General features: G+C 37.8%; 3 protein-coding genes, 1 long non-coding RNA gene and 1 pseudogene across 5 annotated transcripts; 3 read left to right on the forward strand and 2 right to left on the reverse strand.

Moving 5' to 3' along the window:
• Nucleotides 1–456: 456 nt before the first annotated feature.
• plekha2 (pleckstrin homology domain containing A2) lies at nt 457–15,125 on the reverse strand. The gene is made up of 12 exons (XM_053504438.1): nt 14,696–15,125; nt 9,285–9,436; nt 9,105–9,161; nt 6,406–6,454; nt 6,234–6,331; nt 4,998–5,132; nt 4,752–4,868; nt 4,584–4,652; nt 4,428–4,498; nt 2,999–3,062; nt 2,428–2,505; nt 457–1,287 (listed from the first exon to the last, which is right to left on the reverse strand). Exons 2-12 carry the CDS (start codon nt 9,423–9,425, stop codon nt 994–996), a joined length of 1,173 nt encoding a protein of 390 aa, XP_053360413.1. The 5' UTR covers nt 9,426–9,436; nt 14,696–15,125; the 3' UTR covers nt 457–993.
• Nucleotides 15,126–22,079: 6,954 nt separating this feature from the next.
• On the reverse strand, nt 22,080–47,542 carry tasor2 (transcription activation suppressor family member 2). Of its 2 annotated transcripts, none has more exons than XM_053503545.1 (22): nt 46,713–47,542; nt 44,184–44,332; nt 43,852–43,947; nt 43,680–43,752; nt 41,676–41,767; nt 41,452–41,589; nt 41,044–41,171; nt 39,973–39,986; nt 39,713–39,812; nt 39,502–39,596; nt 39,221–39,321; nt 39,057–39,129; nt 38,891–38,962; nt 36,587–38,779; nt 34,326–35,052; nt 33,085–33,505; nt 26,788–30,858; nt 25,274–25,396; nt 25,033–25,186; nt 24,795–24,900; nt 23,393–23,574; nt 22,080–22,749 (listed from the first exon to the last, which is right to left on the reverse strand). In XM_053503545.1, the coding sequence occupies exons 1-22, from the start codon at nt 46,741–46,743 to the stop codon at nt 22,652–22,654; spliced, it is 9,237 nt and encodes a 3,078-aa protein (XP_053359520.1). In that variant the 5' UTR covers nt 46,744–47,542; the 3' UTR covers nt 22,080–22,651. The 2 variants fall into 2 exon arrangements, with proteins under 2 accessions (XP_053359520.1, XP_053359521.1); XM_053503546.1 differs by having other exon boundaries at nt 22,083–22,749; nt 34,326–34,659.
• A 1,108-nt stretch (nt 47,543–48,650) lies between these two features.
• On the forward strand, nt 48,651–49,258 carry LOC128529926 (uncharacterized). The gene is made up of 2 exons (XR_008361093.1): nt 48,651–48,900; nt 49,042–49,258. It is a non-coding gene; the product is annotated as an uncharacterized LOC128529926 (long non-coding RNA).
• Nucleotides 49,259–71,488: 22,230 nt separating this feature from the next.
• Nucleotides 71,489–81,004, forward strand: LOC128530751 (solute carrier family 2, facilitated glucose transporter member 6-like). The gene is made up of 10 exons (XM_053504845.1): nt 71,489–71,625; nt 72,261–72,414; nt 72,644–72,850; nt 73,509–73,608; nt 73,752–73,963; nt 75,862–76,011; nt 76,125–76,233; nt 77,495–77,665; nt 79,338–79,483; nt 79,808–81,004. The coding sequence occupies exons 1-10, from the start codon at nt 71,558–71,560 to the stop codon at nt 79,967–79,969; spliced, it is 1,479 nt and encodes a 492-aa protein (XP_053360820.1). The 5' UTR covers nt 71,489–71,557; the 3' UTR covers nt 79,970–81,004.
• A 7,092-nt stretch (nt 81,005–88,096) lies between these two features.
• LOC128530065 (solute carrier family 2, facilitated glucose transporter member 6-like) lies at nt 88,097–104,934 on the forward strand (annotated as a pseudogene).
• Nucleotides 104,935–144,179: the final 39,245 nt, after the last annotated feature.

Genomic DNA, 144,179 nt, shown 5'->3' on the forward strand with positions numbered 1-144,179 from the left:
CTGTTAAGGTCTTAACGACCATTCCACAGGTGCATGTTAATTAATTGATTATGGTTAATTAAACATGCATGGAAAACATTGTTTAAACCCTTTACAATAAAGATCTGTAAAGTTATTTGGATTTTTCAACATTATTGTTAAAATACACAGTCCTGAAAAAGGGACGTTTCTTTTTTTGCTGAGTATATATATATATATATATACACACACACACACATACACAGTATACACAGTAAATGAGCTTACCTTTTTTCCCTCCTTTAGCTTTTCTGTTCACTTTACTCCCTTTAATACACACCTACTGTATTTGGCCATTTAGAAATAAGCAATGAAAAAAAAAAGGCATTAAAGCGATATATATTTAAAAGTCGCCCGTTTATACACATCGTGTCACGCCATGTCGCACAGCAGGAAACCAGAGCATCTCCTTTTTAATTCATAAATTTGCATCGCATCTGTCCGAAACGCACAGGGAAAGTTCTCCCAATTCATATTTTATTTCAATTATTTAGCGCAGCAGCATTTTATGCACACTTAAAAAGTACAATAAAAAAAACAAACAAACCTGTCAACATCCATAATACTTTCAAGTGTATACCATAAATCATAAATTGTGGCGCAAAGACAAGTATGTGGTCACTCATAAATGTAAAATACTCAATATTCACAAAAGCCTATACAGACTGTCTTATAACTTTTTTTTTCTTTTCTGCTTACACACGAAAAAAAATATGGCTCCTTCTTTCAGCACCTTTCGTAAAAATATTTTACCCTGTACAGTCCCATCGATGAGGATCTCACAGCCTTGTTCACTGTTTCCTATCCCACTTATTTTATATCTAAAAGCATTTGCATGGTAGGTGAAATTCCAAGGCCTTCATTTGGAGAGGAAGAAGAAGAAGAAGAAGAAGAAAAAAAAGAGCTCAAATAAAAGATTAACGATAACATAATACAACAAAGTGAGCTGGTGAGCAGAGATAGCAGAAAACAGATTCAGACATCAGAGGTGCGGATGTGCATGTCCGTGTCCATGACGAAGTGTGGTTCTGTGGCGGATTGTTGAGGCTGAGAGTGGTGTCTCTGGCGTATCCTGGAGTCCGAGCCATCCCGTGCGTCGGAGAGAGAGGGCAGCGAGGAGAAAGGGCTATCTCTAATATCTTCGTCAGCCGAATGAGTCGGTTTCTTTGGGACAGGGGTCCAGGGCTGCCAGGACTGCGCCGTGGAGCAGGACTTTATCAGGGGTGGTTTTGTCTGGCTGGAGCCGAAGCGATAGCTCTGTCGGAGAGACTGATAGAGACAAGGTAAAAATGGAAAGGCTATTAGGGTTTGCAGATAAGAACACATGGACTCTTTCTCTTTTATACAATTCTTCTAAAATAAACATGTTTGCATGCACCGCTGCACGGTGATGTAGTGGTTAGCACTTTTGTTTTTTGACCAGACAGTTTAAACAACTGATGTGGGAGCTGGGATAGAGATATCACGAATGAACTGATGCTGTTCCTTCAGAGTTGTGTTAATTCATGTAAGTATGCCACCCCAACCCTTTTGCAAGGAAATCTCTCTCACTCCCACTCATTCTCTATTCTCCTTATCCTATACAGGATTGCAGGAGGCCTACAGCCTTATCCCGGGGGATTCGAGGCACTTGGTGGGGTGCACTATCGGACTCTGTGCCAATCTATTGCAGGGCACACAAGCACACACTCACACACTACAGGCAACTTGAGAATGCCAATGAGCTTAATCTGCATGTCTATGGACTGTGGGAGGAAACCCACCAAGCGCATGCAAACTCCATGCACACAGACCTGAAGGCAGGACAACTATGCCACGGTGCTGCCAGGAGGGAAATCGAGAGGAAAAAATATTGCTCACGAGGTTTAGATGTGTGGATTAATAAGAAAATAGAACAATACAGAGATTTCGCATATTATTATTATTATTAGTAGTAGTAGTAATCAGTTGCTTCTGGGATGTGACCCATCTATTAGTAAGGAGGATAACAACCTGTGGATATACAGTATAAAACTATCACTATCCATGTAATTTCCTTTCATCTTTATTGCTTCTTCCTTTCTTTCATTCATTCATTCTTTCCTTCCTTGTCTTCTTTGCTTTATTTCTTTCCCTACTTTTTTCTTTCTTTTCTCACCTTTCTTTCATTCATTTATTTATTCATCCATTCTTTCCTTCTTTCTTTCTTTAAGTTATTCTTTTTCCTTCCTTTCCTTCTTTGCTTTCTATCTTTCTTTCCCTCCTTTTTTTCTTTCTTTCTTTAATTCATTGATTTTTTCTTCCTTTTTCCTTCCTTCCTTCTTTGCTTTCTTTCTCTCATTCCTTCTTCTCTTCTTTCTTTCTCATTATAATTACAATATGAAGACAATTGTGATTAACAAAGGCATTGCATATACATGAACTCATTACCTTCGGTGGTCCTCTAAAATCTTGAATTTTTGATGAAATGTCCCTTATCCAACCGTTCATTTCTTCAGGTGTATCTGCCTGTTTAAATAAATAAATAAATAAATAAATAAATAATCCAGCCATCCTCAGTGTCCATATTCACTAATCACATCAATTCAACACAATCTAAAGATTATCCAGAAAAGGCTAAACTCTTGCATTATTTTTACCTTTATTATTTAATCATTAAAGAAACCCTTCGACAAAGATGAATAAAAACCCGGTACAAACGAGTTATCTTTACGCATCATCAATTGTGCAAAACCCCATGACTTCCTTTAATGAAAATCTGTACAATGACATATGGCAAGACTTGATCTGTTGACTACAGCTTATTAAGCATGTTTACAAGATGCTTCACAGCTCAACTGAGTCATTGTACGATCTAAAAACAGGTGTTTACACCACGCTTGGGCGGCAGTCCATTTACGCAGACATCATTCAAAAACAGGCACATTTAAAACGCGCACAGGTGCACAGATCACATACGGTCTGTTTCTGGGAAGAGAATGAGAGGAAACTTCAAACCGACCTGAATGTAGAAGGTTCTTGCGTTTGTGATGATCTCAAAAAGGTTGTCACGGGACAGCAGTTCCCTAACGATTAACAAGAAATGTCAGGAAAAAAAGTGATTAATCTGCAAAAAGGTGCTCCAACATAATAAAACATACATGCTCGAAGGAAATGTTATGCCTGATCAGACCACACCCGTGAATTAAACTTCAGTTATTACTTTTTTACTTTAATACTTACAGTACAATACACTTTAATGAAACTGTATTCATATTTTTTTTACTTCTTAATAGCTTGCATTTTCTCCGATCAGCCACAACACTTAACCCACATCCAGGTGAATGGAATAACATTGATTATCAATTATATACCAGTAAACTTGTCACAGGTTCATGGGCACCCACGGCTCAGTTTTATCTGCAGGGAACTAAGTCCAGCCTGTCTGTTTCTCCCACGGAGAAATCGCTGAAAAAAGTTAATGCTAGATATGGTAGAAAGGTATCTGAACACCCAGTGCATCACAGCCTGCCGCATGGGTCTTAGAAGGCAAAGAGTTCAAGGTTGTTGGTTCAACCTCCAAATTCACCAGATCTCAATCTGATCAAGCATCTACAGAATGTGCCAGAGTGACGCCCCACAACACCCAAAGGATCTACCGCCAATGTCCCGAAATGTGCCAGAAAACCACAGCACACCCCCAGAGGTCTTGTGGAGTCGTGCCCCAAGGGGCAGAGCTGCCCAGGTGGCACAAGGAGAGCCTGGGTATAGTGTTTTAATGTTATGGCTGATGGGTGTATGTAAGGAGTCTCCAGTGTCAGTGCATTTTAACATTGCCATTTCTGACACAGCAATCTTTAGGAAAGAGGACTTTGTGGTTTTGTAGTAAAATGAAAAGCTGTGTGTCTACTTATTATATTATATTATATTATATTATATTATATTATATTATATACTTCAAGAAAGAAAAAAGATATAGGTTGATAAGGAAGCTAGTGTTCATAGCTCCTATAAGGAAAAAAATACCCAGAAGTGACTACAATCTGATTAAAAAGTATGTCATGTTATCATTCTTTAATAATATTAATAATAATAATTATTATTATTATTATTATTATAATAATAATAATATAGCAAAATAATATCAAGTCTTTATTATTTTTTTTTGTTAAAGTTCTACAACATTAAATGTTACGTTAAACTAAAAAAAAAAATTACGCTGGGATATGACTTCTCTTAATGAAGGTAACTGTGTTAACTGTCAACAAATTTTCCTGGCATAAACAGATAAAACCCTCAAGGGTGTATATGCAACAAATAAACCCAGGGGAGGTGACTGTAACCCTGCACCGGTGCTGCACCGTACCACCCAGTGTGTATTATTTCCCCTTTATCTGCACACGCCCCAGAGTGCTTCACCTTTGACACACTGCACCATTATGTCTACTTACCCTGATTTTACCAGGCACTCGTGAACCTTCTGAATGTCCCTCAGTCGAATACTGCGTAACGGGTCTTTATCCTACAAGCAAGACGTTTTCGTGGTTAATAACTTATTTATATTCCCAACCCAAACCGTGTTAAGAACCGGGTTTCCCGCGTCTCACCGTTTCGTTTTTATAGTAACTCACAGTCTGGTCGTCTAAAATAAAAAATCTTCTTTTCCAGCTTTTTCTCTGAAACGACACGTGGAAGCGATCAGAACAAGCAAAGCCATTTTTAAGTTTTCTCCAGCATCTAACTGTATTATTATTATTATTATTAAAGACAATTACCACGTTCCCTTGTTTGACGCAGAAGCCTGATCTCAGAATGTTGGGCCGTAAACTCTGGCATCTTCTCAGAGTCACGTGTGGAGCCACTTCATTAATAAACACGTCGTCAGATTCGTTCTAAAAATATACACATGCATAAAAACACATATATACAACAACGTTTTTTTTTTATTTTACGTTTTCTTGAACCATTGCATGCTTATAAATCCTTAGAAATGCGGAAAAACACAAAAGCAAATAAAGAACCTGCTGGACCGGTGTTTGGACCACCACGCCTCCCACGATCTCAGTTTTGTAGGCCAGCCGAGCAACTGGCTGAGTGTGGCTCGTCACAGGGCCGGGCTCTGCACTCTGAGTAACCGGTAATGGGTTTTTGGGAACCTGAACATGGAATCAGAAAATTCTTTATTTCTGCCCTGGTGTTTTTTACTTATTTATTATAATTAATTTATTTTTAAATGCATCTGAAATAAATGTAAAAATCATCTGAGCCGTTGCAAAACAGGAATTAGAAAGCGTATAACCAAATTTGCAAATGTTCTCCAAACACAATATGGTGAAGAGAGGAGCACAAAGACAAAAGAGGAACAGCACGTGCTCGAGCAGGCATGCTTGCACACACACTCGCGCACACACACACACGCACGCACGCACGCACAAACATATCCCCCAGTGCTAGAGAACCAAATTCAAATCAGAGCTTTACTTCCTTCTATGAAGCCCTTACACACCCACGTTCAATAAAAACTGAGCTCTTCTTATTATCGTCTTAATTATCCTCAAAGCTTTCTTACCCAAATATGTGATATTTAATGTAAAGTTCTCTATGTTTGTTCTAAATGATTTTGTCGTCTACTTTACCTTTCTGTGCATTGTTTAAAGAAAAATACATTGTGTAATTTACATATTTTGTACATTATATACTGTATTGTGTGAATTGTGTTCAAGCTCAACTCAAAAACCAATTTCTTTAGTGTTTTCATAATTTAAAAACTATATCAAAATTTTTTTTTGTTAAAAAAAATTCTGATCCTGACTCCAGTCCTGACTCTTATTGTTATCTGATTTGGGTCTTCTTCTGATTCTAAACTCTGAACTGACTCTGATCCTGATCTAAATCTGATTTAAAACTCATTCTGATTCTGAACTGCTTCTGACTCTTATCCTTATCGTGATCAGAATCTGATTCTGGTCTGTTTTGGATTTAAATTTGATTCTGACTTTTATCTGTGTCTGATTGTCAACTTTAATGGCTCTGATCCTAATCTGATTCCGACTCTGATTCTTATCCTGGTCCGAATCTGATTTTACATCGTATCTGACTCCGTTATGACTCTTGACATCTATGATTTTATTCTGATTCTAATTCTATTATTACTCCAATCTGATCTCATTTCGAGAAAGAATTGTGCTGCATCAATCAACAACACACCAGACACTTTTAAAAAGAAAACAAAGTACTGAATTGCATGTTCTTCTTACTGTAATTTTAGTGGCGTTATTCAAAGCGATGACCCACTCTTTTAAGTCCACAGCATCGTTAGCTTGCAGGAAGTACCGCCGAGACAAAGCGTTCACCACTGCGTGAAACAATACACGTTATTTAATGCGAAATGAGTTCATGCAAGGGACAGAACACAAAAATGGCACTTACCAAAGCAGAACTCGGTCTTCGGCTTCTGTTTGGCAGACACTTCGCTGATCTTTAAATGGTTAAGAGAAGTTTAGAAGAAAGGAAATTAAGCATGAAGAACAAAGAATTATTTAAGGAATAGGCATTTAATGTACAAGTATTTAATGTACAAGTATTTAACGGGTAATGGATCACTGTTTTAACACAGTAAGCCAAACCGAGCTGTTAATTATAATATGTATACAATAGAAAAGGCTGAATGTGAAACTCAGGGCTTTATACAGCATTTGTATCCTTTGATAGAGAAAGATGTAAGGAAGATCACATGAGAGGGAGTGCTGTTGTGATGAATATCAGCATGACTGTGATGTGGTCGTAGGCATGAGTGCGCAGCCTAGGTACTGAAGATATTACAGCTGTGATGAGAGCACGACCACGAGTGCGATATTGCTTTTATACAACAGTTCCACAAAACCCCTTATTATCAACAGGTTATCAACTAGACCTTTATTTATTAAACGAGTTACCAAAGGGTAAGGAGAATAAACCATGAAGGTGGTGGACAGTCCTGTAAATCAAGGTTCTCTTTATATTTTCGCTTATTCCACTTAAAAATATAAGCTACCTTCTTGGGTTCCTAGGTTTAATGCCAAATAATGTTAAATGGAAAGCTAGTGAGCTATGTAGGGTGTGAAGTCCACTTGTCTCACACACTAAGTAGTGCCCTTGATTAGGGTTTAGGGGGGATTTGTGTAAGAAGCTAGTTAGCTTAGGTGTAAATAAAACAACACAAAGGCAATTCATAACAAATTGGAGCCAATTTTTAAGGAGACAAAGTGTTGTTTAAGTTTGATGACATAACATTATCAGATGTCTTTTCCTGCTGAAAGTGCTTCCCTGACTGGTTTTGAATGTGGATTTTGGCAGGCAGTTGCTCTGTCCTCAGTACTACAGACCCACTTTCACCCATGCTGCGACCGGCAGTTAGTGTCATTAATAGTTACTAGAGCACCTGTGACGCTGAGTGATACATATGGTTAAACATCCCTGTGTTGTTATAGTCGATTATCACTTCACCAGTCAAAATTCTGGACACAAGTTCGGATTTATTATCTACATTTTAAAACAATACTGTATTTTATCAAAACTATGGAATAACACATATGGAATTAGGTTATTATGTAACAACAACAACAACAACAACAGTCATGTGTTATTTTAGGACATGAAGGTCAGCTGTTCTAGAACAGTTCATGCAAGAACAGTATTGTCAAGTGCATCTCCAAAATCCATCAAGCGCAATGAAGAAACTGGCTCTCATGAAGAGTGTTTAGATGAGAATATTGCATATGTTAAATGCCTTTAGTATAGTAAAAATTAGGAAAGACAATCCAGTTAGAAAGTGATCACAAACTTTTGACTGGTTTGGTTAAATGTGTAAGACTTGATGGGTCTGCTTTTTGTTTCACTATTTTACAGCTTTGCCGTTTCAAATTACCACAAGTCATGTGTAATGTGATCAATGCAAGTTGCATTCATTTCCATTCATTTCCATTTAGTAAAATTGGCCAGATCAACATTAAGGAGTTCAAGTGATACACGCAGTAGCTGTTAACACAGTAGCAGTCAAAGGTTTGGACACACCTACACGCATTCTAGTATTTTTTTTCTTTATTTGAAATATTTTCTATCGTAGGTTATATTTTTTTTTTGCATTTTTTTCTCTTCTATTATTGCAGTGAAATATATCTGTCTTTTTATCATGTTATTCTATCTCATCTTTCCTTTTTTAGCCACAAACAGTCATACAATTATTTCACTGTGTACGTGACAAATAAAATTTGAATTTGATTTAAATTTAATAACTATGAAAAAACACACATGGAATTATGTTTTAAGAAAAGAGTGCTTAACAATACAAAAAGTTTTTATATTTTGGAATATGCAAAGTAGCCACCTTCTGCTTCAGGAGGTAGCCACCGTGCATGATTGTCTAATAGTCTTTAGGAGCTCCTTTATACAGTATGTCAAATACTTGCTGGCAACCAAAAGTGTGCACAGCTTTTATAGAGGTAAATAATTGCTATTTGGAAGAATCTAGAATATGAAACACATTTTTAGCATATTTTTTTTCCATATTTTTGATGTCTTCAGTATTGTTCTATAATGTAAAATAATATGTCAAAAAAGAGAAAGTAAAAATTCTTGAACGATAAGGATATATGAGTGCAAACCTTTGACTGGTACTTTATGAACCTGTAGTTTTGCTTTTTTTGTGGTTGAGAACATTAAACACATTACTGTATGTGCTATATGCACTGTTTATCCAACCATCCATCTAGGAATCTATGTAGTCCAGGGGTGGGATGCCAGGAGCCTATCCCAGGAGACTTAGGGCACAAGATGGGGTACAACCTTGATGGGGTGCCAATCCATCGCAAGGTTACTATTGTATTTATTCCTATTTTTACAACTCTGGTTAACATTTACACACTACAGGCAATTTGGGAAAGCCAATTAGACTAATACGCATGTCTTTGGATTGTAGGAGGAAACAGGAGGAAACACACCTAGCACAGGGAAGAACATGCAAACTTTGCAAATCGAACCCGAACCCTAGAGGTGCTGAAGGCGACAGTGCTAACCACTAACCACTGTTTATATTGAACATATAAATATGCATACTTGTAACAATACTAATAATATATAAATAAAAAAACCTTTGAAATGTAACTCAGCCTTAAACTTCCAACAGGATCTGCACCTTCTGGGAGATTCTGTTCTCAAGAAGACATGCAAAACAAGTAAAAAAAAAAAAAAAAGTTTAATAGCAATGCACAAAAAGCTGAAACATTCCTGCACTACTATTATTACAACAACTAATGCCTGGAGTTCGTTACCTGTGGATTGTCCATGTACCAGAGGAGAGAGTTACGCGCCGTGTCCAGGATGAAGTACCGCCGATAAAACTTGCAGCTGTTCTCATTTTCCTCTATGTCCAGGAATCCACAGATGCGGTTGTGTCTGTCCAGGTAAGGCATGTCCTATAGAACTACAGGAAGCGCGCGCGCACACACACACACACACACACAAAACGAGCTGTTAACGCCTCCGCGCGCGTAGATGCGTGCGCGCACCTGTGCGTAAACAACCCGTACGTCACACATGCACTGTAGGCTGCAACGTACAGCGCGTGAGAACCCCAAAATAAAGCGTAATAAAAATCACACACACAAAAAAAACACTGTACAAAAGACACATACATACAAATAATAACACTTATTATAAACAGTCTAATATTTGCAGTAAACCATGTGTTCATTCATTTACGATTTATTCATTTACGGGGTGTAGTCTGTTAAAAGTAGACTATTGTTGCTAAGCAACACGGCTACGAACTAAAGCCTTAGCTTACAAAATTAGCATTACTCAAACAAACAAAAGTTAAAATACAGTGTTTAAAAAATAATTCACTTGTTTATATTTCTAGAAATTTCCCCACTGTGGGACGAATAAAGTTATATCTTATCTTAATAATATTCAGTATGTTTCTACATGCCACAGGAGGTCAAACTAAAGATAGAAGTGGAATGGTTTATTGGTTTATCACCTCAAATTTCAATTATTGTGGAATAGATATTTTATAAGTGTGCATATTTATTGAGACAGTGAGACAAAAGTTCAGACTTTCAACTTGAATTCAAGCTTTTTAAGGGACACAAAAAACAATCACAAATCACTAACTGATTAACAGACTCAAAAGTAATTAGACAAATTAAATAAATACTATAAAAAAAAAACCTGATCGGAAAAACGTTGCAGTAAACAACTGTCTAAAATATGAAACTCATGGACACAGAATGCAGTTTCCTCTCTTTAAACCACTTTGCAGGCATTTACTGCAACCTGTTCAGTTGCTGCTTGTTTGCAGGTCTTAATGTCTTTAGTTTTGTCTTTAATAAGTGAAAAGGAGGTCCAATGAGTCGAGTTCAGTTGACTGACTCGTCCCTTCAAGGACATTTCTTTTCTTAGCCTTGAGTTGCTTTTCCAGTACGTTTTGTCACATTACCCATCTACATCGTAAAGCACCGTCCTATCACTTATCACACAGCATCAGACTTTCCAAATCTGATTTTATCTGAGTTTAAAGTGCACTTTTTTTTACAAAATTTATCCTGATACTTTTATTAGCAGGATGGTCAGTAAAACTTGCAATTACTTCCCGTACAAAACCACACTAATTGTACCTGATAGTAAAGCATCCTTAAAGGAAGGTGGTAGGTTCGATTCCCAGCCAATGTCCAAACCCCAGCCACTGGATGCCGTGCTAGTCCGAGGCCCGGATGAAATAGGAGGAGTGCGTTCGGAAGGACAGGTAAAACCTGTGCCAACTAGTTGTGCGGATCGGACGGTCGGCTCTGACGGCCCCTGAACCGAGTTACTTTTAAAATTATGAGAACTGTGTTTCTGTCCAAATTCCTATGGACGTGACTGTTCATGGCATATTTTACATTTAATATTAATTTCACATTTTATATTAAATTTTTGTTTTTAAATATGGCAAATGATGTCAGTGAAAATATGGTAAAATATTTGGTTAAAAATAGTAAAAAATGTCACACATTTATAATTCAATTATGTGAATGTCCACAAGATTTTTGCCCCAAATGTTAAATAAACGTTCCACAACATAAATCTTTATCATATCTATAATAATAATACATTTTCTTTATTAAATACAATATATGGCCAGAGATTTGTGGATTTCTGATTATGACACTTATTTGTAGGCCTTCCATAAACTGTAATAAAAGTTATAAGCACACTGTTGTATGTCTTTGTATCCCATTGCAATATGGTTTTCACATCTTGCCCAAACCTGTTCTGCCATGAGTGAGAGCTATAATAAATGGTTTGCCAAGGTTAGAAAGGTCAAACTGTAACGGTCTGCAACGAGCCCTGACCTTCAGTCTGGAGGTTATTCTATAAGGATAAGGGGACCACAACCACATGGAGGTGGAATTAGCCAAATGGGTGTAATGGTCAGGTGTCCACATACTTGCATTTGCTAGTAAACCATCAATATAAAATAAATCGTGACAAAACTTAGAAAATGTAAAGAATTCAAATTTGTAACTACTTTTAGGTATGTAAAGTATAAGTATATGCCTGCATTCCAGCCACTTAGGGATAACTGTACCCTTGCTTATTAATGTTATTAATGTGCAAGACATTAACATCATGTAGATATACATGAAGAGGTTTTGTTAATGTTTAACCAGTGAAATGAGGAACAAATGTGACATAAATTAGTGATGGCATAGTTGTTGGTATCAGCTAGGCTAGCTTGAGTATTTAGTGTATACACTTAATTTGCTTAAATACAAAGGGTGTTCAAGTCATCCCGGGACTTTAAGTGTACAAGTCCTTGCCTTGCTCCAAGCCATTTCCATATGTTTGGGCCATTAAAGAAGTTATGAGAGCCTGAGAGGCCAGTGTTTTAAGATGTAAATCAGTCTGAGGCAGTCCTTTGATGGCTCCAGCATACTAACTAAACTTTCTGCTATCTATGCTGCTATCTACTAGAGATACGCTGGCATAGGTGCCTTACTGTAGCAGGGGATTATATGGAGGAATAAATGTAGTTTTTAATCTCATAAATGTGTTTTCTTATTCTGCACAGTCAAAATCCCTGTTTGACTTGAACGTCCCTTGTATAACTGGGTTATCAGTTTTTGGTGATTTGTTAGTTAGTTTGGAGATTAAAATGATAGAAAAATATGGTATATGTTCAATGATACAGTAAAGTGTTTAAGTTTTATTTAATTAATGTTATAATTAATCCTGTTAATTAGTTTGAAATTAGACCCCATTGTCATTTTCTAAATTAACTCATCATCAAATAATAGCGTCCATACTCAGCTTTGATTACTGCTCATATAAATGATAAAGGTGAACGGTGCAGGAGCGCCTCTCCTTTGCACTCTGGCCTCAATCTCCCCTTGGGTTTCATCGCAATTTGCAAATATGCAAACCACGCATTTGACGTGATGTCCATTAAAGGACACGAGACATTTTTGCAGAACGTTTTTTTATTGCATACTTTTTGTTACAACTTAGAAGAAATGTAGTTGTAAAAACGCTCGCCATAATACCCTGAGACAGAATAATGTGCAAAGAAGAAATTAGAAGAAAAACATTTTAATGAACTTTTTACTTTAGAATTCTAATGGGTTCTATACTGATGACATGGGCACACAGACGTAGGTTTGTATGCATGATATATGCACCACCTATTTGTACTGTTCTGCTACTGACTAATCATATTAGAGCAAGTATGCCGATATGGCGTGATGTGCTGGATCGGCTTTGTGCTTGATATGAATATATTCTCTTCCACTGAAATATTTCATGCTGTTTTTGTTGATGACTAACACAACACAGATGATATAGATAAACAGGATATAACACGCCTTTTACCGATTTCTATGATTTTGCGCATAACTGGCAGGTGTGCCTAATTAATTGGCCTTTAATTGTGCATTACTATATAAACTCAACTTACAAAGCCTACAAGTTTAATACAATATGCAAGGCATACAATGCTGCAAGACATTTTATTATACCAAAACAGTTAACCACAGGGTGGTGTGTGCATCCAGAAGTTGATAATTTTCCATTACCTGCTCATGACGAAATGGTTTTACTCATCTTACACCATCAGCAATTTGCCAACAGCACAATATTTAATCTCCTTCTATCCTTACAACTGGTTATAAACAATATTGAGTCTCTGTGAGACAAGTTAATATTTTTACGTAATTATTAGTATTAAGTGCTATACTTCCAAACAGTACCCTGTTAAAAATAGCATGTTACCATAGACCGCCATCGTTGGTACAGGTAGTCTGCGGTTTGGCAACCAGCCCATGAAAGTGAGCGAGGGGTGAGGTATTTCTGCACGTCGACTTCTGGAAGCTTCCTGAAATTTCCATGTGTGCTTACAGTCTATGCAAAACTATTTAAACCGAAGGTTTGTGAGCCTGATGCATCTTTATATTATAGAACACTGTCAGAAATATGCCTTATAACCTGGAACTTTCCTTGTCACTTTAGGGTGTACCCGAGTATGTGTAGCCTTTTTATCATGAAATGTAAATGATGTGTAAACTGCAACTGTAAACTTCTAAATTGGTACTAAAATATAATAAATACAAAGATACACATAAAACTGATAAAATTATATACCCTTGACTGTAAAACCCCGGCTGGGACCCCCCCCCGAAAACATACTAGGCTACTGAGCTTGTAGAGACCAGTCTTTACTGAATACCTTCAAAAAAGAAGCATCGTGAAATGTCCTTATCTGCTTACATTCCATGCAAATCAGATAAACTATCTATCTTAAACTACAGTACAGAACATGGTGTCCCAACAGTCTCCATACATAGGGAGAATTAAGATTCGTGGGGACACGTGAAGGCCATGGTGCACTAACATAAACATAAAGCACTAAGATCATTAAATAGAACGCATCTGAAAAGCATGCACAGCAAAACACAAGTGAATGGGGAGGGTGAGAACCATCTCTGTGTGTGTTTAGATAGAAATTGTGAAGAGAAAGAAAGAAAACTAAAAAGTATTTATTTGTCTTATGAATGGAGACTTTTGTGACACCCTGGACTACATGGAAGCTCGCTGACGGTTGAGACACTAACAGTTGGCATCTAAAATGGCACACTAAACAATAAAGAAGTAATAGATACACAGGATAATACAGGCAGTGTTTTCAATGTTTTAGGCCGGTTAGCCTAATTTATTATTATTTATTTTTTTTACTGTGGGAGAAAACCAGAGTACCTTGAGGAAACCCATCAAGCATGGAAAGAACATGCAAACACCACGCACACACAAGACCCGAAGCGGGAATCGAAGCCTTGACCCTGGAGGTGGTCCAATTTGCTTGATCTAATTACATTTAAAAAATTGTATTATGCATAAATTTATCTAAATAAATATCAGATGATAATTATTTCCCTACTAAGCAGTAATGCACAGCCTACTAATGAGTATATTATATAATTTTGACTGGAGCTTAAGAAGCCAAGCATCTGTTAGAAGAAAAAAAAAGTGCCTGCAAAGTCCCAAGATCAAAGAGGAGGTGGATAAGTGACGTCACTAACCAGGATTTGGAACGGGACTGAAGTTCCTCCTGAACCTCAACAAGTTGACTTGTGCAAAACTGCCACACCTTAATATCAGCTCGCACACACACATAGAGAGAGAGAGGGAGAGAGAGAGCCTGACTTACTGGTTGTGCCCAGGTCCGTATAGTCCTGGATCCTCTTGCTACACTGTTACAAGTCGCGAGCGCAGCTGAATATCATGGTCCTGAGGACAGAAGACGAGTTTTGGAGCAAGACCCGAAGAGTTAGCGTTAGCACATGATAGCAGTGACATGGCTTTTTCCGGGTTGACTGCCGTTGAGTTAAAACCAAAACCGCGCATCCGGTTTGTGTGTACGTGTGTGTGTGTGTGTGTGTGATCTTCGTTTCTACGCAGAAAGAGGAACACAAGCAGTGCCACAACCTGAGAACACAACATAACTCCACATGGATATACACACACACATCGTACAACTGAATTAGCGACTTGGACAACAATCTAACAACGTGTAATAAATATTGCAACGCAGATTTTAGACGGGCTTTCTCTATATGATTGAAAAGTTTATGGACAAGCTTTCTCTGTGTGATTGTAACAGTGTAACGGTTTATAGAAAAGTTCTCTCTATATGACTGTAACAGTTTATAGACAAGCTTACTGTCAGTGATTGTAACGGTTTATAGAGAAGATTTCTCTGTGTGACTGTAACAGTGTAACGGTTTATAGAGAAGATTTCTCTGTGTGTAACAGTGTAACGGTTTATAGAAAAGTTCTCTCTATATGACTAACAGTTTATAGACAAGCTTACTGTCAGTGATTGTAACGGTTTATAGACAAGCTTTCTCTGTGTGTAACAGTGTAACGGTTTATAGACAAGCTTTCTCTGTGTGTAACAGTGTAACGGTTTATAGACAAGCTTTCTCTGTGTGTAACAGTGTAACGGTTTATAGAGATGATTTCTCTGTGTGTAACAGTGTAACGGTTTATAGAGATGATTTCTCTGCGTGACTGTAACAGTGTAACAGTTTATAGAGATGATTTCTCTGTGTGTAACAGTGTAACGGTTTATAGAGATGATTTCTCTGTGTGTAACAGTGTAACGGTTTATAGAGATGATTTCTCTGTGTGTAACAGTGTAACGGTTTATAGAGATGATTTCTCTGTGTGACTGTAACAGTGTAACGGTTTATAGAGATGATTTCTCTGTGTGTAACAGTGTAACGGTTTATAGAGATGATTTCTCTGTGTGTAACAGTGTAACGGTTTATAGAGATGATTTCTCTGTGTGACTGTAACAGTGTAACGGTTTATAGACAAGCTTTCTCTGTGTGACTGTAACAGTGTAACGGTTTATAAAGATGATTTCTCTGTGTAACTGTAACAGTGTAACAGTTTATAGAGATGATTTCTCTGTGTGTAACAGTGTAACGGTTTATAGAGATGATTTCTCTGTGTGACTGTAACAGTGTAACGGTTTATAGAGATGATTTCTCTGTGTGTAACAGTGTAACGGTTTATAGAGATGATTTCTCTGTGTGTAACAGTGTAACGGTTTATAGAGATGATTTCCCTGTGTGTAACAGTGTAACGGTTTATAGAGATGATTTCTCTGTGTAACTGTAACAGTGTAACAGTTTATAGAGATGATTTCTCTGTGTGTAACAGTGTAACAGTTTATAGAGATGATTTCTCTGTGTGACTGTAACAGTGTAACGGTTTATAGAGATGATTTCTCTGTGTGTAACAGTGTAACGGTTTATAGAGATGATTTCTCTGTGTGACTGTAACAGTGTAACGGTTTATAGAGATGATTTCTCTGTGACTGTAACAGTGTAACGGTTTATAGAGATGGTTTCTCTGTGTGACTGTAACAGTGTAACGGTTTATAGAGAAGATTTCTCTGTGTGTAACAGTGTAACGGTTTATAGAAAAGTTCTCTCTATATGACTAACAGTTTATAGACAAGCTTACTGTCAGTGATTGTAACGGTTTATAGACAAGCTTTCTCTGTGTGTAACAGTGTAACGGTTTATAGACAAGCTTTCTCTGTGTGACTGTAACAGTGTAACGGTTTATAGAGAAGATTTCTCTGTGTGTAACAGTGTAACGGTTTATAGAGATGATTTCTCTGTGTGTAACAGTGTAAAGGTTTATAGACAAGCTTTCTCTGCGTGATTGTAGCAGTTTACAGACAAGCTTTCTGTGTGTTAGTTTATAGAGATGCGTTCTCTGTGTGATTGTACTAGTTTATGGACAAGATTTTACTAAGTGATTGCAGTAGTTTATAGATTGTAGCAGGTTATAGACAAGCTTTCTCTGTGTGATTGTAAAAGCTTTTTCTGTAATTGTAGCAGTTTGTGGACAAAGTTTGCGTTCTCTGTGTGATTGTAGTAATTTATAGAGATGCTTTCTCTGTGTGATTGTTACAGATTCAGTTTATAGACAAACTTTATATATAAATACTTTTTAAATCCCAAAAGAAAATTGTATTGTTACAGCAGCCAGTTCACATATTATACAAGTAAGCAACAAACAAGAACTTCAGTAAGGAAAAGGAAAAAAACAACAACTCCGATTCTGTTTGCTCATATGCCACTTAATGCAATAGGATTAAAACAACAACAACAACAAAAAAACAAACATGTAAAGGCAATAATAAACACACTGCTCCAAACTTCGGAAAACCTTTCACTTGAGTCAGCTTTTCTGGCACCAAACCAACCTTGTATACCCATCGCACAAACCACAAAGATTTTCCTTAAAGAAATACCACAACATAACATAAAAAACATAAACAACGTCAAAAACTCTCCATTACGAAACCACTTCCTCAATAACAATGTGTCGAACGAGTCGACTCACGAAACGGTTCATTGTGGTGAATCAGAAGAGCTGAGTCGCATGTATATGAATCGTTATTCTTTTCTTTTTTAAAAAAGAATCCCGCGCTATTAGTCTTAAATGGTAATTCAATTAAATCTCACAGAAAAAAAATCACACAGCCTTCTTTCATAATCTGAGATGTATATTAGTGTAAAGTATAAATGTGTGTGTGTGAGACCCAGTGAAGTGTATAACGTTTGAGCCGATTCACTTTTCACGCGTGTTCCATGAGCCGAATGAATCAAACGAATCTTCATACGGAAGCACACACACACAAAAAAGAACGATAGCATTAATGCAGCCATGGATGCTTATTGTTCTCTTCAGTGCACACATGTCATACCCCGCTGATGTTAATAGTGGTTATGGGAGAGTAAAACGAAAAGAGAGCCACGTGAGACCTGGAAGAGTCGACTCTTCGACTCAGTGAGTTGAGCCAGATGATTTGACTCACTGAAAAGAGTCAGAATCTTTCCGCACGATATAATGATGGAACATGAACAAGGTTTCTTTCCCATAAATGATTTCATATCATTTAAAATAACAGACTAAAAGCTTTAAAAAGAGGGTGGTGCTTCATGGTGAAATCATTGTTCTTCCGTTGTTAACCATGGTCACCTTCACAGAAATGTTTACAGACATCATTGCTTTGCATAAAAAGTTATTTACAGACAAGATATTTAATATATTGCTAGAATGTTGCTGCTACCTAACACCACCAGATTATAGAGGAGTTCAGGAAGAGAGGCTCAATTGTTGCGAAGGCTTAAGGGAGACCAAGAAAGTCCAAGACCGTCTCCGAAAGCGAGGATTTTGGAGGATGGCCTGGTGTCAAGAAGGGCAGCAAAGAAGCCACTTCTCTCCAGGGAAAACATCAGGTACAGACCAATGTTCTGCAAAAGATTCAGGGATTGGACTGCTGAGAAAAGTCATTTTCTCTGATGAATTCTCTTTCTGATTGTTTCTTAAATCCAGAAAAAGCTTGTCCGGAGAAGTCAAGGTGAGCGCTACCATCGGTCTGGTATTTGATGCCAACAGTAAAGCATCTTAAGACCGTTCATGGGTGGGGTTGCTTCTCAACCAAGGGAGTGGGCTCCCCAGACCTTAATCCTATTGAGATCTTGTGGTCAATCCTCAAGAGGTGGGTGGACAAACAAAACCCCACAAATTCTGAGAAATTCCGAGCACTGATTATGCAAGAACAGAACACCATTAGCCAGGATGTGGTACAGAAGTTGATTGACAGACGATTACCAGGGCCGATTTGCAGAGGTCTTGAAAAAGAAAGATCAACACTGGTGAACAATATTGACTATTTGCATAAACTTAATGTAATTGACAATAAAAGCCTTTAAATGTATGAAATGTTTGTAATTATACTTCAGTATACCATAGTAACATCTGACAAAAAGATCTAAAAACACTGAAGCAGCAGACTTTACAAGTTGCACATTAAGTTCTTCAATTCACTCATTCATATAATATTTTTTTTTAATTATGATTGTTGAAGATGCTGTCTATTCTCCAGATGGTATGAGCTATACAATCATCCGTGCCACCACCAGCAGACTCCACTTCAGTTTCTTTTCTGAGCCAGTCAACACCCTTATTCGATTTTTTATTTATTGAATAAGAAACAAAATACAATACAGTACAAAATCTCGCAGAGGATCAAACAAATCAACATTCAATTACTACAATACAATAACAAAAGAAAGAAAGAAACGAAGGGGGGTAAAAGGATTCACATTAATAAAAATTGAGTGCAAAATAACAAAGACACTGGAGGCATGCATCTAAACAGTAACAAATGAGAAATCTCTTTACAGATCCTTACTGATTTGCTTGATTTCAGTTTCTTAAGTGACATGAAGTATTGTTTAAAGTTATTTATGAACCATATGAAAGACAGTTTACTGTTTCTCCACTTACTACGATGTATTTGGTATTTACCTAAAAGGATTATAATGTTAATCAGAGGGGTGTAGATTATCCATGTAGAAGATAACATCAGATATGTCAAACTGGAATATCATTGATCTTGAGTGATAACTAGGTGTGTATTTCTGACTAAAAATCAGCTGACACAGGACATAGAAAAACAGGTGTTGTAACGTTTCACAGGCTGAATCACAAAAAGAACACAGGTCCACCTCAAATTTAAACCTTCTCTTTAGAAATTCGGACACTGGGTATATATTATTAATTATCTTAAAATTAGTTTCTTTAACTTTTGGGGAAACAGGCCACTTAACAAATAAAAAAAAAAACCTTTTCCATGGGTGACTGATCCCCATGAAAAGCCTGCAAATGCCTACCTGAGTCAAACTCGTGGAAAAGAATTAATTTAAAGTTCACACTAATAATCTTATTGTTACATTTGCTATCGTTTAGATTACAATTTCCAATTTTGGTTTGACTTCTGTATATGTTGCATATTAGCTGCCTAGCAGCCAATGGGATAGCACGACAAACCGTCCTGTATTATTTCTGCGGAAAACCTAAATTAAATTTTTTCAAAAAAGATACATAATTCAACAGAATACCATCTGAGTCCAACAAGTCAGTCACAAACAAAATACCATTCTCAAACCAGTTTCTATTAAACAATGACTTTCTTTAAACAGTTATCACTCTATTGTTCCAAGTTGTGTGTAAATATCATTTTCCAGAAAAAAAGGATCCGTTTGTGAAAACTAGATAATTTAACAGGGATTTTGCTGATCTCAAAGTCACATTTCAATAAAAAATCAACTCCTCCTAATTCCTTAAGTATAGATCTGGGTATATGAAACCACATGGAATCAGATTGAATTAAACAAGCTCTAAGCCAGTTAATTTTAAAAGTTCCTACCAATGATTCAAAGTCCAAAGCTCTAGCACCACCCTTAACAATCCTTCACCAATGGTGATCTTTTAATATAGTGGGTTTTATTTTTTCACAGGAATTAAAAAAATAACCGAGTTGGCTTTTTTAATGTTTTGGGAAGAAACATACAGAGAATGAAAAGGATAATTTAATTTAGAAAGACCTCCAGCTTTGGAAAAGATGACTCTACCAAATAAAGTGATATCTCTAGTCAGCCAACGACCAAGAGATCTCTTCATGTCAACAATACGACTGCAGATGTTGGTGTCTTCTCTTTTAATCATGTTTTTAGCTATCACTATACCTAAATACTTCACTTCTGGTTCTACTCTTATTGAAGGTATATTTGAATCAGGACATGTGTGAATAGGTGACAATTTACATTTTTTAATATTGAGACACAGTCCTGAAGCCTGGGAGAAGGATGAGATAGTGTTGAGAGCCTTAACTACCATGGATTTGTCTCTTAAAAACAGAGCTATATCATCGTCAATTTGACTTATTTGGAATTCTTTATTAAGGTATATGTTTATACCTTGCATAAGGTATATGTTTAGACTTTAAACAAAAAGGGATTTTCAACAGTATCAAAGGCCTTATAAAAGTCCAAAAACAACACCAAACGATGAGATACATTCTAGATATGCATTGAAAAGAATTAATCGAATGTCTTGCAAGAAAAAGGAGTAAAATCCCACTGCTAACCCATAAATTTTTGATAATTTACCCCTAGGCATCAGCCAGTCAACACCCTGCTGACTCCAAATAATCTGGTCTAGCCACACCCCTACGTCGGTTTGACTTAGTTCCAAACCCCACACCGCACTTTACAATGTTCCATCCCAGACTTTATGCAATGCTGCACTTTTGAGGTTACACTGTCAAATAGTTTACAGCTTATAGCCCATGTTCTGTGGTTTTATCATCCTGCATTGGACAATTGGACTTTGTAATCTTACATACAGTTACAAATACACAAGACTACAATGCGTTTATACTGTACACTGCACCATTGCCCTGGAAAAACAATGATTAATTCCAATGCATATGTATATAAGCCATAAAAGCAATGACAATAAAATCCTACTTAAATTGATATATAGAGAGAGTAATTACTGTAATATATTCAACATTATTGGTTTTGTTATTTCATGTATTTCAATTTTACATTTACACATACAGTACATAGCTTTAGATTTTGTATTCATACCTACCAACGAAAATCTATTCATGAGAATAAACAATGATCACATCAAACATCAAAATGAGGAAAATGTTACCTCTGGCACTTTGGATTAAGTGTTGTACGAAAACCGAAAATATTGCGTGTGTCTCAGTACTGTGGGTGAAAATGTCTTGTTGATGAGAGGTCAAAGGAAAATGGTCGCGTATAATCACTTTTTACAACCATAGCAAACAGAAAAGGGGCATTGATAGCTCAGTGAGTTACTCATCACAAGGTTGGTGGTTCAAGCCACAGCCAAGCCCCTTAACCCTGTCTGCTCCACGGGTGCTATATGATGGCTGACTCTTCTCTCTGACCCCAGCCGGCTAACAAAGCTCGTATATGAGAAGAATAAAGAATTTCACTGTGCAGTAATGCATATGTAATGAATGAAGGCTTGGCTTAACTTACAATAACAGAAGATTACTCATTCTTTATAACGCTGTAGAAGGTCACAGGAGGCATGAAGCCTATCCCAGTTTTGTTAAATAAATTCGTTTAGATCCCAGTGATCATCACAAACACAATGGGTTTCAAAGGATATGGTGCATTGCGTTTATTCATGTTCGGGAGCCACTTTATCGAGGTCAGGGTTGTGCTGGTTTTGAAGAAAATCTCGGGTTCATTGGGTGCGAGGTGGGAAACGCCCAGGGCATCATGCACATACACATTCAAACACACATTTTAACCCATGAATGTGTGAGGCTGTCACACTACTGTGCCATGCCAACAGCAGATAAGAGCTCTAAAAATGAGGATGTAAAGTCTTTGAAGTGCAGTACTGATATTTGTTCATCAGTGAAACAAATTAAAACAAACCACAAAAAGCAATCAACTGTTTTATTAAAACTGCTCAATATGATTTATAAAACCATATGAAAAACTGAAATAAAGTAAAATATCAGTTTTTTTTTACAGTATTTAAAATTAATACATATCAAACTTTGTACATAAAGCCTTCACTTGAAAGCTTTCATCGGGGTTACAATATAAATAGCAATAGAGTAGAACATTGGAAAATAATTTATGAACAAAAGAAAACTCGACAACAGATAATTAGTCATTCAATTTGTACAAAATGTAACTGGGTGGGGTGTATAAGCCACCATAAAACTTACACCAGTTTATGAAACTGAGCATGTGTCATTTGAGAGAATCCGTGAGAAGGTCCAAATATTCATTGTCAAAATCCCATTCTTCTCAAAAGAGTCATCCGGGGTATCTAAACAGGAAAGACAGAGACAATATTTGAAGTGTAATTATTTGAATAGTTATGATTGATCTAAAAAAATAACATTATAGACAATCTGATGATGTGGAAAAAAAATTTCTCATATTTTTAGCAACATTTTTTAAACCCTATTTAGACTTATATATCATTGTGCTTTTGTATACTTCATTCCGATTGGTCAGAGTCTGACATATTTCAAATCACACGTTTAAAAAAATATATAAATCATTAGGATATTGCTTTGGTATAAGAGGAATAGAACACTTTGCTGGTAATGTTATTGAAAAATAATAGCAAACAATAAACAGCAACCCTGCTTTGTGTCAGGCCTCATCACTGTCAGATAGATAGATAGATAGATAGATACATTATTGATCACAAAGGAAATTTTAATAATTTGCCTATAATAGCTTGTCTATTTTGGGTTTTATTCCTTACATATACATCTTCTTTTCAAATAATACTATGCTTGACTATTTCGTAAATTATTTTTCCTTCTCTTTTAAATAAAAATAAAAAACCCTTAACTACGGAAGAGCAGAAATGCTCAAATCATTTAATGAGGCACTGCATGTACTGTACAGTCTGGGAACTTTAACATCTACAAGATACAAAACGAGAACAAAAACTTCACCTGTAATGAAAACAGGGAACCGGGCAGAGACGTTTTGGATCTGGAGACGAACTAGACAGCGAAGGTAATCTGGTCTGACCCGTGAAATGACGTCACATTCATGATAAGGCAAGACCTCCACTATTCCTGCTTCCTGGCAGCAGTCGAGGAACTGTTTTCTCCTTTGCGCTTCTGGACTGCACCTAAAAGTAATAGCACTAGTTAGGTATTGCAGAAGTGAGACTTGTTTACTTTATAATGTTCAGGGGATTTACAATTCATTAACATAGACGCTAAACAAATGTATTTTAAAATGTAGTTCTAGGTAGTTTCTGTTACTTAATAGTCTAAAAATTACAGAACTGAAATGAAAAAGTGAAAGAGAATAAAACTGTATTTAACCTTTTCGTGCTCGGTGCACAGATTTGTGGTCAGAGAATTTAATGTTATTTTGGAATTGCGCATCAATGTTCTCCAAACCACTAGGGGGCAGTGTCAGTCGATCCATGGCAATATTTTTGACAGTATTTTTTTTTGTGCACCCTAGTAGTTGGTGGCACACTCATTCCAAGATGACTAACAGTATTAGTAATACTCAGAATGGTTCATGCCTATATGTGAGAACCTTCTGAAAAACTACAAGTATGCACTTTATCTCATAAAAGCACAACACATCAAACTATGAGCTACAGCAGAAGACCAGATCAAGTTCTGCTCCTCTCAACAAAGAACAAGAATCTGGGGTTATCATGATCACAGACTCATTGAAACTAGACTGCTGAACACTAGAAAAATACAAACAATACAAGTTTCTGTAAATGTTAATCGGTTATACACCTTTCACCAGAAATTCCATCACAAATCCTGGTTTGACTTGAACGCTCCTTGTATTTCAACCAGTCTATGTGGTACCAACCACAATACCACAGTTACTGTACTGTCTCAGAGTTCACACATTTTCCCTCACTCAGATGTTTAATACAAACATCATATGAAGCTCTACATGATTTTATGCATCTCGTTTAAAAAAAAAAAAACATTTTAACGCTAGAATTAGTGGGAACATATTCACTCATTCATTTCATAAAATTCTGGTCTTTTCATTAAAAAAAAGCAATCAAACAAACTTCTATCCAAGTATGTAAGTACCCTGCTCCATTTTTGTTGATTTGCAGGTACATAGGCCCATGCCCATATAACTAAAACATACAGCTGTCCAGCAACTTTATCAAAATGAAATCTGAACAGGAAACGGAATCATTTATGCCACAACGATACCCGACAATCTTTCTCAGGCTGCGCCACTTTTTGCACAGTTTACTTTAGCTATATATATACATATTTTTTTTTTTATGTGCGGAATATTATTTGCTATGCAGGACTAGACATGACAAAACGGCTAGAACAGAAACTGCGACCTTACCTTGCATTTTCCCGAAGCTTGCGGCTGTCTCTGTAGTGCAGAAACCATTTCCACTTCCCTTTTTTATCGAGCTCTTCCATAATGCCCACAACCTTTTTCATGTTTTCTTTTAAAACATTTTGCAAAATAATAATAATAAAAAAAACAAGAAAAAAAGTTATCAAAAATCTAAAACGCAACATTTCCATCTCGATGTTAATTTTAAAATGATCATGTTTTAACTAATAAAATCCAGTACCTAAATTTAGTGTGTCCAGTGCGGTTTCGTCGAAAACCACAAATCCTCCCTTTGCAAAAAGTTCTTGGTGTGTGAGGTTCACGACATCGTCAGGCTGATCGATGCCCGCAAACAGAACTCTGGATGACTTTTTCAACTCGAGCAAATGCGGAACCTGGGGAGTCATGAAATAAGTGCATATCTGCAATTAGATTCATATAGAGATTTTTTTTTTTTTTCCTAAAAAATGAACCTGACTTACCTTAAATATGTGTTCTGCAATGTCCTCGTTTCTTAGGATAATAAGTAGAGGAGTTTGCCCGTTGGCATCAAAGTCAAACTGGTAAGGCTCCACTCCGGTGTGGCCCTCAGCTTCTAGCAGATTCTAAGGAGCAGCATGTGGTTAATATGTATATTTTTTCCACAGTTATAATTTCATTATTCCAACAAGAAGTTAATCGTTGCCGCATGCTAGTATAAAAGGACTTTACTAGCGCAGCTAAAGTTCTTTTAAATATAGAGAAAAAGTTTTTACAAAACTTTTTTACATTACATATTAAAATCCATTACATTTAAAACCCTGACAGGCGAAGTAAATAACACTGACTATATTGTTACAGTGGCACCTGTCAAGGGGGAGGGCTTGTATTAGGTGGCACCTTTAATTTATTTATTCTCTATACTGCTTATCCCGTACAGGGTTGCTGGTGGCCTGGAAGATATCCCAGGGTATTTGGGGCATGAGACGGGGTACGCCCTGATTGTCGTGCCAATCCATTGCAGGGCACACAAGGACACACTCTCACACAGTATGGGAATTTGGAAACATGTCTGCAATCTTTGGATTTTGGGAGGAAACTCATCAAGCATGGGGAGAACATGCAAACTCCATGCACACGGACGTAAGGCAGGAATCAAACTCTCAACCCTGGAGGCCTGATGCTAACCACCATGCCACTGTGCCAGAACATGGTCAGAACATGCAGTGCTGTGCAACTTGCTGTATATGAAGCTGTGTAGCTGCACACCAGTCAGACCGGACAGTAGAGAAGGGGAAAAAAATAGATTCAGTTAAGTATTGCGATTCCTTTGTGTGGCAATTTATATATCGCCACATGGACTGCAAGATCAATAATTTTTTTTTTTTATTAATTTGTGTTTGCATTCGAGGAGGTTATAAATTGCAGTTTCTCCATAATCCTATAGGTGGTGTACTTTTAACTATTCACAATGCAAAGCATTCTGTGTAAGAGTAAATGATTTGCTAAGTTTGTAACAAAAAAAAAGGATCTAACTGACACATCAATAAAATTACAGAATCGCATTTTGATATTACGGTATATCAGGAGGTCCCTACTGATTTCCATTCCCAAGATCCCTAGCAGAATTTTTTACACGAAAAAACTCCCACATATAGATGAAAAGTTCAACCTAAGTCATGCTATTTATAGATCATGCTATTTATAATATTAATGTGCGAGTAGTTCAGGGTGATTTTTTGCTAAGTTTGTAACAAAAAAAAAGGATCTAACTGACACATCAATAAAATTACAGAATCGCATTTTGATATTATGGTATATCAGGAGGTCCCTACTGATTTCCATTCCCAAGATCCCTAGCAGAATTTTTTACACGAAAAAACTCCCACATATAGATGAAAAGTTCAACCTAAGTCATGCTATTTATAGATCATGCTATTTATAATATTAATGTGCGAGTAGTTCAGGGTGATTTTGTTTCCTTTAAAATACAACGTCTACATAAATATTTTCCTACCTTGGTTTCCTCAAAAAAGGGGTCATCAGATGTAACCAAAATGTAGAACTTGTACTTGGTCTTGCATGCTTGCCTCACGATAGAGTTCAAATTATCATGCAGATAATCAAACATGTCCTTTTTGATGCGACCACAGAAGCCAGGCTGTTTGCTAGTCGTAGCGTACTCGATATCCCACTTTCTTTTCAACTCGTCATTCTGATGGGGTACAGTCTTGCCGGTGCAAATGTCGTTCATCATGGTGTGGTATGACTTTGAACATTCTTTGGTTATGTCTGATAACTTCGAGCAAGTTGCTTCAGTGCCTCTTTCACAGAAAAGGCTTTGGAGATGTAAGGGCTTGCTGTAATTTGAAGCTTTCTTTAAGGCTTTCCTTTCAGACATGTCCACATTGATCTTAAACTTAGAATGAGTTGGCCAGGTCTGATCGAGTGCTGAGAAACTATTCTGCTCATCAAGTCTTGAAAATTGAATGGTCATAGGGTTTTCAACAGGGCTGATATTTAGTCTTTGTTGTGGTTTTACTCTGGATGTAGTCTTGCAGTTTTTGAGCAAATGAGTCATCTTCTCTGCAAAGATAAGGTACTCAAGTTCCATTAAAGACTGGGTGACAGATTTTGATCGCTGTTCTTCTACACTTTGACTTAAACCATGTCGCGTTTGACTAGAAGGACTTTCAAATACCACTCTGTTACCTTTCTTGTCAAACATAGTGACTATAGAAGAAGGTGAATCATGAAACGGTCCATCGTTCTCTTCATTTGACTCAAATACTCCCTCTCTCCTAAAATATCTGCGCCAGTCGAACATCTGCTTGCTTTCGCCTTTGCGCTGATAAGGGCTAGATGTACGTGTCCTTGTTATGCTCGAATGATCTGAACTACATGAAAAGGTCTTTTGGATGCTGTAGTCTATGGTTGTATTAAAGTCTTCTCCATCCCATTTATTTTTACAGAACTTTCTATGGCGTTTCTTTTTACTGTAACTCGCAGGCTCTGAACCATGACTCTCAGACTCATTATTCATTTCAGCTAAACCTGCCCGATGTCTGAAAGAAAAAAGTCTTTCATTTGACTCATCCACATTGGGAGTAGATTCTGAATAATGAGTCCTTTGTACCAAAGAGTAGTTTCTCTGTCTAATCTCTTTTGGCCTATATGCAACTTCCCTGTGGCCAGAACTGCAGGTTGTATAATGTCTTTCCTCATCAGGTGCATACCATTCACTGAGGTCTTCTTGTCCCATTGTTTTGAAGCTTGCACTATGTGTCCATGATAAAGGAAGCTTTTCATAATGATCATCGCCATATTGCTCAGAAAAATGACCAAACTCATCTTGTTGATGCTCTTTTTCTTTTGTATGTCCTTGTGTGGGAATCAAATGATCATCAAAGTAAACCATGCTGTCCTTGGGTACATGTTCATCACTTACAAATGGTTCACCTTTATCAGCCTCTTTGACTCTAGCATTGAACTTCTTATGGGACCAAGAAGGATCCTGAGAGGGGGCGATATGAGGTGGAGACTCTTCTAATTCTAAACTCGAATCCTCAGAACTATCAAGTGCCAACCATATATTGGGAGGACGCTCCTTTCCACACATTTCTGTTTCAGAAATGTCCTGTGAATTACCTTCCTGAAAGCTAGAAACCTCATCAGTCTCTTCGCTGTACAGTGGTTCATCCTGAGTTGGGGTAGAGCATCTGCTGTTCATCTCAGTCTCAGTATCTATTTGCAGTGCTGGTGGAGATACATCCATGCTTTCAAAATTGTCACATGCTTCAACCCCTTTTTGGTCAGTGCCGTTCTCTACCTTTTTAAGGCCTTTAACTGAACCATCATTTGCATTTGAAATTGCCAAGTCATCCGCTTCTTCGGTTGTGCCCTGGACGCTAGAGTCGTTTATTTCACATGGTTCTGATTGAGCAACTCCAGTAAGGGGAAAGATATCAAATACTTTGCTGTGTTTGTACTGAATGACCTCAGGGGTTGCATTTTGAACCACAGTGGCATCAGGAAACATTGTGCTTTTGCCATCATTCTGAGTTTGGGTGCAATTGCCACCAAGAGCAGATGAATTGTTGCTTACTTTCAATACAATTAACTCATGGGATGTTGAGCTAACCTGACCTGAAGATAAATTATCAGATATATCTGGCTGAGCACCCTCTTCAGGTTGCTCTTTACAACTGCTTGCCACATGTGTATCCGTTTTTATTATATCTTTCTGCATCTTTACTGTGTCTTCCTCAAGCACTTTAAAAAGGCTTTCACCACTGTATATATTCACTTCACGCACCTCTTTATGATTTTCATCTTCTGAATCTTTATCACTGGTGTCCATATCTACCCAATCTGTACAATCTTGAGAATCATTGATAGTGTTCTGATTTTCAGAGTCTAATTCGTTGTTGGCATCACAAATGAGCTCTGCTTCTACTTTTTTTTCTGTTTCATAATTTTTTTCTCCTTTATCACAGTCAACTTTCCCAGATTCATCTTCCTTTTCTTGGACTGCCATGTCTTCTGTTGTATCAGCACTTTGCTGGCTATGCAGAAAGCTGTAGTCTTTCACATTAGGCTCACATTTGGTTTCGTTCACATCCTGTATGTTTGCAGGTGTGTCGTCTCTGACATCAAACCCAGGTTTGGCTTCCTTGTTTGTGCTATTTACATCCTGCACATCTGCAGATATATCAGCTCTCACACCACGCTCAGGCGTGGCTTCCTTGTTTGTGCTATTCACATCCTGTGTGTCGACAGGTATGTCATCTTTGACACCGAGCTTATCTTTGGCTTTAGTTAGTACACCTACGGATGCATCGTTGATTTTTATCACAGAATTAACTTCACCTAAGGCATTATCACCCTCATCACATAAACCATGAGGAGCACTTTCTTCATCATAAATGGATGTGATATCATCATTAGGCATTGTCTGAACTGTGTTTGCCTCATCGTTAACATGCACCCCTGCATCCTTGTCATCTCTCACAGGGATATCCATCTCATTCAACCTGCATGCAGCAGGTACGATCATGGATGTGCCATGTCTAATAATCACAGGTGTTACAAGGTCCTTCATCTCATCAGCAAGCTTTTCCTCAGGAGTATCATTCCAGACATGACTTACAGGTTCAACTTCCTCCTTTGTTTCATCATCCACATCAAGTAAATCTACAGGAGTTTCATCTCTGACATCATGGACAGATCCGGACTTCTCTTTTGCTCCATCATTAACATGCATCTCAACAAGTATGTCACAATCATTTCCAACATTTATCTTTGTTTCATCTATAATAGATTTGACCTCCTGATTTTTCTGGTTTCTTACATCAAGAACATCCCTTGGTGTCTTGGATTCGTTGTTAAACGTTACCTCGTTATTTTTCTCACAAGAGACAGATTCCTCCTTCCTGCTATTCACATCACAAATAACTATAGGTGTTTCATCTCTGGTAAGAAGCACAGATTTAACTTCAATTGTTGCTTTATCATGCACAGGAACAGAAATGACAGAACAGCCTCCTGTCCTAAATTTAAGTGCACACTCATTCTTATTACCAGGATGTGCATACACTGGTGTGCTTTCATGTTTTTCCTTATTCACTACTGAGTCACACTGCTCATCTTTGGATAGTGTCTCAGTGTGCACTGAAACAGTTCCATCATCTTTGTGCTTTTCCTTAAAACTCAATGACTTTACTATGATTTTTCTTCCAGGTAAAGAATCAGGCACTTTTAAAAAAGTCAGAGGCCTGAGAGGCCGAACGACCTGGTGGAACACAGCCACACTTTTTCTCTCTGTGTCCATTATCCCATCACTATTTATATTCATGGCCTTTGACAGTGACAGGTCTTTGCCAAGTTCATTCCTTTTCATGAACACTTTCTGTTCATCTAGTCTTATGTTTGATGCATGGTCACACAACTGACTGTATGCACCATTGCTCTCCAAAAGTTTTGTGTAAGAGCTTTCAGTGATGTTGGTCGCATTGTCCTCTAGGTCGCTGCAGTCACTATGATCAGGCGTGAGATTTTCGTCCAAAGTCTCCACAGTGGATCTATAATCCTGTAACAGTTAACAAAAAAGTATTTAGATTTTTACAGGAGCTAAAAAGGATGTATTTCCTGTTGTTTAAAAATAGCAACAAACTTATACAATACAATAGAAGGCATGTATACATGTGTGTCTAAGAGCGATGTGTGAGCGATTTCAGTCTTTTAACACCTCACAGATACAGTTATTTTACCACAGAGCCATTAAATTCTTGAACCTGACCATCTGATTAATTGAATATATTAACTATTTTCCATCAGCAATATTGAAAGTAATTTAGACTGTAAATCAGATAAGCTTGTACACTATATGGCCAAAAGTTTGGAGACACTTGACCATTACATCTATATAGGGCTCTTGCTCACATTGTTCCTACAAAGCTAGAATTACATAATTGTATGCTGTAAAAATCAGTTTTCCTTCACTCGAACTAAAAGGATCAAACCTGTCTCAACATGACCAGGCATCTGTATGTGAGCAAAGCAAAATGTTTCGTCAAGTTTGAAAGAACCCGAGTCACCCACAAAGAGCAATGAGCTCAACCCCACTAGACACCTTTTCAATAAACTAGAATTTTAACTGCACCACAGCCCTCCTCATCAGACACGCTAACTGACACTGAACAATAATGCTCTTGTGGCTGGATGGGCAAATCCCCATGGCGACACTAAAATTTAGCAGAAATCCTTTCCAGGTGAGTGTGAAGATTTTGAAAAAGGGAAAATATCTGGAATGCGGTTCAAAAGCGCATATAGGAATAATGGTCAGGTGTCCCCAAAATTGGACATCTAGTGTATTAATATGCTTATTGTAAAACATTCCAGTTGAAAGAATCTTCAGAGTCAGTGCTCCATAACATCGTTAAATCTGTTCCTAGGAAAGTCTTTAGAACAAAGGGCTTTTGAGCATTCTCTGCACTATGATGAGTTGCATAATTATTATTATTATTATTATTATTTTGTCTTATTACTTTTACACATAAGGCTGGCGAGTAGAACAAAAGTTTATAGCTGCTATATCTTATGTGACAACAAAAAATTGCTTTACATATATTCCACAAGTTAAATATATATACAAATACAGTCTGTTATCCTTCATTAAATAAAAATGGCTAGCTACGGGAAAATAAATAATTTTGAGGTAGCCTCAGACCTCCCAGTCTTTGATTATTTTCTAGCAGTATCGCTTTGTTCATGGGTTTTATTTCTTATTTTATAAAAAAAAAAACCCCACAATATGTAACACATTTTGTTTCTGAAAAGTATGGGTTATATAATACTTTCCAGAAAAATTTAGGCTTTAATGTTAATGTTATAAAACTATAGGAAATAGCGATTATTCGGTTTAAACTTTGCTTTTGTAACCTGAATGTTGAAACTTAGAAATTAATCTATTTTCTATGCAAAAGGGGCAAATTTATATATTTTCATTCATATAAGGTCTTAAATAAACCAACATATGAAGCAAAATGTACATGAACTTGTACTCATTATACAAAAACAAAAAAAATATAGAAGTTAGTATGCTTTTGAAATTTGCAGAAATGTAAATCACTTTGAGATACAGTATAAGCCCCACATATAGTCTCCCACCATGTTTTCATTATATGCTTCCTCGTAGCAGCATCCAAATTCCAGTATGTCAAAATACACATATACATGCATACAAATGTAGCTTATGGAAAGGTCTAGAAAATTCTAAAGGGTTCTTGAAAATACTTGTCAAGTTCTACAACATTCTAGGAAGTTCTTGAAATTTCTTTTAAGTTCTAGAAAATTATCTATCAGCAACCCAGCACTGTATCTACCTGGAAAGTTCTAGAAAATAAGTATATTAGAAAATTTCATTACCCAGGTCACAAAGGCAAAGTTTAAAGATTAAAATATTTTTTTTTGCCATTTAATTTAAGCATAATAAATTTGGAAAAAACACTTTCTGCTCAAAAATAAAGTAAATATTTTTTCACATAGTGTAATAGTCATAATAATCCGCTAATATTTAGACATGTAATAGACAGTTGTCAAATATGCGTTAAATATTATGACAACACTTCTGATTTCTCTTAAATTTAAATAAATAAATAAATAATTCTGATAGTTTTTCACTTAAATGTAGTAAAACCCTCTTCAATTGAATATGAAAAAATGCATTAATCATCTAATTTGTATTTTTAGTTCATTCTATTCAGACAACAAAATGAAAATCAGACATGGTTTACTTTGCCCTAGTACTGCTTACCATAGAAATGCCTTTTCTTAGTACACTGGGAGAATGGTCTGAACTGGGTCTTTTATCTGGCTCTTTATTCTCCCACATGTATTTTAGTATTGACCGTACGCCAGAAATAGGTGTAGGTTTTTCTCCAGAGGTGCTGTCGTCTGCAGCCTCAGGTGTTTTCACTGAAAGGTCAAGAGCATCTGAACCAGGATGTAAGGAAGTATTTCTGTCCTCTTTCGTGGACAAATCAACATCAGGCAACGGTGAGGAAGTCTGAATAGCAAACTGTAACACATCTGAAGGATTTTTTCCTTCCAATGTTGGAAAGGTGTGATCGAAGTGGAAGAATCTTGAAGTGGGTTTACTGTAGAAAAGACCTATCCACATATGGAAGATGAGGTGCACCTGCTCATAATTGTCTTCAATGCTAAAATCCCACTTGCTGAGGAAATTAGGAATAAATAGAAATATGGTTAGCGTTGAACACAATGTAGATCATTTTGGCTATTTAAAATCACTCATACATTAAAACCTCGGATTGCGAATAACACGTTTTGCGAGTGTTCCGCAAGACGAGCAAAGATTTTGAATAAATTTAGACTTGGTTTACGAGTATCATGTATCAGTTGTGTGCGCATGTGCGTGATGGAGAGGGTAACTGTATAAGACAAGAAGGGGAAAAAGGGAGGGGCTCCTTACTTTAGCTTCACACACACACACACACACACACACACACACACACACACATACACACATACATAGCGCCTGCACGCATAAACAAAAACACTTATCTGTCGGGATTTATTTAAACTTTTTTTAAGGTAAAGTGCAGGTTAATTTGTTTTATTTTGACTTTATTTTTATGAATTTATTTTTGAGGCTGTGGAACGAGTTTTTATTATTTCCTATGGGAAAATTCAATTTGGATTACGGGTGTGTTGAAACACACTTCCTGCTCGTAATCCAAGGTTCCACTGTGTATAAAATCACTCAGAAGCTAAATAATCCATTTCCAATGCATTTGACACTGACTTATTTCAAATAATCCTCTTTGAGAAAGGGGAAAATCTGACAAGTGACAGCCACGAACACAACGTTTTATACTACATATGTATTTAATTGTTTACCATGTCACTACACTTTGACGAAATGACTACACAACACTTTATAGCACTTTAATGCTTTATGTCAAATTGTTACAATGCTCTTGAGTCACTTAACATTACCTAGTTTTAGATGGAGAAAAAAAAAGAAGCACATACCCATGCAGCGCTCTTGTCACACATTTGTCTAGTTTGTCATTTGTGAACTTGCTGTCAAATTTGAAATCATAGTTTTCCTTCCAGAATCTTGTCACTTGGATGGAGCCTTGTTTTTCAGTCACGGTTCTAGTGCGAAGAAATAAAGTGCTCCATACTTTGGCCTTGACAGCAGCTGGGGGTGATGGTACGAGTGTCAATCCGTTCTTGCCTTCTTTATCATAATAGCCTGGACTAGCAAGATCAGGCAGCTTCAGAAGGAGGTCAGATTTCATGGACAGATGAGAGTCAACTCGTCCAACTGGAGACTGAACCTGGGGGCATATGCCTGTCAAACCTGACAGCAGAGAGGTGGGCTGTGAGTAAGAATGCTCTTTTGATATTTCTAATATGAAATCCCCAGTCACAACAAGACCCTCTGGAAAAGGAGATTTTAATCTGGGGGTGAGGTCTCGCAACAGATGAATGACTGTTTGCGGCGAGCTACTGGTCCTGGCTCCGTGGTGTTTTTTTCCCAGCTTAGGCAACATTTCGTCACTATTTACACTGAGGGCCAAATCAGCCAGTAGATTAAGAGCATCTGAAGGTGCAGGCACACAAACAGCCACTTCCTCTTTATTGCTTTGGCCACCAGAACTAATATGCTTGGCCTCTAACCTATTCTGTACTGGCTCAGATATGAGCTGCTGGTCGGCTTGTTTAACTAATTCATTAGGGAAAAAGTTGCAACCTGTAAAAACAAAAAACAAAACAAAAAAAACAGACAACAGAGAATGAAAAAGCAGCAAGAGTTGGACACGAAAAAGCAGAAATTGTCACAGGCGCATACATACATGTAAAAGACATAAGACAGAAGCTGTAGAAGGAAAGAAGCGGTGCTTAATGCTTTCTTTACTGAAAATGTAAATCTTATACACTGCCTGGCCAAATTTTTTAAAAATTAAATAAAAAAAAAATAAAATAAAATAAAAAATCACAATTTAGACTTAAATAAGCAAATACTAAAGATTTTGATTAAATACCTTCTGCAGTGATTATTATGCTTCAGCTGGCAGCAAGCCTTTTAACCCTAACTTCTCATTTCTTAAACAACCTTGTTGAAGGACATATCCTGTGGTCATAAAAATATGTTTCTGTGTTTCAGGTAAAGGGCAAATTATTGGCAAGCAAAAGAATGTACTAAGACGGTTGCTCAAGTTTTGTATTATTAAAAGTTTAAATTATAAAGTTGCATCATTTAAAAAAGTAAGAAAGAAAAAAAAACACGACAATAGAAATAAGGGCTGTTCAATAGTAAAAGAGCAGCTTCACACTCAATATATGAGGAGAACTCACAGGATTTGGACTAAACAGCTGTATGGCCATAATAAAATCACTTGGGAAAAAAAAGTCTTAAACAAAGATTGAACTTTGGAGTGCAGATTGTCTTTATTCCAGAGTGATCACCCATCATGCATATGGCCACTGTACAAGGCAGTGTTATAGGTCTAGGCTCAGCAACATTATGTTGGAATAAAATGAAGCCAGCTTATGCCTTGAATATACTAATTATCCCCTCAAAGCATTTATTCGTCTCTGATGGCATGGTGCATGAGGAAATCATTTTCACAAATTAGTTGGCAAGCACAGAGTAATCACCTCAAGCCTAATGAAAGTCTTTGGGGAGTGCTGGAGTAGACTTTATGGAGTGGTTTGACTTTCCCGTCATCAGTTGTCAAAAACAACTCCAAAATAACATAACACGAATAGACAGAAAAATCTTGGGGTTGCATAAGATGGATGAAAAAATTCCACAATCATCAAATCTGAAGGTGGTCCAAGGTTTTTTTTTTCTTTTTTTTTGGCCAGGCAGTGTATTGTTAATGTATCTAATAGTAGTATTAATAGTAATATTAAGATTTAAATTTGCTCTTTCTATATAATTAATTAGGAGCAACAACAAAGAAGCTAGACAGAGGCAGACAGACAGAACAGAGCTCCACATGTTTTCAAGTAAGTCTGTGGAAGGTCTTTAAATATACATAATTCATGTCATTAATTTAAAGTGAAATAAACACTTATCCAGACAGAATCTATTGCTATGCAAATTATCTGGTTTAAGTTTAGGGTATTTACTTTACTGTTGATTAGAGGTGTATACTGGGATTCCCAACACACATTTCTACTGTACATCTTTTTTACAGTGATCATACAGGGTATAGTAATATACCCTGAATCATCTAAGCTCTTACTTAAATCCACAAAAGCATCACAACATTTCCTACCATTTTCTTTAGGGATCTCTGAGATCCGCTTCTCCTGAGATGGTGTGGCCCTCTGTCGTGGTTTAGATGGTGCATTTTCCACTGTCCCTTGGCACCCAGCTGATTCGGGATTAGGCTGTAATGAGCTGCCTTTTTCAACATCTGCATGAGGAGCCGATTTGCCGTTGTCTGCATTACTGTTTAATTTTGCTCTTTTTAATTCAGGCTCTGTATTATCTGATATCGATTTCCCATGATCCTTTCCACCAGAAGATTTGGTCCTTCTTGCTCTTTTGAGCACTGTTTTTAGTTTACTTATAGATATTGCTCTGTATACATGGTCTTTCACTGTGCTTTTATTTTTTTCAGGTGTTTCCAGGACAGATGATTTTTGTGGGGACACAGGAACTTCTGAAGACGCTAGTGCCTTGGGTGGCGTCTCTGAAATGTTTTGTATGTGTGATAAGGGCATATGCTGACTTCTGTTTTCTATTTCTGATGGCTGAGGTTTATCATGTGGTGGTGGAGTTGTTGGCTTCTCCACTAAAGGACTTTCGGTTGTAACAACAGATGATTCTGGAGCTTGTTTATTTTCATTTGACTTTATGTCACCAGGAGCAACTTCTGAGCCATGGGGGACAAAGACAAAGCCGCAATCTGTGATTATGTTCTTGAGGCCGTATCGTTCTCTCATATTAATTCCTTCCATTTTTCGTTTCGGTGTACTGGATGTAATGTTAGTCGTAACAGTAAGTTCTGTAATGGAGGTATTTTTCTCAGAGTCGCTGTTTTTATCAGATGGCGTTTCAGTGTTTTTAAAATTTGACCTCAATGTCCGCCTTGCGCTGGCATCAACTTTCCACTCCCTCTTGAGCCTTGGGAGAGAACGCCAATCTTTTTTGAGTGTGCTAGGTGAGGAATGTATTGAGTCACTGTTACTGCTCTGTTCAGGAGTAGGAATAGCTTCTGTTGCAGGACTTAAAGATAAAGTAGTGTTTTGAAAGGGGGTTGTAATTTGACTGAATGTATTAGTATTGCGTTTTGACGATTTCCTTCTTCTCCTTCTTCCGTGCCGTTTTGGGGCAGATTTTGTCTCAGCAGGAACACTACTGCTTACCTCTGGCTGTACTTCGTCACAGCCTTCAATTAATGCTTCAGTCTGGTTTATTGATGTAGTAGGGGTTGAAATGGATGTTGGAAGGCCAGCTTCCAGAAGGTCTTTATCTGCAATAGGCATCTGACCTCCAATTTTAGGAAGCACATCTGAGAAACTGTCTACTTTTTCTGACTGATTAACCTCCATCTCGACATTAGATGCCAGAGTTGAGGCATCATCTCCAGTTTCTGTAGATGATAAGGCCTCACTGGAGGTCTGAATTGTTTCTTTCGAAGATGCCTCAGAAACCTCCCTTCCATTGCATTTATCGTCAGGTGAGACACCCTCAGATGTGTTTTCACCGTCTTGAGCAGCAACAATGTTCTGAGCATAGTGTTTTGTATTGGGGTCACCTAATGTAGATGAAGAATCGGTCCCTTCAGCTTGGTTATTATTAGGTGTTATCATAGCATCCGTTGTTGCATCAGATGTGCTATTATCAGCAGCAACCACTGCAGCACCAGACATGTTGACGTCCTCCACCAAACCCTGATGGGGCAGTTCATCGGCTACAGTCTTTTCTGTTTCAGCTTGCTGCTCAGCTGTCTTTTTTACATCATCGGAAACATTCCTGCAAGTTAAATAATCAGTTTCGTTAGGCAAATCTCTCTCGGAAACCATCTCCGCAGGAGTCTGTGGGGCCTCAGGTGAGGATATATAGTAATAGACATCATCATCGTGATCATCACTGCGTTGCTGCTTTCCGGCAGCTAGGAGTTCCAGTGCCCGACCCACTGGAATTTGAAAACTGCATGGACTTTTTAAGTACATCCTGAGGCGATCCCCCGTCTGTTCTGTCCATTTTGGGGCACTCTTAGGAAAACCATCAGGTACATCATACTGATCAGGAAACATACTCGCCTCCCTGCTAGGGCTGTTAGTTAACCCTGGAAAAATAAGAGCAGCAAAGTCCTGCAAATGTTTTTCCAATGTGCCAAGGGCATCGTCCTGTTGCTGGGGAGGACACTTCTCCATTTCTAATTCGGCATAATTCAGGGCAGGGAGAACTTGAAGAACCTCAGATGAAACTGTAGTCTTATGGTATGCCCTCTTGGTCTCTAAACCCAAAAAAAAAAAAAAAAAACAATAATCAGAAACAAAGACACCATATGAACAACGTCCAAAACAATAACTTGTGCCACAAAATACTTTAGCTATATCTTATTCACCTCGTGGCACGGTTCTGGAGTCCGGATAAATAAACATTCCTTGAAGAGCAAAGGCTTTATCTGTGCCTGCACCTAAAAAAATTTTCCAAATATTTTACTAATCAGTAAAGCATTATACACATTTAATTAAATTTTGAATATATAAATATCTTTGGAATATCATTACCTTCATAGGACAGGAAATTACATGAATGTAAAATTACAAGGAATCCGCCATCTTCCAAACATATAACAAGGGCCTGCAAGTAAAACAAACAAAAGAAATAAAAATAAATCTGTCTTCCTCTTTCTACTCCACTAGCTCAAATGTCATTCACACGCCAGACTTACCATGTCCTTTTCCTTTAACTCTTGACTTAAGAAAGCTAGGTCATTTTTTGCTTCAAATGAGATGACTTCATACATGCTAAACCATTTGCCATCTAATGAAACTAAAAGAAGAATATTACAAAAAAAACAAAAAAAAAAAAACAAATAAAAATCAATCCACAAGTAATCAAAATATCCACGTAAATCTACAGTCAAAAACCTAAAAAAAAGAAATGACTCTAAATTTCTTTATTCTACGTGACAAATACATGGAATGAATAAATGAAATTTTAAAAACACACCTTCACCAAGAGGAGAAGTTTCAAAAACTGCTTGAGGCAATGTCTTCCTCAGTTCAGAGATTTCAATGATACGGTCAACTTTAATTATTTTTGGACTAGAGAACAACAACAAAAAAAATATTCAGATCAATTAAAATAATTAAATAATATAAATAAGATTTGATTTGTGTAGTTTGACTCCTTTGTTTCCTCCAAAAATAATCCAACTTACAGATTTGCTGGAAACATGGCTCCATGGATGGACCTCAACCCGATGTTGTACAAAATAGACTCAATCTTTAGCTGGCCACTCCATGGTTGGTAATGAAATGCTGAAAGTCATTAAATTAAATGGCAGAAATTAAGGAACAATAAACAATAATCCAGAGCAAACTTTTCTTCACAACATACAATGAGATGAAGTGCTCAAAAATGCTCTGTGTCAACTTGTTGCAATAAGGTAAGATGGTAAAATATTAATGGAATGCTTACATGACTTTTCTTGGCTGAAAAACAAAGGAGAAAGGAGAAACAACTTAGACTTTGCAAAATATTTACATAAGCAAAATATTAACATGATCTGCTTGTGGTGTTAAAAAAAAGATACAGAGATCATTTACATTTCAAATAAGTGCATAGGCAAAAAACAAACAAACAAGTTATTTTTTACTAGTACTATTATTCAATATTAATAATCTAAATTATATACACAAATTCATGAAGATACTGGTAAAGTGTTTCAGGTAATATTTACATCCATTGTGATCTTGCAGTTGCAGACTAGCACCAACATTTAAATATTTAAGATCCCTTTGGATTTTCATGCAGCATTTATGCTGGCAGTAGAGCAGTAAATCTTAGTACTAGAGATGCTTTCCATTTCGAAAACTGTCATTTTCATTTTGATTTGACTGGACAGCACTAAAGTTTACTCTCTGATTTATTTTGAACAGCTCTATTTCTTACCGGTTTTGAAGCATTAATAAATGAAGGAACACCAAAATGTCTAATACAAAAAATAAAGAGTATTTTATAATTAACTTAATTGACAATTAACAAAAAATATTTAATCACCCTTTGGTTATTAGGGAGGTCAGCATACCGGTTTAATAGACTATGTAAAAGTACCCAAGCATGGACTTTCCAAAAGGGAACATTATTAAAAACTGTTTATTATTAATTAATTAATTAAAAAATTTGGGTTGGTAAAGGGGTGTTGGACGTTTTAAACCAGCCCATTTTCCTTTAACCTAAACCTTTCTGCCTACAGCTCTTAATGGGGCTCTTGTGTGTGAAAATGCCAAGAATTTAGCAGTCAAAGCCATGGAGATGAATCTTTTCCTCATTTGGATGTCTGTTGTAAAAATTAACTGACGCTCTATACCTGTATTGCTGTCATTTTATGCATTGTTCTGCTGACACACTATTCCGTGATAAAATATACGTGTATAAACACACACCACACAGTACCTAGTTTTTACTTTAAAAAAACCTACACCAGATCAGATGCAACCCGCCATACTTTTTAAACACTATTTAAACAGTAGCACTAATGAAGCTGACCTTTTCTCCATCGGCTCTAAAGAGATGGACGTTTTTCCATAGGAGAAAGCCACAATGGCGAATGGACACACATGTCTTGGGCATGGTTCAACCTTTTTTCCTTCATCCAGCAGCTCATACATATAATACTGAAAAGCAATGATAACCTGGGTAAGGCACAGCATTAGATTCGATTTATTTCAATTTAAACCCCTCATTTTCAGCTAAATAATGACAAAAGAACAATAACAGGACAATCAAAGCATTCCAATGATGCTGAAATAAAAATATATTCCCCAGATCTGTGGTGGGTAACAACATTAAGGCGTCCATGCATGTAAAGACACAGCTTTTACTCAGTTTCTGGTAAAGGTGTGTATGTGTTTGTGTGTGTGTGAAAGCTGAATTGGATAATGAGCTGATTGTCACCTGAGTCCTTTCAAATGCTAGAAAAGAGCTGGTGGTTGTACACACTGATCTGAGCTGCTCTGATACATGGCAGTCAAACCCAGCAGTCGGAGGTGTGAAGTTTTGCGTGTAGTTTTCTGTCACTTCCTTTACTCGACCCTAGTGACAAGATGAAGTTTCATTTTTAAATAATGCAGCTATTATAAAGTTTTTTTTTATTATTTCGAATTTCTTAAAAACCATACCTTTGTCAACTTTAACAGAACAATGTATCCTGTCTTGCCATCATACCAGCGCTTAATGTCAAGGCAGTCAGAGTACTTTGAGATATACACACCTGTTAAAAAAACAAAACAAATTACAGCCATTCAAATTTAACACCACCATTTCCTTCAGTACCTTCAGCATATTTACACAATCAGTTTAATGCTCTAGATACCTCGCATGATTTAGCTCTGCAAGTAAAAATACTACCTAACTAAGGGCTTGCTTTTACTTTACCTTTTCTGAGGACCAGACAGTAGATTTCATCAGGCTTCCGTTCAAGTTTTTAAAAAGCATTTAACAAACTGAATATCATGCTTTAAAAATTTAAATTGTGACAAAGAAAAGGCATGCGTCATGAGCTTTAAGCAAAACATACTGTATACATTTACATTATCACTCAAAAGTCATGCTGTGTTCTCTTTGCAAGCTTCAACACATCATGTACCCATGCAAACGGCCATAAAATTCAGGAAAAACCTGCTTAACGACATTAGCATGGGTAAGTCAAAAGACAAGTCTGGCAAGAAAAGACTGAATCGTGGCTTCTACACACACACAAACATCCCCTTCTTTTAAATAAAATAGCTATAGTCTAGTTGGGAAACATGATTATACTCCGAGAACAAAAAATTAAAAGCTCTATTTTTAATCAACATTTCCATCTGTTTTTCTTTGACTACTCAATACAATATGTTTTTATTTTTGAAAGAAAAAAGAAAAAGTTGTGTGACTCTCTTTAAATTTCTGTAGATTTCCTGAGGAAGGAACTTGTCTAGACCAATCAGAATATGCCAACGCTATGTCAGTGTAAGGAAGAAAATGTGTAGAAAGGAAGAAAAGTACACTGAGAAAGTTTTATGTTTTATGCTTTATGACCAGCTGCACTCACTCCTTTCTTAGAAAGTCTTTCAGGGAAAACTAGTGTGGAAATATACTGTAACAGATAAGCCTGGTCCGTGTCCCATCCTCAATTATTCCAACCTAATGAAAAGAGGACTAGGGTGTTTGCCATACACTAGCTGTTCCCATCCCATCTGATTAAAAAAAAAAAAAAAAGAAAGAACAAAAAAAGAATATATAAATGAATTAATAAGTAAGTAACTAAGTAAATAAATTTGTCTGAAACATGTATGAACAATTCATGTTTAATATCTGTGAAATATCTTCATGGATCCTGAGTTTCATTTTCATTTTATGTCATGGCTGGATTGCTCCGTAAGCCCTTTGAGCTGGTCCTGCTTTCTGTTTCTATTTCTTACTTTCATATAAAGCCATACATTCATGCTTTCACTTTCAAAGCTGGATGACTGCCGAATCAGTACACAGTGACTGTCTGACTGCCTGATCAGCACACGGTAAGTGAAGCTTTATTTATGTGCATAAATGCCATAAATGTATTTCAGTTTAAATATACAGCAACTCCTTATTTATAGGCTAGAAGTTAGGAGGTTTTCAGGCTTTGCCAGTGAGGTGCACGTCATGAAGATCCTGCATTTCATACGCTGTGATTTTTTTCTTTTCTTTAGGTGTCTTCTTTAAGTGTTGGGAAATGTACACATATTCAGATACAATACATATAAATCTACAGTGCAATTAATTACTCACTGTATTCACTTAAATGTTCCAGAAGGTCATTCTGATTTGCCTTAAACAAGTGCTTTACTGTGCAATCAAAACTGAAAGTACTGCCTGTACTGATTTTAATTTCTAATGTATTGTAATAGAAAAAAAATTGCTCTCAATGTATAATTTTTGATACAAGTTGTGTGTGTTAAACCTTTGAGTACATATGCTTAAACTTTCTAGAGCACATTTAAGATTATTTAAATCACACTTTCTTGCTCTGTCCTGTTTTTGGCTCAAGCTGAAAAACTACATTCCAAGTACTATAATCATTAAAACATAACAGTTAGACACACCCACCTACAGCCGTTACCAACAATGATATCAGATAACTGTACCACAGGCGTGATGATAGTTACCCTTTGAACGATCTCCAAGAGTGGTGCATGCCCCTTGCCCAACAATTAGGCCTGTTTCCGCAAGTCTATTTGCCTTTAAATAAAGATCAACAGGTGGTCAGGCTATTTAATCACTTATTAACTGGATTTAAAATACAGGTCCATGATGGTGTTCAGTGTTGCGTGCATGTACCCTGGATTTGTCATCCAGCAACAAGAAGCCGAACAACTCCTCGAGTTCTTCTTCAGAGTATCCTTGTTCACGTTTTTCAGTGCGAAATGCATAATACTGTGAGAAACCAGATAAAGCAGAGATGTATGAAATTTTTTTTTTGCTAAAAAACAATGAAACTAAAGACCACAAATGACACATGGAGCATTCACACAAACACACACACACATATATATATACATATGTACACACACACACACATATATATATATATGTGTGTGTGTGTGTGTGTTGTGGGAACATGTACAGTATGCGTACACTCACATAAATACAATATTCATGTGTGTACTTACTCTTTTCTGTAGAGCTGGATTATTGATCAGTTGTGCTGAGCTGTAGGTAAAAGACTCTTTGGACTCCTCATACAAATAGTTGTTACGTAGAGGAGCTAAAATACTGCTTTCAAAGGTTACTGAGCCAGAAACCAATGGCTCAAGGAGACCTGCAATCACACAGGAAATATAAAACAACCCAATATTAATATTTATTTCTAATTTATTTTATTACAACCTCATTTTTTGAGAAATGTTGTATAAAAAACTACTGTTTTTCTGTACTAAAGACTTTAGAATATTTATTTATAAAACATAAGCTATGAAAAGCATTCAACTCTAAATTGTGTAGAATAACAGAACATAGCTATGAGAGTAAAAACTACCTTATTTTCTCTACCTAAATATAATCTCCTACACTAATAAACATATCCCAGCACTTCACTACTGCATCAAGATCTAAAGTTTTCCCAGTACATTAGAGATAATGAAAACTGCCTGCTGAAACGCTGGTCTCCCAGGAACACCTTGTGTGTAAATGCCTTGGAACGAGGTCAGGACTGTACAGGGGACGTGGCAATAACTTCCAGCCAAGTTCCTGTAATGTGCAAGTGGTGCTCATGAATGATTGTGTGTACAGTTCCCACAGACAGATGTGTAGATTTAAAGGGATAAAGTGTTCCACTTTTCGAATGCTTGACTGCAGCGGGCTTTGAGGATTATCGTTCACGGATGTACGATCTTCTTTTAAAAGTTTGCACCATTCAAGTGTTTAGCTGCAGCTACGAGTCTGACCACCGTACTGTGCTTGAAGTCAGCTGTAAATGTCAAACAGTTCTACATCCTTATTCACTAGAAATTTCATCACAAGTACTTGTTTGACTTGAACTCCCTTTATATTTTTTCCTTTTTTAAAATGACTAGAGGAAAATTTGAATAAAAAGAAGTGTAATGGTACTTTTGCCTTGCATGCTACTTCTAGTAAGTCCAGATTAAAAGTTTAATTTTGCAGATATGATTTGACATTTTGCATCAACTGCTTTCTTTTCTTTAATTACGATAAAAATCTTTATACTTAAAGGCATAAAACGGACTTAAGTAAATCTGAAACAACAAAAAAGCTAAACTTGGTTATTTTAATATAAATGAAACATGCAGTATAGACACAATCGTATTACAAATCTTAATGAAGGATCACATTTTATTAATGCCACACATCTGTATGCATAAAGCATAGAAACTGAAGATCTTTTATAGGTATTCAAAGCAAAATATTTACTTGACGTGTATTTATTGCATGCTACTTTCGTACCAGGACACGTTTTATCACTGCCACACTTCTGTATGTAAAAAGCATAGAAACTGCACATCTCTATGCATTTGAGGCAAAATATTTAATATACATGCTTTTATTGTGTGTGCCTCTCACACAAGATCCACTCATTAGACGGGCTGCCAATCCATCGCAGGGTGCACACGCATACACACACTACGGGAAATTTGGGAATGCCACTTAGTCTAACCTGTATGTCTTTGGACTGTGGGAGGAAACCAGAGTACCCAGAGGAAACCCACCAAGCATGCACACAGACCCTGAGGTGGAAAGCTGGAGGTGCAAGATGACAGTGCTAACTGCTACGCTGTTATGTTTCAGATATCTGGGATACAACATCATAGTCACGATTTATTAGTGCCACACTTCTGTATGCATACAGCGTAGAAACTGCAGATTGTTTTCTGTGTTGGAAGCGAAATATTTAATAGTGTGTATTTATTGTGTGCAACTTTTGTACCAGGACAAGTCTCAGAACAATTATTCATTCATTTTCTATATCATGTTTCATGATATAGAATCCGGGATGTAATAACAGGGTGACATTTTATTAATGCCACACTTCTGTATGTATAAAGCATAACAACTGCACATTTTTAGCGAAATATTTACTAGAAGTGTATTTATTGTGTGCAACTTTAGTACCAGGACACATTTTTCCAATGTGCACTCCATAAAGTCATTCTGCAGATAGAACAAAATGTTCTGCATGAGTGCTGGGTCAAATGTGAGAAGTGTTTCTCTTTTCTCTCTCTCTGTGTTTTTTTTTTTTCAAGATTCAGAACACAAAAGGAACTGAAATCACACAGACAGCCAGCATGTGGTGTGTGTATGTGTGTTTAAGCAGTCATTATGAGTTCAGTCATGTATTTATAACCGTTACTGCAGTAATTACTGTTGTTATTATTAGTATTAATACTGATTTTTATTATTTCAATTGGCTTTAAATCATTTCATTTGGTTCCCAAAGTCAAATCATGATCTATTTCTTTGCTTAGAAAGACTTCTTTAATGTTGAAACAGATATAAAAACACGCACACGCCATTCTAGCCGGCCAGCTAGCTTTGCTAAACCCTGTAACGTTTTCGTCGGGCTATAATAAAAACAGCCAAGTCATGACACGTTTACAAGAATACACAGAAAATGTTTATAGGTTATAATAATATGTAAAACCATCTACAGTACGTTCACGGGTGGAAAAGAGGAAGACGTTCACCTTCTTTCGATATAGTAGTGTCATTCTCCATGAAGGCGAGGCATTGGCTGGGGTTTCTGCGTTCCTCCTGATGTACGACAGATCACTTAGATTTTCCTTTCATTGCTTCGCGGAAATATGAAGTTATACTTTCCCGGGGAACAAATCAAAGATTCAAGTCATCCCTCTCAGCCCGAGAAAGCCCACATTTGTATAGCTATCTATTTTTTTCTTTTTAAGCTCGGCTGAAAGCTGGTCTCGTCTCAATTTTCAAGGATACTGTTGTGTAACCAGGAAGTGAGGCTAGCACGGCTAGCTAACTGCTGCTGCTAAAAAAAAAAAAAAAAAACCGTCCAACCCTGGGCGTCACTAGAAACATTAGCATCTCACAAGGCAAAGTGTTACAGTTATATGTACTTTGTATTGCTCGTTAAATCTCGTATGTGCGAGCAATTTGGGTTTGACTTAACGCTTAATGCTAAGCGCTTCTGGTTTAACAGACACGCAACCGTGTCAAAGCGTCGAAAAAGAAACAGAAAGTTAAACCGAGCTGCGCCTCCATTTTGTGTCGCGTTCACACTTGCTGTTTCGGTTTCGTGTCGCTGGTAGTCGCGCTTTAGCTTTCGGACGAGATATCGGTATCCATGCAGGATCAAAATAAACACCAAAACAAACAAACAAACAAAAAAATCTAAACATAACCTGTACCTAATTTGGTAAACATCACTATATCAACCTGTGGTGTTCTCAACCAGTCAGAATCACACAGTTCATCATCATGAAAGGACTGCACAATAATGAAATTCATTCATTCAGGGCATTGGTGGCTCAGAAAGGAGGTTTCTCGTCTGCCCTGAGGAAAGCCTGGGTTTAATTCGATGCAGTGCCAGTCCCCAGCCCGGATAAAATGGGAGGGTTGCGTCAGGAAGGGCATCCTTTGTAAAACCTGTGCCAAGTTGGATGGTCTGCTGTGGTAATCCCTCGACTGGAAAGACCAACAAGAACTTCTATCAGCAGCTTCAAAAACCACCAGTGTCCCAGGTCCACTGGCAGCCATAAATTCCCATGCCTCCATCATATTTGACAGATGACATGACATGTCTAACAACATCAACAACAATGAAATTCATGCACTGACCTTTCATATCGTTTATCCCAGTGTACAAGGTCTCGGGGGCCTGGAGTTATCTTAGGAGACTTTGGGCACGGGGTGGGGTTCAGCCTGGACAGAGTGGCAATCCAACACAGGACACACACACACATACTGCAGGCGATTTGGGAAAGCCAATTAGTCGAATCTGCATTTCTTTGGATTGTGGGAGGAAAACAGAGGAAACCCACCATTCATAGGGGAAACATGCAAACCCTCAACGATGGAGGTCCACAGTGCTGACCACAATAAATCAATTTTGAGATTTTTTTTTTTATCCTAAATAACCAAACATTTAGACACACGTTAGTACAACTATAAGTCAAATGAAATGTTTTCCCCTCATGTCTCATGTGCATAACACACATGATGTTATATCATTTCTATCCGTTATCATTCCCTGTTAAGTCTGGTTCCTCTCAAGGTTTCTTCCTATTGCCATCTCAGGGAGTTTTTCCATGTTTTTCCTTGATGAGCAAGCCAAGGGTGACTGTCGCTGTCATCCTTGGCTTGCTCATCAGGGACAATCTAATTATTATCTAGACACATTTTTCTTAAACATACACACTTCCATAAATTTTCTTTTCAAATTTTCTTTTAATTTTTGTGAAGTTGCTTTGAGACAATGATCATTGTTAAAAGCACTATATAAATAAAATTTAATTTAACTGAATTTAATACAATTTTATTTGTTTGGGTGTGTGTGATTTTTTTTTCATGTCCCACATGTTGCTTAAATGTTTTTACTAAGAACAATGCATTATTCAATAAATTATCTTCATCTTCTATAACCCTTATCCTTTTAAAAGGTAATGGATGGCCTGGACAGTATGCCAGGACACTTTAGGCACAAAGCAGGGTACACCCTGGACAGGGTGCCACTCCATCACAGGGCACACACACATGCACACACTATGGGCAATTTGGGAATGCCAAATTAGCCTAATCTGCATGTCTTTGGACTGTGGGAAGAAGCCGGAGTACAAGGAGGAGACCCACCAAGCACGGGGAGAACATGCACACAGACCTGAGGCAGGAATCAACTCACCGACCCTGGAGGTGCGATGCCACATTGCTAACAAAATAATAAAATTGTGAGATTTTATCCTAAATGACCAAACATTTACACACATTTCAGTGCATTTATATATAATATGGTTCCTTACTTCAATACTGTTTTCTTTGTTTGGGTGCTTTCAGGTGTTTGTAGCTCCATCACAAGCGAGTCACAGGCGTTCCTCACTGATGTGAAGCAGGCAACAACTGTCTGTTAAAAGATAAAACTTTGTCACAGGCATTTCTAAGGAAAGTAATGGTAGGCTCTGTCATCAGTCTTTTAAGAGAAAAGTTGCCTCACACTGCTCTAATGTTTGTCAAATTCATTATGAGAAAGTACAGTAAAAATAATTCTGCTATACACCATGATGAATTCATACTGCTTCAATATCTGCTACAATTTTCATCAAGCAATTCAGGAACGATAACATCTGTGATGTAAACTTACATCACAGATGTTATCGTTCCTGAATTGCTTGATGAAAATTGTAGCAGATATTGAAGCAGTATGAATTCATCATGGTGTATAGCAGAATTATTTTATAAAATCTACAATAATAGATAATGTCACCACATATCCTAAATCTTGTATATTTGAGGTATCATTTTAAAAATAAAAATAATTTGAAAAATAATAATCTTTCATAGGTATATATTGTACTTCAATATTTTAACATGAACACCATATAAAGAAATGTAGTTTCCTATTACACATGCAACTACAAGTGCAATATAACAGCTTTTCAGACAGAAAGGTAGAAAATGTCAGTTGCTTAGTTGCACATTTCACTAGAGTGGTTTTTATAACATTGCTCTGAACTGTTACTGCAATCTAATATAAAATTACATACTGTAAATTGATCACCTTCATCTTAAATTAAACGTTTCTTTCTTAATGGGAATGTTCTTCTACAGGAGAACTCAAATATAGGACACCCAAATATAGCACATGAGTGATATAATTGGTCAACCATGTGTTATGGCCTTCGAAGTAACCTGATCTTGGACTGATGTGTTATACAGCATGTTTAACCTCTATCAATAAAATATTAGTATATGAGGTAATAATGAGCCGAACAACTTTCACGCTGCATGTCCTGCGCTAAACTTAACAGGAGGCCAGTTATGTTGGGTTATTCGCAAAAATGCACCCAATGAATTTTGATATTCTCCTCCTAGGAAATTCATATCACCAACAAACCGGGCCAATGTGATCTAAAGACACTGAGGATGCAAAATTGTAGAGGTATTTTTGATATCTCAAACGGGTCATAATGCCTTAAACTTATGCTGAAAAATTATTAATAACTTTCTGTGTGGCATTATATTGAGTGACATTATATTCAGTGACACGTTCAGTGACATCACATTCAGGGACATCACATTCAGGGACATCACATTGGTTAACATCATAGTGTGAGGCTTTTTTCCCCAGCATATGCAGCCTATTGTACACACGTACACATCACAAATGTTAACACACACGCATGCAAACACAGACATCACACAGATACACACACATTACAAATGTTAACACTCTCACACTCACACAGACACACACATGCACATACACACTCTTACACACATACACCCATGCACACACATACACACATATACACACACGTACAAACACACTCATATATCAGGCATCAATTTTTATGTCATACTGTGTGCATGTCACAGGCATTTCTCAGGAAAGTAATGGTAGGCACTGTCATCAGTCTTTTAAGAGAAAAGTTGCCTCACACTGCTCTAATGTTTCACCAGCCCTTACTTCTGCCTCAAACATGGCTGCTGTATTTTGTGCATGCTGTATTTGGTGACCACACACTCGAGGCCCCTTACAACCCTGTACAGGAAAAGCAGCATGGAAAATGAAAGGATCATGATGAGTCAGGTGTCCGATATAAATTCATCTATGAAGATAAAATTAGCTAATATGTAGCTGAAGGACTTTATGTATTTTAGTCCTCCAGTTTCCTCCCACCTACCAAAATATGATTTGAAGTTGATTGTTTACAATAAATTGTTTTTTTTGTCAATAATGCTCTGGTTTTAATTCTTAGAATATTTCATATTTCAGTCTTTAGAAAATATATGTGATTGTAATTTACTCACAAACATTACAGGGGTCATAGCCAATATGTCACATAAAAATGTTTCCTTGTCACCTTTAAAATAAAGAAAGGAAAAAAAAGGTAAGTGAACCATGTGTTCTCTGGGATAACACAATGCCAAAAAAGAGTATTTTTGGTAATATTTAGGCAATATTTGACATTTAAAACATAAAACAAAAAACCCATGTTTAATTACCAATACGTTTAATATATTGTTTTAAAGCCAAAAAGGACAAGAAAATGGAACATCTTTAAACTTTTATGCTTAAAAAGGAATGCAAGGATATACTGTAAATCCTTCCTGATATGCAAAATCAAAACGCCCTCATGGAGGTGTTCATGCTGAACTTGTTGCTTCTGTATCATTAAGGCTCATCATTTTCAACAGGCGTGTTATACTGTACAGCATGTTTAACATCTATCAATAAAATATTAGCATATGAGGTACAGTAATAATGAGCCAAATAACTTTCACGCTGCATGTCCTGGGCTAAACTCAACAGGAGGCCAGTTATGTTGGGTCATTCGCAAAAATGCACCCAAAGAATTTTGATATACTTCCCCTAGGGAACTTATACGATCTTTACCAAACCGGGCTGATGTAATCTAAAGACATTGAGGACATCTGCGACCTATTCTACACGCGTACACATCACAAATAGTAACAATCACACACACCCACACACCCAATGCACTCAACAAATATTTAGATCCCAGCTGACATCAGACCTATTATGTCATATAGTGTGAAGTGTGCAGGAATTATGTCATAATTATGACTTAATATCTCATAATTATGACATAGTAATCGGAATTTCGTTTCCGATGTCACTTACTATCTCATAATTATGACTAAATATCTCATAATTATGAGGTAATTATCTCATAATTATGACTTACTATCTCATAATTATGAGATAAGGGGAGTCAGTTTGTGGAAGGGGGCCTTTTAGAAAATTACATCGGAAATGAGGATCCAGAATTTTAAGTAGGTGCCAGATAATTCTCTGAGATACCACAAAGCCAGCTTGGATGCATTTTAAATGCATGATTTTGTATCCAGGAAGCATTTCATATTGGTTTTGATATGTGGGGCGGTATGGAGAGCCGCACCATGAAATGTTATGATCTGTATAAGAGCCCTAACGCAGGGCTTTAGTGGGGATCAATGAAATAGGGGTTGTTGAGTGCTTATGATACACACGGGGAGACCTTATCGTTTGGAGATAGCGGGGGATTATTAATTAGGAACTTAAAAGGAAACAAAATTAAAACTGAAAACACAAAATGAACAGAGCTCCGCCGTCTACGTGAGAACGGACGGTGCTCGTGAAACTAAAAAAACGTTTGCCCTTACCGAAGATTTATAAGAGAGAGGGGGTTTGTGTCTTTTTTTGTACTTTCATACTAAGAGACCGGGGCTTTGCCTCGGTCTCTAAACAGCCCACTTTCTCTGTCTGTCTGTCTGTCTGTCTGTCTTTCTTTTCCGTTCAGAATATTGCAGAGTATTTATGCGTGGTTCTGCCCCTCGTAAGACCCGCATCGTTACAGGTTTAGCTGCTCCTGAAGGAAGAGAGCCACTTCGAGAAGGACAGAATGTGCTTTCCTCCTGAACAGTCCTAAGCAGATACTTGTGCAGTGTTGACATACTAATGATAATATCATCCAAATTACTCAATGACGTTAATATCTCCCAGTGTCTCAATCCAAGAAATAAATAAAAGCGAATTAAATTTGGCAATATTTGCTCCATTGTCCCTGTCTTCTCAGAAGCAATGACCTAACCCCAATAATTATATGTGATAATAAGTCATAATTATGAGATACTAAGTCATAATTATGAGATATGATGTACTTTCAGTCTCGTGTCAGACTCTCAGGCATCCAATGGCAGCACATTCCAACCTGCTTGCCAATTTTCATGGGTTTATAAGCATGTTAAGACACCCAAAAGAACCCTAAATGGTGGAAAAAACAATAGGTACACTATGATGACATAGGGCAGATGTCATAGTGCTTGAGCCCTAAGAAACAATAAGGCCTGTCACACACAATAATGACATAGGGTTGATGTAATAGTGATTAGGGTCTAATAATAACTAGAGAGCGAAAATTTCCGGAGAAATTTTAAGTGTGCCTCTGCGACGGCCGGGTCACTCCCAACGAGCGTGGACAACTTCTAGTGCGTGGTGGAGCCTTCTGTTGCATCATAGTCTTGGCCGTGATGTCACAGCAGAGGCCGGTCTCAATGTTAAGTCTATGGGACATTTTGGGGATTTTTTTTTGGGATTCTGGGAGCACCGCCCGACGGCCTCCAGCCAAAAGTTATAGCATGCCATTCCAGAGCGAGCCGCACGTTGTGACATTCAAGTCAAGCTGGGACTTTTGACCTTTCTGGGAGGCCAGCATTTCAGCAGTGATGATGACCGGAAGCAGAATTTCCAGTTATGGCTCCGGTGTACTGAGAAAACGTTCTACCTTGATGATATGCGTGCGGTAGTAAAATGCTAAAATAAGTGCATTAGGATAGCAGAGAAATGTTATATAGAGAAATAAAGGGTCTTTTTACTCTCATAAATGTGTTTCCCTATAGAACACCCCTCGTAAATAGTTTACTGGCTATGGCCTTGGCTAATAAATCATTATTTGACAACTAGTGCATTGACAATGAAGACATGCCACTATAAGTCATTGGACAATATCACTTAACCTATGCACGTGACTTGTACTTAGTTGCCAGATCACAGGTTCTCCGACCTGAGGTTTTGATTAAGCTGGCCATCGTGACATAGTTCACTATTACAGCCTTCTCAATACCTTTTTCCTTGTGTAGACCTATGTAGATTAAAAAGTGAAAGTGAAAGACAATACAGCTTATATATATATATATATATATATATATATATATATATATATATATATATTGTGGCGTGGGCGGGGCGGCGGCTGACGACCAGCATGCCTTGCGGGGATGTCGGTGTGTGTTCACCATGATGGGGAAAGGTGTTTGGGTTGGTGGCTTCGGCCCTGTTTGTGTGAGGGGTGGGTGACATGTGAAATGTGCTCCAGTTTAAGCTAGTGCTGAATTGGATGTAGGCTCCTGAGTGAAGGTGTTGCTCATGCCTTACATGCTGTGTGCTTAATAAAGTACTCCCAGCCATTGCATTGGGTAGCAAATAAGCTCACTCGTCTCTCCACCATCCTTTCCGGCGTAAAAACGCTACATTGGTGTCAGAAGTGGGATGGAGAATAACGGGTTTGAGCGCACAAAGGAGGACCTTCTAAAAATCCAAGCGGGCCGCCGAGTAGCGGAGCGACTACTCGCGCAGAAAAAGCGTTTTCCTGGCGGAGCTAGCGCGAGCACACCACGTCAACCAACGCGGAGCGGGAAGCAGAAAATCCCGGCGCTGGATCTCGGGGCGGAGGCTGGCACTGCGCAAGAGCCGGAGCAAGATACAGCTCCGTGCGCCGTTAGCCGGCAAAGCGATCTGCCGCTGCGCGAGGCCGAGCGCGCTGAGCCCATATCGGCGGCACATCGCGGCGGAAGAGCCGAGCGACCGCCCGCACCTCAGTGGCGCTCGGTTCGTGAACCTAGCCGGGGACAGGGCTACCCGTCGCGGCTAGGCAACGAGCAGCTCTCCGACGTTTCGCGGCGAGGCGACGGCGCGGGTGACCGTAAGGAGGCGCTGTGCGAGGTCGAGCGCGCTGAGCCCATAATGGCGGCACATCACGGCAAAAGAGCCGAGCGACCGCCCGCAGCTCAGTGGCGCTTGGTAGGTGAACCTAGCCGGGGACAGGGCTACCCGTCTCGGCTAGGCCTCGACACCGCTTCCGAGATTCCGCGACGACGCCGAGGCCAGGGACCGCCGGACTACCACTGCAACGTCCTCAGGCCTGAGGGACAGCGTACACCAGCAGCCGCTAAACTAGCGCCGGGTGGACGGTTGGGGAGCCCCGCGGGGCTTTACATCGACTGTGTGCCGGACGGCGTCTTACTGCGGGCGCTCGTGGACACCGGCTCCACTGTTTCCCACGGGTTGTGGAACTGTGAACCGCTCATCGCCAGGCAGAAGGGGCGAATGGGCGTGGACACTCACAGCCAGCTCGGCTCTCCGATGTCATCTACCGGGTGCGGTTGGCAGGGCGGGCACGAGTTTTGCCCCACCGGGACCGTCTTGCGCCTCCACAGCCGCACGCCGGGGAACCATCGAACTCTGGAGGCCGGACAGCCTCAGGACTACATTCGCGTTCACCCCTCACCTGCCAAAGGACGCCGGCGTTCCCACCGCCAGCGCCGACCGCCTCCACGCCTCCGAAACGGAGTTCTTCATGGTGACCAGGGACGGTCACAGCTCGGGTGGGGGCAGTGTGGCGTGGGCGGGGCGGCGGCTGACGACCAGCATGCCTTGCGGGGATGTCGGTGTGTGTTCACCATGATGGGGAAAGGTGTTTGGGTTGGTGGCTTCGGCCCTGTTTGTGTGAGGGGTGGGTGACATGTGAAATGTGCTCCAGTTTAAGCTAGTGCTGAATTGGATGTAGGCTCCTGAGTGAAGGTGTTGCTCATGCCTTACATGCTGTGTGCTTAATAAAGTACTCCCAGCCATTGCATTGGGTAGCAAATAAGCTCACTCGTCTCTCCAGCATTCTTCCCGGCGTAAAAACGCTACAATATATATATATATACGTGCTTGGTGGGTTTCACAGTTCACCGTTCACTGGTTTCCTTCCACAGTCCAAAAACATGCAGATTAGTCTAATTGGTGTTCCCAAATTACCTGTAGTCTGTAAATGAGTGTGTGCCCTGTGATGGGTTGGAACCCTGTCCAGGGTGTACCCTGCCTCACGCCCTGGGATAGGCTCCGGGCCCACGCAACCCTATACAGGATTAAGTGGTACAGATGATACACATTACACAACTTCATCCCGCAGATCCACCCACAGTAAACAATGTCTAAACAGCATCTGAAAATAATTTATGGTGAAGCACCATAGCCTTAAGGGAACAGATGGACTAAAGTAAAGTTAAATATGATAATAATAATAAAAAAAAATGTAACAACAGTACTGTACTTTATTATCAAACCCTTTTTAGCAATGATGTAATTTGGCCAGATGTAATTTCTTTGTGATTTCAGTACAGTTACCTTTTTCAGTGATATATCATTAGTCTGATTTTGTCCAAAAGTTAAAAGAAGAAATGCTTCACCCTCACTTGTCACATGGCCATGATAAATACGAAGAGCTTTAAACTGTCACTACTGGAGCACTCATAACATCCCCTCATAAGTGTGTGGTGCAAAGTCACTTAAATAGCCCAACTGCCCCCAGCACACATCTAAAATAGCTAAATAACTAAATAAGCCACTGTCAGCTGCCCAAGCACTCCTCTGGAAATCCCCACACCACCTCCCCAATACTCATGTTGCACTCAATATATGTGAAGAGGCTGTGAGACAACTCTTCACGAGACATACTGTAAGACCTGTGTCTCCTCCTTCTTCCGCAAAGCACATGCTCACCAACTGGCAGAAAACAGCAGATCAGGCTGGGGGAGTCACTTCAAGTACACAATCAGACTTCCAGTGATTCCCATGATGTGTTCTCACCCCACTGCCCCCAAGATTGCAATACGACAGGATATTGGCAGGATGTAAAGCAACTGGTGTTCTGGTGCAGTCAGAAGTACCAAGAGCTGAACACACTGTGTTGTCATATGTATAAACAGACACGGGGGAACTCGCTCACTCCCCCTGCTGAAACTATCTCATTCTCTATTGCTATGGTCCAGTGTTCATCTTCTGTCACTCAGGGCCACTCACATCCCTGGGCACCTGAATCTAGGGGTGGACCTACTCTCTAGGAGGGGCCCGCTTGTGAGGAAATGGAGGTTACAGAGAGGGTGCGCCAGCAGGGCCTGGCCCCTCAGTGGCCGGCGAAGTCGTGGTATGCAGAGATGGTCAGCCTGCTAGCAGCAGAACCATGAAAACTTCCTCTCCTTAGGGACCTTCTGTCTCAGGCATGAGAGGAGGTAGTTCACCCATGTCCCGAACTGTGGAACTTACATGCTTACCTGTTAAAAGGTCCAATCTGATAGCTAAAGGTCTTCCTCCGAATGTGATTGAGACAATTCAAAGTGCTCGCGCCTCGTCTACTAGAGATGTATATGCTTACAAATGTCAAGCTTTTAAACAATGGTGTAAAGAACGTAATGTTCTTCCATTTCAGTGCTCCATGGTGGAGGTTTTTTGTCTTTTCTAAAGAACTGTTAGAAAAAGGCTTTTTCTTCTCTACTATTAAAGTATACATGGTGGCAATATCAGCCTGTCATATTGGTTTTGATGGAGTGCGACTCCTCTTCATAGCTTCTGCCCCCCTCCTTTTGCTTTTAAGGAGCAGAGAAAATTTGCATAATTTGTATCCGGTGTGTGCACTATGAGTCTACATAGACATATACAATGAATATGCGCTTATGTGATCAATTGTTTGTCTGCTTTGCCAGTCCTGTAAAGGGTAAGGCATTGTCTAAACAACAGCTTTCCCATTGGATTGTGGAAGCTATTTCATTAGCTTATAGCAGCAAAGGTGTCCCATTGCCTCAGGGTGTGAAAGCACATTCAACGAGAGCTATGGCAACATCTTAGGCGCTGTCCGTAGGCGATATTTGGGCGGCAGCCAGTTGGTCTTCACTGCACACTTTTGTTCAGTTTTACCATCTTGACATAACGGTCCCCTTAGTGGCTCATTGTGTCTTCTCTGCAGGGTCCATTAGGTAGTAGAGTAGCTATCAAGGTCCTTGTTTCTAACTTTGGTAGATGCTCGGCGAGGCATAAATATATATCCCATACGTTATATGTTGAATCGAGTGAATCGACTGAAAGGGAACAAATGGTTATGACTATAACCTCTGTTCCCGGAGGGAGAGGAACGGGGTACAACCATAACGTATGGGATATCACGTCCTCTCGTGTCCTGGCTGAAGCCACCTATATTCACGCTGTAAAGGCAGTCAAACATGTGATGTAGGTGTAGCCCCGCCTATACTTTACCTATAAGCCATCGTCACCAGGTGAGTCTCAGTTCGACAGCCGCTCTTCACCCGAGCTAAGGTGAGAGGCGGGGCAGCAATGTGTTGTACCTCATCATAACAATTCAATTTTCGCCCAATTTACTAACTGTGTTTTTGTTTAAATGCTCCTAATTAGACACACTTTATATTATATATGGCCATAAATGATAGAAAAATATTTAAATCAGTTAAAATACCGTTTTCTAATCTGCCCAATAATTATTGTTAACCATTTAAACTATTACTTCTATTATTTAAATCTGTAGTGCCCATAACCATTTCCAATTACCAATTCCATAATTGGTAATTTTGGTTCCATAACCAATTCATGCTGCAAAATCCTAACACATTTGCATATTAGAATAATACACTTTTTCATGCTTATGTGAAATTTTAATTGACCAAGTTTCTTCTAAATGACAGTTAAGATCATTGAAAGATTTGCCTTCAAAAACATTACAGACACTGCATGAAAGGGCATGAGATTGTATTTTGCAAATGTGTTTCTTCTTTTCTGATAAAAATATAAATATATATGCATATTTTCTCAAGTAATTTTTTAAAATCTTTAAAAGATTACAAAAGATTGTTCTGCACAGCTCTTAGGACACAGGAAAGAAAATTTTCTTCACAAAGGCAAGTATTGCCAGTATACTGTCCTAAAATAAGAGATAAACTGTCTTATTCACCAGAATTAGAACAAAACCATTACATGAATGTTAAGTGAAAGAAAGTACAGTGTATATGTAAATGGCTTATTGAGTAACCTGCAATTAGAAGCCTTTTCAAGTTTTCAAGTTTCAGAGTGGTTCAGCTAAGCAGAGGTACCGGCCTCAACCACATCACCAAATCTTCCCAAGACTATTATATAAAGAATGCACTTTAAATATAAGCCAAAGCTAGAATTTTAATTTCATTATCCATAATCTTTGTGTTCCCATTTTTTTTGAGAGTGGATGTACCATTTATTCGATCCTTACAGTATGTAAGTATGACTGAATCTAAAACAGGACAAACTCTTATAAGTAAGGAAAAAAGCATTAACGGGAAATCAACAATGAATTAGTGTGTGCTAACACCCTAACGTCCTTTCACAGCATGTCCCAAAGTGTTTTTTTTATTATGACATTTAATATTGTTAGTTTCTATAATTACTTTTTTTCCCGAAAGTGTAAGCACTTTTTTCTGCACCAGTCTCTCTTTATTTATGAATTAATCATAGTCAGCCAAATGATTAGTACTAAATTTATTGTTATATTTAATATAATAATGTGTGGGGAAATAATTGTTTGACCCCTCGCTGATTTTGTACGTTTGTCCAATGACAAAGAAATGAAAAGTATCAGAACAGTATCATTTTAATGGTAGGTTTATTTTACAGTGACAGATAGCACATCAAAAGAAAAATAGAAAAAATAACTTTAAATAAAAGAAACTGATTTGCATTTTATTGAGTGAAATAAGTATTTGAAGCCCTACCAACCATTAGGAGTTCTGGCTCCCACAGAGTGGTTAGACACTCCTACTCAATTAGTCACCCTCATTAAAGACACCTGTCTTAACTAGTCACCTGTATAAAAGACAACTGTCCACAGAATGAATTAATCAAGCAGACTCCAAACTCTCCAACATGGGAAAGACCAAAGAGCTGTCCAAGAATGTCAGAAACAGAATTGTAGACCTGCACATGACTGGAATGGGCTACAAAACCATTAGCAAGAATCTGTGAGAGAAGGTGACAACTGTTGGTGCAATTGTTCAAAAATGGAAGGAGCACAAAATGACCATCAATTGACCTCAGTCTGGGGCTCCACACAAGATCTCACCTCATGGGGCGCAATGATTCTGAGAAAGGTAAGAAATCATCCTAGAACTACATGGGAGGAGTTAGTTAATGATCTTAAAGTAACTGGGACCACAGTCACCAAGAAAACCATTGGAAACACATTACAATGGATTAAAATCCTGCAGTACTTGCAAGGTCCCCCTGCTCAAGAAGGCACATGTGCAGGCCCGTCTGAAGTTTCCCAATGAACACCTGAATAATACAGAGAGTGACTGGGAGAAGTTGCTGTGGTCAGATGAGACCAAAATTAAGCTCTTTGGCATTAACTCAACTCGCCATGTTTGGAGGAAGAAAAATGCTGCCTATGACCCTCAAAACACCATCCCCACCGTCAAGCATGGAGGTGGAAACATTTTGCTTTGGGGGTGATTTTCTGCTAAGGGCATAGGACAACTTCACCGCATCAACGGGAAATTGGCCGGAGCCATGTATCGTGAGCGACAACCTCCTTCCTTCTGCCAGGAAACTAAGAATGGGTCGTGGATGGGTGTTTCAGCACGACAATAACCCAAAACATACAGCAAAGACAACAAAGGAGTGGCTCAAGAAGAAGCACATTAAGGTTATGGAGTGGACTAGTCAGTCTCCGGACTTTAATCCAATAGAAAACCTATGGAGGGAGCTGACGCTCAAAGTTGCACATGGACAGGCTCGAAACCTTAGTGATTTAGAGATGATCTGCAAAAAGGAGTGGACTAAAATTCCTCCTAAAATGTGCGCAAACTTGGTCATCAATTACAAATTACAAGAAAGTTTGATCTCTGTGCTTGCAAACAAGGGTCTTGCCACTAAGTATTAAGTATTTTTTTGTTAGAAAGTTCAAACTTATTTCACTTAATGAAATGCAAATCAGTTTCTATCTTTTATTTAAAGTTATTTAATTTTTTTTCCTTTTGATGTGCTATCTGTCATTGTTAAAATAAACCTACCATTAAAATGATACTGTTCTGAGACTTTGTCATTGGACAAACTTATGAAAACAGCGAGGGGTCAAATAATTACTTCCACCACTATATATCGTGGGAATCACTGGTGCTGTCTAATTGTGTACTTGAAGTGACTCTCCAGCCTCATCTGCCAGTAGTAACTTTCACTTACTAAACTCAGACAAGACAGAGATATTACTCATCGGCCCAAAAACCAGCACACAACAGCTTTCACAATTTAGCCTGCGTTTAGAAGGATGTACTGTTACTACTAGCTCAACAGTAAAAGACCTGGGCGTAATATTAGACAGTAACTTGTCCTTTGAAAATCATATTTCCAATATCACAAAAACAGCCTTTTTCCATCTTAGAAATATCGCCAAACTTAGGAGCATCTTATCCGTATCTGATGCAGAAAAGCTAGTTCATGCATTCATGAGCTCCAGACTGGACTATTGTATTGCATTACTCGGTGGTTGTCCTGCATCCTCAATAAACAAGCTTCAGTTAGTCCAAAATGCAGCCACCAGGGTTCTCACCAGATCCAGAAAATATGATCATATAACCCCAATATTATCATCCCTGCACTGGCTACCTGTTCAGTTTAGAATTAATTACAAAATCGTATTACTTACATACAAGGCTTTAAATGGTTTAGCTCCCACATACCTAACCAGTCTTCTGAAACCCTATAATCCACCACGCTCCTTAAGATCACAAAACTCCGGACTTCTTGTAATTCCCAGAATTTCAAAATCTACAAAAGGGGGTAGGGCCTTTTCATATTTAGCTCCAAAACTTTGGAATAGCCTTCCAGACAGTGTTCGGGGTTCAGACACAGTTTCCCAGTTTAAAAGTAGACTCAAGACGCATCTCTTTAATCTGGCATACGCGTGACTCATCCCATAACCTCATACTCCAGTACACCTATCCTGAATGGCAACTACGCTAATTCTCTCCAACTGTTCTGTACTTTTCTACCCATCCCGAGGCATCTGGAGATTGTACCAGCTTCAGTAGACAAAGTCCAACCCTGCGAGGATCCTGAGGCATCCAGAGAAGGACCAGCTCCAGCTAAATTCTGCCTTATTATGGTTGGAGCTACACATCCTGCTCCTGTGCTCCCAGTGATCCAGATCCCATCTGCCCTCTGCATCTACTGACTCATCCCTATGTTGAACTGGACTTCATGTTAATTTACAGAATTTCTGTTATATTGTACTGTACTTTCAGCTGCATAACGCACATGGTGTTATATCATCTCTATCTGTTATCACCCAAATGAGGATGGGTTCCCTGTTGAGTCTGGTTCCTCTCAAGGTTTCTTCCTATTACCATCTCAGGGAGTTTTTCCTTGCCACTGTCGCCGTTATCCTTGGCTTGCTCATCAGAGAAATTTCATTCATTCATCTCGTTATTATCTAGACACATTTTTCTCACACATACACAAATAATTTTTTATGAATTTCTTTCATCTTTGTGAAGCTGCTTTGAGACAATGACCATTGTTAAAAGCGCTATATAAATAAAATTAAATTGAATTGAATAGTACAGTAACAACCCTTTATTTTTTCTTCCCCCTATTTTTTATCAGCCAATTCACACCCAACAGCCAGTTCTCTCCTTCCATATTTCATATAGCATGTGCAAATTCACATGCATTCTTTGAGAGATGCTAACCCCAGCCTTACACATCCATGAGCTCACAGGTAGATCGTTTCACTGTACGTAGTTAACTGGTGCAGATAGAATAACACCCCTCCCACCCCAGAGAGCATGGCCAATTTTACTCTCTTGGACCCCTTTACACAGATGACTTTGTTATTTTTAGAATTTGAACTCATGATCTTAAAAGGGTAGAATGAATGCATTTCTGTTGCGCCACTTGAGAGCACCGTGATAAGTTTCTTAATATAGGTATGACAGTGATGCATGTTGCTTTCAGCAGAGGTGCTGCTTGTCAACAGTCAAGGCAGGCAACTGCCTGGGGCCACAAGCCAGTAGGAGCAGACAAACTTCCCACTAAACATTGGACGTCGGATAGACGTGCAGATCATGTCTATATTGAGTCCGTCGGTCCATGACCAATTCTGGACATCTATTCGACGTCCAAACTAGGTCCACTATTTGGACGTCTAACCATGACCCAACTTGGACGTCATTTTGACGTCATTTTGACGACCTAATCTGGCTTTTTTTTTTTTTACGTCATTTTGACATCTAAACTAGGTCCACTATTTGGACGTCCAACCATGACCCAACTTGGACGTCATTTTGACGTTCAACATTTGACCTAATCTGGCTTATTTTTTTGGACGTCATTTGGACATCTATGGCAGTGGCAGTAAATGTGTTTTACAAAATAGAGCCTATCAACATATGATTATACATATGAATACAAATTATTTATAAACAAACAAGATTTATTATCTGTATGACTATTTATTTATTTGGTAGACCATATATATATATACCTTTTTTCTGTTTTCCTAACAGTTTTTATTTTATTTAAAGTAGCCTATAATCAAGTTATTTAAATTTTTATTTTATATTGTATTGTGGCGTAGGCCGGGCATTATGCATTGCGGGAGGGTTTCTGTGTGTTCACCATGTTGGGGAAGTTTGTTTGGGCTAGTGGCTTTGGCCATGTTTGTGTACTAGGGTGTTTGTGATCTGTTAGATATGTAAATTATATTTTATATAAAAAAAATCATGGTAACTTAGCCTATCCACCTTATTCCTATTTTACAAAAGACGGTAATTGGGCGTCCAAAAATGACATGGAAAAGACGTTCCACCGATGTCAACATTAGACGTGCAGTAGAATAAAAAAAAAAAAAGACGTCGCCTGGCGTTCCAAAAAAAACCCATCAATGGACGGAAATTGGACGTCCAAAAATGACATGGAAAAGACGTCACTACGACGTCACATTGCGCATTGGGTTGTTAATTATTTATTTAATTAATTTTGTATGTCTGTACTTTGACTTGACTTTTGTCAAAATTAGGTTAAAGTGTAAAAATTGAGGAGATGTTTTTATTGATGTTATACATACATTGTCAATCCCTTAAATAGTGGCCCAATGAGTTCTTGAAAAAGAGCCTGCGTAATTGAATGTGGTGAAGAATCACAGAGAATCAGGCACTGTTCCATCAGAGCTTCATTTGTTAGCTCCCTTAACAGAAAACATACCTTTTTTCTTATTTAATTTTTCAGAAAAAAATATTACAGTAATTCACTGTATAGTACATAATATCTGTTCTGTATAAGAGACTGAAAATGTCCCTGAACAACAATGTGATCAATATTACCCAAAAAATTCTAAAATCACGATTTAAAATCACTGTAAGTAAAATCTTTAGCAGATATATTTTTTTGTACACATTGATTATTATCTTTGACCAAACATTGGCTCTATTTCTTGGATTCTTGCATAACATCTTGTTGAGGAACTTGTGAAGGAGGACAAGGAGCTTTGCAGATGATATAATCCAAAAAAAAGAGCAAGATTTCACTGTAATTGACTCAACTGTGATAAAAAGGCCTCCTGCTGGAAATGTTAAATTTATAATATAGTTGCAAGCAGCGATAAGTGGGTCCAAGCACATACACCAGCGCTGGCGATTCTCACAACCTACGTGCCTTTTTTAGCATACTAAGATCTCCAAAAAGCTCTAAATGCTGATGTAACTTAATGTGATGTCACTTAATACAGTGGTGTGAAAAACTATTTGCCCCCTTCCCCTTCATTTTGTGTTTGTCACACAAAATGTTTCTGATCATCAAACACATTTAACTATTAGTCAAAGATAACATAATTGAACACAAAATGCAATTTTTAAATGATGGTTTTTATTATTTAGGGAGAAAAAAAATCCAAACCTACATGGCCCTGTGTAAAAAAAGTGATTGCCCCCCTTGTTAAAAAATAACTGTGGTTTATCACACCTGAGTTCAATTTCTGTAGTCACCCCCAGGCCTGATTACTGACACACCTGTTTCAATCAAGAAATCACTTAAATAGGAGCTACCTGACACAGAGAAGTAGACCAAAAGCACCTCAAAAGCTAGACATCATGCCAAGATCCAAAGAAATTCAGGAACAAATGAGAACAAAAGTAATTGAGATCTATCAGTCTGGTAAAGGTTATAAAGCCATTTCTAAAGCTTTGGGACTCCAGCGAACCACAGTGAGAGCCATTATCCACAAATGGCAAAAACATGGAACAGTGGTGAACCTTCCCAGGAGTGGCCGGCCGACCAAAATTACCCCAAGAGCGCAGAGACAACTCATCCGAGAGGCCACAAAAGACCCCAGGACAACATCTATAGAACTGCAGGCCTCACTTGCCTCAATTAAGGTCAGTGTTCACGACTTCACCATAAGAAAGAGACTCGGCAATTTTGCTAAAAAACATCTCAATGATTGCCAAGACTTTTGGGAAAATACCTTGTGGACCGACGAGACAAAAGTTGAACTTTTTGGAAGGTGCGTGTCCCGTTACATCTGGCGTAAAAGTAAGACAGCATTTCAGAAAAAGAACATCATACCAACTGTAAAATATGGTGGTGGTAGTGTGATGGTCTGGGGTTGTTTTGCTGCTTCAGGACCTGGAAGGCTTGCTGTGATAGATGGAACCATGAATTCTACTGTCTACCAAAAAATCCTGAAGGAGAATGTCCGGCCATCTGTTCGTCAACTCAAGCTGAAGCGATCTTGGGTGCTGCTGCAGGACAATGACCCAAAACACACCAGCAAATCCACCTCTGAATGGCTGAAGAAAAACAAAACGAAGACTTTGGAGTGGCCTAGTCAAAGTCCTGACCTGAATCCTATTGAGATGTTGTGGCATGACCTTAAAAAGGCGGTTCATGCTAGAAAACCCTCAAATAAAGCTGAATTACAACAATTCTGCAAAGATGAGTGGGCCAAAATTCCTCCAGAGCGCTGTAAAAGACTCGTTGCAAGTTATCGCAAACGCTTGATTGCAGTTATTGCTGCTAAGGGTGGCCCAACCAGTTATTAGTAGGGATGCACCGAAATGAAAATTCTGGGCCGAAAACGAAACCGAAATTTTTGGATGCACTTGGCCGAAAACCGATACCGAAACCGAAAATGGCTTCATTAAAAAACATGTTTAAAATATTTTCTTTTTGTTTGTATTAAAAAAACTACAAATTAATTAAGCAAACAAACTTTTATTGATAATAAATAACAGTAATAAGGCTGTTTAACAATAACAAAAGTTGCTTCCAAGTGCTTCCAAACCGCCGACACACTCCGTGTTTGATGCGTAATGACAGCGCGAACGAGACGGGAGGATGGGAGAGGCGTGGCGACACTTTCGGCTTTTATTTTCGGCGCTTTCTTACGTTTCGGCCGAAACCGATAATGCTATTTCGGCCGAAAATTTTCGGCGGCCGAAATTTCGGTGCATCCCTAGTTATTAGGTTCAGGGGGCAATTACTTTTTCACACAGGGCCATGTAGGTTTGGATTTTTTTTCTCCCTAAATAATAAAAACCATCATTTAAAAACTACATTTTGTGTTTACTTGTGTTATCTTTGACTAATAGTTAAATGTGTTTGATGATCAGAAACATTTTGTCTGACAAACATGCAAAAGAATAAGAAATCAGGAAGGGGGCAAATAGTTTTTCACACCACTGTATGATGCCACCCAGGAAGTAATTAGCTACTTTTCAGCATAGGTTTAAGGCATCTCCATGGCTGAACTAATAAACATCCCTTAGAAATTTTACATCCTCAATGTTTCAAGATCATATGGGCTCAGTTTGATTGTGATCGTAATTTTGTTAAAACCTGTTTAAAAAAATCCTTAGAAGAACGATGTCATGACATCATAGTGCTTGGGCCCTATGACACCGCTTTCCTAACCAGGCTTAAGGCCTGCACATTGTGCAGTGGCTGGGTAGTATGGGGACCATTGCAACCTACCAACGGCAGCACTCGAACCCTGATCCTCAGATCCTTAAATCAACAACCTAGAGCCTTAGCAGCCTGAGCCACCACTCCCTTCCTTAGGGCAGTATAAACTGTGATAAAATCTAAACTAAATAATTTTAGATCTGGGGACTAGAGGTAGAAAGGGACAAAAATACGCACACAAAATCGTGATGTGTCTGAAGTTCTTTGTTTAAAAGAGCATATTTAAGCTGCAAAAGTCATATGGACACGTAAGGAAACTAACAATAGGAAGCAAATTTGCATTTTCTGGTCAGACAAAAGGTTTCCAGCGAGCCATTTGTTTATTCATTCAAATGCAGGCTATTGGAAGTATTACCATATAAGGAATGACAAAGTGCAACAAGGGGGTTGTTTTATAGAAGCATGGGGAATCCAAACAATATTAAAAAACCTTACAGAATAGCAGTCCAGTCTAGTGAGTAATGTTAAGTCATATCCAGTAGATGGCACTACATATCTAAATCAGTATTTAGTATTTCCATTTCTTAAAACTGTACTTCCTTAATATCACCAATTTTTTTTTTGTGAATGCTTACGCACTTGATACAGAATTTGGCTCATTTTGTCAAAGCTCCACGCACCAGCCAAATAAGACATAACACTTAGAGATAAACGTCTCACTTATTAAAATTAAACTCTTCAACTAAAACCTTACAATACTTTTGCAAAGGCTGTTAATGGATCCAGCCCTCTGTAAGGGTCACCATATGTGTTGTATCCAGGTGAGTGATGCAGAGTGGTGTAGTGGTTAGCACTGTTGCTTTGCCCCTACAGAGTCAGAGTTTGATTCCTGCTTCAGGTCTGTGTGCAGGGAGTTTGCATGTTTTCCCCATTCTTGGTCGGTTTCCTCCCACAGTCCAAAGACATGCAGATTAGGCAAATTGCCCATAGTGTGTGTACGTTACGTGTGGGGTACGATTCTGTCCAGGGTGTACCCCATCTCATGCCTTAAGTCTCCTAGAATAGGCTCCATGCCATCCACAACCCTGTATACAGATAAAGCAGTATAGACGATGCATGAATGTTGTATTCAACCCTGCCCCGTCCCTTCTATTGGTTACAGAAGAGCTAGATGGGCATGTGGGTGGCGGTCATACATTTTCCAATGCTAAGCTGAAAACAATTCCTCAATCTGATTGAAAAATGAGAAGTAAGAGGGCAAGCACAAAACTGTGAAATTTTGTGGTTGGTGAACTAGACTTAGAGTAATATAGTGAGAACTAACATTATTCTAGACGACAGCAAATTTAGGATGCTTTGGTTTTTCCTGTACAACTGCATTATGTAGTGCATCTAAAAATGCAATTATGTACAGAGTATCATAGGGATCTTTGATTGCATGGATATACATGCAAACTAATGGCAGCACACAAGGGGATATTTCCCCCACGCTGATCAGACATGGTTTCAGGGGTGTGTGCAGTGTGCCGCTAACCCATAACATTTTCCTAAATAGAAGGCTTATACCCAGAGTTAGACAAAAAAAAAAAATGAAAAAGAAAAAACTTGTATAAATATTTTACTACTAAATGTATTGCTATATGATATATTTTAATACATATGATAATATTACAATAGCTATATATGATAATATCATTAATATTATATTAATATAATATACATAGCTTTTTCTCTTCCTAAATAGTTAGGAAACTTAAATGATTCAAAAATATCACAATAGTGAGAAAATATTATATCCTAAATTCATTACATGTTAAGGGAAATATTTCAAGCCTTTTTTGTTTTAGTTGTTTTAGTTTCAGTGATTATGGATTTTCACTTTTTTTTTTACAAAATTACCAAAAATTTAGAAAAAAATTCAGAAAGACTTTGGACCCAGTACTTGTCAGCATAAGTTCATTTCCATTTCCATTTCCAAGTTCTTTTCCATTTCTTAGTATAAGAAAAGCATAAGTATAAGGCATCGCCACGGCTGACCCGTTTGAGATATCAAAAATCCATCCGCAATTTTGCATTCTCAGTGTACTGAGATCACATAGGCCAAGTTTGTGGCGACCATATAAATCCCCTAGGAGGAGTACATCAAAATCCATTGGGTTCGTTTTGCATCCCAAAATAAATTACTATTATATATTTATATACGTATAAATTCCCTAGGAGGAGTATATCAAAATCCATCGGGTGCGTTTTTGCGAACGACCGAAAATAACTGACTTCTTGTTCAGTTGAGCCCAAGACATGCAGTGCGAAAGTTGTTCGGCCCAATAAGCTCGAAATGTGTACAGAGTTTTGTGTGCATATGTGCAAGTGTGCATGAGCTATGCAGCAAAACTTTGTGTGCGGGCCCCTGAGGGCCTCGGGTCACGCGGCTCTCAGGCATTTTAATGGCAGCAAAGTCCAACCTGTCTGCCAATTTTCATAAGTTTTTGAGCATGTTAAGACCCCCCCAAAAGCCCAAAAAGTGTGGAAAAAAACAATCCTTAGGAAAACAGAAGGGTCCTGGCACCTTATAGTCCTTGGGCCCTAAAGACACACATGCTCTCTGCTTTTCAATTTAGCTGCTTGTTCTCCGCTCTTTTTGAACATGCCAATCTTTACCATTACTCACTACTGTCATCTAGTGGATAGGTGAACAATAAACCCACCTTACTACAAAAAGAATCCTAGCTGCAGTGACTGAGACTAGTGATGGAAAGTTTGAATCATTTTAGTGACTCGGTTCTTTGAATCTCGTTCATCAAAATTGAATGAATCTTTTTTTGAGTCATTTAGTTCATTTCGTTTTTTTAATAGGAAATAAAATAAAATGTTGCATTTTCAATAAAAAGACCCCAATACGTCTCTAAACTATTTTTTTTGGCTATAGTTCCAGTAATGAAAGTTTTACAATGCAGATAAGGACATACTATAATAAACAGAATGAGTAGCACACCTCTTATATATTCCAGTCTGAGGGTGTACCCCATGTGTCAGTTTGTTTTTTTTACAAAAACCCCAAAATGACATGGATATCGTTCTTTTGAATCTATTGCACTGAAGAGAGTGTATGGAAGTCACATGGCAAAAAATAAAAAACGGAATGACTCGAGGTAGAAGAGTCATTGAGAAAGAATCACTCAATTCTGTTTTCTGTGTACTGCACTGCATAGCGTCTACGGGGAGTCACGTGGCAAAAGAACGAATGACTCGAGACTTGAAGACTCGTTGAGAATCGTTCAATTCTGTTTCCTGTGTACCGCACTGCACAGCGTCTATGGGAGTCACGTGACAAAAGAACGAATGACTTGGAGTAGAAGAAAGAATCGCTCAATTCTGTTGCCTGTATATAACCTATGGGAGTTTTGCGATGCTTTGCGCATGCACGCTCAGTAGAAAATAAACGAATCACTCTTCGAGACTACTCGTTCTTTGAGTCAAGTTAAAGATTCGTTCAAAAAGAACAAGTTGTTTATAAACGATTCGTTATTTTTGAACGAATCTTTAACGCCATGATACTCGATGATATTTAAAAAACTTGCTCGTTTATCAAGACAAAATGTATTAAAAATTTTTGCTTGTCTTGCAGAGCACTTGCAAACCGAGGTTCCACTGTACATTCTGTCACATCGCTATTGAAAGATTTTACAACTGCATGCAAAAACATTAAACTTTAAAGGTAGGACAGTGTATCTACCATTTGTCCCAAGAACATGAGTACACACTTCACAAAATGAGTATTTCCAAAGTAAATATCACACATTGATTACACTGAATGATTATCTAAATTGATGACGGTTTTCTGGGTTGTCATATACAGTATAAACAGTTCATTACTATTGAAAGCATAATACCATCTATTAGAGAATGTGTCATGTTAAATAGTGAATTATAAATGAATCAAATAAAGTATGTGACCAGAAACAACACCAAAAAACAACAAAAGCCTTGACTAAAAACTTGTATTTCTGTGAATATTTTCACAAGGTCTTACATCTTTGTCCCACATTACGAATAATTCTCTGTATCTGATGTGTGATCTACATTGATAAGACACAAAGCCTGTAGAGAACACACAAGCAAACTTTAACAAATCAAAAGAAAAGTATAAAAAGGTTATTGGTCCACACAATCCCTGGTATAGAGACACTAGTTAAGGGCTGAATTAGTTCTAGACTTTGATTAGCTTAAGTTTCATCCAAACATTCCACCAAAAAATGTAGTCCTGGATAAAACTAAATGAACTAGCCCATGTGTTCTTTAATAGCTTCTTCAATGTGTATTCCAAGCCAGAACTTCTGACTTCAACAAAGATTGTCATAACAAAGGACCCTGGGCACATCACATCTATGACCTGCAAAAAGATGGACACATACAGTAAGCCTATCGTTGGTTAATATTTCAGTTGTTAGATAGTTATAATAATTTTAACAGAAACAAACAAAAAAGTCTTTAAAATAAAAATATTTAAAAGCCGTCATTCTCTGGTTAAGTTCTTTTAGCTGGATTAATCAGAAGAGACTGCTCTGTGTTTTTTTTCTTTCCGTTTGCTTAATGAAATTGGGCTGCACTGATTGCTTAATATACAGCACACAGAGCAGGGATGTCTAAGCTGTATTCTAGTAACTGCTTCCTCGTTTCCTCTTGCTGTTGTGCAGTTTGACTTGAAAAAGTCCAGGATTTCAAATATAGACACGTCTCAGTTTCACTTTAGTTTAACATATAACATGAAGCTGTCAGATAGTAAGTTAGTCAGATAGTGAAAACAAAGAAGAAGCAATGGCATCAGGGGAGAACGAAGCAACTCCGTTAATAACAAATAAAAAGAAAAATAAGAAAAATATAAGGTATCACTCTTTCTCTTGCTGTCTCTTTAAATTTTATAGTTATAGAATCTAAATTGTATAAAGTTTACAGTTTATATATATATATATATATATATATATATATATATATATATATATATATATATATATATATATATATATACAGTATTACGCTGTGTTATTGTGATTTACAATATAATATACTGTATTACATCTAATTGTTTAAACTAATTTCTTCTGTCTAGAAGTTCTGAGCTGTTCTGTGTTCTGAGCATTTGTCCTGAGTAGCCCAATCTCTTGTTGTGTTTATTGCCTGTCTAAATGATTTATTGTTCTGTGTGTATTGGTAACTTTCCTCTGTCTTTACTGTACACTTTGCTGTCTTCTTCTAGTACATTGCTTCATTTTGCAGCAGAACCAGAAGAAACATTATTTTATTCTATTAGATACTGTATGACGGGCGAATGACAGATGAAAGTATTACTTTTAAAATAATACCAAAATGCACTACTGAACTAGATCTAACCATTGGTGACCTTTACCACAGTGCGATTTATTTTATATACCTCTATTGCTATAAAGCTCTGCATCCTGTGTATTTGTAGTTGCACAGTATTTAGCATTAAATTTGTGTTGTTAACTTGTTTTCCCTCTAGAAATTGCTGGCTCTTTGTTGCAGCCTTTTCAGCTGTTTTGGGTAATTTAATTTTTGGATATGCCATGGTATTTCCCTCCGCGGTGATTCCGCAGCTCCAGAAGGAAAAAGATTCAAATCTACACATGGATGTTCATCAGATTTCCTGGTTTGGGGTAAGAGCAGCTTAATTGTTGTTAGCTAAAATTGCATTGAAAATGCATTTGCATGCAATATAAATCAAGAGATACTGTATGATTATCCAAAACTATCTGGTAAAGGTTCTAATGTTCTCTCAATGTTTCCCATGATTTTAAGCTCCAGATCTAACCAAAAATTCAGTTTTTGCACATGTGTGGATTGGTCCATAAATCTGACTCTGATTCCATTCTTTTTGTCGAATAGTCCGTTTTTGCGATTGGTGCTATAGTAGGAGGGTTGAGTGCCATGGTGATGAATGACAAAATTGGAAGGAAGCACAGCATCATGATATCCGTAATTCCCTCCACGGCTGGGTTTCTCATGATGGCCGCAGCACATCAAGTTTGGTTGCTTCTCTTGGGCAGATTACTCACAGGCTTTGCTGGTGGCATAACAGCCAGCTCTATTCCTGTAGGTACCTTCCCAGGCATAATGAATCAGATTACATGTGTGTGCATGTGTGTGAGTGTGTTTGTGTGTGGTGTTTCGTCACACAGTGTCTTGCATAAGTCTTAATCCAGTCTCCTAAGGCTTGAGCAATTTTGTGAGAATGAATGGGCAAAACATGAAAATATAAACATTAAACAAATCATTAAACTGATTTCCTTTAGGTATTGATAAGTACTAATCAGTAATGATCCAAGGGAGTAATTACTTATGCAACCACAATTTTGCACACCCTCCATGTAAAAATGTATGTAAATTAAATGTCAAAAATAAAGTCATTTTCAATTCCAGAACGTAGAACGATTTAAGGGGATTAATACAGTTCAAACCACTGCACATACTGTACGCTGTTAGTCTTCCTGTAAAAAGTCCATTTAGACAGAAAGTTTAAAAGGCGGCAAATTGTCTCAGAAGTTCATGTCTTGAAACTTTTCTCATTAACAATTATCAGGCTGAAACTATGTTAGGGAACGTGCACTACTTTTCACTCAGAATTTATTTTAGATAAAAAGTGTTATGGAAAATATGGTGGCAAAATTAAATGTATTTTAAATTTTAATTTACACCTTTATTCTGGGAGTATTTCTTGAGCGTAAGCATTCATTGCACTTTACTCTCGCAGGTCTATGTGTCAGAGATTTCACATCCAGGTGTCAGAGGAGCCCTGGGATCTGGTCCACAGATAATGGCTGTCTTTGGAAGTCTGGCACTCTATCTTTTGGGTAAGTGACACACATTTTGTCTTCTCTCATTTCACATATGTTGCGCAGAGTTATCTTTGTTGTTAGGAATACATACATACACATGGTCAAATTTATGTTGCAAGCTTTGGAAATTCTGCGGGATTTCCCTTCTTCCTCCACAGGGTTAGTTCTGCCCTGGCGATGGCTGGCCGTAGCTGGGGAAGTTCCTGTTCTGATCATGCTTTTCCTTCTGTGCTTCATGCCAAACTCGCCACGTTACCTTATCACCAACAACAAACGAGATGAGGCCACCAGGGCCCTTAAATGGTTGAGGGGCCCTGACTCAAACTACATTGCTGAGGTCAACCAAATTGAGCGCAGCGTCAATTCCCAGGTAAAATAAATCAGCAGCAGTACACTCGCATGGATACGCAATGAAACAACAGTTTTTCTTTTTTTTTTTACAAAAACCCCAAACTCACACGGATATATGGTGTAGTGTTTGGATTTTTCATTAGGGCTGTCAATATTAACACAGTAATGGATGTGATAAATCAAAAAATTTTAATGCATTACTATTTTTTTAATGTATTTTTTAATTAAATTTTTATGTTTAATATATTATATGAACAAATCAGTTTGACTCTAATGGCTTCCCATAATCGCTGCACGATGTGTGATAACCATTTAATGCGGATAACAAGATGACTGAGGAAACATCATCAACCGTGCTGTTCCCTTATAAAAAGCTTCTAAATAGATGTTTGGATAAAACCAAAATTGTATGCTCAAGCAACCTTGAAGAGGAGCTATTTTAACAAGAATATAAGAGCTGTAAAATTTGGGAATGATGAATCTGTGTCATGAGGGTCTAGATTGTTGTTTTTGAGATCTAAGGATCCAGGTTTAAGGCCCACTGTAGAGGGGTTGTCACACCCCTACTATCCAGCCACTGCATACATTGCTTGTCCTATTCAAAAAGATTTTATTTGAATATTTGTTAAATGTTAATGTTTGAGATATTATAAAACTGTAAAATCGGTTTCCTCTAACCAGCTTGGCCTGCATTTCTTCACTCCAACATTGCACATTTATGAGACAAGTAAATATTTTAAAGTATTTTAAATATGTGATTAATCACAGACTATTACTGTGATTAACTATATTAAAAAGTTTAATCGACTGACAGCCGGGAAAGTATAATACAGATTCAGCTAAAAAACACTGTTTTCTACTCAGTGAAAACAAAATATGAAAAAAAAAACGTCTGTACACTGTTAGTCTGAACTTTGTTTCTATAAAAACTATGCAACTTATGTAAGCAAAACTTTATAAAATAGTTCCGCTGCATTAATTACCCAAGTACTGTGTGTTATATAATATTATCATTTATCAAACTAGTATGTTCAAATTGAATCACTTTATAATTTAGCTTACTTTTGCATTGGCCATTTGAGATTGTGGTTCACTGGACAAATATTGCAACTTTTTTTCTTACTTTTTCTTCTTAATTGTACAACTAAAGTTTGATCTAAAAGCAACAGGAATATAGGTAGTGCAATGGTGGCTCAAACATTGGGGCTCTAGGTTACTGATTAGAACCTATTTTTGGATTTGCATATGTGTAAAGAGATGTCTAATGTGCTGTAATAATTTACTGTACCATGCATTACAGTATAAACAACAGACTTTAAGTAACTACTCTGGCTTAGTCCATTTCACTTAAATTCTACATGTATTCAACACAATATAAAATTAAACTCAACCTAGAAAGTTAGTTTCATAAATGATATAAGACAACAAATTTCTTTAAACATTTTGAGATGTAAAGTCTTGCCAGGGTTTACAGTGTATCCAGTTCTTTCAACTGGGAGAAATATTGTTTCTTAATGCATCCAGTCACATGCATTTGTATAAGGGCAGCTCCGACTTGAAAATGTTTAAGATGATTGAAAAGAAGAATTATTGCTTGTTGTGTCTGCTGCACCTCGATACACTTATTGGCTAGGCCTTGAACCAGGAGAGACAAGACACACATGCATGCATGATGTCTGAAGATCTCTTTTTATTCTCAGCAAAGAGAGCATATTTAATGCATTTCTGGTTAAACTAAAGGGTTCTACCGGACATGAGTTGTTTGGGTGTACGTTCGTCTAAATACAGGCTACAGATATAGTTACCACATAAGGAGTAAAGGAAGCACAATGATGAGGTTGCTTTATAGACATAGGAACCTTCTCATACGATTATAATACCTTACATTTAGTGTAACTAATAAACCCTTTCCAACAGGTTGGACTCCAGTGGTCAGATCTTAGGAGTCCTTTTTTCTACAAGCCAATCTTGATCTCTATGGGTATGAGATTATTGCAGCAGATGTCAGGTATTACACCCATCTTGGTTTATCTGGAACCCATTTTTGAGAGAACAGCCATTTCACTGGTGAGTGGATTTTTTAAACGTCTGTAAATGTAAATCAATCCTGAGTGTTGTATGTTTGTAGGAATTGCACCATAAAAACTATCTAAAGCTGTACTTTTCTTATTGTTATCTAGGAACCCAGGTTTGATGCAGCAATAGTAGGAGTTGTCAGATTGTTATCTGTTGCAATCGCGGCCGCTTTGATGGACAAAGCCGGCCGAAAAGCTCTGCTTTACACGTCAGGTTTGTGTTGTGCAACAAGTTTCAGTTCTGTCATTTATCTGCTGTAGGAGTCAGTTATAATAAACTCATCGAAATAATCTTATGCCAAAGTTTAAGCACCCCTTGATAAATAACAGGTTTTGGTTATTTTGTAATTGAAAAGATGTTAACCCAGTCTTTCTTGAAAATGGAAAATTGAAATATGCACAATATTTTTAGCAAACATTGATGCATAGTTACTTTTTATGTCATAACTTAAACAAAGATAAAAAATAAAAACATTATTGTGACACTGTGCAAAAGCTTGGGCACTCTACATAATCAGTACTTAGTAACACCTCCTCTGACAGATATCACAGCTTGACAACGCTTTTTATAGCCAGCTATAAGTCTTTCAAATCTTGTACTTGGGATTTTCTCCCGTTCTTTCTTGCAAAAGGCTTCTAGTTTTGTAATATTTTTTGATCGTCCTGCATGCACAGCTCTTTTAAGATCTACCCACAAATTTTCAATGATGTATAAATCAGAGGACTGTGATGGTCTTTCCAAAACCCTCAGCTTGCGTCTTTTGAGGTATTCCATAGTGGATTTCGAGGTATTTTTAGGATCATTGTCCTGTTGTACCTCCAGGGTCCGGGTTCGATTCCCGGCCAGGCTCGATTCCCATCTCTGTGTGCATGTGTGTGCCCTGCGATGAATTGGCACCCTGTCCAGGATGTATCCTGCCTCGTGCTCTAAGTCTCCTGGAACAGCCTCCAGGTCCCTGCGGACATGCCCGAGCTGACAACGCTTTGTTATCTTCTTGTAGCCTTCTCCGGCATCATGGGCATCAATAACATTCATTTTCAGAGTCTTACACAGCTGCTTAGAGGAACCCATGGTTGTTGAGTTTCCGCAAGTGTGTGCACAAGGTTTGAAGAGTCAAAGTATTTGTAAAGCTTTGAAATCAAGAAGTAATAACCAATGTCGCTATGCATCAGATCTAACGAGCTGATTAAGGTTTGAAACCTTGTAAAAAGAATCTAAGACTTTGGAACTCTTAGGGTGCCCAAACTTTTGCACAGTGCCACAATAATGTTTTTATTTTTGTTCAATTTATGGCATTAGAAGTAGCTAAACATTAATGTGTGCTAAAAATATTGTGCATTTTTTTTCATTACCAAGAGAGATTGTGTTAACGTCTTTTCAATTTAAAAATCACCAAAATCTGTTATTTATCAAGGGGCGCCCGAACTTTTGCATAAGACTGTATGATCAATTTATATGCCCTTTATATTTTCAGCATTTATTATGTATCTGGCCACACTGACGATGACCTTAATTACACACAAAACCTCAAGTGACCATGGGAACATTACTGCTGAGGTCTCATCTGCAGTCAACTCACCTGGAGTCATGGCAGGTTCCACCATCACAATTATCCCCCTCATCAGCATTATGTTTATAATATTTGGTAAGTGTTTCATTTAAAGTTATCATGCATTCCTTAGATTTTTTTTATTTATGTATTTTTTTGGGGAATTTCACACAAGAGGGGGAAAGTTTACCAGTTTAATTAACAGGGTTATATAGAAGGGTTACATAATTAACAAGCGTCTATAACATTTCTGGATGTTTCCAACGTCTCTAGTTAATAGTAAGTTAGTAAATGTTCTGAGTCATAATAGTCTTGTGGACTTATTCTTTCCTTTTTCAACAACGACAAGCTTTTTTTAAATGGTTTTATTTATTTATTTATTTTTATTATAATAATTTTGTTTTCACTTTTGCCCTCATTAATTTCACAAAACAAAAACAAAAAGCTTGTGCAAAAAACAACAATTAATCACTGTCATGATGGAAGTAAAAATCAAGAAATTATTTTATACTGTATATGGTATGACAAATTTAAAAAATATGAAAATTTTCCTTATATAAAAGGAATAAATCATTAAAAAATGTGCAGTTATACAAAGTAAAAATAATGTAGTTGTGACAATAATCACACACCTCCTCCTAATGCATTATTCCTTACTTAATAATTATTAATATAGCCTTAATAAATAATAATTTAATTGGACAGAGTAGCAGAACAGATATTAATTGACATTTGTTTACATGTTAACTAAATACACCTTTAATAAGTAAGATTTATATAATGCATGCCTCAAAATAAGTCCAGATAAGCTACAAAAACGCAATCTCAAGAATGAATATTAAATGAGTTTTAACATCGGCAGTTTGTTAAATTTGGTTTGCTTATTGTGGACTTAATTTTACTCAGTGATGGTATGAACACCTTTGATATGTATGAATTATAATATAACTGATATAAACGTATACATGTGACTATATTTTATAGTTTAACTTTTAAGCGGCTTTTTAGACAGGAGACAAAAGCCCTACAGTATGTCCTGAGTGCATTGTGTTTAATGTATACTGTATACAGCATGAGCATAGAGAGATTGTTCTGTAATATGGCAAGGATACAGTACCTCATTCCTCTCTTTCTGGACGAGCATCTGTTTCCCAATCTGGGCTGGACTTCCTTTAAATGCCAGCTTCCACATTGTTGTCTAAATCAGGTTTCATTTTGATGTATGACGATGATAGCTCATGTCAGCAGGATTGACTTTTAAGTTCTAGTTCCTGCCTTTGAATAGAGGAGAATTTTTAATTTTTCAGAAGAATTTGTAAAATCTCAGGCACAGCCAACACCGTATATTACATATTTCTCATGCTGGCAAGGTTCGATTCCAACCTCTGTGTGCATGGAGTTTGCATGTTCTCCCTGTGCTTGGTGGGTTTCCTCCGGGTACTCCGGTTTCCTCCCACGGTCCAAGGAAATGCCGATTAGGCTAATTGGCATTTCCACATTTCCTATAGTGTGTGAGTGTGTGTATGTGTGTGTGCCCTGCGATGTATTGGCACCCTGTCCAGGGTGTACCCCGCCTCGTGCCCTAAGTCTCCTGGGATATCCTCCAGGTCCCTGCGACCCTGAATACAAGATAAAGCACAGTACAGCACATACCTTATAGAAGATGAATGAATGAAGAAGTGAATGAATGAACCTTTATTGTTGCAAGACATTTTCAAAATAGGTTAGTTCCCGTTACCTGGTTATTACAGTTATATTCTCTGCGCAGGTTATGCAATGGGCTGGGGTCCGATCACATGGCTGCTGATGTCAGAGATCCTTCCAACCTCAGCACGTGGTGTGGCTTCAGGCCTGTGTGTGGTGGTCAGCTGGGCCACTGCTTTTGCACTGACACAGCTCTTCATGCATGTAGTGGTAAGGTTCATGGTACTTTTTTTTTATCTTTCATGAAGCAAAAAGAAAAATTCTAATTGCTACATTTAATATTTTACATCAAGTATAAAATGAAAACGGTGTAAACTTCTGTTTTTAAATAGGATTGCAATGCATGCTAATTTGACATAAGGTCAAACAATGCCCTGGGAATTTCTTAACCCTTACTACACGTGTTGCAATAACTGTGACTATAGCGGCGACGATCATTTGAGCTGTTGCAAAATATTTCAGAAGTTGTACTTTCAAGTGTTGTGCAAAGAATAGGAAACGGTTCCCCCTTTACTCATTGTTTCTTTCCCACAGGAGGCGTATGGACTTTATGTACCGTTTCTGTTCTTTTGTGTGATCTGCGTGGTGAACATCATATTCACAGCCAAGTGTGTGCCTGAAACGAAAGGACGGACACTGGAGGAAATCGAGAATTATTTCAGAACTGGACGCACCTTCACCATAGCTGAGAGTTAGCCATGCTGCACTTTAGGAAACGTAGAAAAGATTTTTTCCTTTTCCTGGAATGAAGAAAGGCTCTATAATGAAGCATGCTGAATTATAGATTCCTGTTTCCAAACACAATTTGTGCACTTTGCTGTTTCAATACATTTTGTTGATATAATGTAGCTCTTTACTTCTGTAAATACAATATGCTACGAAGCAAACAAGTACTGTATGAATACAAGGAAAATATTGTACAACCACATCTTGTGGTTCGCAGAGAATGTTTACATGCCAGCCAGTGTCCTGTATATTATTCCTGTACATTATTTTATAATGTATATTTTTTGTTCTGACCACAACCATACTTATAGGTGTATCTAACCTAATGTAAAACTAACCTAGTGTAAATGCTTTCTTCTCTTTCACACTTTAGTTTCTCTTATTTTTCTTCAGTTTGAACCCCAAACTGACATTTCAATATTCAATTATTATGCTAAAGCAATGATTATGTCAGCACGTTTATTGTTTTTCAGCATATATACTAGTAGATACACAAACTGACATCCACTAATAAGGGTTTCTAATGATTTTTCTTAAAATTTTAAAGAATTTAAATGAATAATTTCATTTCAGTCGAAAAGGGTGGCTCATTCAAAGTGACCTGATATGTGTCATTACCAACGACACATTATATACCAGTCATATAACAATGTTATTAGAGATTAGGACTTTTTTTTTGGTCCTGTGATCCTTTGGAAATTCAGATGATGCAACTTCCTGTTGTGACTTGTGTAATATTGTGAATATTTCTTAGGCGGGGGACTGTATTTAGCTTGTGTGAATTCATGGAAAATTCATTTCATGCACGAAGCACCAGATGGATTCATACATTAATGCAAAGATAATATTAAAGAATTATTTTAAAGACAATATTCCATGACAAAGTGTGGTTCCATAAGCTGTGGTGTTTTAATGGTCTTTCTCAGTAGGACACAACTGGCTGTGCCCAAACCTTGAACTACCATCATAGTTGTAACTATCCAATAAATGACCAGTGATTATTAATATTCTGACATTTGTATGTATTCCAGGATTGCCTAAGGTTCCCAAAAGATTATCATGTCAGTCATGATATATATTACAACACATACTGTATATTTCCAGTGATTAAGATTTTCATGAGCTTAACTAGATGATTTATACACTCAGCTCTAGTTTTACTGGCACAGTTGGTAAAGCTGGGTACCAAGAAAATTTACATTTACAGTTGTTGCATTTGGTAGACGCTCTTATCCCGAGTGACTTGCATTTATGTTAAGGGGTTTAGAAGTGGTAGCTGTCTTTAAAGAAGATGGCTAAAAAATTTTTTTATCAGTAACTATTCCTATTTTTTTCAAACCTGTCACTAAATACTGTACATCAGACTTGAACATCTTCTTCAGTTGCATACTTCCGGTAAATGCTGTGAAATGCTTGGTAGGATTTGGATTTTTACAGGTTTTTACAGTGACTAGACCGGCCATTATTTTTGGAAGGTCCAATCAAGGGGTTGTCATAGTGGACCATCTGATCTGCACAACTTGGTACAGGTTTTGCACCAAATGCCCTTCCTGGTGCTCTGAGCCATCCCGTTATACCAGGCACTATGATTTAGCGCACTATGGTTCAGTGCACTGAATTCCGTCTGTGAATTTTGGGCATTTAGCAACATTACAGATAGAATTTAAATTAATAAATAATTTTACAATACTAATTTTAAAAAATCAAAACTGATTTTGTAGACTTTACAAAACAGAAGCTTTTAATTTCTTAAACAAACTATTTAAATAAAAAGACTCCCTGACTACCTGAATGTACTTGTTGACCAGGTTACCCCATCAATGGGGTTTTTCCCCCATGGCATTCCTGTGGCACAGACATATTCCAGGATAATCAGGATAATCAAGCTAAAATTGTGAAAGAGTGACTCTGAGAGAAATCATTTAGACACATTAAATTTTCACCATCTTTGGGATGTGTGAGAAAAGTCTTCATAGAGTGGTTCAACTGTCTCATCATCAATACAAGATTTTATCTAAAAATGAAGTCACAAATATTATGACATTGGATAAGGTTGTAGAAACAATGCCATGACAAATGCATGCAGTAATCAAAGCTAAATGTAGTTGAATTTAATATTAGAGTTTGTACTTTTTTTTTTTCTTCTGGTTGGACAGTGTACATGATCTAAGTTCATCCTAAGAGACGTAGTGTCTTTTCCCCCAGAAGATGGCACCCATGTTCAATGGGGATGAAAGTAAACAATACTAGAACAACAGTTGTTTTAACAAATTCATCAGTACTTTACTTTAGTATTTTTATTTCACCTAATACTTTTACCTTTTACAAACTTCAGTTTCTTTTCCACCTACTACACAACAAATACTACATTTCTCTACACTTATATGGAAAAAATTGGAATGTAAAATTTTTGCATCTTTATCAAATGTAAACTTAACACATTTGATAGCATGTCATGTTATCATTGTGTGCTGGTGTGTGCACTTTGTAGTTATTAAGGCAGTTTGCTTTGTGAAAACTAAGTAAGGGAATTTAGGAGGCTTATATTGTATGACTGTTATTTTCATGCTAACTAACATTAATCTCTTGCGACCTTATGTTCTTCTAACAACCTGCCATCCATCCATCTATCCAGGAACCTCTGTAGACCAACTACGGACTGTGAAAGCCCATTGTAATTACTATTGTATTTATTCCCATACAACTGGGGTAGAACCTTCGGTCAATATTCACAAACGCATTCACACACTATGGGTAATTTGGGAATGCCAATTAGCCTAATCTGGTTGTCTTTGGACTGTAAGAGGAAATCAAAGCACCTGTAGGAAACCCATCAAGCATGAAAAGAACATGCAAACTCCATGCACAAAGACCTGAAGCAGGAATTAAACTTAGATCCTGGAGGAGCAAGGTGACAGTGATAACCAGTACAACACCCTGCTCACGCAAGGTGATATTTTTTCCTGTTGCATAGCCACAGAAGACATTGTTCATGATGCAGATGTTTCGTGGGCAGACCCTAATAAAAGGCTGGATCTATTGCCACCCTTCCTAACTACATTCTTCATATATTCTTGGTATTATTTATATATGTTCATACTATATATGGTAGATATGGTATTATTCTTTTGCCAAATATTCATCTATTTAAAGACATTGAACATTGAAGGTTCTAATAAACAGAATGTACACAAGAGTAGAGTCAAGGTCTCGAAAGTTTAAGAAGATTCAGACACAGCTATTTTTATTCGTATTTTTATTAGCTTTTATGTTCCTGTGCAATAATTTATCATCAGTAAATAAAGGATAAAGTGTATTATTTGTGTTAGGATGGGTTAGGATGGTTTATCCACGGCACACTGACTGAGTTCTTGGCAGACTTTGATGTGGTGTTCCTTCTGCTTATCGGTCAGCAGCCTGGGGACAAACTTGGCAGCAACACAGCGCATGTTTAAATCACATGTGAGGATTGCCTGAACTGATCCACATGACACATCAAAAATGGCAGCAATGTTGTATATAATTCCCCCCCATGATTATCATGCACAAGTTGCCAAATGGTTCTCGTTGAAGGTCTTTCTGATCTCTTGTCGTCTTCCAGAGATGTTCGTTCGCCCAGTTTCACGCAGAATTTTACATTCGCTCTTTGTTCTAACTTGCTGTCCATGATGAAATAGCAGACGTACTGTAGTGACGCACATGGTCAGAATAGCTCCAGTTGCACAGCTCCTGATGTACACAGGTCAATGTATTTTGGCACACTGACTTATGAAGGTTACAAAACTTTAAAAAAGCATATATCATTAGTAGTAGAAATGGTCAAAATGTTTTAGATTTTACATAGCAGTGTGCAGATGATTAATTTGTAGATTTGTTTGTAGATTGATTAATTTGTGTGTAAAGTTTGAAAGCAAAAGTATGATTTTTTTTAGAACAGTCTATACTGTACAGTTGTAAATAGAGTGCTTGGTTTGGTAAGAGACAGTATATTTTAAATGTTTGCGGTTTTAAAAAACAATGCCAGTTTCAGAAACCATAATTTGTAATAATCCTACATTTTAAAAAAGGTTTGATGCACTGGCTTTTATTTTGGTGTATAACTTTCATTTTCAGAATTGGGAAAGCTAGCTAGCACAACACTATTATTAAGATTGGTTTGGTTACCCCATCAATGTGGTTACCTATCAATGGGGTTTTTCCCCCATGGCACCTCCGTGGCACAGACATATTCCAGGATAATCAGGATAATCAAGCTAAAATTGTGAAAGAGTGACTCTGAGAGAAATCATTTTCACACATTCAATTTTCACCATCTTTGGGATGTGTGAGAAAAGTCTTCATAGAGTGGTTCAACTGTCTCATCATCAATACAAGATTTTATCTAAAAATGAAGTCACAAATATTATGACATTGGAATAAAAATAAAAAATTGGAATGTGAAATTTTAGCATCTTTATCAAATGTAAACTTCCGGTCAATATTCACACACGCATTCACACACTATGGGTAATTTGGGAACGCCAATTAGCCTAATCTGGTTGTCTTTGGACTGTGAGAGGAAATCAAAGCACCTGTAGGAAACCCATCAAGCATGGGAAGAACATGCAAACTTCATGCACAAAGTCCTGAAGCAGGAATTAAACTTAGATCCTGGAGGTGCAAGTGATAACCAGTACAACACCTGCTGCTCACGCAAGGTGATATTTTCCCTGTTGCATAGCCACAGAAGACAGATGTTCATGATGCAGATGAGGTTTCGTGGGCAGACCCTAATAAAAGGCTGATCTATTGCCACCCTTCCTAACTACATTCTTCATATATTTTTCGTATTATTTATATATGTTCATACTGTATACGGTAGATATGGTATTATTCTTTTGCCAAATATTCATCTATTTAAAGACATTGAACATTGAAGGTGCTAATAAACAGAATCAAGTCAAGGTCTCGAAAGTTTAAGGAGATTCAGACACAGCCATTTTTATTCATATTTTTATTAGCTATTATGTTTTCCTGTACAATAATTTATCATCAGTAACTAAATGTAACGGCTTTAAAATGGTAGCTGATGTCTACGATGAAAACTAGGCACACCAATTTCTGATTTCTGCAGTTTATTCTAAGAAAAACAGCAAGGGGCACAATCAGAACACGCCTACGGCAATATGCTCTCATCTTAGGTGTCCTGCAACAGCGCCTTCCAGCTTTTTCAGGAAATTTGCTATTACACCACATGTGCGTCTACCTAAATGCTTACAATAAACAAAACAAAATTGTGCAGAAATAACTGATACAATTAACACCATATGAAATAATGGAATTATTACATTTAAACAGAAATCAAATTCTAAAGAAAAAAATACAAAATATCTTCCTCTAAAGGAAAGTACATTTCAATAAACAAAGTGTTTGTCACGCATCTAATTCCAAATATAATGAATGCATATTAACAATAGAAAGAATTAAAAACAGTGCATTAAACACAAACATACCTAAGAAAAAACAGCAAGGGGCACAATCAGTACAAGCACACGGCAACATGCTCACATCTCAGGTGTCCTGTAGCAAGCCAGACAACATGGTAATAAGGCTAAAACTCGGTCACAATAAACATTGCTAAAGTCTGTATTTTTCCTTTTTTTAGCAACCAAAAGCAAAATACGTGACTTAAAACTAAACAGCTTACAGTACATGAGTGAAAGAGAAAATTAGTATACATCTTACCTGCAACAGCACCTTTCAGTTTTTGCAGGAAACTTGCTATTACACCACATGTGCGTGTACCATGTGGTAACACTTACTTTAAATTAAAATGAGTATAAAAAGCAAACATTTCAGTAAGAAAAAAAAAAAGTGTTTTGAGAATGTTCACACAAAATAAAGATAATAAAAATGAACTCAGCTACATAAAGTATAAAGTGTATAATTTGTGTTACTTTTTTATCTTGTAAAAGTAAACATAAATAAAGAAATTATAACTATACTGTACATTAATTTTTGCCAGAAAATTTATTTATTCCACAACTGCAATTTGTACTTTCCCCACATCTAATTTTCAATATAATGAAAACGGCACACTGACAGAGTTCTTGGCAGACTTTGATGTGGTGTTCCTTCTGCTTCTCGGTCAGCAGCCTGGGGACAAACTTGGCAGCAACACAGCGCATGTTCAAATCACATGTGAGGATTGCCTGGACTGTTCCACATGACACATCAGAAATGGCAGCAATGTTGTAGATAATTCCCCCCCATGATTATCATGCACAAGTTGCCAAATGGTTCTCGTTGAAGGTCTTTCTGATCTCTTGTCATCTCCCAGGGATGTTCGTTCGCCCAGTTTCACGCAGAACTTGCTGTCCATGATGAAATAGCAGACGTAGTGATGCACATGGTCAGAATAGCTCCAGTTGCACAGCTCCTGATGTACACAGGTCAATGTATTTTGGCACACTGACTTATGAAGGTTACAAAACTTTAAAAAAGCATATATCATTAGTAGTAATGTAGAAATGGTCAAAATGTTTTAGATTGAACATAGCAGTGCGCAGATGGTAATAGAAGATTGATTAATTTGTGTGTAAGGTTTGAAAGCAAAAGTATGATTTTTTTTTAGAACAGTCTATATTGTACAGTTGTAAATAGAGTGCTTGGTTTTTTATTAAGAGACAGTATATTTTGAATGTTTGCGGTTTTAAAAAACAATGCCAGTTTCAGAAACCATAATTTGTAATAATCCTACATTTTAAAAAAGGTTTGATGCACTGGCTTTTATTTTGGTATATAACTTTTATTTTCAGAATTGAGAAAGCTAGCTGGCACAACACTATTATTAAGATTATTTCAAAAGGGTCTAAAAACTAAGGAGATGTGAAATGACTGGAATTGTTCAACACATTATCAAAACCTGGAAGGATAGTGCTGAACCATCATCTGAAGAATGGAGAAAAAAAAAATCACCAGTTAAAACCAGAGCTATGTTTAATAGTGAAAGTAAGAGCATTCAATACACACAATGTGATGAGAACTCACAGGATTAACAATAAACAGCTGTGTGGCTTCAATTAGAACCTAAAGAACTTTGGACCAGGGTCATGGGGTCTGATGAGTCCAGAGTGAGCCTATTCCACAACGATGGGCATGTCAGGGTAAGAAGGAAAGCACACGGATTGCACCTTTTTTGGCCAAGCAGTGTATAGTAGGCAGTTTTATGCATATGAAAATAAGAGTGTTATAATTGTGGCACGATAGAAAAGGTCAAAGATCAACAACAACATTGTGGCAATATATACAGCCTAGTCAATGCTGATGAAGTGAACAATGATGCTAGCTTCAATTCGGTTTTATGTTTTAATTTATTCAATATAAAATAACTGTACACTTTCAATGAGTAGCTAGAGCACAAGAGCAAGAAATCAAGGATATATAATGTGGAATCCTTTCTAAAACAAACTGATAAAAAAAAACTGGTAGCAGCTTTTTATTCAGTTACACAGACACAGCTTTGAACATATAAGACAGACTTCTTGTAGCAGAGCCAAATAAAAGGGGTCTGAATAATACGCATGTACACATCAATGGACAAATGCTTGAAAAGGTCTGAGGTCCAAGGTTGATTTTTCTTGTGAAAGTTTTTTGTGTTTTGTGAAATTACATTGTGCTTCGTACCTCAGGGCCACCATAGAAAAACATACAGTATATAGAAACGTAATTCAAAAATACATCTATAGACCTGAGCAGCACACCTTTGGGTATATTCAATGTATATTTAAACCACATAATCATCCAGAATAGGTAAGCATTTGACTCTAGCCAAGGCTTTCAGAGTACAAGAAGAGAGATGTGTGTATATATTTTGAAAGCACTTAAACTTAATCACAATTTAAAGCCAAGACTACAGGTTGCACCACACTAGCTTAACATTAAAAACAAAAACCATAAAAGTCTGCATTTATGGGCCTTTATACTTCCTCACATACTTTTGTCTTGCTTGGCATATATGATGTTAAACACAGATGCATAGTCTTGGTTTCACTTTAGTTCATTCTATAGCATTAAGCTGGCATATAGACTGAAAGTCAGAGATTGAGGACACAGGAAGCAATGGCACCAGAAGAGAATGAAACAACTCGACTTCTACTGAATAATCAGAATACACAGGGACAAATAAGGTAGCTTTTAAATAATCTTGTATTTTTATGCTTTTATTTTTTTCTGGCATGTTTAGTCTCCCTATATATTAATATATTTCAATACTTTTTTTATAAATCCTTTACAAAATTATTTTTATAATAGTGCACAATAGATCATTGTTAGCACTGTTTTATTCAGTCAAGTTCCTGTACTGTACACAATACTGAGTGTCCATTGTCCTGAGTACCAATATCAAAATGAATTTTTATGCTATTACTCCCTACCCTCTGTCTGTCTCTGTCTTTCATACGTTTTTTGTCTACTACAAATTTCTATATCAGTTTCCTACCTAAATTTTTTTTAAACAGAAAATACCCAAATGATTTCACTTATTTTATTGCTTTACTTTTTTGCTTTTAAATTTGTTCATATAAACATACATCTAAAAACCAAAATGTTCATTTTACTTAAATTTGGTGACATTTGCTATTATTTTACAAGTGCTTATAAAATAATAATAATAATAAAAAATTACAAAATAAAAACTTTAAACCGATTGCGTAGTAACACATGGGCATGGTTTTCAAACTCGATTTACATATGCTGATCAGCTGATTTGAGCATAATGGATGGGATTTTTTTTTCTTACTAAGGCTCTTGGTTTTATGTGGGTGTGTTTGAGCTCATCAGTTAAGTAATCTGGGTTCAGTTATTTCAACTTTTAATGAACATTCTTAATGGTGCTTTTATCCACTGATATGCAACTAACAGTATAGAGGCATCCATTACTTCTATTTCAGGTGTTAATTACCATCAGGTCGGAGTATTTGGAGTTTGCATGTTCTCCCCATGCTTGGTGGGTTTCCTCTGGGTGCTCAGGTTTCCTCTCACAGTCCAAATACATGCAGATAAGGCTAATTGTTATTAAGAAAAGGGATAGCTCAGTTGTTAATGCATTGGACAACAGTTTGGTAGGTTCCAGGTTCAAACCCCATGACCACCAAAATGCCGCTGTTGGGCCCTTAACCCTCAATAACGACGGCTCTAATTTGAAGTGCTGTTTGTTAATTGGTGATTTGTGAGGCAGATAACTCTAAATGAACTTCTCCTCTGCGGCAGAGGTCAGTTTTGGTTTTGCCTTCCTGTAAAGGTTTTCATGAGAGCCAGTTTCATCATGGTGCTTGATGGGTTTTGCACGTGACAATACTGTTCTTGCAAGAACTGTTTCAAAAAGGTTGCCCTCCTTGTCTTAAAATAACAAATCACTGTTGTTGTTGTTGTTACATACAGTAATTGCCTTATTCGATATGTGTTTATTCCATAGGTTTAAAATCCCCAGTACAGTATTGTTGCAGAATTAAAGTTAAGTTTTAATAGTGTTCTCCGTTTTCCATTCAGCTTCAACAAATTCTCTATCTACAAAACCATCTTTTAAATTAATAAATAGATTGCTGATAGATAACAGACAGGATGTCTGCTGAATTTCGTACTAGGCAACGATTTGTGCTGAAGAAGCATTGTTGCACAGAAGTAGCAAAAGGAGCACACTTCCTGAACCTGTGGCTTTCAAGGCTCTATTCTGCTTTTCCTGTTTTTGACTAGAACCTGTACCCTTTCATCCCATATTAGGTAACAAAGCTTTACGTTATTAGGGGTGCTCTTGTGCATTTTTTCAATTACTCATGGAATTTTTTGTATTATTAACCAGAAGAATCTATATTCGCCATGATTCTGTTCTGTTCTTTAGAGTTGATCTGTGTTGCTGGTGTGAGAACAGCTTCCTTCGCTGTAAGCACTGCCACAAAGAGTTTTGTTAAAAGAACATTTATTTTTAGTTTTACACCAACACAACATTAGTTCCTTAAGGTGGGGAAGTGGTGGTGTAATTTTGCCTTTGTTGGCATGCACTATTGTTTTAACATGTTTCAGTATTTTGAATAAAGTCTCTTTATTCATTACCCTGAGTATTAACTGTCAGATGCATATTTTTTGCCCGGAACATTAAGTTTTGTGTATATTGATTGTCCTAAGTATTGTATGTTTTGTGACACTGCAGTGTTTTGTGTTGAGTTTTGGTTCTGAGGCTCTTGATTTGACTTTTACCTACTGACGGATAAAGTACTGTACATAAATCCTCTACTTGCATAAAAGTAGAGATACACCAGGTAAAATCTTGCCCATGTGAAAGTAAAAGTTCTCCATTTCCATTTCTTTTTGAGTACAAAGGACACTCAACTTCAAAGTACTTAAGTACTAAGTTAAACATACTGTACTAAGGTTGTATTAACTCACAGTAGTCTCTCTCTCACTCTTTTCTCTCTCATTCATTCTGCTTTGTTGCTGTCTGCAACTACCACTGCTTCAGATTTCAAACACCTGCTACATGGTTAAGCATTTCATGGAGGGATAAGCCAAATAACACAATAATCCCTAATAGTCAGCAGGTGATGGTATTCCTGATGGAAAACTACCCACAACTGTAGTTACATACAGTCACACTACTGTACCATGCCGAAATCCAGTGAAATAGAAAGTACAGATATTTGCAGTAGTGGAGTAAAAGTAAAAGTGTTTATTTTTAGAGGGCATTTAATAAGTAAGTTTTAATTTGTGCTGTCAACTTGTTTCTCTGTAGAACTGGCAGGCTCTACTTTGCGGCCTTTTCGGCTGCTCTGGGCAGTTTTATTTTTGGATATGCCATGGTACTTCCTTCCGCGGTGATTCCACAGCTTCAGGAGGATGATGATCCACATCTGCACATGGATGTTAATCAGATTTCTTGGTTTGGAGTAAGAGCAGCTTGTTCAAATATCCTAAATTGGATTAAGCATACTGTATATAAACAATAACCAGTACATGTAACATGTACAGTGGGTATAGAAAAGAAGCCCCCCCCCGCCCACCCTTGAAATAATCTCATTTTGTTGAGACACATTTTTTGTTTTATCCTTCTTTACGTACTCAGTGAAACTTTTAGCATCCATGTGAAAAATATTACACCAACATGTCAGGAAAAAGTAGAAAAAAATAAAAACAGAATCACTGATATGGAAAAGGATCACCCCCCTCCTAAAAATGATTTATAAACTCATTCAGGTGAAGCTAATCACCTTTTCAATGGCATATAAAGATTTGCTTTGCAAAATAATTTTGCAAGTCCTTTGAGTCCTATTTGACCATGACACCTTTTTCTATGTGGCATCAGAATCGTCATGGTGCATTTGGTGCTTTATGGTGCAAGAGACTACAATGCTTCAACTTTTTATGCTTTTGCTAATCAAAATGAGCACAAGGACTGATCCCGGGTAAATACACATTACATGTGAAAGTCAAATGGCTTTGTGTGCCATTCAGAAGGTGACTATTTTCACCTGATTGAATTTACAAGTCATTTTAGAAGGAGTGTGATCCTTTCCCAAATCAGTGATTCTGTATTTAATTTAAAAAAAATCTGATATGTTAGTGTTATAGCTTTCACCTGGATGTTAAAAGTTGCACTGAGTAAATACACCTGGATAAAAAGAAAAACTATTTCTGTCTTCTTTTTAGGCTGAAAATGAAATAAAATTATGTTAAAGAGTGGGTGATTCTTTTCTATATACACTGTACAGAATATACATTAAATTACGTGACATAAGCCTATCTAATAAAGTTGCTTACCTTTTCTTTTACTGTATGACTGCACTTATTTCTCCACATTTAACCAAAATGTACCACTCATACAATACAGGCATCCAACAAATCTGACTGTAATTCTGCTCTATTTGTTGAATAGTCGATTTTTTCGATTGGAGTTATAGTAGGAGGGCTAAGTGCCATGGTGATGAATGACAAATTTGGAAGGAAACACAGCATCATGATATCCGCAATTCCATCTACAGCAGGGTTTCTCATAATGGCTCTAGCGAGAAACTGGGTGCAGCTTTTTCTTGGCAGATTGTTCACAGGTGTCGCTGCTGGCATTGCATCCAGCTCCATTCCTGTAGGTACAATTCTGGCTTTAAACAACAAATTTTTGTGTTTTTTTTTTAACACTTCCCAAATAAGTACCAGAAGCTCTGTAATGGTTTGTATAAGTATGCTCAAAGTTTCTGTCACAATACTGAAATAGTTTAAATAGTATAATTTTTGAATACTGTATAATGTGTAAATCTAATGAAAAAAAAATAATAATAAAGTTGATTTCAAAATGTGTAAAAGTTTCAGTACCTTTGGCACTGTAGTTGGCAGGAAGGTATAAGGACATGTTTAGCCAGAGCAGAGTGCATTAAACCCCTCAATGACCATGTGCATACAATTTCAAGATCTTAGCATAAAATATACTGTATCTGGAAATTTTAATGTTGCAGATCTACGTGTCAGAGATTTCACATCCAGGGCTGAGAGGAAAGCTTGGATCTGCTCCTCAGAACATGATGGTCATTGGAGGTCTAGCACTCTATGCTCTTGGTAAGTAAAACACCATCTAATGTACCTTTTTGTTATTTTTTTTATTCTGTACAGAACTATATTAGTGGTCTGCCACGTATTTTGCTGTTGGTTCTAAAAATACTCACTTCATGAGAAATGTATGACACGTGAAGCTGCAGTGCAAAAATACATGTACAGTACAGTAATCTTGTGGGTCTTGTTTTACATCCTGTAGGCATTCGACTGATACTCTAACATCAGTGCAACACCTTTGCCTGTCAATGATCTAAGAAGGATTTTTTTTTCTCCCCATACAGGCCTGGTTATGTCATGGCGGTCACTGGCAATATTTGGCGAATGTCCAGGTCTGCTTATGGTAATCCTCCTGTTTAAAATGCCAAACTCACCACGTTACCTCATCATCAAACACAAACGTGACGAGGCTATCAAGGCCCTGAAAATGCTTAGGGGCCCTGATTCAAACTACATAGAAGAACTTGATCAAATTCAGCAGAGTGTCAATTCCCAGGTAAAAACAAACAGGAGGGTAATAGAGATGATCTGTTGTATTAAAAAAAAAAAAAACTCAAAGTACCTTTACTCCACTGTAACCTAAATGAACGCCTCAATTCAGTTTAATTTAATTTTATATGTACTGTATTGCGCTTTCAACAATGATCATTGTCGCTAAGCAGCTTTACAAAATTAAACAAATACTGTATGGATGTCATGAACGGGGTGTTGTGGCAGGTGTTGAACGCCGTGGGCGGAAGGAGCAGGCATAGAGGCAGAGGGGTGGTGTAACCAAAAGGAGTCTTTTAATTAAGGGTAAACACAAAGTATAAATAAAGATACAAACAAAGGAACAAACAAACTCAAACCATACTTAACTTTGTGCTAACAGGGGCTCTCTGGCAAGACACAGACAGGGGAACAAACACCCGCCCTGTGGCGAGACACAGGCAGGGGGAGACACAAAACTCGCCCTGTGGCGAGACACAGGCAAAGGAAGACACGTAACACACCCTGTGACGAGACACAGGCAGGGGGACAAACGTAACACGTCCTGTGGCGAGACACAGGCAGGGAGACAAACACATAACAGGACACAAACTATGCGTGGAGCTGAAACTGGACACTAGAGAGAAGGGGAGACACTAGAGAGAGGGGGAGACCGGACGAGGGCTAAAGACATGGCAATCAGCTAGGCATGGCTTTTAGCTAAACATGGTTAAGCAGTGCTTAACCATGGCAGTTAGCTACACATACACCTAGCTAAGCATGTCTTTAGCCCCAACATGCACTAAGCTACACTTACCTAATAGCTTAACACACACTAGGGAATGGGGGCACAGAAACACAGACAAGGGATACCCAGTGGCTAGGCTAGGGGACCTTCAACGACTAGGCTAGGGGACCATCAAAAGACTAGGCTAGGGGACCATCAAAAGACTAGGCTGAGATCACATCAAAGACTAGGCTGAGATCACATCAAAGACTAGGCTAAGGACACAAAGGCTAGGCTCACTGGGCAACTAGGGAGGTAGGAAACACAGGACAGCTAGAGACACAAAGGGGCTATGGCTAGAAGCATGCTAGTTACTGTAACACAATATAGATCTTAGCTGAACACGCTCCTAGCCAAACACACACCTAACTACTTACCTGCTCTAGCTAACCACAAGAACACAGGAGGACAGGACTGAATCAGCTCCACTAACACAGACACACACAAGATACACAGAAACATTGCCAATAAGAGAGCCCAAGTCAACACAACTAAAATCAAAGTACAAACTAAACAGATAACAAAACAGAACAAACCAAAATGCCCACATAAATGACAGTGGTGGTACCAAAAATGCTCGACCCAGTTTCCCAGTCTAAGCAGCTATTTATAGATTGATGGCTACCTCGGTTCAGGTGTGCACCCGCATCACCTGACCGAGGTGCCTGCTGGGAAACTGAGTCGGCCAACAAAACTACAAAATAAAAACAGTGGCCTCTAGTGGCGGACCCTTACAGTACCCCCCCCCTTAAACCGCTCCTCCGGAGCGCTATTGGTGATTCCGGGGCACTTCCCTGGTGTCCCGTGTCCTTTTACCCGACCCCGACGGGCTAGCTCCCATAGTCAACTGTGTGGCGGAGGCAGCACCGGATCATTGTTATAGGCCGGGCGGAGGGGGCAGCACTGTATTGCTCTGGGAAGTAGAGCCCCTGAAGACAGTGCTGAGTTGTCCCCCAATCCGGGCGGCCGATGCAGTACTGGCTTTTCCTCCGCCGTGCAGCGGTGGGTGCCCGACATCGAAGCCGGGTGCTGGACGCTGTGCTGGGGTGTCGCTCTGAAGGTGGCAAGCCTTGAATAAGGGCTACTGGAAGAAGGTGGGGGTAAAAGGTGGGGGCCTCCACCTGAGGCTTGCTGGTGCGGCTGGGACCTCCACGAGGCGCTCGGCGATGGCTGCTGCTGCTGCTGGGACCTCGCCGTGAGGCTCGGCGATGGCTGCTGCTGGGACCTCGCCGTGAGGCTCGGCGATGGCTGCTGCAGCGGTGGCCTCGCCGTGAGGCTCGGCGATGGCTGCTGCAGCGGTGGCCTCGCCGTGAGGCTCGAAGCGTGCTGCTGCAGCGGTGGCCTCGCCGTGAGGCTCGAAGCGTGCTGCTGCAGCGGTGGCCTCGCCGTGAGGCTCGAAGCGTGCTGCTGCAGCGGTGGCCTCGCCGTGAGGCTCGGCGATGGCTGCTGCAGAGGTGGCCTCGCCGTGAGGCTCGGCGATGGCTGCTGCAGCGGTGGCCTCGCCGTGAGGCTCGGCGATGGCTGCTGCAGCGGTGGCCTCGCCGTGAGGCTCGGCGCGTGCTGCTGCAGCGGTGGCCTCGCCGTGAGGCTCGAAGCGTGCTGCTGCAGCGGTGGCCTCGCCGTGAGGCTCGAAGCGTGCTGCTGCAGCGGTGGCCTCGCCGTGAGGCTCGAAGCGTGCTGCTGCAGCGGTGGCCTCGCCGTGAGGCTCGAAGCGTGCTGCTGCAGCGGTGGCCTCGCCGTGAGGCTCGAAGCGTGCTGCTGCAGCGGTGGCCTCGCCGTGAGGCTCGAAGCGTGCTGCTGCAGCGGTGGCCTCGCCGTGAGGCTCGAAGCGTGCTGCTGCAGCGGTGGCCTCGCCGTGAGGCTCGAAGCGTGCTGCTGCAGCGGTGGCCTCGCCGTGAGGCTCGAAGCGTGCTGCTGCAGCGGTGGCCTCGCCGTGAGGCTCGAAGCGTGCTGCTGCAGCGGTGGCCTCGCCGTGAGGCTCGAAGCGTGCTGCTGCAGCGGTGGCCTCGCCGTGAGGCTCGAAGCGTGCTGCTGCAGCGGTGGCCTCGCCGTGAGGCTCGAAGCGTGCTGCTGCAGCGGTGGCCTCGCCGTGAGGCTCGAAGCGTGCTGCTGCAGCGGTGGCCTCGCCGTGAGGCTCGAAGCGTGCTGCTGCAGCGGTGGCCTCGCCGTGAGGCTCGAAGCGTGCTGCTGCAGCGGTGGCCTCGCCGTGAGGCTCGAAGCGTGCTGCTGCAGCGGTGGCCTCGCCGTGAGGCTCGAAGCGTGCTGCTGCAGCGGTGGCCTCGCCGTGAGGCTCGAAGCGTGCTGCTGCAGCGGTGGCCTCGCCGTGAGGCTCGAAGCGTGCTGCTGCAGCGGTGGCCTCGCCGTGAGGCTCGAAGCGTGCTGCTGCAGCGGTGGCCTCGCCGTGAGGCTCGAAGCGTGCTGCTGCAGCGGTGGCCTCGCCGTGAGGCTCGAAGCGTGCTGCTGCAGCGGTGGCCTCGCCGTGAGGCTCGAAGCGTGCTGCTGCAGCGGTGGCCTCGCCGTGAGGCTCGAAGCGTGCTGCTGCAGCGGTGGCCTCGCCGTGAGGCTCGAAGCGTGCTGCTGCAGCGGTGGCCTCCCCGTGAGGCTCGAAGCGTGCTGCTGCAGCGGTGGCCTCCCCGTGAGGCTGACGCTTTAAAGTCCCAGCCCCCTCTGCTATGCCTTGGGGTCGAGCATTCTGTCATGAACGGGGTGTTGTGGCAGGTGTTGAACGCCGTGGGCGGAAGGAGCAGGCATAGAGGCAGAGGGGTGGTGTAACCAAAAGGAGTCTTTTAATTAAGGGTAAACACAAAGTATGAATAAAGATACAAACAAAGGAACAAACAAACTCAAACCATACTTAACTTTGTGCTAACAGGGGCTCTCTGGCAAGACACAGACAGGGGAACAAACACAGGCAGGGGGAGACACAAAACACGCCCTGTGGCGAGACACAGGCGGGGGAGACACAAAACACGCCCTGTGGCGAGACACAGGCAGGGGGACAAACGTAACACGTCCTGTGGCGAGACACAGGCAGGGAGACAAACACATAACAGGACACAAACTATGCGTGGAGCTGAAACTGGACACTAGAGAGAAGGGGAGACACTAGAGAGAAGGAGAGACGGGACGAGGGCTAAAGACATGGCAATCAGCTAGGCATGGCTTTTAGCTAAACATGGTTAAGCAGTGCTTAACCATGGCAGTTAGCTACACATACACCTAGCTAAGCATGTCTTTAGCCCCAACATGCACTAAGCTACACTTACCTAATAGCTTAACACACACTAGGGAATGGGGGCACAGAAACACAGACAAGGGATACCCAGTGGCTAGGCTAGGGGACCATCAAAAGGCTAGGCTAGGGGACCATCAAAAGGCTAGGCTAGGGGACCATCAAAAGGCTAGGCTAGGGGACCATCAAAAGGCTAGGCTAGGGGACCATCAAAAGGCTAGGCTAGGGGACCATCAAAAGGCTAGGCTAGGGGACCATCAAAAGGCTAGGCTAGGGGACCATCAAAAGGCTAGGCTAGGGGACCATCAAAAGGCTAGGCTAGGGGACCATCAAAAGGCTAGGCTAGGGGACCATCAAAAGGCTAGGCTAGGGGACCATCAAAAGGCTAGGCTAGGGGACCATCAAAAGGCTAGGCTGAGATCACATCAAAAGGCTAGGCTGAGATCACATCAAAGGCTAGGCTGAGATCACATCAAAGGCTAGGCTGAGATCACATCAAAGGCTAGGCTGAGATCACATCAAAGGCTAGGCTGAGATCACATCAAAGGCTAGGCTGAGATCACATCAAAGACTAGGCTAAGGACACAAAGGCTAGGCTCACTGGGCAACTAGGGAGGTAGGAAACACAGGACAGCTAGAGACACAAAGGGGCTATGGCTAGAAGCATGCTAGTTACTGTAACACAATATAGATCTTAGCTAAACACGCTCCTAGCCAAACACACACCTAACTACTTACCTGCTCTAGCTAACCACAAGAACACAGGAGGACAGGACTGAATCAGCTCCACTAACACAGACACACACAAGATACACAGAAACACTGCCAATAAGAGAGCCCAAGTCAACACAACTAAAATCAAAGTACAAACTAAACAGATAACAAAACAGAACAAACCAAAATGCCCACATAAATGACAGTGGTGGTACCAAAAATGCTCGACCTAGTTTCCCAGTCTAAGCAGCTATTTATAGATTGATGGCTACCTCGGTTCAGGTGTGCACCCGCATCACCTGACCGAGGTGCCTGCTGGGAAACTGAGTCGGCCAACAAAACTACAAAATAAAAACAGTGGCCTCTAGTGGTGGACCCTTACAATGGAATTCAATTTAAAAGATCTAAGGACATATATTTGAAATTATGATTATACACTATTTAATTCAATTCAATTCAATTAAATTTTATTTCTATAGCGCTTTTAGCAATTTTCATTGCCGCAAAGCAGCTTTACACAGTCAAAAGAATTATTTAAGTTAGTATGAAATGTGAATTTGTATGAATCAAAATGGTCAGTTTGTCCCTGGTGAGCAAGCCGAGGGCGACAGTGGCAAGGAAAAACTCCCTGAGATGGTAATAGGAAGAAACCTTGAGAGGAACCAGACTCAACAGGGAACCCATCCTCATTTGGGTGAAACAGAAAGCAGTAAATGATCTGCATTTATACAGTGTGTAGGGTGGGAGGCAGTTCAGCTATAATAGCTGATGTTAATTGATGTTAATATGGAGTCCAGGTAGTTATTGAAGACCCAGGTAGACTTGTAAGAAGTTCCAGTCATGAACTATCGAACTGTCAAGTCCCCAGAGAAACAGTTGCCAACACCAGGCAAGGCCAGATCCATTTTCTAGGTAGAGAGAACCATCCCCAGACACCAGACGCATCCCAGAAAGACACACGGAGCATCCATGTGACGAGATCTTCAGCCAGAAGCGGGGCACCAGGATGGGTCAGACAGGTCCGGAGGGCAGCGGGAGTCTGGATCACTGGCAGCTCAGGAACGACATGTGTAGCTCGACAGAGAGAGAGAGAAAGAGTGAAAGTGGGAGACAGGAGGAGAGAGGAAAGAGAAAGGGTGGGGGAAGAGAAGAAGAGGAGAGATGGCAGTTAGGTATGGTCACAGTCACACAATGTATAATGTGAATGTATATTAACTGTAGAGTGCAAGCAGAGACTCCGGCAGGACTAACTATGACAGCATAACTAAAAGGGAGAGCCAGAAGGAAACACAAACATGAGGGCTTCCTGACATGTAAAGCAAACAATCACCTCACCGTCAGCAAACCTGAGTGATCAATGAGAGTGAGGAAGACAGCATCCAAACATACCAGTTCACCATAATACTCTACGTCCATGAGTCCCCCAGATCTGCTCCTTTACCTATGGCAAATCTATTTATAAAAATGCTTGGCTAAATAAATAGGTTTTTAGCCTGGACTTAAACACTGAGACTGTGTCTGAGTCCCGAACACTATTTGGAAGACTATTCCATAATTTCGGGGCTTTGTAAGAAAAAGCTCTGCCCCCAGCGGTATTTTTCATAATACGCGGTACTGACAAGCAGCCTGCATCCTTTGATCGAAGTAGGCGTGGCGGATCGTAAGACACTAGCAGTTCACTCAGGTACTGCGGTGCGAGACATTTAATGCTTTATATGTCAAGAGTAGTATTTTAAAATCGATGCGAAATTTCACAGGGAGCCAATGGAGTGAAGATAAGATAGGGGTGACGTGCTCATATCTTCTGGTTCTAGTGAGGACTCTCGCTGCTGCATTCTGGACTAGCTGAAGCTTATTTATGCATCTAGCTGAACAAAAGAATGCTATCCTGGTAATATTATCAACATGAGCTTCAAATGAAAGGCTGGAATCAATAATCACACCAAGGTCTTTCACTGTTGCATTTGATGGAACAGAAAGGCCATTTAAAGTTACAATGTGATCTAAAATTTTACTCCTAGCTGTATGCGGTCCTATGACTAGAACTTCTGTCTTATCCGGATTTAGCAGAAGGAAGTTAATTAGCATCCAATTTCTTATGTCCTGCACACATTGCTCAATTTTAGTAAGCTGTTTTTTCTCATCAGGTTTTGCTGAGACATATAACTGTGTATCGTCAGCATAACAATGAAAACTAATACCATGCTTACGGATTATGTTGCCCAGAGGAAGCATGTAAAGGGAAAAAAGCAGTACTACTTTTGAACAGTAGTGTATATCAGGTTGTCCCTAACAAATGTGGCAAAATAAAAATCCCTGAGATGACACTATGAAGAAACCAGACTCAATAAGGAACTCATTCTCATTTGGGTGATTGTTTCACTAGTGCTTGATACTGTCAAGGCACAAAGTTTGCTCAGTACATTAGAGCCATGACTGGACTGCTTGCTTCACGTCTGGCCTCCCAGGAACCTTTTAATAGCCCAAACATGTGGAAATGGCTTGGAGTGAGACACAACTGTAATAATTCCCAGCTAAGTCCCTGTAATATGCAAGTGGTATTTGTGAATGGTTGTGTGTACAGTTCCCATAGACAGATGCGTCTTTTCCACAAGCTGGCAAGGATTTATCCATAAATATTTAAAGATCAGAAGGTCCACTCTGTGAATATTCACAGGAATGATTGCAGTCATCCCCATCTCATCTCATTACTGTATTGGTCTTGACGTCTTCTGTAACTGTAAATCGTTTTTTACACATTTATTTACCAGAGATTTAATCACAAATCCTGGTTTAAAATAAATGCCCCTCCTTTTATTTATAGCCTAAGCTATTCACTTATTGCTTAAACATTAAAATCTATATGTTGATGATATTTCGTAATTTTTTCCAAATCTAGTTAAAAACTCTGGTGAAATGTAACAATTTAATCTGTCCAACAGACTGGATGGCAGTGGTCAGATCTTACGAATCCATTCTACTACAAGCCCATCTTGATCTGTGTATTCCTAAGAATCTTTCAGCAGATGACGGGCATTACACCCATCCTGGTTTATCTGGAGCCGATCTTTGAAAAAACTGTTGTTGTGCTGGTATGTCACTTCAAAAAACAACAACTATTGAATCAGTATACAGATGATGGCATGACATTTGTGTATATCAGAACGAATTTGCCTGTTAAATTTGTTTAACGCTCATGTTATATTTTCCCAATATACTGTCTTTATCTAGAAACCTGAGTACGATGCAGCCATAGTGGGACTCGTTCGACTGATCCCTGGTATAATCATAGCCTTTCTCATGAACAAAGCTGGCAGGAAAACTCTGCTCTACATATCAGGTTTATTCTTATGTGACCTAGCTTAACCTTCACCATAATGAAAATGCTTTTTCATTCTGCAATATTAATCATATAGAAATAGTAAAGTATTCTCTATACATTTTCAGCATTTATAATGTATCTAGCTATGACGGTATTGACTATCTACACCCACAAAACACCATGTGATTCTGGGAACGTTACTGCTGAGGTCGGGTCTGCAACACAGCCATTTGGAATGATGACTGGTTTTAAGTTGAACTCTGACACACTTATTCCCCTCATCAGCATCATGTTTATTGTATTTGGTGAGTACTTGGTTTTCACACCAGAAGCAAAATTTCACACCACAGCTTGATAATCGTACAAACCACAATCAAGGTGTTGTATAAAGGAAATAAACACAGTATCGTGAAGTGATATTTTCCTCTTATACCACAGCAATTTACAGTAGAAATAACTAATTAAATTTAGCAGTTGGCATACTTTAGGTTTAAATCATTTTTTATTAAGGTATTCACTTAAATAATCTAAAAGATATTGTTACAAACCAAGTTTTTAGTTATAAACCAAAATTAACAAACCAAATAACAAATTTGTCCAATTTCTTTACCACGAGGAATCTAATTTTTTCCAAATGTAGTACCTTAACCAATTCTTCCAGCCATAATTTAGCTGACGGGGTTTCTGTCATTTTCCAAAACCTTAGGATAAGTTTATTTGCCACAATAAGTCCATAGGACAACAGTTGTTTTTGAGATTGTTGGAGTGACATGATTTCATCAGAAATCCCAAATACTTTCAATACATTCAATCATATATATTCAGTTATTCAATCCATAGATTTGAATAATTTTGTACTTGTTGAATGTAAGCATGTTTACAAATGTAAATTCAAGTACAATCCGTATAATATATATACATGTAGTGCTGTTAATCGATTAAAAGAAATTAATCTTTTGGTAATGGTGATATATCTGGTGCATTTTTAAAAATAATAACAATTAATATATCGTGAATAAACCATATCTGCTTGATTGCTTCCTAAAAATCATGTACAGATGAATTTTGACTGCTACTGCTTTCTTTACCATTTTCCAATAGTTTTCTACTGGGTTTGGGTCTGAAGATGTCCCAGGCCATGGCTCTAGAAGCTGAATACCATTGTCATATTGACAGGTTTTTATTGGTCTTTCAGATGATTAGCATGTCAGCCAGATATGCTAGAACTAATTAGTGAAATTGCATGTTTTGTGCACAGGGAGACCTATAATATATGACTAATGCTGGATTAATACCATTAGCCATCACTGTATGTGGGATCAGTTGTCCCAAGAAGCCTCCTTGTAGCATATGCTGATGGACTTTGGGGTGAGTCTCAGGCAGCAAGGTCATCTCATACTGTGCTAGTACACAGACAGGCACCTGGCACAATTTCGCTTGCCATAGGCAAAACACAGAGGGGTGGTTCTGTTTATTGAGGCGGGATGTTTGAGCGAATTGTCTTAATTTGATGCTCTGATCAAGTCTAGCAGTATCTCTATGGATTAGCTATTATTGTCCTCCAAAATCCCCAAAAAAGCCCCCCCAAAAAAAGGATAATAAATTTCAAATGAAAACAATGCACTATAGTTACAAACTGATCTCACAGATTTTTTATACCGTTTATACTGTACAGGGCCTAGGCCAGGGTGCCAATCCATTGAAGGGAACACACACAAACACACACACACACACACACACAAAATCCCAATTTGCGATTGTTAATGAATTAAACAGCACTGTGTTTTGTATAATTAAAATTATTAATGTTCTTATATGTCCTCTGAGCAGGTTACGCAATAGGCTGGGGTTCGATCACATGGCTGCTGATGTCGGAGATTCTGCCCATGAGAGTGCGTGGTGTTGTTTCAGGCGTGTGTGTGATGGTCAGCTATATCACTGCTTTTGTGCTGACAGAGGTCTTCATGCAGGCCGTGGTAAATTTCTTGTTAGGATGGTCAAACAAGAATTAAAAACTATGAATTCCAATTATATTTTTAAACTTACTTTGAAACTTTTCTCCATTACAGAATGCATTTGGACTCTATGGACCTTTTCTTGTTTTCTCTGTGTTCTGTGTGATAGCCATCATATTCACAGCCAAGTGTGTGCCTGAAACGAAAGGGCGGACGCTGGAGGAAATTGAGGACTATTTCAGAACTTGATATACCTTCACCGTGGCTGAAAAAAAAAAAAAAAAAACTATTAGATTAAAAGCCTTGCAGTTTTTCTAATGTCAATTTAAAATTTGTCTGTTTTCCTAATAAAAATTATATATTTTTTGGAATGTGATAGAAATGGTCCTGTATATTGTTGCCATTCTTCAATTGAACCTCCAGTGTAGCACTGTATAGACAAGACTTTTAGCACAGAACGAGAAGAATGACGTTTATCTAATTTTTCCATCATAAATGAACAGTAGAGCTTTCCTTCAGAGAGGAGGTCACTGGCCTTTCCTTCACTTCACAACTACTACAATGAATCACTTGTAGCCCATTTCTTCTCACAGGTTGTTGAGTGACCTCTACTTTCTTGTTACAGTAACTACAGTGTAAGAGCCACATTCTGGTGAGGAGCTCATCTCAAATAGCAGTTCAATGACAAAACTTAAGGACCTCTAAAGTGGCAGCCTCACCACACTACACCAATCAGCCATTAGAATATAACCACCCGCCTAATACGAGGTGCGTTCATAGAATTGTTATTAAAAAAAAAATTGTAATGAAAATGAACGTTGGTCGTGAGCTTAGTCCTTCCACCTAAAGCGACACATTTCTCCAAACGATGGATGAGTTCCACCTCGGTAATCACCTCAAACACCTGCCACAAAGTGGTTTCTTTAAAGTGCCCCTATTATGCCATTTTAAATGTTGCTAATATTGCTTAATAAGTCTTTTAAAACAGGTTTACATGTATGCAAGGTTAAAAAACACTTTAGTTTTCTCCAAAAATAGATTAAATTTTACCCTCATTTCTAAATGATTCTTAAACGACTCGTGTAAAGCAGTTCAAAGATTCAGTCTGTGATTGATCAGATGGCGCGGTGATTTATGACTGGTCTACCGCTACAGCGTGTGTCGGAAAACGAAACACCCATGACCATAACTCAACGCTGTTTAATGAACAGCTAATTTTATATTAACTGTGGCTACAAAAATCGAGAGCTCTTTTATCTTTGTGTCTGTGTTGCGTTAAAAGGCTGGTGAGCAAAAAGGACAAACACAAACAAGTAGATAAAGCAAACGTTTTACAAAACTAAATAAAGTAAACGAAAAAGGTGCACCACAACCAAACAAAGATATAAACAATATTTACAAACTACATATAATAAACGATAAGTGTATGTGAACGCTAGTGAGTGGAAAATGTCAGAAGTCCATGCTTATTGTATGTGTGTTATCCGAGTATACCGAGTATGGTTCGGTCTCACCGGGGTTAATCGGTTAGTCCGGGAGGCTGATGACGAAGGGTTAGAAGTCGGGGAATATGTCAAGTCAAAGATAATCTGGTTAAAAAATCTTCAAAAGAAAATTATTCACAGCAATCTCTCCTTCTTTCGCCCAAACAAATAACGCCAGCGCTGGTCCAGCATTACTACTCATGCTAGAAGCATTCGCACTTCACATGTGTGTTTTTTTCCCCTCGGGGCGCCATAGAAGGGCATGGGGCATGCACACTTCCCGAGTTTGATGCATTTTTGCTGTAAGGGCATGGAGCATGCGCACTTCGCGTGTGTGTGTTTTTCCCCTCAGGGCGCTGTAGAAGATGGGTCATGCGCACTTCGCGACCTCTTTAAGTGATGGGAGAGAAGTAACACACTGAGTGCTAGGTTTGGGGAGTAAAAGAGATAAGGTTTCACTATTTCGTGAGCTGAATGAGGTGGCGCGTTGTCATGAAGAAGGCGCACTTCAATCATTTCAATCAGAAGCGCCATTTTGGTTTTGCCCCTCTAATGGTATTGTGCAGGACTATGCCACAGGTTTTTTAACTAGAAGAAATTAACATTAACATATTCATTAGATTTTCTTGTTTTTTTCATACAATAATCAAATTTTTTTGACTGCCCCTTTGAATACAGTAGGTCCCCCCTTTTGCCACCAAAACAGTAATCCATTGAATTCTGACATCATTAAACTTTTCATCAATTTGATTTACGCTTGCAATGCCACTGAATCAGAATACACAGGCCAGCCTCCACTTCCTACATGGATCCTTGGCCCCTCATGGGTCTGTCACCTTTATCACAGTAGTTACAGTTACAATATCGCGTTACACTGACGCCTGGAAGTGGGTGGGATATATTAGGCAGCAAGTGAACATTTCGTCCCTAAAGTTAATGTTTCGGAGCAAGAATAAGGATATGATCCATTTTTACAAGTGCCAAATTGTGATGGCAGGATGACTGGCTCAGAGCAACTCCAAAACTGCTGGAAACCGCCAACAGGGTCATGGGAGATCAAGGTTCATTGATGCACTTGGGGAGAGAAGGCTCATCCATGTAGTCTGGTCCAACACAACATCGACTCTAGCTCAATTTGCTGAAAAGGTTAATGCTGGTTCATATTAAACGGTATCAGAAAACACAGGTCATTACTGTTGGGTTGCAGAAGTAGGGTCTACTAAATATTAGGCAGGTGGTCATAATGTTATGGCTAATCGTTATATTTACTGAATAGTTGTAAAAAGAGGCTGGACAGAGATTTCTCTATTTTTTACAGACAGACCCAGTTTTAGCAGATTCAACCATGAAATGTTTGTTAACGGATTAGATGAGTGATCTTTAAATTAGCTGTTTATTTATTTATTTATTTTTAGTATAAATGACAAGTAAATTTCAAGTAACAACAATCTGGTCAATCGCAATTTTCTTTTATTTTAAAAGAACCATAAAACTACACTTATAACTGAATAATTTAAAGATTTTTTTTTAATTCAGAACAATAGGACTGAAAATTAATCATGTCCCTACATAGAAGGAACTGCTGAAAATGAGCCAAGGATAATAAGAGTTTTTGCATGGGGTGATTGTCAGAAGATAGATGATGCAATCAGTAAAATGGCTTTTGGCAGCTGTCACACAACATCTGTACAAGAAGGGACCAGAATCTCTAACCTCATAGGGCTTTAGGACTGATGAGAGCTTCATTAAAGGTGCAATATGTCTCAGGTCTTTAAAATGTTTTGAACGCCCATACAATAAAATCTGATTTAGAATTAATTTAATTATAAATTCATTTTACAATTCCCCAAAATATAACCCACAAGAACAAATTTACTCATAGGACATTTTTGTCAATACACAATTTGACCTGAACATACAGTACAGTACTGTTTAAAGATCTTGAGCCACTCCTCATTTGTACAAATTAAATGATGTAGATTAAATTGAAAAAAAAAAAAAATGGGAACAAATGTTTTACTATGACAGTAAAACATTTGTTTCCATTGCAACGTGCCTAAAGATTACACAGTTGGACAGTTTAAAAATTGGTTGTTTTTTTATGCTTGAATGATTCATAGGTCACTGTGTGACTTAACAAACAAAAATCATTTCTCTGTCATTTGTCAGGTACAGGGACTGGACTGGATATGAAAGCATAGCAGTGTGGTGAAAAGTGTAATGTTTGTGTGTAAAGTTTGAAAGCAAAAGTAAAATGTTTTTTTTATTACTGTGAAGAGTCTGTACACAATAGATATATAGTTGTATACATATATAGGTATAGATAGATAGATGCATGTTTTATGCATCCCGAAGGAAATTCTAGTATTATCAAAACCTAGAAGGATAGTGCATCAACTTTGTGGAAGAAATGTAGTCATGAATGGAAATCAAAAATAATGAATGGAGATCACGTGAACACATGGTTAAGTTGTATGTTTAAAAAAATTTAACAGTCACCATAGATATGTTTAATACAATAATAATATGTTTAATAGCATTTCTATACGCACACAATATGTAGATAACTCACAGGGTTGGGAATAAACAACCATGTGGCCATAAGAAAAGCACTTGCACAAGAGCAAAAGGTACTGTAAAATTAAGAATGAATGAATGAATGAATTAGTCTTTAAATCTTTGTATATCACCTTATAAATGGTGGTAATGGAAAACAGAACAGCATTATACAAAGGGATGAAAGTATAGCGAAACCTTGGTTTGCGAGTAACTTGGTTTGTGGGTGTTTTTAAAAGACGAGCAAAATAAAAAAATTTATTTAACTTGATATACGAGCGATCTAGACAATTAAAAATTAATTTAACTTGATATACGAGCGATCTAGACATTTGAGTAGTACGCAAGCGCTTTGTCTGCTGAGCGTCATGTGATCACAACTGAGCCAATAGTTCTTTGTCCTCTTGTGCGCCGCGCGACTGTGAGTAATCATCTCTTATGCTCGGCCTAAGTGCTTATTAATGTAATACTGATACTGAAACAAATATTTTGACCACATAATCATCCAGAATGGGGACAGGGGTTGCTCAGTGGTTAAGGAGTTGCGCTGTTGATTAAGAGTTCCCCGATTTGAGCCCCAATGCTGCCGGGCTGCCACTGTTGGACCCTTGAGCAAGGTCCATTAACTAACCTTTTGTTCATTATAAGTGTTGACGTCAATGTAGCTTTTTCCTTCACACACTCCTTTCCTGGGAAGAAGATAAAAGCCATTGACTCGTGGGTTGTTTATCGATCAACAAAATTTTCCACAACAGAATTTAAGTACAGTAATGAAGTAAAAGTATATTTTCCATTTCTGATTTTAACTACATTTAACACTTTTACATTTTGTCATTTAAATTATACTTCTCTATCTTTTAGCTCAAAATTTTAGCTAAAATCCTTTTAATTTAGAGGTGATACTCAATGTTTTTTTATGGAGTTTATAAATTTGTGGTGTAAACATGTTTCTCTGTAGAAATGGCAAGCTCTATTTTGCGACCTTTTCGGCTGGTTTGGGCAGTTTCATTTTTGGATACGCCATGGTATTTCCCTCCGTGGTTATTCCACATCTTCAGAACGATGACGATCCACATCTGCTCATGGATGTTAATCAGATTTCTTGGTTTGGGGTAAGAGCAGCTTCTTTGATTCTTGCTGAATATCCTAAACTGCATTAAGAATTATAAATAATATAAACGATATAAACAATATAAATTGGACGTGGCATAACCGTATCTGATAAAGTTACTTCTCTCTTATTGCAATGCAATTTTTCTTTTTATATTAACATAATATAGAGTATCAACCAAATGAACATCTTATACAGTTCATGTATACAATAAATCTGTAATTCTGTAAGACTGTAATTCTGTTTTGTTTGTTGAACAGTCTGTTTTTTCAATGGGAGTTGAAGCAGGTGGACTGAGTGCCATAATGATAAATGACAAATTTGGAAGGAAACGAAGCATCATGTTATCCGTAATTCCCTTATTGGCAGGGTTTCTCATGATGGCCACAGCGAAAGAATGGTTGCTGCTTCTCATGAGCAGATTGCTCACAGGTGTCGCTGCTGGCAGCTCCATTCCTGTAGGTACAATTCTGATCATGGTGCTTCAAGAGTGTGTGTATTCCTAAATAAATGTGTTTAATTCATTTTCAATAAAATTTTATTTGTATAGGGCTTTTACCAATTGACATTGTCGCAAAGCAACTTTACACACTCAAAAGAATTATTAAAGTTTGTATGAAGTGTGAATGTGTATGAATGAAAATGATAGTATTATCCCTGATGAGCAAGACAAGGACGACGGCGACAGTGGCAAGGAATAACTCCCTGAGATGGTAACAGGAAGAAACCTTAGAGGAACCAGACTCAACAGGAACCCATCCTCATTTAGGTGAAATGGATAGCAGGGATTGATCTGCATCATACTGTGTGAGACTGGAAGTTCAGTATAACAGGAGATGTGTTTAAGTTAAAATGGAGTTCAGTTCGTTCCTGGAGGCTTGGGTAGACTGTAGGAAACTCCAGTCCTGAACTATCGAGCGACTGTCAATGGAGGTCCATAATTTAACCCTTCTGGAAAGGTGACTTTCAATGGCTAGACAGTGTATTTTTCGTAAATTGTCGTTGTCTATAGCACTTTATACAGGGCCGTGGGGAGGGGGAACCCACCAAGCATGGGGAGAACATGCCGGTTCTAGACCAGACCATATGGGGGGGGGATGTGAAGGGGGCTTCATGTGTACACATCATATTCCAGACATTTTTTTTTTCCCCTGTGCTTATAGTAACAGCATTGTCCATGTTGAATTATGTTGTTAGCTGCGTCCAAAGCCTGGAGAAGTGGATTGCACTTTGTCAGGCCTCTACCTTTAGACCTGTCCAGCTTGGGTGTCCCACTTGAAGACTAAGCTCCTGCTGGTGTAGCTCTTAAGGTCACTGAGGCACGCAAACCCCCAGACCACAATAAGGTGGCAATCCCTCAGGGGGGAAACAAAAAAATTAACATTTATTAAATGAAACAAAATAAAATAAAATATCCTTAATCCAGATTTTATCAATCAACGACATAACATTTATCTTAGCTGAATGGTCTAATTCTCAAAAATGTTTAACCTAAAATAAAACTTAAGACACTATAACTAAAATATTTACAAAACTGAAAGGTTGTCTTATGAATAATAATAAAAAAAACTTAGTTAAAACAGATGGGCTATAGAACAGATCATATTATGTTTTTTTTTTTATATATATTTTATTTTTTTGTTATTTTTTTAAAGTAAATGAACAGCTCTCTTCTCTCTAGTCCACTCTACAACAACAGTCTCCTATTTCCCTTTGTTTGCTACCGCATCCCTATGGAATGATGACTGGTTTTGAGATGGACTCTGAATGACACACTTATTCCCCTTATCAGCATCATCTTTATAGCCCCTGGTGAGTACGTATTTGTTTTTTTCACCAGAAGCAAAATCACACCACAGTGATAACCGTATAACCCACAATCATCAAAGTGAAGATGCTTTATGACAATGTTCATTGTTAAAAAGGCTATACAAATAAAAATATTGATTGTAGTCTATTCTTCTTCGAAAGTAACTGTGATAGAAAACTTCAGCTGTGAGTTGGAAAATCTTGTGTCTGTGGCTAAACCATCTAAAATAGACTAGGTGATGCTTGATGCTTAGGTGGTATTGACTTCTCACTTGGTCTCTGGACTTAGTGTAATCTCTGCAGACTGTTGTGTATCACCAAAGAAATAAAAATTCCAAAAGGTTTCTGAAACCAGCTTGTCTGACCCTGACAACCATACCATTGTCAAACTCATGAGATCAGTTTTCCCGTTTCCCCATTCTGTTTGATGTGAACGTGAACTGAGATTAGTGGTGGCTGGGCACCATTGTACTTAAGCTGTGTCAGAAGTGTAACGTACGTATATAGGAAAAAAATACGCTGGGGAATATTGTGTTTTTCCAATAATCACAGCTATAAACCGGTGCTACTTTAAAAGACTCTTCTTTTGAAGATAAAATAAAATGTGCTACAACACAATGTAAACAAACAAAATAGAGGTAAACGGAAAAGTGAAGTTGTTCAGCTGTTTAGTGTCACTATGCAGATGTTACACCCAGTGTAGTTACCGAAATCTTTGGTTTAGTTCTTATTGAGTGGCCACACATCACTTCCACATTTCCACATTTCCACATTCCCGAATAGGCGCGTGGTCCGTTGCCTAGCAACACCGAAGAAAATGAGGCATAATTGTGGTGTTTGCTTCGGTTATGACATAGCATAGTTTATTATCTGCTGCGGTAGATCTGATTCATTCAAACACAATAATAAAGCTTTATATCCTCAGGGGGGGTCATTACAGTGTTTTAGCATAGACATATAGATATATATGTGTATATATAAACTAAATGTGTTCATTGTCAATGTCAGATACTGATTCGACACTGTTTTCTATATAAATAACTTCCCTTATGTATCAGACTGTTACTGCAGTTCTCCGAGTTTCATCGTTCTAAAACTAAGTACAGTACAGTATGTTCAGATGTCCATGTTCTAAGTAAATAGTAGAAGTTCTGTTATTGCTCACCTGTTTACACAGCAAAAGTAAATCTGGTGATTTAGTGAAGTTTGAGCAATCTAAATATGTCCTTTATAGCAGTAGAAACACATTCTGATGGCTAGAGCTTGTGCTATCAGATAAGGTTCCCCCTCTACTTTTTACATACAGATGTGTCCACAGCTGTCAAAATGGTACTACTCACAAGTTTACTGCCTACAAGTGTCTCAGCTGAGGTTAAGCATTCCAAATATGTCCATGATAGCAAGGGAAACAAATCCTGATGGCTAGAGTTCATGTTATTGGATAATGTGTCCACAGCTGTCTAAATGGTACTAGTGGCATGTCTTTTTGGCCTTTATCACGCTCCGTAGAACTTCACTGGGTCGCGCATAACCCTCCGCAGGCGAGCCTTCTCCTAAAAGCGCGTTCCCTGTGCCGTTTTCACGGGGGTGGGGCTAAAAAAAACGTATCCTGATGGGGGAACCAACTTCGACACAGCCCCTGCTCGTTTCACCGCCACTACAGGTTATGTGAAAATATTAGCGACAGTTTGGTGATTTAATTTATATATTTGTCTATTATGGCATGCTATTGATAAGTTAACCCATGTCGAAATAAACGTTATTGGAAGAATTTTGTGCATTGTTTAATTTGCATAGAAAGTGCTGTCTTTCTAAACGCTGTCATGCAAAATGAGTGAAAAATTGATTCCTGAGCAACCGATGTCAGCTAATTCAGTACCTTCACTGTAGACAGCGCCTTGTAACGTCGGACGTAAGAGGCAGCGACTTAAGAAGACTCCTAAGGGACAGTTCGAGAAATACACTTAGAAAAGTAATCACTTTACGTAAGATATATCTTAAGAGTCTTCCTAGTGCGCTAAGAGTGTGCGTTATCGAGAAACCGGGTCCTGATCGATAATATTTTTTATCCTGAATAAACTATAGCTACACACTACAAAAAGAACTGTTAAAAATGAACAGAGAATAATGGGCGTGAGAAGATAGATGATGCAATCAGTAAAATGGCTTTTGGCAGCTATCACACAACATCTGTGCAAATGGGGGGCCAGAATCTCTAACCTCATAGTGCTTTAGAACTGATGAGAGCTTCATTAAAGGTGTGATAAGTCCCAGGTCTATGCAATACTTTAACCGCCCCAAATTTAAATTTTATTTAGAATTAATTGAATTTTGAATTCATTCAAAAATGCCCCAATTTATAACCCACACACACAACTGAACACATAGTACATTTTTCTCAATCACCTCACCTGCCATGCAGGTGGTTCAGTTCCCACCAAATGCCCAAAACCTAGCCACTGGATGCAGTGCCACTCCCAAGCCTGGATAAAAATTGGAGGGTTGTGTCAGGAAGGGATGGGATGATCGGATGGTCCGCTGTGGCGACCACTCAAAAGGAACAGCCGAAACATATTTCTCAATCATACACAAAATCAAATCCAAACATACAATACCATATCAAAGTCTTGAGCCACCAATGAATTCTTCATATTAAATTAAATTATGTAGAAAAGAAAACATTTTCTTTTACTGCAATATGCTGCAGTGTTTAAAAATACCATTTAAAGGCATAAACCAGTAACTTTAGGCATGAACCAGTGAGAAACAGGTGCAGATGACAGATGATTGTGATTACAGATGACGGTGATTAGTATACCGGTGATGCTGAGTGGTTGGAACAGACGACCGTAAATAAAGCTGCTGCTGAGGTTGTATCATAAGCAACTCATTTAAAATGGTATTTTTAGACACTGCAGCATATTGCAGTAAAAAAAATTCTCTTTTATACTTAATTTACATAATTTAATTTAACATGAAGAATTCAGGGGTGGCTTAAGACTTTGACTGAACCTGAGTGAACCTTTTTCCAACATTAGTGTGTAGTTTATGGTAAAATGCTGGCACCTGTTGTCACTGTAGATTGATTAAAACTACAACAACAACAACAACAAAAAGAAAATGCTACTGGTGTACCCCTATTATTAGCATTGTCTCTAGGTGTTGTCATTTTACTCCAAAATGCTGGCATTTACAAAAAATCTGCCTTAGCAGCCAGTCCTGACATTACCACTCTTGACCACTAGAGGTCACCATCCCCTCCAACTTCTTAAGTAGACCCTCTCAATACCTGTTTAACCCTGTGAAGCCCACTGTTGCAGAATTACATCACTTTTAACAATTCAAAAAAAAAAAAGGCCAGCAAATGTGTTTTTTTTTTTCTCAAAACCACATTTACATATTTAATGGGTCTTATTGTTTGTCCTCACGATGCTTATTGGATAGAAAAGGTGTTTATAGGCCTGGTCATCTTGCCATGAACTTACTCTACCTACAAACTTTGCATTGAGCGGATCTCCGTTTTTTTGCATGACTGGATTTGTCAAGATTTAAGTAAGTAAAATGCCTTAAATATTTTTTTATATTTATTACAATGTCTAGAACACATACATATATAGTTATTTTAGAAAACATTAATTAAATTTGATTTTTATTTTGAATCTTGAGCTTATTATGTCTATGTTGTAATTCTACAACATTGGGTCAGAGTGGTAGCCTGTTGCATTGTTCAGGGACAGGTGTGAATGTGAACCTGTTAGTGCTCTAGGGGGGTGCTTCTCAGATGAAAAGAATTGTCTTAGGGACTATCACTGCAAGTAAACACAGACTTCATTCAATGTGGCCAAATTTTTTTTTTCAAATATTTTTATGAATATATGCTTATTTATAAAAAATATAAATGTTGCGTAATTATTACTTATGATATATATTGCTATGGGGCTACGTAAGTGAACAACTCTGCAAATGAATGCCTAAATGTTCTGTATACCTGTTGAGACAAAGTGAGAACAAATACAAAAATTTTGCTCACAGCTAGGCCCAACGTTGCAATATTACAACATTTCCCTAAAAACTTACTAAAATGTAAAAAAAATGTGAAAAAATCTTTAATTCCTACATCAGAGGCCTCCTAAAACAATATCTGAAAGGTCAAAAAAAAATTGCTCATGTTTTTCTATATTTGGGTCTTACAGGGTTAAACAATTTCAAAGCACATGGACTTGTCACTAAGCCTTACATTTTTTTTACTCAGTATTGTTCTGAGACATATTGTTTTTCTGGATAGCCCTCTGTCTGTGACTCTTTTGCGTGATTGTGTTATCTTGCCTTATTTTTCGTAATGCATTTTTGACATATTTGATTTTTGTCTACCTTCTTGACCTAAATTTTAATGTCTTTGTTTGTAAAAGAAGGCTTTTCCTGACACAAATCATCCAACGAAAGTAAACAAGCACCATTTTAAGGTGCTTTCACAACTATAGACTAAATAGAAGAAATCACCCTGCTTGGGATTCCACCTGAGGAAAAGAAACACTATAGAAAAGATGGACATTTTTGATCAGTGTGTAACTGCTATCTCTTGCCATTTCTAGGTTGCCCGTCTACATTCTGGAATAGCAGGAAATTTTATGCATGAAACCAAAATGTTTAATGTGTCTTATTCCTTTTACAGGAACTGTAATGTCAAAACTTTGAATAAATCTCCACCGGGGGTTGATAAATTATCCTAGCACACTGTGGCTCATCAAGTATGCACTGGCATCATCCAAAATGAAACGATCTCTGTCATGATCACTAAATCACTCAACCATCCTATTGTGCTAGGGTTCCCATGGTTGTCTACTTATAATCCTATGATTACTTTAAGCAAAATGGGCTTGTAACCTGGAGTGGAGCAGACTTTATCTCGTATGTATCTCGTAGTAGGTATGTCTGCATTACCAACTTGAAGCGCCACAAGATTTCTTACACAAATCTGATTTTTTTAGGGCTGTGTGACCAGATCTGATGGTTTTATGATCTGAGTCACTTTTTTCTATGTTTTCCTAGATCAGTACTGTGGAATACAGTATTGTGTAAACGTCTTATGACCTGAATTATCCATGGTAAAAATGTTTATACAGTCCCTGTTCCAGGAGCATGTTCGTAAGTCGGATTTGTTCGCATGTCAGACATAGTAAATTCTATCCACCTTTAACATGAATTTAGACTGAGAACTGAGACTGCGCCTTTAAATTGCAAGGAAAATCCCGGTGACACTGCGGGTTAGCTGACCTTGTTTAAAGCGAATACACTGGGAAGACATCGGGGCAAGATAACACTATGTGGTGTTTACTGTGCACTTAAACGAAATTGCTGTTCGGGTTTAAGCTGAGTGTGCTGAAGAATATAAGGTCTGGTAACTTTATCACACTTGCAGGTTTCTATTTACATGCAAAACCTACTAAATGATCACTGAATTACAGTACCAGAATATACAAGAACAAATATGATAAATGTTAAATCATTTTGTATATGTTTGGTCATAATTCTGTCTTAATCGCATAATTTTTTTAATTAAATCTTTAATTTATAGTTAAAATTAAAAAGCTGGCTCTTATACACAACCATCTGCTTGTTCTCTCAATCTGATTGTTCCCACACGTGTTATGATAGTAATTATTTATTTTAATGCTATGGTTTTTGTTAATCTATCTCTTTAGAATTTTACCATCTCCTTTTTTTCCTCCAACAAAATAGCATCATTGTATTGAGTCGTCTACGGTTTATTTGCAATTATTTGAAGTGGTTTCATCTAACATTTTAATATACTGTACTGTCCTGAGCATGTATCATCCTTCCAGTTTTTATTTATACTGCTTTTACAGCATTTGGAAAGTGTAATAATTATGAGTAACTTACAAAAGTGCTGTGTAGTCTCTATCAAAAACACATCTTCATCCTAGATCTCATCCTAAAAGCTAAAACTCAGTTAGAGGAGGGTAATTCGGCAAAGTGCTTGGTGCGAGCTGTCAGACTATATCCTGGCTTAATGCTATAAATTAGACCAAAGTGAAACCAAAGCTGTATTTGACATCATGTTTGTCAAGTAAGACAAGAGCAAAAGGAATTAAAGAAGCATGAACTAAAATACAGGTTAGGTTGCACTGACCTTTCTTTTATGGTAAGTAATGTGTGCATGTTAATACTGTATAAGACACATTAATTAATTCTTTGAGTGTTTACACTTTCATAATTCATCAGCACTTCTTCACTTCTATTAAAAGCAGAAGTGCTAATTCAATTGCTTAATGAAGTGGTATCTCTCTAGATCTGGTCTAAAGACAACCAGTGACGAAGCTTAGGGTATTTATTTTCTTTTGTGTATGGTGTCCTAAATTTTTATTGTCCAGTGTATTTACTGTTTTGTATATGAAGTTTGCCAAGCATTTATACTCAACAGCTATAACATGACAGCTCCAACTGGATCCAGCTTCATGATGGTTTTGGAGCTACACATGCTGCTCCTGTGCTCCCAGTGATCCAGACCCCATCTGCCCTTTGGATCTGCTGACTCATCCCTGTGCTGAACTGGACTTCATGTTAATTTAAAGAACTTGTGTTATATTAAACTTTTAGCTGCATAACACACATGATGTCGTATAATACCTGTTATCAGTTATCACCCAATTGCGGACGCGTTCCCTGTTGAGTCTGATTTCTCTCAAGGTTTCTTCATACTGCTATCTCAGGGAGTTTTTCCTTGCCACTGTCGTCTTTACCCTTGGCTTGCTCATCAGAGACATTTCATTCATCATTCATTCATTCATTTCATTATCACTTTCTTTTTTATTTATTTTCATTTTGTAAAGCTGCTAAGAGACAAAGTCCATTGTTAAAAGTGCTATATAAATAAAATTGAATTGAATTGAATAACATTACAACAACACATAAATTTATGCCCAATATTGGGTAGGTTCCCCTTGTGCCACCTGGGCAGCTCTGGCCTCTCGGATCATGACATCACAAGGCCTCTGGAGATGTGCTGTGGTGTTATGCCCCAGGATGTTGGCAGCGGATCATTGGAGTGGGTTGCTGTGAGGTGGGACATCAGTGTATAGGACTTGTTTGGGGACTTGGAGGCTGGGTCGGTAGGCTTGGGCTTTTTGCCTCCTGGGCCCAGTATGCAGGAGGCTGTGGTGCACTGGATGTTCTGGTGCCTTTCTCACCAGATTACTGGAATATAATTAATGATCAGTGCTATTCAATTCACCTAGCTGAGGTGTTAGTGTTGAGGCTAATCAATGTATAGTGACATTTCTCAGTATCTACTGGTTACTAGATTTTTTTACTAGATAATTTTTCTTTCTAATTATGCACCAACTTTTCTCTGATATCTTAGTCATTACATCACATGCGCTGTGCTTTACACTGTATTGTCCTGGTCATGGCTACTTCCTCAACAAAGTCAACGTACTTTATAGTGTGAAAATGTAGTGAGATTTAAAAGAGTTTCTTATTTTTATTGTTTTGTATTGGTATGTGGTTGTATGATTTTTATCGATCACATCGATTCCAGTGTATATGATTACCAAATTAAACCTTTCTGCATATCTAACAATAAAACATTTAATTTTTATTTAAAAACCACATTTAAAGGAAAACTATTGTTCAAGAACAATATTAAAGAGCAGTGTTGGATGTAACTTGGGTGTCGTCCTACAAGCCCCACCCCCGGTAACCCACCCCTCTCTGTTATTCCTGCTGTTATACCCCTATCTCACCTATGCGGTTTGACTATGCGAGGACCGACACATGTAAAGATGGAAAACTCCCGGTGAAACATGATAAACCGTACTTACAGCCACCGTGCGAAACCCCGTAGGTGAGATAGGAGTGTTAGTACTTAACAGATTATGGGCCAAACTTCGCTGAGTGATGATGGTAGAATAATTATAAAGGTCTTGACTAAAACAACGTGCATGAGGAATCACAAAAGAGTTTTTATTTATACGATACTTTTATCGAAAAGTAACACTTTAATGTAATTGATTACTTTTTAATGACAGTAATTTTGTAATGTAATTAGTAACTTTAAAAAGTAACGTCCCCCAACACTGTTAAAGAGAAGCACATGATGAACAGCAGATGGCACTCAGGAGCACTGTGAATGACGTTTTAAGTAATTTCAGCCACGTGTTAATCATTATTTTGCATCCTAGATAGCTAGTCAGCTCATTGGGATGACATTGAAAGTAACCTGTCTGTCAAAGGAGATCATATTAGTTCAGGATTGACAACCACCTGGAAGTAACTATGTAATTGCTGTCGCACTGAAAAGGTCAAATATAACATTACCATTCTGACCTTTACTTTAACATTTTAGAAGGATTGTTCCAGTCCAAAAAGAGATTTTTTTTTGTGTTGTTACAGTCCTGTATAATATTTCCATCCTAAAATGAACAATACAGATGAATTGGAGAAAGGAAGTCATCAGGCTTTTATTCTCTTCAAAACCACACACATCATCCACTATTCTATATTTTCCTCTTTCTTCTCACAGTTTGTGGTGAGTCCTAACTGCCCTGTAGTCACGGTAACTACAGCCTCAGAGTAAGCATCTGGTGAAGAGCTCATTACAAATAGCAGATCACTGCCAAAAAGAAAGGGATTCTAAAGTGCCAGCTTCACCACACTTTTTTTTCTAATATATGAAGTAGGTTAGTAGTAGCTTTTCCCTGTATTTCACAGACAGACTACTGGACAATCAATTGTCTTATTGAGACAGAGCCTTTTTAAAAATAATGTACATATACAACGATCAGCCATATGATTCAAATGCAAAACATTATGCCCAGTATTGTGTGTGTCTTGCTTGTCCAGTGCATCTTGTGAGTGATTAAACTGATCTGGGGAATTTGGAGACCAGGTTGACAGTTTTGGGCTATTTGCCTGCTTGTCCCCATGTGGGCTGTGACGCACTGGGTGTTTTGGCCTTTCTTTTGTGGTCAGCATTTTCTCAGCAATTTATGCTGCATTGGCTTTTCTGTAGGATCAGATTGGACAGGTCTTTGTGCCCATGCCCATTGAGTGCCCATGCCAGTGACTGATATACTGTACCAGTCATGGTTTTGCTGGTAATGAATAATCAATGCTAATATGTTAATGTTATGTGATTTTAATGATATGACTGATATGTTAAAATGGATTACTACTGTAAATCCTAGTTAAGTATGGTATGAAAACTAAATAAGGCCCGGTCATATAAGAAAAACAATCGACATCATAAAAAGATTTAAATATTATTACATAATTCAATGTATATGCATGGAGATTTGTTAACTTTAAGTTAGCTTGTCTGCCTGCTGGATAAACAGTAGAAACATCCATTCATTCTTCATTCATTAATTCACTTTAGTTCGTTATAAGGGTCATGGTGGATCCTATTGTGGAAAGACCATCACTAGGAGTGAAGTTGGATTATAATTAATACAAAAATCTAAACATACCATAACTGGACTGTATTCAGCTCTGAGACCCTCTGTATGCAGGAACTATAGGGAGGCATGGCTACTTGCAGCACAATTGTACTGTAGAAACACCATGCATAAAAATAATATGGATGACTCTGCATCCACTATAACCCTCAATGTGAATGCAGCATAGGTGCATGTTTCAATTATATTTTCAATTCAAACTATTTTCAAATTCAAAGGTCAATGTGTATTCAGCATTTGAGAGTATATAGTTTTTCCTTTGCAGTTTTAATATTTTGTTATTATTATATTTGATCTCATTTGCCTTGATACATCTGGGATGCTGTGGTCCTTTCTATCCTTTCTATCCTTTGGTAATGTCACCCTATCATTTAACATCTATTTAGTTTCAAGTAAAGACTTCTCTATTAAGCTCTTTAGTACAGATAGAAAAGTAATTTCATTAGAGCTACAGCTTTAGAGCAATATAGAGTAATATATGTAGTGCATTTGTAGGAATGATGTTTCAATGTAGCAGGAGTAACCTCTAGATGGCTCTCTTTACTCATTGAATGTTTCCTGGCTCAGCTATGAAATAGTTCAGATTTGATGAGTCACTATCCATCTTTGAATGCAGATGATCAGCTGCTTTTCCGATGTTCAAATGACAAGTAATTCTCAAGTAAATTGAGAATTTGATTCATTCTCGACATCCGATTTTCCATCCTGAAAGACACCACTAATGTAATAATTCAAAAGCTTTTTTGGAAAGAACATAAGACTCGAAATGAATCAAGTCCCATCAGTCAAAGGACTGTTGAAAACGAGTAGAGGATAATGAATGTTTGTACATGGGATGATAAATAATGTAATCAGTAAAATGGCTTTTGGCAGCTATCACGCAACATCTGTGCAAGTATGGGCCAGAATCTCAAACCTCATAGTGCTTTAGGACTAATCAGAGCTTCATTAAAGATGTGATGTAAAACTTGAGAAATCTGACAAAATAACAATCAACACGTACACATTTACACATGCTTTGCTCAAAACAAAATTTCTTCTCAGTAAACAATCATATCTGACACATCTGTAATGTTGTAAGCTGTGACTGAGAAGCTGCATATAAAATATGTGCCATTTTACTCTCCCAAAAATGTCTTCGAATGTAGACTGTTTGATATAATATGATACCTTGTCCAATCTGTATATTTAAATGTTGTTCCCTACGCGTTTTGAATTCACGATATATTAAGTCTTCATAATATACAATATACCAGCTTCATTTTTACGCATTCCTACAACTATGCGAGCATGTAGACAATGTCTTCTTGTAAATCATTACTAGATTTGATTTCTAGCAAAGCAGCAGTTGTCAAGCTGTTCAATTTAAATCTGGCACTTGGGCTTTTGTATGATATACAACTTCAATTTATTACAGCTTTACAAAACATTTACAACAACTGCACATTTCGTTCCTCCTGACCCTGCTGTATAGTTTTAAATCAGGCTATGATTATTCATCTTATTAAATGGTGTGTTCTTTTCGTGGGTGTGTAATACATAATGCAATTTCTGTTGCAGCTTAGATAAGGGTTCTGGGTCAAGAATCTAAATCCAGTCAATGAGAACAAAAAAGTTATCAGCCACAAAAGACTCCACTTAAAAGGCAATTGAGGATTAACATTTAAACAGATGAGTATATTGTTGTGATGTTAGATGAGGGATCAAAATGTATTAATCTATCAGTAGCTTGTCATTAAAACTTAAAGTAGACATGCAATGCATTATATCACAAGATCTCATCAGTGATATATTTAAGCAATATTACACAAGGAGGAGTGTTGTTTTTATGCAAAAGTTCCACAAATGGTTTTTATTATCAATAGATTAGGATTTATTGAATGATCTGCGGCTGGAGGATCTGCTATGGTGTGTTTGTAGAAACTGATTGGAAGAGGAAGCATTGAGGACAAAACTGCACACAATACATCAGCCAAATAAAGCGTTTCAGTCTGATCTAATTGGACGATGGTTTTCTTCTCCTATGGAGCGCACATGCTTCTCCTCCTCCATGCAAGAAAGTCAGGGTGGTTATCCATATCCATTTGGTCAAAATACTTGGGTACTGAATATTTTATTTGTTTATTCATTTCTTTTATTTGAGTTATTGAACATCTTTTTACATGCTTTAATAGTTTAATAATTAGGTAAATCTTAAATAAGCAGATTTTATATTTTTTAATATATTATATACAATCTAATACAGCTGCTGTGTAGTGCAGAGTTGCCTTTCAGTCAAATAATATGATATAATATCGCTTTTACATAATTAAATGGAACAAAAATGTTTATATTGTAGGAAATGTCTTTCAGGTGTGTTGATGTTTTCTACATGTTTAATTCATTAAAAAAAATACTACCAAACTTTGATAGGTGATACTTGACTTTCAGGAGAAACCAAAATAAAGTGTTTTAGTGAGACATTGAGCCACTATGGGCTGCCAGATATAAGATGTTTGTGTCTGTAAATGTCAAACAGTCAGTTGGTGTTTTGATGATGGTAGTTGAGAGCGTTCGAGATCTGAAGACTAGGATGGCCATAACATATTATTTACATCACTTTCATCAAAGAGTTCAGTGACCCGCATGCTCCATGTGTTGGGCCTGGTACTGGAAAAGATCACTGCCATCATGGAAAAAAAAAAAAAGTTTCATCATAGAGATAAGCTGATCAGCCTGAAAAACTTTGGATTGATTTGCAATGATGCTCGCCTCTAAGAGGAAAACTGGACTGAAACCAGCAGTATGCCTCTGAAGCCTTTGAGCTTCAAGGAACAGTGTGAATCATCCTGCTAAAAGAAGCCTCTTTACTCATTAGCTAAAAATCAAAAAGGCAAGATGGCATGCTTCTTTACCTAGTACGCAGTAACCTTTTGACAGTCAGGCTGACATCTTTTTAATTCTGAAGAGACAATCAATTCAAAACAGCACATCCTCCACATCTTGAACACATTCTTGAATTACTGTACTAAATACTATTTCAGTAGACTAATGGGTATCAATACTATTTTATTAGATTCAGTTACTGTATTTTTTTCTAGGTCTTCAAGTTTAAAGTTTGTCAGTACCAGTTTGTGAAGTTTGTCTTTAGATTTGTCCATGTCCATAATGAGAAATGCCTTGAAACTGATATATAAACCCCCTGTGAGCAAGCCCAAGGCAACAATAATAAAGGAAATCCCTTGCCATACATTAAGAAACCTTAAAAAAAACCTGATCCTATAGAGGAAACCCACCAGTTCCTAAGGGAACTGGAGACTGATGGAGAAAAATAATGAAGAAAAGGGTGCATGCAAGTATAAAAATACTGACTTGACATAACGAGTTATGCGAGAACACATGCGAGTTACTTCTCTTTATAAGTGAAAAAAAAATAAAAAAAAAACACCCAAAAAATGTAAACTCGCGTTCGGTTCAGCTCAGTTTGGTGGCTTGTCTGCCGAAAATGCATGGTTTTCCTTGGAACTTGGAAAAAGTTCAATTCCTAATGTGAAAAAATCGCGAGGCAGTGCGTATGCAGTTCCACTGTACTGTATTTACCACTGATGAGGTACCACTGTACCTGCATACCTGTTGTTTTGTTTTGGGGAAAAAAAGGTTTTATTTTATTATGGATATGGGAAAAGACAGAGAAGGCAAAGTGAGAAATTAAATTGCGTTGTTAAGCAACCATTTTTGGACAAACTAATACCGATAAATATCATAGCTCCATATGATTTGCCAACCCGAGCTTGGATTGCAGATCCCGATGCACTACCTCCACTCGCACACCCGTACTTTGTAAATTACCCTGCTTTTTGGACAGAGTGCCCTTTTACTTGATGTAGCAACCCTGACCTACAGTACCATGGTGAGGTTTTTCAGAATAATGACAGAAAATCAAACACAACCTCTAACTCTCTCCATGATCCTCACAACATGGTGTGTAAACATTGTGTTACCCAAAATTCAACAATGTATTCTTTACTCAAAGACCTTATAATGATGTCAAATTACATTTTTGCTTTTTACCAGTTGTAACCAGACTTCTTGTGACCTCAGACTGTTTGCCACATGGTGCAGGCTAAGGGAGTAATGCTTAGAGTTCCCCTGAGTCACCCATTTTGAGAAAGGCTTGTTTCAGGCATATGTTTGTCACTTCTCATCACACCACAGTATTTCTTACTACAGTAAGTATAAAGGTTGGATAAATAATTCAAGCTTCAGCTACAGACTTCAGATATCTATTTGTCTTTATCTATCACTATATTGGTATACATCAATAAGCAACACCAATCAATGCAAAACATTAAGCCCAATATTGTAAAGGTTCCCCTTTACAAGATCTCTGGGTCCTCCATAGACTGAAATAGTTTATCCAATTGAAATCTGGAGAATTAAGAGGCTGGATCAACTCCTTGTGTGTTAAACCCTATATATGTCAGGCAGTGATGCACTAGGTGTTGGTGAAAGCTTTTTATGGTGGTCAAAATTGAATTGAATTTCTTTCAGCAGTTTGTGCTGCGTTATCTTTTCTTTAGGATTATTCCAGACAGGCTAGCCTTTGGTCCCCATACAGTACATGAGCCTTGCGTACCCATGATCCTGTCACCAGTTGTGTAAATAATCCTCATTTTTAATGACTGTATGGATCATACCAAACTTGGTTAAAAAACATAGTTTAAACCTTAATATTTAGACCTTTAAACACCTCTTGATCAGCTATTTTGTATTTTATGCTCTTAAAGTTATTAAGCTCCAACAGCTACTCAAGACACTGGAGATATCTTGTGTCAACAAGCCTAGCCAAGCTTACAAAGTTGTAGTAAGCTCTCTTCATACATAATTGATGCACTAGTGCCAAAGACATCTTTGTGGCAAAGGAGAAAATTGTCCTTGTCATTTTGGAGGTCATTATCTGCCACATTCATCCTTATTTGTGTCTGTTTGTCAGAATGCTCTATTACCACTTATTCTAGTGACATTGTTTTTAATTTTCAGTTTCAATTACTAAAGGAGCAGAACTCGGTTGACCTCCTGATTACATGCCACAGACACACAAAAAAAAGGAGCATAGTCTTCAATTTGGCTCTCCTTCCTCCGGTCTTAGTTTCATTATTGTGTCTACGAATCAGTTCTACTAGAGAGCAGAAATATATTTTATGAGGTCATGATTTATTAAGCGAATATACTGTACTTGTCAGGAATAGGTGATGGATGATTCATTTAACTAGATCACATTTTTTACATTGTGCTACATTAGTGCCTATACCAATGATATTCAATTAAATTTCCTAAAGGTGCATTTACAATGTATTACAACACATACAATTTCTATCCACTTTAAATAATCAACTTTGTTTCTTGCTCTCAGTGTGATATTATTTTGTAGCCTAAAGAAGTTCAGCCCAGACCTACACCAGCTCTAAAAAGAGCAGCTGGAAGTGCAGGTATGCCATTACTTGCTGGGAATCTGTATGGTACAGTATGGAGCTTAATTACATTGAACACATGCTGTGTTTAAGTTTCCTCTTCATGCTCTAGGCTTAGATTGGCTCCCATTTCATGGCCTGTAAAGATCTACTCAATCATAACTAATCACAACTTAGAAGAGACGATTTGGCTCCAAAGATTTCTTTATATATTAATGCTAAAAAGTTTTAGTGATGCCAACTGTACTGTCATCGGAAAATATTTATATAAAAGACTAGCACTGCTAATTGGTCTCCACCTCAGCTGATCCTTCAGTTAATTGTTATTTATGCACTACAGCTTTAGCACCCTTCAAAATAACATAAACATCTGTGGGGAAGGTACTTTTGATCCACAGTATATAAAATTAGGATCTAATTATTTGTTACATGTACCTTACAGCAGAGTGAAATTATCACTCACTCATCTTCTATACCACTTTATCCTGTATTCAGGGTCGCGGGGACCTGGAGCCTATCCCAGGAGACTTAGGGTACAAGGAAACGTACACCCTGGACAGGGTGCCAATCCATCGCAGGGCACACACACACCCACCCACCCATTCATACACTACGCTAATTATCCTAACCTGCATATCTTTGGACTGTGGGAGGAAACCGTATTACCTAGGGGAAACCCACCAAGCACGGGGAAAACATGCAAACTCCATGCATTTACATTTACATTTAGGCATTTGGCAGATGCTCTTATCCAGAGCGACTTACATTTTTATCTCATTACACATCTGAGCAGTTGAGGGTTAAGGGCCTTGCTCAAGGGCCCAACAGTGGCAACTTGGTGGTTGTGGGGTTTGAACCTGGGATCTTCCAAACCGTAGTCCACTGCCTTAACCACCTGCACACAGAGACGGGAATCGATCATGGCTGGGAATCGACTAACTAACTATTTATTTATTTATTTTTTTGCCACTAGAAGTCACTAGAATTTTATGCCACATATGAGCTTACTTTGCATGCAACTACTGCAACTGGCAACTTCCTGGCAAAAGAATGCAAGTGTGCAACATGCAGTGTTTCAGGTTCTTCATCTGAACAAGACTCATAGCAGTAAAGCTCCCCAAAGGCACGGGTTTGTCGCACTAACAGATGGACATATAGTTCAGTATGAACTACATTGCAAGTGAGCTGAATAAAGCTTGAGCGAGATGTATCTGTAGTTCTGCATGACTGTATCATGTGTATTATCAAATCTCAGGCTGCTCGCTTTCCTTGACTCAACATCAAATAGAAGGCTGCTCTTTTTCGTTCCCACCAAGGAACTCATCTCCTGGCAGTCACTCTTCAGAGAAATATTTTCTATTTCCCAAGGCAACCAGAGTGAGCTGAGAGTGAGAGTCGGGCACAGAAAGTGTGAACGAGAGAGTATTTATGGAGAGAGGAGACAAGTGGCTGTCATTTGCCCTTAGGTCAGACAACAAGGTCCTTCACTGGGGCGAGGAGTATTAAGCAGTCTGCATAAAAAAAAAGCTTTTTTAAAAAAATTTTTTGCTCTTTTTTTTTATTCATTTGCAAATACCATACTGCTCCTGTAATCATGTATTGAAAGGAATAAACCACTTGTAGACAATAAGATATTTATGTCAGAATAAGAATAAGATATATGGAAGAAAAGGTTCCTGTTTCACAGCGTGCAATGATTTAAAGATCTTAAAAAAGGGATTGCATTGACTGCAGATCTCAATCAAACCTAGCTTTCAAAATGAGTGATTTTTTTTTGTATAACCCTTACGCCTCACCTGTCTCTTAACTGCCCTTCTTTAATGTTTTGAAAATTTCCCTGCTGAATCTAAGGGTTCACATTTTCTTGTCTTTCAACTTTGTGTTTTTAATGCTCTAATTCTTTCATAAGAAACATACTAGGCTTTTTAAGTAGTCAGAATCTGTAGAAGGCATTCAGAGTCTTTGCTCTCATCAAGGAAACTCTTTTAGCTTTTTTAATAAAAGCTGTAGCTTTTCTAAAACCAGATACCAGCTATTGACATCTATATAATGTTGCTAATTAATGCACTTCCTACACCTACCCATAACCCTAACCATAACCTCAGTAAGCTTTGATTTCTTTCTCTTGCTTTTGCAAAAAAACGCTGCAGTCCTTACTTTAGGATTCTGAGCCTGTATTGCACAGGTTGCCTAGATACTAGGATGGTATTTTATTACATTTGGCAGATTTTCTCACAAACTTATACAAGTATGGAAATTAGAGTTTCTACCCCGTGGAAATCCTATTAGCTAAATTAGTCAGAGTCAGAGTTCTCCACTTCAGAAAGAAAAAAAAAACAGCATTCTCGGTTAAATCCAAGGTGCATGTACTGTTTATATACGTACAGTCAGGTGAAAGTTTTTGGCATTTGTCCTCTGTACTGTAAATTGAATTTAAAATGAAGCACTGAGAAGTCAAGACTTTCAGCTTTAACTTAAGGAGGTTGAGGAAAATGTGGTATTAACCATTCAGGAATTGCAGCCCTTTTCATAACCACACACACAAACCCATGTTACATGGCTCATAAATAATGGAACATGGATGGAACGGCTGACAAGCAGTTGCATGTCCAGGTGTGGTTTGTTCTCTTGTTACTCCATGACTAATCAAGCAGAAGAAAGGCCTGTAGGTTGTTCTGAGTTTTACATTTGCATTTGGTACAGTAGCTCTACACTAAAATATTCAACAATGAGGTCCAAAGAGGAGGCCATCCTTAGAATGAAAAATCAAACCTGAACCTATAAAAAAAATAGCGAGGAACACTGGCAGTGGCAAAATACAACAGTTTTGAACAATCTGTTGACTGGCAAGCTCAGTAACAGCAGAAGACCAGGAAGACCACAGAAAACAACTAAAGTTGATACCTGCAGAATTCTGTTCTTGGTGAAGAAGAACTTTTTCACAACATCTAGGAGTTAAGAACATTTGTGATGAGGTAAAGTCTGCAGTCAAGAGACAGCTTCATGAAGCAAATTCAGATGCTTCACAATAGGCGCAAACCACTGGTAACGATCAAGAACGGAAAGGATGGATTAGACTTTTCCAGAAATCTTTGCCAGATACTTTGGTCTAATGAAATCAAAGTTAACTTGTACCAAAATAGAGGGAAGAAAAAAAGTATGAGGAAGGAAAGTAACAGTTATGATCCAATGCATACCCCATTATCTTTTAAACATAGTGGAGGCAGTGTTATCGCTTACCCTACTGTATACACTGTATGTATGTCTGCGTATGAACCGGGGTCACTGGTGTTTGTTTATAGATGACCTGACTGCTGATTCAAGTAACAGGATGAATTCTAAAGTGAATCTCTGCTTAGATTCAGCCAAATGGTGCAAAAGTAAAAGGACGCTGCATTATACTGGAGATGGATAATGACTCCAAACATACAGTGAAAGCTACCCAAGGTAAAGCAATGGGATATTCTTTACTGGCCAAGTCAATCACCTGATCTCAACTCAATAGAGCATGATTTTTTACTTACTAAAGTAAAGACCGAATGCATAAAGGCCCACAAACAAGCACCTGAAGGCAGCTGCAGTAAATTATGTTAGTTGGTTCCATTATTTATGATCCTCCCAAAATGGGAGGAAAATGGTGTGTGTATGAAAATGGTTATAATTCCTCAATGGTTAATGTCACACTTTTGTCAAACCCCTTGAATCAGAGTTGAAAGATGTGTAAAGTTCACATCTTCAGTGTTCAGCAAATGCAGTAATACAGTGATAGAATTAATTAAACAAAACATATGTTAATGAAAAAAAAAAACAAAGTGAAAAACATAATGAGATGAGGATGAAGTGAATATTCACTGGATAGAGTGGAACAAATTGAGATGTGCTAATTGAGATGCATCAAATTAAAAAGTGACAGCAATGTGAAAATGAATGGCACTAATTACCTTTTGGTCGGACAATCTACCTTTTATATTAATATGTTTTTAGGTTGTAAATATTACTTATAACAATCCAAGACGTGATGCCAGCTAACTGCATCTTTTTGCTTACCCATTATTAGGAGGCGGCATGACTTATTTAGTGGTTCGGAGAATATAAGCATGCCTCTTCTACCTCTGAGAGCAAAGACAATCTACTCAGATAGCATTTGCTTTTTTGGTTTGCCACTTGGGTGCCCGAATTTTAAACCATAAAAACAGTTCAGTTTCTATAAGTGGTAAATACAACATGTTCAGTTAATAAACTTAACTGTTATTAAAAACTACAGATTGAAATTTGCTAGCTTGCAAAACCTTTAGGGCAGAATAATTTCCAGATAATTAAAAATTAAACAAACAAACAAACAAGCAAACAAACAAGCAAACAAACAAACAAACAGGCTAGAATTGTCGTATTGGTAAAATTTTAACACACAATTTGATCTTGTTACAATTTTTCTCTCCTTCCTATTAAAAATGGATGGTGGTTTTCCTTTCTTTCAAAGCAGTGTGACACTAAGCATGAGCAATCTCCACCATCATGTCCTATGTTAAAAGGCTTGTTTTGCCAGCATTAAAATGTGAGTTCATATACTAGCATAGATTATTTTATAAAATGGATTCGTTATTACAAGTCAGAGTCCCCTATCAACCCAACAACTATTTGATGACTTTTTACAGTGTTAAGGAAATATTCCTAAATCAACTCTTACCAGGGTTTACCCCACCTTGTGCACCAAGTTCCCTGGGAAAGGCTTCAGGCTGCATGTGCCCCTTTCAGAGAAGAAGAAGAAGTATAAGGTTTGGAGGGATAGATTGGTGGATGGCGAAATCAGTTTAATAGCCACTTTCAAAGCAGTCACACATCAGTTCATTTACTTTGTGTTTTGGTCTAATGATCCAAAAAATTAACATGTTTGTCTTTCTGGAAATCCCCAAAAGCTATAAGCCATCAAACTATACATTATTTATATAATTACAAGACTCAAATTTAATCTTATTGTATTATATTTAAGTTTTTTTTAAATACCCAAAATTCTATAATTGTTTTTTTTTTTTTTTTACCAAAGGGTTGCTTCAAAAAATATAGTGATGTACTGTAAATAGTGTGAAAATAATAAATTACTACATACGGTATACTAAAGCTGCAGTTCCCAAATTAATCCTGGAAATGCCTCCTGATTGGGGAGTGTGAGCAACACAGGAGCGGAACAGATTTACAGAGCAAGGGAGAAATTAATCACCTGCTCATTTGGCGCCTATCCACTGTCATAGGCTGAAGTTCTCCCTTCTGAATGGCAGCTATTTGTATTTGTCTGATGAACTTTTATGCACAGCATGTGATTTTGCGCAACCACGTGAGGCAGACTGTGAATGCAAATATTTTCTCTATGACAGTTCCAATTAATAAAAACAGACAATTTACTGTTTATGTTCTGCCAATCCAACAAAAATACAGTATATGGCTTAAATTATGTGACGACCTCATCACATACTGTACATATCCTATTGCATAACATTTAGTTAGTCCCGCTATAACAGTCCATAATCTAAAAAAGCTTTGGATCGTGAAAGTGTTTGATGCATTTGAAGTTAGATCCCTGTGCAGGGTGTTTCTCTACTCCAACTTTTGGCAAGACATATCTTTATGGAGCTGACTTTGAGCACTGGGACATTGTCATGCTAAAACAGGAGAATAGTTGTGACAGATAAACATACAAAGACAATTTGGACCATTGTGTGCTTACAAAACCATCATATGGGTGTGATGGTCTGGTGTCCATATATCATATTTCAGATTCTGTCAGATATGGGCCCATGCCAAAACTTCTAGCTAATATCCTACTGGTCTGTTCCCAACACTCTCATTAACACATCAATCATATTCACTAATTGCAATGAACCTCATTACTGAACTTCCAGTATCCCATGGTGATATGACTATCCTCAACATACTGTATTAGAATAGTTTTCTGAAGACTGCCGCTTTAATGCTTTGAGGAACTTTAAAATTAATATGTATAAATATCACAGAGGTGGAAAATAACAATGCTTATTGTACATAATTAAGGTTTTCACATATCTGTACTTTATCTGAGTAATTTTATTGGTTGATATATTTACCTGTGCACTATTTTTTCTCCACTACATTTAAATATTTGTACTTTCATTACTTTTGTGTATAGCGTTGCGTACGAACAAGTTTTGTAGGTCCAACTTGTTCATAAGTTCAACAAACATTGTCTAGGTACTAGGATACTAACACAATTGGCTATACACAGTATACAACTAACATGTTGCATGACCTCAAAAGATTCATTTAAAAAGAACGAGCAATGTCTGCCATCTTTTCACCTCGCTCCATTCTCTCAACTATTTACACTTTTGTCTCCATCTTTATTGCTTGGCACTTCTTAGCAGTACCAGATTCATCACTGCTGTTTTTATAGTTTGTTTCTGGACATCCTGAGAAGCAAACTGCATGCATGTGACAATTTATACTGGACATGTGATCTAACATCCACGATTGAACATGCCCAAATGCATGTGCCTAATTAGGAAAGTTCGTAACTCGAATGTTTCGTATATAAGGGACTTTATTTTTGTATTTTTTATTCTCAAGTAGAAATGTAAATATAGGACTTCTATATCAAGTGACTACTGCCCCAAAATAATTAGTTTACTCTGCCTGTCCTACAGCTATACCTCTGCATAGATACTGTAGATTATTATTATTATTATTATTATTATTATTATTATTATTGGTAGTACTGTAGTATCCCAAGGCTCTTAGGTTAAATTCAGCCTACAGGCAAATCTGATTGCTGGGCTCATGTGTGACTCAGATCAGATGTTTTCATAATAGTATAAATAGCATATATTTATTAATAAAAAAAAAATTTCTATTAATTTCAGAAAAACTTCCTAAAGCACCCGATGTTTCTCGTTGTTGTTGCTCATTACAATGCCTATGGGAACATTGCAATTTTATCCTAATTTTTCTTTACTAATACCTAATTTACTTGTCTACAACACACTACTGACCTCTTGAACTAGCTCTACTGAAACACCTTATATTGTTTTAGTTTTTAAACTAAAATTTGACAATTGTTTAAAACAAAATGTCTTATATCCTAATTTTGTTTTTTTTATGTGTGCGCCAGGGAAATTTCCCTCCAAAATCTGTCATGCTTTCCTGTTGCTATAACAAAAACCTATCCATTTATCTATCTCCGGAATATAAAGAGTGATGACAATTTAAATTTCCAAGCTAATTCAATGGTTCGCTTAAGCTGTTATGCGGGATCTGAAAAGCAGTCAGCGTCAGCGTTTCTTGCGAGAGGGCAAATGAAAAAGGGAAGTTGACCTTGCACAAAACGAATGATATGAAGAGGAGCAATTTTCCTCTAAATTAAAAAAGCAACAGAAGTGTGAGATTATACAGTTTTAGATTCGCATGGATTCAACATACATATTCATTTGTAAATGAGATTTCACGTGTGATAGCGATTTGCAAAATACAGTATGAGCTTCACTTTAGGGAAGCAAAACAATCAAAAAATATATTTTCAGTTAGTCAATGCACAAGTAGTGTAGAAGTAATTCAGATTGCATGTGACGATGCCAGTTTGTTTTCTGACCCTTCTTTCGAATGCGTTTTGTTTTCCATTGGCTGCAAACTTAAAAAATATAAAACTAAAAAACTTACTTTTTTCCTTCCTTCAAATGCTAATTCCTTCCATTACATTATACATCTATAACATTCCGTAACATTATATCTTATCTTTTATATGAATTTAATTGTGCAAACTGTTAGAAATTTTGCGCATTCACTGAACATATGTTCTTTTCAACAAAACCTCATTTTTGTTTCCCATACATAACGTTTCTCTGTCAGTCAAATGCTTTCGACCCATTTTTGTGAACCAGAGATGCACCAACTTTACTATAGAACTAAAATGAAGTTTCTTTTCCAGAAAACAAGGTGTTGTATAGGCCAGGGTTTAAGTCTAACAGCAGGAGAGTTATTGATTTGGAGAGTTCATCCTCCAAGAATGGATAATCACATCTGCACAAAGCCCAAATCTCCCCTGGATGCCTCTCATTCGCTCCACTTCGGATGAAGAATAAATAGACTTCTTGAGTTTCTTTCTGAGCAGAGCAGGCTTCACATGCAGCCTACAGTATCTACCCATGCTGAATATTAAATGGCACAAGTTGTAACACACAAAATGAACTCTAAAGAAATATTGACACTTTAATCCCATTTAACATAATAATAATGAGAATTATTATTATTATTATTATTATTATTATTATTATTGTTGTTGTTGTTATTATTATTATTATTATTATTATTGTTGTTGTTGTTGTTATTATTATTATTATTATTATTATTATTATTATTATGAAGATGAAAGTTGTGCTAAAATTTAATTAATACTAAAGAATTTTAACAATTTCTGCTTATCAAACCAGATGTCTGTTATAAAGAGAAAAATGTCAACTTGGAATTAAATTAGAACTGGAATATTTTTGTCATAATCTATGACAGTATTTTTCTTAATATCTAAAAACAGAATTATCAGTAAGATTCTCTAGTCAGCATTTAACTACCTTTATTGCTTTCTCTCACACTGGGCATCACCATAATGCATAACCAGAATAATGTCAGGATAGCTGTGAAAAGAAAAGGTTTGGCTAAAGTTTATGTTGATGGTTTTAACACTATGCTATACAGTAGGATATCCTGGATGTCTCAGATGTGCGTAAAACAAAAATGTTTTTTTTTTTGACTTTGTATTATCATATATTCAGCTGGGTGTAGTGTCAAAAAAGACGTCTGCAGTATTTTGCTTCCTGACAATCATGTACAGAAGACGTTTTCTTGACTGCTACTGTCTGGTTTATCAGTATCCAACATTGTTCTATTTAGTTTAGGTCTTTAGATGACCTGGGCCATGGCTCCAGAAACTGGATACCGTTGTCAGAGGCAGTTTTTTTTTTTTTTTTTTTAGCTAATTGGCACAACTCTTCAGCCAAATAGGCTAGAACTAATTAGTGAAATCACTTGTTTTGTGCACAGGGAGAACTATAATACATGACATATGTCGCCTTAATACTTTTGGCCACCATTGCATATTTAGCCTGTAAGTCTAAAAAAACAAACAAACAATTAAGCTATGGGCGGATCCGCCATCTTTAAGTAAATCCCAGTTCTTGAAAAGTGGCCAGGATTGAGGAGGGGGGAGTCTTGTTGATTGAGGATACAGGATTAAGTTGCTTTTTTTACATAGAAACCTTTTTTGTTTCATTCACAACTAGGCGACATTTACAGTCTCCGATCCACCTGCTGTCATGTTTTGAAGGAAGGGAGAAAACAAAGAACCTGGATCCATCTCACACAGACACAGGGAGTACATCAAAATCTCTACAGAGACAATACCCCGAGCAAATAAATCCCACAGTGTCCTGCTGCATCAGCAGATCACCCACCAATTCCCCCCCCCATCCTAAAAAAGACATATTTAAAAGTTTCACTGTAAAATTTTAACGTCTCATTTATTTTTGGCACAGACATATGTTTCACGCCTTATAAACATCCTCTGCTCACTGAGCCGTGTCCTCCCATCTCCTGCAAATCATCTTAGTAGTGTGAACTAGGGTAACATCTCTTTATAATTCATCTGTCAGCTTTCTCTTTTATCTGCCTCTCTTTACAGCTGGCTTTGAGGATACACACGTCATACAAGGAAGAAAAGCAGACTGACATAAAACAAGATAGAGACCAGTGGATGCCGGCTGTGGGAATACAGTTTACCATAATCAGTGGGTCATTAAAATAGGTCCCGCTGTGGAACATTAATGCAGCATTGCTACTATTGTTAAGTATTGTGGTACTTTAGTTAGTAATTTCTTTTGTGGTTGTTTAGTAATTGTCCATGTTTGAGGCCTGTTGTTGTCCATGTTTGATACTACAGGAGGATGTAAAGGTTTAACTCTTATCTATGTCTCTTTTAAATCCGCATTGTTATTGACTGGAGTCTTCAGCATAAAACAACGTCTTTTTCCTTGTGGATTCCATTGACATTTAGCAAATGCTTTTATCCAGAGCGACTTACAAAAGTGCTTTGAAGTTTCTATCTTTAAATAGATCCTTACACATGTTACTACTGTAGATTAGATCTGATTAGGATACAGAGACAAGAAGATAAAGTCACCATGCTTTGTTAGCATACTTATAAATCAATTTTGTACTTCAGCTGATTATAATTTAATAAATACTTAGTATTTAAATAATTAGTTTTAATGCACTCTCGTTCTCTTACATTTTGCTACTTGCTTTTTACAAATCCAGGAGATTAGTCTTAAATAATATTTATTCCTCTTGCTTTGCCTGCCAACAAAATTGATATTATACAGTATTTGCACATTTTCCGTCGTATTTCAAGTAAGCAATTATAGTAATAATAATCAAACTTGGCTGTGTGCTGTTTTATGTAAACAATCAAGGCTGTATTTATTATATAGTAAAAGATAAAAATAGAAATTCTAGAAATTATTTTGTGGTACTCCTCATATCTGCCTCCATTCAAGCCTAACCTCTGCATCCTCTTCTCTCACACCGACTTACTTCATGCCTCTCTTACTGCATCAAATCAGTTCTGCATCAAATTTCATTTGGTCTTCCCCTAGACCTCCTGGCTGGCAGTTCAAACCTCAGCATCCTTTTACCAATATAGTGTTTTCAGGATCTCTCCTCTGAATATGTCCAAACTACCTCAATCTGGCTTCTCTGGCTTTACCTCAAAAACATCTAACATAAGTTGTTCCTCTGATGAACTCATTCTTAATTCTTGTCACTCTACCTTCAGCTCTGCCCCCTGTGTTTTCTCCAGTGCCACTGTCTCTAAGCTGTGAAGCATTGCTGAACTCATCCTGAACACATTTCTTTTCATTCTCACTGATACTCTTTAATCACACAACAAAATTGACACTTTTCTTCATCCATTTCAACCCGACTGTGCACAACGATACTCTGGATCGTTCACCCTAAATATTAAAAGTCCTGCACCTTCTCTATGTCTGCTCCCTGTAGCCGCACCGTTCCACTTGGGCCCCTCTTATTCACACACATGTACTTCGTCTTGCTGAAATATTAATTTCTCTGCTTTCCAAAGCGTACCTCCACCTCCCTAGATTTTCCTCCACCTGTTACAAAGCACAGTGTCATCTGCAAACATCATAGTCTATGGAGACTCCTGTCTAACCTCATCTACCATCCTGTCTATCACCAGAGCAAACAAGAAGGGGTTTAGAGCTGATACTTGATGCATACCCACCTCCACCTTGCACTCTTCTGTCACACGTACAGCACATCTCACCACTGTCTTACAGCTCTCATACATGTCGTGCACCACTCAACATACTTTTCTGCCACTAAAGTGTTCCTCATACAATACCACAGCTCCTCTTCCAGCACCCTGTGATACGCTTTCTCTAAATTTACAAAGACACAATGCAACTCCCTATTACCTTTTCTGTGCATTTCCATCAGCATCCTCAAAGCAAATACTGCATCTGTCGTACTCTTCCTAGGCATGAAACCATATTCCTACTCTTCAAACTTCAACTCTGGCCTGAATCTAGTTTCCACTTCTCTTTCCCAAAGCTTCATTATATGGTACTAGTTATATGTCAAAGCAATATATGTAAATGTACTAGTCTCAATAGCAGGTTCCTGGTGTACCAGTGGTTGGCTATGAGCACTTTCAACATTGTGACCTTTGTTTGCATCTCGCTCAGAAAAAAAGGTTAATTAATGAAAGAAAACAAAAGAAAACAAAACAAAACAAAACTTACATTAGCAGTTTTAAAATTATATTTTTTTTAGTTGAGATGAAAGAGATGTTTTTAGATTTAGAAATTTGTTTATTCCATAAACACATGTTTTGTAGTTAATGTTTCTAGCTCATGTAGTTTCATTAAAGTAATTATTTCAAAACTTTTCAAAAACAATTTTTATCAATGTCCATAAGGTTGCCAAATTAACATGTTGCCAAAACATGTTGACAGCTAAAAATTCTTGCTCGTCGTATGATAATTTGTTAACAAAAAATAGATCTTGATCTCGTGAACATTTTATAAGAATTTAAACAAACATGGCTGAAATGGTCAGATCTGATTAAATTTGAAGTAAATTAATACTGCAATATCAAAAAAAGTCAAAAACTTTATACTTTCATAAACCTGAAAATATTAAAATAATAAAAAAAAAATATTTGAAACTTTGGCTTAACTTCCACCTTGAATATAGTATGATTTTGATGCAGTATTGACCTTGCCATTCTTATTTTTTATTTTTTTTTACCTCTGGTATTAACTTGTCTCAATATGTACGTATCATAGCTTTTGCTCTTGGCCTCTGTAAATGGTGTTTTTCATTTGTTTCCTCCTGTACAATACAGCTGAATTTCATAGATCACCTAACGTATATTGATGGGCATGACAAGGTTAGAGGCAAAAAAACTAAATAAAAAAAATGACAAATAGTTTCCAAATCTGTCAGATCTGGACCAACATCCTACCATATTGAGGTCAAATGTTGACATCTCAGAGAAATAGCATTCCAAGTATTGATTTTTTTCTCTCTCTCACATAAAAAACAGGAAATATATTATCTTGATGGATCACTCATTTAGTTCTATTTAAGATTTTTTTTTCTTTTATTATGTTCAGCTTTCAGTGGAAACAAGCAACCTAAAATGTAATTACCCTAAACTTTCTAACTTGAGGATAAACCCGATATGTTAATTGTCAGATTATCATATTTAATAGATGTATGGACTTCACTTAACAGTACTAATACTGGTGGATGTTCCATATTTTCAACAAACACAGCTCATCCTTGCCCTCCTGACCTATAGCTATTTATTATAGATTCATTTCTGTGGATTTATTAAGTGAGAGCACAGGCTGGCCAAGGCTACAGCAGCTTTTTTTTCTAGCACAAAAAAGATTAGTTAGAAAACTGGAAGGCACAAAATTGCGGTCCTTTAACCATACTTGGAATACTTTCTGTAGAACACGATGTGACAAAATGTGAAAATATTTCAGTGCATATATTTTTCTGCTTTTACTTACTTAATTTTTTGTGTATTGTAGTATGAAAGAGCTGCAATCATGTGTCAATGAGGTTTATAAACCATTCTCCCTAAATCATTCACTGCCAATGGTTCATGCAGATGAAGAAAAAATATTAATTCAGTATGAGGCATGTGTTAGGTTAAGAAATTAATAAGTCAACAGATTCATTTATAATTCATTCATTTATTCGTTCACCTTCTATACCACGTTATCCTGTATACCCGAGTCACAGAGGACTTGAAGCCTATCCCAGGAGACATGCCTGCTTTACAGGCAATTTAAGAACGGCAATCACCCTCATCTGCATGTATGTGGGAGGAAACCAAGGGACCCGAAGGGACCCGGCACAATCGGCAACCAAGCCACCGAGCATAATGAGAACGTACAAACCCCATGCGCATGTACAGTATATATATCATGCATCAAATTATTTGGTTTGAACTAACTGTTACTTGAAAATCTGATGTAAAACTTTATGGAATGCTTTTTTTGTTGTTGCAATGATAAGTGAAAAATATCATGAGAAGCAAAATGTGTGTTAATGAGACCTTTTACCAAGCTTCATTTTAGGTAGTATTTGCTATTTTTAGGCTGGTTTAATCACCAGATTTGTTCGGAGATTTGTGGGGTTTTTCCATAAAAGAAATATAAATTTCTCTAGCAATTATTCACAACAAACATATAATTTGTAAACAGGTAGACTCTTTAAGTTTGCTTACCTTGAGCTGACTCCTAAGCCCTTTGTTGATAATCTTAACTTTTTTTTTATGGTAGGCAAAGCTGTTTCTCTTGTGGTACAATTTCCAGTGAACTACAGTACAAGGTTTGAGAATTACACAAATATTATTTTTTTTACAAAGAAAAATTGCAAGCATTTCATAAGTTTTAAAAGGCTATTTTGACAATTACATTAAGTTTATGTGGAGTCAATATTTGTGCTATGATCAGTTCTGTGTCATGCCAACAGTAAAGCATCTGAGACCATTCATGACTGGGGTTGCTTCTCAGGCAAGTGAGTGGGCTCACTCACAATTTTGCTTAAGAACACAGCCATTATTAAAAAATAATTGGACAAAACATCCTCCAAGAGCAACTTTCCAGCATGATGGAGCACCTTGCCATACGTGGCTTGGGAAACAAAACATAAAAGTTTTGGGTCCATGGCCATGAAACTCCCCAGACCTTAATCCCTTTGAAATCCCTTAATCCTTAAGAGGCGAGTGGACAAACAATAAGCCACAAATTCTGCCAAACTCCAAGCTTTGATTATGCAAGAATGGGCTGCCATCAGTCAGGATGTGGCAGAGAAGTTGATTGACAGCATGCCAGAATTGCAGAGGTCTTAAAAAAGAAAGATCTATACTGCAAATATTGACTCCTTCCATGAACTTAGTGTAAATGTCAATAAAAGTCTTTGACGCATGGTTGTAATTATACTTTAGTATATCATGGTACATCTGAAATAATAAAAAAAAACTTAAGCAGTACTGTATATACGGTAACAGTTCATAATTAAGGATTAATGAAAATGTTGTAGTAAAATTTCATGATTATTTAATACATTTTATAAACTTGATTACAAACTAACCCATAGTTAGGCAGAGAAGAACAAACCTTTGTCAAACTATTACTAAGTGTGTCCTGGTTTGAAAAATAAAAATGGCAACGAACCTTTTGGGGGCTGCAACAGACAGCTCGTGTTGGTGATGCGAGCAAAATTGGTCTCACTAAAAAGAACTGGAATTCCCATGTGCATTTTTCATTCTTTTTAGTGTATAAAAATATATAAATTTTAAGAAGTTGGACATAATTTTCAAAAACAGTGAAATCCCCCTCTGTCAGAACAAAGTGTTCAGCTCAATATTCGCAGCCCCAGAAGTAAACTCTCTGCAGACTCTCAAAGCTTCTACATGAACCTTTCAAGAAGGAACTTCATATGATTTCTGTTTGCCATTTCTATCCTCAACTCCAAATCCAGCTTTTTCATCTTATTGTGTGGCCTCTGCTTGATCTTTACACAAAAAACGTATATTGATGTGGTACTCAAGCTGCACAAATAGAAAAATTGCTGCAGTGCATTTTTTTGGTGAGTTTTGTTGTCATGTTAACCTAGCCACTGCTTACTGTTTTAACAATTTAGGGGCATCTTGTCTCTTTTTTAAAAACATTTATTTAAATAATGCTTCTTTTTTTTTCTTTATTCATCTTCAGTAACCCTGACCAGGGATGTGGGGAATCAGAAGCTTGTACTGGGAACACTTGGTGTGAGTTGGGAATAGACCCCGCAGGGGTCTATTGCCAAGAGTCAGGGAAATATAGTATTGGGAGTCCACTGGCATGTTTCTTTGATGTAGAAGGAAACTGGTTCACCCAGAGGAAACTGACACACAAGGAAAAAAATACAGGGAAACTTCACACAAACAGTAACCTGAGCTCAGGATCAAACCGGAAACTTGGAAAGCTGTGAGGTGATAATGCTAGCTACTGCACCATCATGTTAAAGACCTTACAAAAAGACATCAAAGTTGTAACAGGGGAATGTGGAAAGAAAGGAGGTAGTGCCTTGTAAAATAGAAGGATCTGGTCAGTCTCCTGGCTATAACCCTGCTTGCAATATCTAACCAGCAACATAGTGCTCTTTTTTTGGAGAAATAAACTTAAGAAAAGGGGCACACATTTTCAAAACTATAAAACAGACTTCTTACCAAATGTATGTGGACATTTGGCCATTAGGGGACGTGGTGGTAATTTTGGCCACAAGGTTATTACGGCCAGCAGAATCAGAAATTTTCCAGTAATATATATATATATATATCTATGGTAATGTTATTTCCTACCATCTTGTGATTGAAGTTTAAAAACATCATTTTCAGATAAATCAAAATTTTAGCTTAAACTGCTGCTGGAGAGATAATTATATTTATTTTTAACATTTAAGCTTAAATTAAATAATTAATAATTATGAAATAATTTTAAATAATTAAGTAAAAAAAAAAAAAACAACCACCACCAACCAACCAACAATTTTTTTTTTTTTTTTCGCTGTTTTGGTCAGACAAAATAGCATTAAAACTAACACACAACATTAACTGGCTATTCGGTCCCAGCACATGAGTAATGACTAATGAGTAGCATAAGAGAAAAGCATGTAAACATTTATATTCTTGTTTTGTTAGACAAAATTGTTTAGAAAATTTATATTTACCCCTTTTTAAACGTAATTTAATTAAAATGTATTTTCTAGTATTTTGTAGTTATTCATAGAACTAAAATGCTAGAACAAGTTTGGTCCCATTAGTTCCAGTGGATGAAAGTTGTAATGCTACAGCATACAACGATATTCTAGCCAATTGTGTGATTTAAATGTTATGTTTAAATGTCAACATTTTGGGGGAAGAACCACATGTTGGATTGATAGTCAGGTGTCCACATATCTTTGGGCTTATAGTGAATAATTGACTCATTCACACTCACTCATTCTCTCACACACTATGGGCAAGCACGGGTCATGCAAACGCACAGACCCGGGGTGCGAGGCCACAGTGCTAACCACTACGCAGCCATGCCGCCCATGCATAAATTATTATTATTATTATTATTATTAATAATAATAATAATAATAATAATAATAATGTACTCTTATAATAATAATAAAAAATAATAATAATAATAATGATGATGATGATGGTGATAAAAATTATAATAACTCAGTTTTTCTATTAAATATTTTTCATTCATTCATTTTAAAACCCCAAAAAGCAATCTATTTTGGGTGAAGTGCCTTGCCTTATAAAACATTTTTATTTATCTGTGGTTGCATACAGTGAGGGTAATAAACAATACAGGGGCAGAAAATAAGCAATGGGTTTAGATTTTGCATCAATGTTCATCATGCACGCGCTACACATTTTGCACATATTCAAATGTTATTATCTTTTATATTTATTGGATTTTGACTGACTGAACAAAGCACCCTAGCAGACAATTTTGAAGATATGAAGTTTATTATCTAAAGGCTTGCCACAAAACCAAAACCTGACTGCCTAAGGCACAGAAAGGTTACATTACACTTAGGAAAAAAAGTGCATTCAATCATGTAAAACTTTCATAACTGTCACTCTGGTAAATGATTTAGTCTTTTTTTTTCTTTATCCATTATAGTGACATTTCTCTAGGATGATAAGATTGTTTCCTGTCCAGTCTGTCATTCTAACCTTTAAAAATGTTTAATGCATGTTACAGATGAGAGATACTGTATGTCTTTCTGGAAGACAAATCCTGCTGTTTCTGTAATTTTTATCATTAACAGGCTCTACAGTCAAAATCATATATATCTCATTGGCATTTAAGAATTTGACTACTGTCTGTGAATAAGGTATTTCTCTTTAGCATGTCAAATAGTAGTAGATTAAATAATCTATTTTTTTTTGTCCTCTATATCTCTGGCAGAATGACCTTCATGGAGTGGAAGGCGTTTGATTTATTACACATGCATGAATCCCAGAAAGCATTGCTCCTCAAAAATCACTTGGCAAATGTGCAACATGTTTCCTCTGCTGTGCCAAATCATAATTATTCAGAAATACAGCAGTGCGTGCTGGGATCTTGGGGCATTTTTTTCTTCTTCTTTTTACTAGAGACTGGCCAAGTGAAGGAGACGATTAAGTGCTAAATAAAATACTTTAAATAAAGCTCTGAGGCCAGAACGGTGCTGTGAACATCTTGTAGGTGGGTATAATTTGACAGATGAATAACCATGCAAGCTGGGATAGATTTTTTGCTCACCCATAGCTGAAAATGGCAGGTTTATATAAGTGCATTTTATTATTTATTACCCTAATGTCCAAATTCAAAGTGATACTTTAATGTTAAATAAATTCAATATATTATAAAAAAAAGACAAACCACAGTATCCCATCATTTATTTATTTGCTGTAAATACAGTTTATTCAACTGTTGTCTAGAAAAACAAGCACACAGGCAGAGCAGTGGATGTAATGTTTCATTTTTGCTCTGAGCTTTCCGTAACGATGGTGTCATCTAGTCTAGCGTGTAACTCATGGAGCAGGATTTTCATATAATCTGGCTTATTAAAAACTCACCAACATATTATCTGGCATGTCTTTAATGCCTTTTGTGTGTCTACAGGGAAAGAGAGGCTGACAGAGGTTGAAAGCATGTGTACGGACAGAAATAGAGATTAGTCTTCTCGCACTAGAAAGAAGAGCCGGATAATGATCCAGTAACGATTAGACTCCGCTAAGGCGCTTACTAACTGAACCCTTTACTGAGTGCCATTGAAACTCGTGCAAGTTAAAAAAAATCTGGCTCTAAAAGAAAGGGGGAAAAAAACTGCCTAACATGAGACTTTAATCTCAGTCTTAAAAAGGCATCAAACCAGAGGTATCTGCATCGATTACTTTAGGCTCCTTTTAGGCATTTAGAATATCAATAAAGATTACTTTGGGGCTAAAAGAAAAAAAAAAGGATATCCACATATAAACATTTATAATAAAACCCCTAACGATCCAACACTCTTCTATCATTTGACAAAAAACAACTAAGGAGGGTGAAGGTCAACTCTTGCTTTCTCTAAAGTAACTGTTGCATCACATGGCAGTGCAACACAGTCAGTGTTATCACTCCTTCTCCATATACAGTACATACAGGAGCTCGCAAATACGCATAATTAATGTGCTGCAAATATGTTCTCAGCCATACAGTATAAGACTCTGGCATTAGTGGGATCTGAACTTGTGATCTAACAAAAGGCAAGTGTTTTTCTCATTGTCGTTGTTGTGGTTAGTTTTTGTAGGCCGGTAATTAGTGGCTGGGGTTTGTAATTAGTGGCAAATGTTTTTCTTGTATATTTTTCATATTTTACTACAGAAAATTTGCAAGGGCATTGGTGGCTCAGTGGTAGGTTTCTCGTCTGCAATAGGGAAGGTTCCCAGCCCGGATAAAATGGGAGGTTGGATCAGGTGTAAAACCTGTGCCAAGTTTTGGGTAGATTGGAAGGTCCGCTGACCCCTCAATGGGAGCAAGACCAACAACAACTACAGTACAGGACGTAGGAACTACATTTATAAGTATTTCAGGCTGTAACACAAACAGGTATTACG

Source organism: Clarias gariepinus, chromosome 9, assembly GCF_024256425.1.
Source record: "Clarias gariepinus isolate MV-2021 ecotype Netherlands chromosome 9, CGAR_prim_01v2, whole genome shotgun sequence".
Classification (NCBI taxonomy): domain Eukaryota; kingdom Metazoa; phylum Chordata; class Actinopteri; order Siluriformes; family Clariidae; genus Clarias; species Clarias gariepinus.

What these genes read in the sequence shown, in the direction of transcription:
- plekha2 (XM_053504438.1), bottom strand. Translation starts at nt 9,425, where the DNA reads ATGCCTTACCTGGACAGACACAACCGCATCTGTGGATTCCTGGACATA. An exon ending in GAAGACCGAGTTCTGCTTTG is followed by an intron (nt 6,332 to 6,405) that starts GTAAGTGCCATT and finishes TGTTTCACGCAG; the next exon opens with TGGTGAACGCTTTGTCTCGG. An exon ending in ATTTTAGAGGACCACCGAAG is followed by an intron (nt 1,288 to 2,427) that starts GTAATGAGTTCA and finishes TGTCTCTATCAG; the next exon opens with TCTCTCCGACAGAGCTATCG.
- tasor2 (XM_053503545.1), bottom strand. Translation starts at nt 46,743, where the DNA reads ATGGAGAATGACACTACTATATCGAAAGAAG. An exon ending in AGTTAAAGGAAAAGGACATG is followed by an intron (nt 39,130 to 39,220) that starts GTAAGTCTGGCG and finishes TTTTACTTGCAG; the next exon opens with GCCCTTGTTATATGTTTGGA. An exon ending in GTGACAAGAGCGCTGCATGG is followed by an intron (nt 33,506 to 34,325) that starts GTATGTGCTTCT and finishes TAATTTCCTCAG; the next exon opens with CAAGTGGGATTTTAGCATTG.
- LOC128530751 (XM_053504845.1), top strand. Translation starts at nt 71,558, where the DNA reads ATGGCATCAGGGGAGAACGAAGCAACTCCGTTAATAACAAATAAAAAG. An exon ending in AAAAATAAGAAAAATATAAG is followed by an intron (nt 71,626 to 72,260) that starts GTATCACTCTTT and finishes TTTTCCCTCTAG; the next exon opens with AAATTGCTGGCTCTTTGTTG. An exon ending in AGCTCTTCATGCATGTAGTG is followed by an intron (nt 79,484 to 79,807) that starts GTAAGGTTCATG and finishes TCTTTCCCACAG; the next exon opens with GAGGCGTATGGACTTTATGT.